The 111,169-nt window shown below is 37.9% G+C and overlaps 3 protein-coding genes across 5 annotated transcripts; 2 read left to right on the top strand and 1 right to left on the bottom strand.

Annotated features, from left to right (window-relative positions):
• Positions 1 to 46,666: 46,666 nt before the first annotated feature.
• LOC149155493 (uncharacterized) lies at positions 46,667 to 48,886 on the bottom strand. Of its 3 annotated transcripts, none has more exons than XM_089445642.1 (2): positions 48,675 to 48,886; positions 46,667 to 47,615 (listed from the first exon to the last, which is right to left on the bottom strand). In XM_089445642.1, the coding sequence occupies exon 2, from the start codon at positions 47,613 to 47,615 to the stop codon at positions 46,899 to 46,901; it is 717 nt and encodes a 238-aa protein (XP_089301768.1). In that variant the 5' UTR covers positions 48,675 to 48,886; the 3' UTR covers positions 46,667 to 46,898. The 3 variants fall into 3 exon arrangements, with proteins under 3 accessions (XP_089301768.1, XP_089301770.1, XP_089301769.1); XM_089445644.1 differs by lacking the exon at positions 48,675 to 48,886 and adding an exon at positions 48,421 to 48,556; XM_089445643.1 differs by lacking the exon at positions 48,675 to 48,886 and adding an exon at positions 48,345 to 48,496.
• A 3,231-nt stretch (positions 48,887 to 52,117) lies between these two features.
• On the top strand, positions 52,118 to 53,098 carry LOC149155492 (uncharacterized). The gene has a single exon (XM_089444437.1). The coding sequence runs from the start codon at positions 52,118 to 52,120 to the stop codon at positions 53,096 to 53,098; it is 981 nt and encodes a 326-aa protein (XP_089300563.1).
• A 21,430-nt stretch (positions 53,099 to 74,528) lies between these two features.
• On the top strand, positions 74,529 to 79,556 carry LOC149155491 (uncharacterized). Its single transcript, XM_089444436.1, has 3 exons — positions 74,529 to 75,646; positions 75,739 to 77,645; positions 77,785 to 79,556. Exons 1-3 carry the CDS (start codon positions 74,529 to 74,531, stop codon positions 79,554 to 79,556), a joined length of 4,797 nt encoding a protein of 1,598 aa, XP_089300562.1.
• Positions 79,557 to 111,169: the final 31,613 nt, after the last annotated feature.

The raw sequence follows: 111,169 nt of genomic DNA, 5'->3' as shown, positions 1-111,169 counted from the left end.
CTTTTTTCCATAATCTTAGATTTTTTTTTGCACAACTTTTACCTTTTTCTTATTTTTGCTTAATTCAAAGAATCCAAAGTGTAAATGTGGCACTGAGAATAGGGAGACTCCAAAGTTTTTATGTGACCAATGGTTGGATTAAACAACAAAGCTTTGATACCAAATGATATGGACAAGATTCATTATCACACAAAAATATTTAAAATAATTGGAATATAAAGAAATCCACGTGGACAACATATAAGTAGTATATAAGTAAATGATGAGATTACAATTGAGATCCTGTTTATATATTTAAGTGGGAATTCCTATTTATAAAGAGTTATATTCGTTGAGACATGTCCTTAAGTAATAATATTAAACTATATTTATTTTATACATATTTATGTTCATAACGCTTTTCTTTTGCACCATCCAAGTCACACCAAGGCATTACCAAAATATTCATTTCAAGTCTCAAAGATTTATTTTAATTCATTCTTTTCTAATTTGGAATGCATTTTCATAAAAAAAAATCCTTTTTATTCACTTGTACTAAGAATGAAAACCTATAACACAATATGAACATGAACATTTTCATTTAATAATGTTATTCAGAGCCTACTTTATTCCAACTCACAACTCACAAATTTGTTGATAAATTTACTAGATAAACCTAATATAAATCAATCCAAATGTCTCACACCTTCACCTCCCAACATCGCCACCACCCTTATTATCTATTGCAAATGAAATCTATATAGATTGATTAACATATTCTAATATTTTTAAATATTTAATTATTTTGAATACCTAACTTCATTACACCATGTCATTTCATTATTTTAACTATTTCAAAATTATAATATACCTATAGTTTATATTTTTTTAAAAATATTATTAGCAAACACAACTCCCATCTCACTTTGGGTTATATCTTTACTTTTTTTAACATAGCAAAAAATGTTAAAAATTAAAAAAAAAAAAATAAAAAATCTTCAAACTTCATTTCTCACAACCACCTTATATCTATTTTTTTCAAAATTTTAGTTAAATTAATGCTCTCAAATCATATAAATATGCATCTCATTACACAACTCTACAACTTTAAATGTGCATTCCTTCCACAACCAAACAATTATTTTATGTTTAACAAAATGGATTTATGTTTCAAAGAGGTTTTTATTACTAAACCCTTTTTCACAAATGCAAATGTAAAATTTTATACAAATAAAAATGTTAAAATTTTAAATGATTGTTTTAATTATAATTACTTCAATTTTTTATTATTTAACATATGTCTAATTCTTTACACCATTATAACTATATAATTTGTGATTATATATGCTTAATCAACTTTTCTCTATTCTATGAGACATGCTACATTAATATATATAAATAACAATAATATACACATATCTTGTGATAATTGGGAGCAATATATCCTCTTCTCATAATTAAAAATTGAATATTTCTTATACACAATTGTGTAAGATTAATATTTTCTCATAATTAAGCATTGAATATTACTTATAAACAATTGTGTGAGATTAATATTTTTATTTTTATTAAAGTTCATTGATAGTGATGATTGCTTTTACTATCTATCATATGATGATTGATTTTACTATTATCACTTTCTGTAATATTGTTAATTTTTATTACCAAATTATTAACCTTTATTGTAGAAGTCTAAATGATAATTTTTACTTTTGACTTAGTTATCGGAGAATCCACAGTACGAACCATTTTTCTGTCAACGTTTCAAATCCCAACTGGGATCCATCATCAAGACTTATGAATGATGATAAAAGAAGAGCTGATTTGAAGGAAATAAATAATTATGAGGAGAATAGATTTAAGGATCCCGATGATCCTTAAATCTATTCTCCTCATAATTATTTATTTCCTTCAAATCAACTCTTCTTTTATCATCATTCATAAGTCCTGATATGGATCCCAGTTGGGATTTGAAACGTTGACAGAAAAATGGTTTGTACTGTGGATTCTCCGGTAACTAAGTCAAAAAATATAAACCACAGATCTCTTAAATCCAGATAATTTTTACTATTATCACTATGTAAGAGTGCACTTAAAGTCATGACTATTTTTATGGTTATCACTTTACATTTAGTTTTGGGAGATGTTTTTTCATCAAACATATATTTAAGAATTTTCATCACCATGATTATATATTACAATAAGTATTGTGGTTTTCTAAAATTAAAGGTTTTTTTGGGATTAATGTTTTGCTTAGTTCTTTGGAAGAGTTCAGTAATATTTTATTTTATTTTATTAGGAATGGAAGCATCTGAGAGATTTTTTTTGTTGGAGATACTTAAGAGTTTGACATTTTATTCAATTGAAATTGATGCACATTTTGGTAGCAACTTAGGATTTTGTAATCTCACTTCATTGATCAAACTGATGCTTTGAGGTCCTAATGGTTATGATTGTTTTTTCCCTAATATCTACCATTTGCCCAATGCAATTAATAGAGAAGCTCAAACAACTCATTTTTATGTTTAGCTAGTGAAGGTCAAATGTCTAAAATGTTTACATTTTTAATAGTTATGATTGGATTTTTCATGATATCTACCATTTTCCAAATGTGATTGATAGAATAGCTCAAACACCTCCTTTTTATGTTAAAGTAGTGAAGGTCAAATCTCTTTTGTAACTTGAGATATTTAAATTTTTATTGAAATTCTTATTAAAGAAGAAAATAAATCTAAAATTTTAAAATATACATAATTCATTTTTCAATTTTTTTTCTTAATATCTTTAATAGAAATATTATTTTCATATAAAAAGTGATCAAGTTCAATATTAAGTTACAATATTATATGCAACTTCCAAATATTTATCTCAGTTACATGATTAATCCTTTTTTCTTTTCTTAAGCTCAAAATCTTATATTAGTTAAGAAAACATATACATCACATACATATGTTGATTCTCACATATTGCCTTGGTATGATAGTATGGAAACCAGATCAAAAGCAGAATTTGAGAGTTTTGATCCATAACTTGAAAATGACTTGAACAATGATCTCTAAAATTCAGATGTCATAAGTACAAAACTTTGGCCTAACAACCAAGTAAAAAGATGCTAAAACATGTAAAAATATAAAACAATAGAGCTAGATTGGATAGGGCATCACTTCCAGTAGCATGCATATACAAGAAAGACATTAAGGGATGACAACGAACACTATTCATTCTAGGTTTCTTGGGGGAGTTGGCTCCCCATCTTGAATTATTTCTATCTCCAAATGCTCCATTTGCTCATTCATATCCTAAAAAAACAACTGAAGTTCCTTGATGCTGAGGAGTAATTCATCCCAGGTGTCATTTCTCTCAAACAAGACTTTTCCCAATATGTGCTTAATGTACCAATAGAGATCAATGGTGTGTAAATACTACTTTTTTTCCAACCACAAGAGTTTCTCATTTATGATATTTAGTCCGATACTATAGCCATAACTTCCAAGTCTGAGTGGTTTTTCCAATCTTGAACAATTTCCTATTCAATATCTTGAATCTCCTGTTGGAGATCCAAGGGAGTTTGTTGGTGATATCTTCTCACAAAGGAGTGAGCTATGGAGTGTTCTTGAGTGTTGTTGTAATCACCAAGACCACTAGTACTCCTCCTAGAATGAGCCCATTGGCAGGGCATGGTGTCAAGCAGGGATTACTTAAAATATGTAGGAGGGAAAGAGGACTATGAACCAAGCTAGTCCATTACTTCCTAGTTGTGGCTAGGGGAAAAGGGTGAGGACATGAGCAAAAAAACAAAGGGTGAGCTAACAATAATATCACCTTAGCCCAACAAAATCCAAGGGGAGAAAAGTAGAGGCGATGAATGGACAAGGAAAAGCCAAACCTCGAAAGAGAGACAACCCACCAAATAAAATGAATTAAAAAACAAAGTGAGCATCAATACATAAATATTATAGAGTACCTATAGCTTAACATTGCATGCACTTCCAATTATGTGTTTATCATGCCGAATCTATGAGGCACAAGACAATCCATATATCAATTGATAATTGGAACCCATGTTGTATGGATGAATGCTTTCATTTCTAGTGTCTGGGGGTCCCTTGGTGTACGAAGAAATCTCCCCACTGAGAGAAGCACCATGAAAGATCATATATAGCATGATTAAACCCAAAAAACTCAATTTTGCACAAATTATACTCTAAAATCACTTAAGTTTGAGTGCTTATTGGAAGGAGCTTGGTCCTTCCTCTAGATCAGCGTGAACTATGAGAAAAGAAATTTCCCACACACACACAGAGTCTTGAGGCTGGCTCTCCATTGGAAACTTCCTTTTGTCAATATAATGAGACAAAGTTAATATTGGTATCGATCTTCCTTCATATGTAACCATCCCGCTAGGATCATCGAGGTGTTCAACAGCATCAATGGCCACTTCCATCTCTCATAATGTCTTGATACATTTACTCTGATTGTTGACCTTGCATTCCTTCCATCACATTTTCATCGCAAATTCATTTTAGCTTGATGTGAATTCATTTTGTGGGGAGGCATCTGCCATGTTGTGGCCTATATTTTCTTGAGGGTGCAACAGGTTGTTCCCTTCCCATGCCTTGTGCCCATACCATATCACCGCATATAGGGAATTGTGGTCTTGAACATAGAGGTCTTGGAATTGTTGTTGCAATTGAAATTTAGGTAGTGAAGGCTAGATCCCAGCTATGTTAAGATTATAGATTATGCATCATGCATTTGCTGCAAAATCAACCACATAGTTGGTTGATCTACGCACATAAGAGGTGAGAATTACAAATATTTTTACCATTATTGATTTTATACACATCAACTTGTTTTCGAAATGCTAGCTGATCGGTAATTTTCCAATGATATTTCCATGAATCAAGTGTTTAAGATTTTGAATAGGCAGCTGGGAGTCCCCCTAAATGACTCATTTAGTATAGGCTTGCTGGTAGGCATAGGTGAGGCCCATCTATAGGACAAAAAATTCAACAATTTATGTTGAGACCCATTGCTCTAGTGAAATAAAATAAGAGCATGTCCTTTATTATCTTGAAATATACCTCCAAAACTAGCTTGTCTAGGGTTTCCTTTAGAGGCATCATCAAAATTTAACTTAACAAAGGAAGGTGGTGGAGGGGACCACGAGGAAGGAGAAAGGGAATTCAAAGCAAGGGAGGAGGGAAAAAGAGATGGAAAAGTGGGGGATGGGAAAATATCTCAAAGGATGTGAAGCTCAGAGGAGGGAGAACACCAATATTCTTGAGTCTGATGATGGAGAAGAGTGGTTTCCTTCACACCATAAAGAACCTTGGACCAAAAAATTCTCTCAGGGGAGTTATGATCTTGAAAGACCCTACTATTCCACTCCTTCCAAATGCACTAAAGAAGAAACCTTGGGGTTGTAGAATTTTCCCCCTGTAGATCACCTGGTAATGCATTGTACTAAAGCAAAACACTTGATCTTCTTCTACAAACAATTGAGCGGAAGCTTAATCAACCATGAGCATCATCAATAAGAACACATATAACTGATAAGAAGGAATCAATCACACATAACACAAAAGAATTTACCCGGGGAAAGCACCTGCCTAAAACCCCATCTTTGTATTATCATACAAGTGGAAATATAGTCTAGATTACACAAAGTCTTAGCTCGGAAGCTATCCAGCTCTCAGTACAATCCATCTGCTACTCATAGATAGTCAAAGGCTTCTCATAAACCTTCTTCTATGCCCTCCAAGCCTCCTATTTCCTTGTGCAGTTTCCTTGGGGTCCAGTGCTGCCACCTGTGTGAATTGGCCTCTTCACACACTCACTAAACTTTGATCTAACTGCACAAACTTGAAGGAGATAAATCATCATCATGGATGAGCTTCCTTTATAGGAAAAATATTCATCCAACTGATAGTACACTGTCCCTTCTCTGATCTCAACTGGGTCTCTATCTGAACTGCCATGCATCAGTTATCCACGAGAGAATACTTAGTTATCTGAAAATAACAGTTGTCACATGCATGCAAGCATTAACAAACTGTATCTCATTAATTTAACAACTTGTTAAATTAATCTAACTGAACTTGACTAAGTTAAACTAAGTCAACTGATCCTCTCAATATAGAACTGAACCTTATCTCTTTTAATCAAGGGATACATTCCTAAATCAAGAGAGAAAATAATTGCATGATATCACAAAGATTTCAAGTTTAATTTTCCATAACTAATTAACTCATGGATATTAATTAATTAATATTTTAAACTGCTGGTAAGACCAAATTCGTTTTTACTTCCTATAGTTAGACCAGGGACTGCTAAAAATAGAAAGGGACCCAGAAATGCTATTTTTAGAAGATTATATTTTTAGTAGTTTCACCTCTCACCCAAGGCGGCCAAAATTCTCATTGGCCAAAATGCTATTTTTAGCAGATCTGTTTTTATCACTTTCTAAATTTAGCATTTATTGTTGCACATTTTTCAACACTCCCTCTCAACAAGAAAGGCTTCCTCTCGAACCCGATCCTGTAACTCTGGAATGTTCTGCATGCAACACATCTACCAAGTGCTGTTGCTCCAGCAACACTCGGAACAAAAAACTCCCAAATGACCACTCCGTTGGGCTAGAAACATACTCTGATGCTGAAGCTCTACCTGCTGCTGACAAGTGCTCCTTCTCTTACCTCTGCGCTATTGCAACATCTCCATGCATCTCGCAGCGTTGCACACCTCTCTGTGCTACCCTGCACTGGTGCAACACACTTGTGCCTCTCGCATTGCTACAACCTGCTAGCGCTGCGTTGTCCTGGGATTCCCTGCACTGTAGCTCTCTCTGCCACTCTGTCCGCATCTGTCTCTACCCAATCAACCAGTTCCTGCTACTCCACATTGGGTTCCCGTAGCAAGGTCTCATCCAATAGGTTGGGTACCTCAAGGATCCTGCCCCTCCTCCTTGGTACAATCACTCTACATCGCCCCACCTCCTACCTGGAGGTATGGTTGCATGCGATCCCTCTGCCCACCTGGCTCGAAGTTTCCCCCTACTGGAGGTCTCTGCATGAGTAGATGTATCTACTTGATCTCTTCTCAGCTTCTCTAGTTGTGGCTGCTACACAACCTCCTGAAGCTGTTGCACCAATCGTGGCTTCTCCACAATTGTCTGCGACTTCTTCTGTCGTTGCGTGTTGAGAGGTAATTTACTCTCCCTCTCAACCACCAATTATCTAAGTTTTGCCTTGCTCCTCAAGGCTTTGCATGCATCTTGTACCTCAAGTGCATATAGGTTCTTGGCTAGCACACCAATCTATTTCCTCTTTCCTGCCGTCACGAAATTTTCTAGAAAAAGAGCTGATTTTAAATCATCGATATCTCCTTCTTGCGAACTCCGATTCAACCGTTTTTTTTTTTTTAAATTTATTTTGGGTATTTTTCCGCAAAGAATCCAAATCTGCTATTTGTTTCTAAAAATTTTGTACAAAATTTTTCAAATCTTCTCTGCAAACTCTTGGCCCAAAACTCAAAACTTTGAAATCTCCTCTCAGTATACTGTTCTCTTCTTGGTCACCTGTGCTCTGATACCATGTAGAATTTTCCCACCTGTAGATCACCTGGAAATGCAATGTACTAAAGCAAAACGATTGATCTATTTCTACAAACAATTTAGCGAAAGCTTAATCAACCATGAGCATCATCAATAAGAACACATACAACTGATAAGAAGGAATCAATCACACATAACACAAAATAATTTACCCGGGGAAAGCACCTGCCTAAAACCCCATCTCTGTATTATCATACATGTGGAAATATAGTCCAGATTACACAAAGCCTTAGCTCGGAAGCTATCCAACTCTCAATACAATCCCTCTGCTGCTCATAGACAGTCAAAGGCTTCTCACAAACCTTCTCCTATGCCCTCCAAGCCTCCTATTTCCTTGTGCAGTTTCCTTGGGGTCCAGTGCTGCCACCTATGTGAATTGGCCTCTTCACACACTCACTAACCTTTGATCTAACTGCACAAACTTGAAGGAGATAAATCCTCATCATGGATGGGCTTCCTTTATAGGAAAAATATTCATCCAACTGATAATACACTGTCCCTTCTCCGATCTCAACTGGGTCTCTGTTTGAACTGCCATGCATTAGTTATCCATGAGAGAATACTCAGTTATCTGAAAATAAAAATTGTCACATGCATGCAAACATTAACAAACTGTATCTCATTAATTTAACAACTTGTTAAATTAATCTAACTGAACTTGACTAAGTTAAACTAAGTCAACTGATCCTCTCAATATAGTATTGAACCTTATCCCCTTTAATCAAGGGATAAATTCCTAAATCAAGAGAGAAAATAATTGCATGATCTCACAAAGAGTTCAAGTTTAATTTTCCATAACTAATTAACTCATGGAGATTAATTAATTAATTTTTTAAACTGCTGGTAAGACCAAATTCATTTTTACTTCCTATAGTTAGACCAGGGATTGCTAAAAATAGGAAGGGACGCAGAAATGCTACTTTTAGAAGATTTTATTTTTAGTAGTTTCACCTCTCACCCAAGGTGGCCAAAATGCTCATTGGCCAAACTGCTATTTTTAGTAGATCTATTTTTAGCACTTTTTAAATTAAGCATTTCTTGTTGCACATTTTTCAACATGGGTGAGGGCCCAAGCTCTATTAAGGATTGGATTTCAAAAGGTGAGGGGTGCCAATTAGCAATAGTGGCTTCCAAGTTGCTTTGATCTCTATCATATTGCCCAAACAAGATTACAATTTGTGCCCAAATTTCTTTTGCGAAAATGCACGAATTGTCCCATGAGAGGGTGCGCTTTCGAGCCAAAAGCCAAAAGAAAGTGGACAACTTTTGGCAATAAGTTTTGGGACCAAATTTATTTCTAGCTTTTCTAAGGTGGTAGTTCTACATGGCTTAAGACAACGGAGTAAGCCTTTTTGATGGAAAACTTGCCATTGGAATAGTGACCCCATTTGAGTTTATACAGTCCCTCCTGAATGGGGATTCTTCTTTTCTGAATAGCCTCCCACAGTCGATCCAAATTAGCTGGTTCTTCAGTTGGCCAAATATCGTTTTCCTTCCCTTCCCTCCATGGGGAGGGGGAGAGATTTCTATGCTAGTAATTTGCCATACTAATCAATTGTTGTATCTACATAAGGTCTTTGATTGCTAAAAAGGTGGCATCGTTGTTTAATTTGGGAAGTTGTTGCAACACATCTTCCTAAAATAGGGCTAGTTTTCCATCTCTCATTTCCTAGAAATTGTGCTCTTGTATGTTTTCCTTATTGACATTTTCATTATTCCATATGCCTTTAGTCGGAGTGGTGGACCTTGTTGCTAGAAGGAAATGTTGTGACTGTACTTTTGATTCCAGATTTTCTTCTAGAGTTCCTTACCTTGAATCCAATGCCACCAAATTTTTGCTCCAAAAAAATCGGTGAATTTTTTTGGGTCTTTTATCCAGTTCTTTTAATTTAGTAAGGAAAAGCTTCTCCCAGGAAACAAAATACCATTTTTTTCCATTGATGCTCGACCCCATAAAAAGGTGTATTGAATGCCTTTGATAGAACCAATATTGAGTGATCAAAATATCTCGCGGTTCAACTTGTCTTTGATTTTTTGCAAAATATCCTGCCAATATTTGGATTTCATAGATGTTTCCACCAAAAGAGCCACCAAATATTTATCCACCAATGAATTGATTTGGTATCCCAGGATGTGAGCTGTGTCTTTGGATCACTGGAGCTGTATTAGAGAAGAAAATTTTGGATTTGGATAGGTTAATGGAAGTTTTAGAGGCTTGCATAAAATCATCCATGATTTTCTTCAACATGGTGGTCTCCCTTACCGTGGGATATCCCATTAACATAATATCATCCACAAATCACTACTGAGAGACTAAAAGGTCATTTCCAAGAATTATTAGACCTTTGAGCAATCCTTGGAACACAACCCAATGTATGCAATAGCCTAGTACTTTTGCGGTTAGTACGAACATGAAAGGAGAAATAGGATATGATTTCTAGATACCTCGAGAAGATTTAAAAGTGTAGGAGTGTGTTCAATTGAGTAGAATAGAGAAGGGGGAGGAGAACAATGATCCCACTTAGTTGATCCACTTCTTAGAAAAACCTTGGTATAAATAGGATGAGATAAGTTTGTTAAAAGCTTTAGATAGATCGAGCCTTATTACCATACCTACTTTCTTGGATTTATCTAAAAATAGAAGACCTCATGTGCCACAACAATACCATCCAATATTTTCTTTCCTTTAATGTAACTAATTTGTTTCGATGGGATCAAATATGGCAGGTGCTTCAATTGATTATCTATATCTTTGTTATGATTCTATATATGGCATTGCATAGTGAAATTGGAAGGAATTTTGAAGGATCATTAAATTTTTCCGATTTTGAAACCAAGGTGAGAAATGTGGCATTGAAGGCTAGCAATACTGAGGTTGTGGCTATTGATTCTTCCACCAAATCATGGAATTCATGTCTAAGGAAATGCTAACATGCTTGGAAGAAGTTGGTGGTAAAGCCATAAAAACGCATGGATTTATTCTTTGGCATGATTGTAATGGCCTCTTCAATCTCCTTCGTAAAGATTTCCCTCATTATTGTGTCATTAAGGTCCTCCTTGACTAGCTTGGGAATGGATCCAATGATTTTCATGATAGGTGCTTTCCAGTGGTCTTGTGGCTCGGTCACTAATGTGATGTAAAATCTAACTAGATATTCTTCCATTTTCTTATGATTTGTGAGTTTTTGTCCGACAACATTCAAAAAAGAAAAAAAATCATGTTATAGTGATGACACTTGACCATTGACTTGTGGAAAAAATTGTGTTTTTATCCCCTTCCCTTAAGCATTGGATGCAATATTTTTTCCTCTATATGAATTCCTCTTGTACCCGATGCTCTTCTAATTTTGAGAGCACCACACCTTATTCATCTACCAATGCCTTTGATCTTCCCTTTGGAATTATGCATTGTTGGATTTGTTTCATATGTTCTTCTAGTTCCTGTTTCGCCTGGATGATGTTGCCAAAGTCCTCTCTATTCCAATTTTTGTTTTGTTTTGTTTTGTTTGTTTTTTTTTTATTTGAGAGTTTTAAGATTTTGTTGGAATTGATACATCGTTGATCTATTTGATTCCTCCCATCATTGCTGAGCTTTCTCCGGGATGGATGAATCATGAAGCTAGAACTCTCAAAGCTTAAAGGCCGGTTATGCAAGCTAGCTTTAATGTTTGCTTCCAAGTAGATTGGCCAGTGGTTCAATAATTTGAACTTGATGTGTCATTTGAACTTGTTACTCTGGGACTATATTTAGAATTTTTCCTTTTAATTCCTCCACCATCTTTATCAATGTTGCTTCCTCAATGTGCATGTCTTGTAATATTTTTTGGGCTTCGGTTGGGGTAGCCTCGATTTCCTGGGTTTTGTTTGGGGTAGCCTCCCCTGTTTCTATGATATATCCTTGTGGTTTCTAGACTTGAAAGGTACATGCTCATAATCCAAGGTTTATCTCCACAATTCATTGTGGCAATATATATCAATGGAGGCCAACAAGGGCTCTAAAATGTTTGTTTAAACACAAATTTGAGCATAAGAAGTGTAGCGGCATCATTTTGTTGCATCTAATATATTGAAAATGGTCCCTATTGTGTTCCCCATCCCTTCCAAGTTTTCCTCATCCCAAAACTCCTATGGGAGTGAAAAAAGGTGCACCCATACTGAAGCTGCTAAGAAATCCTCCTTTTTTGGATTGTATTGCTCTTTCCAAAAGTGCATATAAAACACTGCATTATTGAAAAAATATGATCCATTTTCAAAAACACTTTCCATGTCCTCTATATTCCCTAAAAATTACAATGAAGAACCCCTTGTATCCCATCTCCAAATCTATTTATCCCCAACACACCTTGTGGTTGTTTATCCCTAAAGTCTGAAGCATTTTTAGTGGCTTGTCCATTCAGATTTGGTTTCCAGCGATGAGGTACAACATTCATGGCATTGACAGACCTTGAGAGCTTGATATATCCTCAAGCCACATTTTTGTAGGAGGGGATTGCACTGCCCACTCCCTGCTGGGTGCACCATGGCAACACTCAAGGATAGCCATGCCTGCAAAAAAAAACCTAATCCAAGGCTTAGAATGACAAGCTTTTATGATTATGATCAATTCAATACATGACCAATGTTGAGAATTGTTGAAATAATGAGAGTGGGGGTGAATCAATATTTCTTTCAATTGTTATAATTAATTTCAGTTATGATTCTTCACAATTACAATAAAAGATAAGTAATAGGAATTTTATTAGGAACAAATGAGGACACCAATCCTTATTTTACAATAGTTTAAGTACAATAATGTTGAGGGAACCAACCCTTCAATTCCCCAGGCTCTGACCTATTACTAAGCTCCAACTTGGGCTTTAATGAGGCTCCAACCTCTAGGGCTCCAACCCTATCTTCCACTTGGCTCCAACCTTGTCTTTATGAGGCACCAACCCGTAGGGCTCCAATCCTTCAATTTTTAATAAACAAAATGTATAAATAACTTCAAGTTCTCCACGATTGTTTTCAAATGCTGGTCTAGAATGTGCTTCAACAAGCGTTCTCTAAAGTATTAGCCTTCAATAGGTATGCTTCAACACTATCTTCAAGATATTCAATTCTTCAAGGGTCCTTCAATAGTATATCTTCAACACAACTAATTTAAGGTGCTTCAAGAGACTCTTCAAGATTTTCAATCCTTGCTCAAACAACGCCCCAAGCCTACTACAACAACGATACAAGTATATGTTCAAGAGTGCTTTGATGGTCTTCAAAATTGATTCCAAAGGAATGTGCCAAGAAAGTAAGTGTATCCTTGTAGCTCCAACAGTTTGAGATATAAAACCTTAAGTCTGAGTCTTGAAGCTTATCATAGGTATCTAAACTTTCCACAGGTGATAGTCTAAGATATAAAAGCTTAAGTCTGAGTCTTGAAGCTTATCACAGGTATTTGAACTTTCCATAGGTGATAGACTTTCTCCACAAATGTAATAATTAACACTTCACAGATGTATATCTGAGCCAAAAATGTTATAACTGAGCCTTCAACAAGTGATTTATCAGAGGTATGGGGGTGTAATACTGGTTTGAGGTATATTTCTATAGGTCTGAGGTAAAGTTCCACAGGTTGGAGCCTTTAGTATACTTTCCACACTCTTGCAGATTGACCCTTCAACCAACCCTCCACGTGGAATTTCTGAGGTGAGATGAGGTTAAATGTTACAGGTTCGATGCCTCAAATCCTCCACAAGTCTGCACATAGGTCCGAAGTATGTAGCTCCACAGGTGACTGTATAAACTGAGTTTTGTAGTTCAATAGAAATAGAATTATCCCAAACTTATGCTCTCTCGGCCTCCTTAGTTCACGAGATGTGAACTCTCCTTGCTGTTCTATATCTCTGTGACGATCTTCATTGAATGATGGATTGAAATGAAGTGTTTTGACTTGTATTTATACTGATTTTGACCTTCAATGAAAAGACCTATCTCTTGGCCATGGAGTCGACATATACAGGTAGGCTTAGGTCAATTAGGGTTAGGAATATATTTATATCATCTTAAAAAATCATTTTCTCACTGACTAGGAGGAGGGGCGAGTGATAGCTCATTAGAAATGGAATATTGTCCTCTACAAGTTAGTGAAAGAGGCATTTTAAGATGATGTCTCAAAATGTTAATAAAAATATTTTTCTTTATGACTGTGCTAGAATTGTAGTACAAACCTTGGGGTATAGGATTATTCATGCATTAAGTCATTGGGACTAGGATATTAGAATTAGAGCAAGGTGACATGAGTTTAGGCATAAGGGTTAGGGTATATTCATTAGGGTTCCAAGTGTGACTTTCAACAATAATCCATGTCATAATTATCTTCATTAGTCTTCATATTGACATCAATGACAATTATTTACCAACAAACTCCCCCTTTGTCATTGATGGGAATATTCTCTCTTCTTCCAACATTTTCTTGCCCTTTGACATCAATGGCAAAAGGGGTTACCAAGTAATGCCCCTATCAAGCTTCTTATTTTAATGTTTCCCCCCCTATCATGGTGCTCCTACCCCTGTGAATGTGTTGTCTTAATATGATGTAAGAGTAATGAGCCCCATCTTTTGGTGAATATATTCAAATGCTTCTCGTGGTAGGGGTTTTGTGAAAATATTTTAAATTTGTTCCTTTGTATTGACGTATTCCAATCTAATATTCTGTTATGCAACTTTTTCTCAAAGAAAATGGTATTTGATTGTAATATGTTTGGTCTTTGAGTGCATTACTAGATTCTTTGAAACACTAATGGCGCTAGTGTTGTCACAATAGATAATGATAGGTTGATTTGTTTCTATGTTGACATCTTTCAGTGCTTCCTTCATCAACAATATGCAACAACTATGTATTCGGCTTCAACTTTAGAGAAAGATACAGAAGATTGTTTTTTGCTGAGCCAAGACACAAGACAGTCTCCCATGAAGAATGCATTTCCGCTAGTACTTTTTCGATCGTCTATGCTTTTATCCCAATCAACATCGGTGTAAGCGGTCACGGTAAGAGTTGTGCTTTTGGGATACCATAGGCCAAAATTAGGAGTACCTTTCAAATATCTGAGAATTCTTTTCACAACCAACAAATGGGATTCCTTAGGAGCTGATTGAAATCTTGCCACCATTCCTACTGCTTGCATAATATCGGGTCGTGAAGCAGTTAAGTATAGAAGAGCTCCAATTATTGACCTGTAAAGAGTTGCATCTACCAAAGGGGATTCATCATCTTTGCTTAATTTTCAATTTGTAGTCATTGATGTGCTCATAGGAGCACATTCTTCCATCCCATATCTCTTAAGCATGTCTTTAAGATATTTTGCTTGGGATATGAACATACCTGCTTTAGTTTGAATTACTTGTAATCCAAGGAAGTAAGATAATTCACTAATCATAGAAATTTTGAATTCCTTCGACATTTTTTGAGCAAATTCATGACTCATCTCATCATTGTTGTTGGAAAAACTTATATTATCAACATATACAAGAGTGACTAGAAATTTATCCTTGTCCATCTTCATGTAGAGATTACTTCTTACCACCCCTTTTTTGAAACCTTGTTGTTGTAGATAATGATCCAATCTTGCATACCAAGCTCTAGGAGTTTGTTTCAATCCATATAATGCCTTTTTTAACTTATATACAAAGTCTTTTCCTTCTGCTAGATCAAACCCTTTTGGTTGCTCCATGTAGACTTCTTCCTTTAGGTCACCATTTAGAAATGTTGATTTCATGTCCATTTGATAGACTTTGAACCCTTTTGAACAAGAAAATGCCAAAAACATTCTTATAGCTTCTAATCGAGCTACCAAGGCAAAAGTTTCTTCAAAGTCAATTCCTTCAATTTGTGAGTATCCTTTACAAACAAGCCTTGCCTTATTTCTGATGATCTATCCATCTTTGTTCATTTTATTTTTGAACACCCACTTGGTTCCAATAATATTTTTATCTTTTCGACGAGGCAAAAGTTCCCATGTTTCATTCTTTTCGATTTGAAACATTTATTCTTCCATAGAGTTCACCCAATGAGGGTCCTTACTAGCTTGAGCAAATTTTTCTAGTTCTACCATGGATAGTAAGGCAGCATCATCTTTTCTTTGTGTATTTGTCATGTTTCTTCAGGTTTGTATTCCATCATCTGCATTCCCAATAATATGTTCTTTCGGATGCTATTTTTGAAAAAAAACTCACTTTTGATGGAGTTTGAGATGGTTCCTTTTGACTTTCTTGATCCTTTTCTTCCTTTTTTTTATCTTCTTCAGACTCTTCACGAATAGAATCTTCTTCACAGACTTCATTTTCCTTTTCTGGAAGTGCCTCGTCAATATTCACATCAATGCTTTCTACTATATTTCGTAGTCGATTATTGTAGCATTTGTATGCTTTTCTCCTTGTAGAATATCCCAGAAATATTCCTTCATCAACACGAGAATCAAACATTCCTGGTGAGTCATCATTGATCTTCATAAAACATTTACTTCCAAAAATTCTAAAATATTTTACTGAAGCAAGTCTTCCTTTCCATAATTCGTATGGATTTTTGTCATTAGTTGGTCTTAGTTGGGATCTATTCAAGGTATACATTGCCACCCCAACTGCTTCTCTCCAAAACTTGGCTTGCAAATTAGCTACTAGTAACATTGTTCTCACCATTTCTTGTACAATTTTGTTTCTTCTTTCCACTACTCCATTTTGTTTAGGAGTTCTATCTATGGAAAATTATCTTTTGATTCGATGTATTTCACAGAAATCATTGAATTATTTTGAAGTTAATTCTCCTCCTCTATCTGTTCTAAGACACTTGATTTTTTATTCTTTTTCATTTTCCACAAGAGATTTGAAATTCTTAAAACATTCAAAAGCTTCAGTTTTAAACTTTTTAAAGAATATCCACGTCATTCTAGTATAGTCATCTACAAATAGAGCAAAGTACCTTTCACCTTGTAGTGTTGGAGTTATAGTTTGTCCACATAAATATGCATGTATGATCTCCAAAGGTTTTGATGTTGAGAATTCCTTAGTATTGAAGCAATTTCTAGTTTTCTTTCAATGTTGACATGGGTCACACAAAACCTGTTCCGACTTTACAATTTTTGGAATGTCCTTCACTGCACATGTTTTGTTGATATTAACCAAGTTTTCAAAGTTTAGATGTCTGAATCACTTGTGCCATAACAAGCTTGACTCATATAACATTTTTCTTCTTGAATTTTACTCAAAATGTACGCGTTATATGGTGTTCTTACTCCTTTTCCCACAAGTTCTCCTAAAGAGGATTTTCTTATCTCACAATCTTTAGTACTGAAGATAACATTATGTCCTTGGTCACAAATATGGATAATTCTTAGAAGATTGTGTTTGAGTCCTTCTACCAGTAGTGTGTTTTGTGCTTTTCCCTTCCCATTAACAAGGGAAACCGTCCCTTTTTCAACAATTTTAGCAGATCCACTTCTAAAGGATACTTTTCCTTCCTTTTTGTTTAATGAGATAAACTTATTTTGGTCACATATCATGTGTATTTAACATTCACTATCCACAAACCATTGATTTTCATCACTTTGTGCACATAAATCTAGGCCACATTTATCTGTAGTGGGTTCCTCCTTCTTCAATTCTTCCCTTTTTGATATAAATGGACAATTTTGTGCATCATGGCCAAAATCATTGCATTTTGAACATGCTAGGTCATACTTAGCCAAAGGATCAAATGAATTATAGGTCTTGATTTGACCTTGTTCTTTTGAGCTAAGCGGCTTGCTTTGATAATTGGCCCTATATCTCCTTGAGCTATTATCCTTATAAGCCTTGCAATGCTTAGCTTGATGACCAAAATTTTTACAGTAGAAACAACAACCAAGAAAGATAGTTTGATACCTGTTAGAATAACCTTGACTTGATGTAACATTCTTTCCTAGAGATAGCTTTCCTTCATTCCTTGGGTTGTTGTAAGTGGATCTTTGTTCTTGGTGTAATGACTTCTCCTCTTTTGGATGATTGCAAAGGATGTCAACATAAATTCTTTGGATTTATTCATTGGGATTCTTTCTTGAACTTGATGATTCACCTTTAAAACCAATTCCGGCCTTATCATGTTGTGGTCTTTGAGTATTAAGGATGTTATCAAGAGTTTGAGAGCTTTTCCAAATCTTATTAACCTAATTCAACTCTTTCTTTAGAGAGACAATTTCAGCTTCACATTTCTCGCATATCTCTTCTCTTTCTTTTAGCTTGTTCAAAATTTCGTCCTTCTTTTTCTATTTTTAGAGAAATGACCTTCTTCTTTAATTTCTCATTTTCTTCAATAACACTCATTAGTAATTCATCTACATTTACTTCATATTCTTTTTCGGGTTCATCATCATTTGTAAATGCCATGAACAATACTTCACTGCTTCGAGCATAGTCATCTTCTTCATCAGGTTCATCATTATCCCTTTTGAGTAGAAAGGTATTTTTAGTTGATATTTTCTTTGTAATAAATAATTCTTCTTCATCAGAGTCATATTGTTTGGAGAATAAATTCTTCTTATTCGACCATTTCTTCTTGAATATCCTCTTTTTATATTCATCTTCATCATCGCTATCATGTTTATGAGGACACTTTGCAGCATAATGTCTTATTCTACCACACTTAAAACAAATGAGAGGATACTTACCTTTGAGTTTGGACCCTTTCCTTAGTTTCTTCATGAATTGTGCTATTTCTATTTCAGTATCGAAATCATTATCGCTACAATTTTTTCCTTTCTTCAATGTTCTTGAAGCCTTGAATGTTGCTTCTTTAGAGTTTGGGATTCTTTTTCTCATTTCATATGGAATGAGAATCCCATGAAGTTTGTCCATTTTTAGGTTATCCAAGTCCTTCATTTCTTCCATGGCATTGACTTTGGAATCAAACTATTTTGGAAGTGATCTCAAACGTTTTAGACAATTGTGCTTTCCGTTGAAGAATCTAGGGCAGTTAGCATTAATAAGATTCTTCTAGCATGATAACTATTTGTGAATTATTCTTAGCACAATCTTCAATTTTTGTTATTGTTAGAGTGTGTCTTCTTATTTCATCAAATATCTACCAAAACAAAACGACAAGAACACACAGTGCTGGCTTTATGCCAGGGCCAAAACCTCTCCCTCTTGGAGAGGAAAACCCACACAAAATTCTTCTTATAGAGATTCCAATTGAAGAATACCAAGACCATGACCCTTGACCTATTATGCCACTCCAAGACCAAGACACCAATCCTCTTCTTTGTCACTGTTGAGATCATCATTATTGCGGCACCATTGAGGCCATCACTGCCGCATCAAAGAGATCTTCATCATTGTTGCACTATGACTGCACCTTTATTGGTATCTTCTTCACTGCTGCACCAATGCTACATATTTACCGAGATCTCCATTCTGAGGTATGTATATGATAGTTGTACTTTGGTCTTCATCATGATTACAACTATGCCGAGGTCATGACTATGTTTAGGATGTATGCCACATCAAGAGCCTCTTCATGATATTTTCACTATGTAAATATGAGATCACATGGATCCTCCACATCATACATGAATGTGTGAAGTATTCCAAGACAGAGGTCATGATGTCTATCCGAGAAACATAGGACTGTTGTCCTTATCTGAGATTTTGTGCCACTTCATTCATTCGAAATACTATCCCACTGCACTTTATCTGATATGTCTGCTCCCTGTACTTGTCCGATATTTCTGCACTAGTCCGAGATTTCAGAGGATCCAGGATTCTATCCTCCTGCACTTCCTGTACCCATCCAAAGTTTCAGAGACTTGTCTGAGATTTTTTTATGTCTTTTGCGATACCCCAGCTGGGTATATATAGTGGTTATGTCTCTAGTTTGAGCTGACTTATCCAGGTGAACCGATAAGTCATCCTTTAGTTATTTAATATATTTTTGCAGGTCGACATGATGTCTTTTCATTGCTCTGTTTGCAGGCTTCTTCTTTGAAGGATGGCGCTTGTCTTGGAGGGCTGCTTGACACTAGGTTGACTCATGTTCATTATATAAATGCTCACGAAGAGCTTTTCAATATAATTTCAACTCTTTGACTTTCCTAGACCTATAGAATGAGCAAGAAACTCATTCATATAATTTATAAAAATAATAATTCTTTTTCTTGAAAAGTACAAAGATCAAAATTACATTGAAAATTACGAACCTAGTTACCCTTTTCTTCAACACTCCCTCTTAACTAGGGAGGTATTTAAAATGGTACTTGGTTATTCTCAATCTGAAGAATTTCTCATAAGAAGAATCAGATTGGCTTCCATCTGTATAGCATCATATCAATAAGCATTGTCGTAGTGCAAGGCCTTGACTAACAACTCCATCTCTCCATGAGACCATGAGCTACAATGTGGGCGAGGACCAATGATTTATAGACACCTTCGTTATTGTCTCTCAAGGTACATACCTACTTGAGTGTTCAATGAGTATGACCTTCTATGACTATTCTTATCTTGGGTTCCCAACCCTGAAAGAATATTGATCCTCTTGCCTACTCTTATCTTGGATGCCCTACACATACTCAAATAGTATTAGATGCTAGATGATTACCCAATCCTCCCATTATTTCTTTCCAAGTGAAGACAAGAAAGTTGTGTCTATCATGTGTTTACATTTCCATTCATGGCCTTCATCTAGACTTATGACTGTTAGTCCTGGTCTAGTGCATGACATATGAAATGGAAAAACACAATTGTCACTCCTTTGTAATCAGGGGTGATCTAATTCAAACTCCTTCTTGATCAGGGACCTGTCAGAGCTCCCTCTTAGCTAGGGACTCTTTTATTCATCAACAGCTTCTTCTTCGTGGGTCCTTCAGCTGCTTGAGCAACTTCTCTCCTTGATGTCATGAAATTTAGTTGAGGTTCTTCCTTGTATGGAAACAACCATCGATCACTTTCCTTCTTATTCCGTCATATCATTACTTTCTTCATGGAAAGTGGCCTTCTTGGCATACATCTAGAACTTTCTTCATATGGATACTTCTTTTCCCTCCATTCTTCTTTCAGGAGTTTCCATCCATTGCATGAATGTTGGTTTTACTTGTACTTACAAGTCTTGTTCTAGTAACTCTACATGAACTCATCCAAATTTATTCATGAAATAAAAACATCATATTGAATTAGATCATAACTTACGAGATGGCTCTTCATCATGACATTTTCTTATAGGTATCAACACCCTTCACACTTATTGACATATCTCCCAAATATATCCATTGTCAAGGATCTTCATCTTTTTTCAGAATTTCATCAATCTTTATATATTTCTGGGAGATTTCCTAGTCAAATCTTCTTGGTCTTTTGGATGTTGATTGCCTTCATCATGGTTGCATATCTCACGATCTCTTCCTTCCTCACACATTGCATTTCCCAAAGCTTTTAATAAGAGTTTCTAAGTCAACTACCTCATACTTCATATGAGGACATATTATGTTGATTTCATCTAGTGTGGCTTATGCCTTCCTACATTCTTTCAGAGGAGAAGATCCCTTTTCTCTTGATCATGCTTCTCAAGATAGAAGTAATGATCCATTGTTACCTGCAACCATATGAAATGACATTATAACATTTAATACAAGCATACATACCTCATTTTACCTTGAGGCCATCTAGGCTTCTTCCAACGACTTCCTTGATTGAAGAGATTTTCAATCCCTTGATTTGCTTCATGTCATCACACCATTATCCCATGAATTCCAGAAGTTGGAGTTCCTGATGAAGCACTTGTTTCCTCTCTAGATTAGTGAACCCTCTGATGAGGATTCCATTAGAGAACCTTGAGGATCTTGCATATCCCCATTCAGCAGATGTTACTTGATGTATGATGAGCCTTGTCCTGGATGACATCTTTCTTTCCTTTAATGTTCAATGAGATTTCCAAGAGCTATATCCTTCATGTTTGAGTGCCATGGATTTTGTCCTTTTTGTCCTTCATGATTCCCATGGTGATGTCATGAGCTCTTGCTTCTAATGCTTTCATGATGCCATGATGCATCTTATTATCATTGTCATATCTTATAACACAAGATATAGGAGATTATGATAGGATCCTTTTGTGAGGGATACTATCTTACTCATAGGAGAGATTTTGATACTTCCCCTTTCCTTGGCCCTTTTCTTTAGCTTCCTCCATCTTTCAGTGATGTGAGCTTCCAAAATATTTCTATAGCATTGAATCTTAACTATACTTATTTTTGTCTTTGCTTGAGGACAAACCTTGCCTTTCCTTTTTGCACAAGGTTGAATTCTTTTATCCTTTAATACTATAGACCACAACTTGTCTTTCTCTATCTAGCATAGAGACCAAAAATTGTCGAGTGAGGTAACCTTCTTTGTTCATTGATATTTGTTACCTTGCTCATTAATGATGACTACCCTCTTATCATATTTCCTAGATCTTCATGAAGTTATTCCTTCATTCTTTGATACATTTACTATTGTGTAGGTCTAAGTGTCTTTACTTTAATTTCCAAGAGTATATCTAGCATTTCATATATCTCTCTTTATGTCTCCTCTTCTGCTATTTGGGTATGAGAGGAATTTTGAGTGATATCATGTGAATCCTATGAATCGCTTGATGGATTGAAACAATTCTTGACCTTCATAGACCTTTTCATAGATATCAATGATTTCTCTTTTCTATGAGGATTACGACAATCCTCCTTATTCTATGCAAGGAATTTCGATTAGCTAACCGATTTATAAATCCCCTTGCAATCATGAAATCATTTAACCAAATCTGATTATAAAATTGAAATATACTTACTTGGTGTGTGAAGAGGAGATCTTCACCTTGATTATTCTTTTGCTTGAGATGCCCATCATTAGTATCCTTTCATCATAACTTCCTTGGAGATCTTCTAGCACCATGACATTAGTGGTCTTGACATCACCAAAACTACTTCATGACCTTCCCTATTTATCTTTAAGGTATTTTTTACTTCAACATATTGTTGACATGCTAGCGATATTATGTTCTGATATGAGCATCATGCTATTGAGATCATAGTCATAGAAATAATTTGAGATTGTTACAAGTATATTGATATGGTATTGCACTGAGACAACGATGTCTATATGCATATATTTGTGTAGAGATGTAATTTATTCAGAGCTCAAACTTGTCAATGAATAACATAGCTAAACTATGGGTGGCACTCTATAGATAGACTGTCTCATCACCAAAACTACCTTGATTTAATAACTACACTGAGACAATGATGTAATCATGGATTGTGAGAGGTATTACTTGGATTACTTCTGCAATATCTCTCTCTCTCTCTCTCTCTCTCCATATATATATACATGAGACTATCTTTTATGGCATGGATAAAGTTCAGTGATCAAGAAGTGAGGATCACTGAAATACTCCATCAAACTGAGCATGATTTGAGTGCATGACTGTAATTACCGAAGTTGATACTCCATGATTGTTGTAGACCTGCTTGTTGTATACTAACTCCTTTAATCCTTTCAACTTGCTTTGATGTCCTTGAAGACATATCCTTGTATGTCTCTTTTGCTTCCCTTCATTTGACTTCAGCACCTTAGCTCTGATACCATGTTGAAGAATCTAGGGAAGTTGGTATTAATAAGATTATTCTAGAATGACAATTGTTTGTGAGTTATTCTTAGCACAATCTTCACTTTTTATTATTATTAGAGTGTGTCTTCTTAGTTCATCAAATAGCTATCAAAACAAAGAGACAAGAACACATGATGTTGGCTCTCTGTCAGGGCCAAAACATTTCCCTCTTGGAGAGGAAAACCCGCACAAAATTCTTCTTATAGAGAGTCCAATTGACGAATACCAAGACCATGACCCTTGACCTATTATGCCACTCCAAGACCAAGACATCAATCCTCTTCTTTGTCACTGCTGAGATCATCATCATTGTTGCACCATTGAGGCCATCACTTCTGCATCACATAGATCTTCATCATTGTTGCACCATTGAGGCCATCACTGCTGCATCACATAGATACTCATCATTGTTGCACTATGACTGCACCTTTATTGAGATCTTCTTCACTGCTACACCCAATCCTCCCATTATTTCTTCCCAAGTGAAGAAAAGAAAGTTGTGTCTATCATGTGTTTACATTTCCATTCATGGCCTTCATCTAGACTTATGACTGTTAGTCCTGGTCTAGTGCATGACATATGAAATGGAAAAACACAATTGTCACTCCTTCGTAATTAGGGGTGATCTAATTCAAACTCCTTCTTGATCAGGGACCTGTCAGAGCTCCCTCTTAGCTAGGGACTCTTTTATTCATCAACAGCTTCTTCTTCGTGGGTTCTTCAGCTGCTTGAGCAACTTCTCTCTTTGATGTCATGAAATTTAGTTGAGGTTCTTCCTTGTATGGAAACAACCATCGATCACTTTCCTTCTTATTCCGTCATATCATTCCTTTCTTCATGGAAAGTGGCCTTCTTGGCATACATCTAGAACTTTCTTCATATGGATACTTCTTTTCCCTCCATTCTTCTTTCAGGAGTTTCCATCCATTGCATGAATGCTGGTTTTACTTGTACTTACAAGTCTTGTTCTAGTAACCCTACATGAACTCATCCAAATTTATTCATGAAATAAAAACATCATATTAAATTAAATCATACCTTACGAGATGGCTCTTCATCATGACATCTTCTTATAGGTATCAACACCCTGCACACTTATTGACATATCTCCCAAATATATCCATTGTCAAGGATATTCATCTTTTTTCAGAATTTCATCAATCTTTATATCTTTCTGGGAGATTTCCTAGTCAAATCTTCTTGGTCTTTTGGATGTTGATTGCATTCATCATAGTTGCATATCTCACGATCTCTTCCTTCCTCACATATTGCATTTCCCAAAGCTTTTAATCAGAGTTTCTCAGTCAACTACCTCATACTTCATATGAGGACATATTATGTTGATTTCATCTAGTGTGGCCTATGCCTTCCTACATTCTTTCAGAGGAGAAGATCCCTTTTCTCTTGATCATGCTTCTCAAGATAGAAGTAATGATCCATTGTTACCTGCAACCATATGAAATGACATTATAATATTAAATACAAGCATACATACCTCATTTTACCTTGAGCCATCTAGGCTTCTTCCAACGACTTCCTTGATTGAAGAGATTTTCAATCCCTTGATTTGCTTCATGTCATCACACCATTATCCCATGAATTCCAAAAGTTGGAGTTCCTGATGAAGCACTTGTTTCCTCTCTAGATTAGTGAACCCTCTAATGAGGATTCCATTAGAGAACCTTGAGGATCTTGCATATCCCCATTCAGCAGATGTTACTTGATGTATGATGAGCCTTGTCCTGGATGACATCTTTCTTTCCTTTAATGTTCAATGAGATTTCTAAGAGCTATATCCTTCATGTTTGAGTGCCATGGATTTTGTCCTTCATGATTCCCATGGTGATGTCATGAGCTCTTGCTTCTAATGCTTTCATGATGCCATGATGCATCTTATTATCATTGTCATATCTTATAACACAAGATATAGGAGATTATGATAGGATCCTTTTGTGAGGGATACTATCTTACTCATAGGAGAGATTTTGATACTTCCCCTTTCCTTGGCCCTTTTCTTTAGCTTCCTCCATCTTTCAGTGATGTGAGCTTCCAAAATATTTCTATAGCATTGAATCTTAACCATACTTATTTTTGTCTTTGCTTGAGGACAAACCTTGCCTTTCCTTTTTGCACAAGGTTGAATTCTTTTATCCTTTAATACTATAGACCACAACTTGTCTTTCTCTATCTAGCATAGAGACCAAAAATTGTCGAGTGAGGTAACCTTCTTTGTTCATTGATATTTGTTACCTTGCTCATTAATGATGACTACCCTCTTATCATATTTCCTAGATCTTCATGAAGTTATTCCTTCATTCTTTGATACATTTACTATTGTGTAGGTCTAAGTGTCTTTACTTTAATTTCCAAGAGTATATCTAGCATTTCATATATCTCTCTTTATGTCTCCTCTTCTGCTATTTGGGTATGAGAGGAATTTTGAGTGATATCATGTGAATCCTATGAATCGCTTGATGGATTGAAACAATTCTTGACCTTCATAGAACTTTTCATAGATATCAATGATTTCTCTTTTCTATGAGAATTACGACAATCCTCCTTATTCTATGCAAGGAATTTTGATTAGCTAACCGATTTATAAATCCCCTTGCAATCATGAAATCATTTAACCAAATCTGATTATAAAATTGAAAGATACTTGGTGTGTGAAGAGGAGATCTTCACCTTGATTATTCTTTTGCTTGAGATGCCCATCATTAGTATCCTTTCATCATAACTTCCTTGGATATCTTCTAGCACCATGACATTAGTGGTCTTGACATCACCAAAACTACTTCATGACCTTCCCTATTTATCTTTAAGGTATTTTTTACTTCAACATATTGTTGACATGCTAGCGATATTATGTTATGATATGAGCACATGCTATTGAGATCATATTCATAGAAATAATTTGAGATTGTTACAATATGGTATTGCACTGAGACAACGATGTCTATTTGCATATATTTGTGTAGAGATGCAATGTATTCAGAGCTCAAACTTTTCAATGAATAACATAACTAAACTATGGGTGGCACTCTATAGATAGATTGTCTCATCACCAAAACTACCTTGATTTAATAACTACACTGAGACAATGATGTAATCATGGATTGTGAGAGGTATTACTTGAATTACTTCTGCAATCTCTCTCTCTCTCTCTCTCCATATATATATATACATGAGACTATCTTTTATGGCATGGATAAAGTTCAGTGATCAAGAAGTGAGGATCACTGAAATACTCCATCAAACTGAGCATGATTTGAGTGCATGACTGTAATTACTGAAGTTGATACTCCATGATTGTTGTAGACATGCTTGTTGTATACTTACTCCTTTAATCCTTTCAACTTGATTTGATGTCCTTGAAGACATATCCTTGTATGTCTCTTTTGCTTCCCTTCATTTGACTTCAGCACCTTAGCTCTGATACCATGAAGAATCTAGGGAAGTTGGTATTAATAAGATTATTCTAGAATGACAATTGTTTGTGAGTTATTCTTAGGACAATATTCACTTTTTATTATTATTAGAGTGTGTCTTATTAGTTCATCAAATAGCTATCAAAACAAAGAGACAAGAACACATGATGTTGGATTTCTGCCAGGGCCAAAACATTTCCCTCTTGGAGAGGAAAACCCGCACAAAATTCTTCTTATAGAGAGTCCAATTGATGAATACCAATACCATGACCCTTGACCTATTATGCCACTCCAAGACCAAGACATCAATCCTCTTCTTTGTCACTGCTGAGATCATCATCATTGTTGCACCATTGAGGCCATCACTTCTGCATCACATAGATCTTCATCATTGTTGCACCATTGAGGCCATCACTGCTGCATCACATAGATATTCATCATTGTTGCACTATGATTGCACCTTTATTGAGATCTTCTTCACTACTACACCAATGCTACATCTTTACCGAGATATTTGTTACAACAATGAGATATCCATTTTGAGGTATGTATATGATAGTTGTATTGTGTTCTTCATCATGATTACAACTATGCCGAGATCATGACTATGTTTAGGATGTATGCCATATCAAGATCCTCTTCATGAGACTGTCACTATGTAACTATGAGATTACATGGATCCTCCACATCATACATGACTGTGTTAGGTATGCCGAGACAGAGATCATGAAGTCTATCTAAGAAACATAGGACTGTTGTCCTTATCCGAGGTTCTGTTCCACTTCATTCATCTGAAATACTCTCCCAATGCAATTTATCCGAGATGTCTGCTCCCTGTACTTGTCCGACATTTCTACACTAGTTCGAGATTTCAGAGGATCTGAGATCCTGTCCTCCTACACTTCCTGTACCCATCTGAAGTTTCAGAGACTTGTCTGAGATTTTACAGTGTCTTTTGAGGATACCCCAGCTGGGTATATATAGTGGTTATGTCTCTAGTTTGAGCCGACTTATCCAGGTGAACCGACATGTCATCCTTTAGTTATTTAATATATTTTTGCAGGTCAACATGATGTCTTTTCATTGCTTTGTTTGCAGGCTTCTTCTTTGAAGGATGGTGCTTGTCTTGGAGGGATGCTTGACACTAGGTTGACTCATGTTCATTACATAAATGCTCAAGAAGAGCTCTTCAATATAATTTTGACTCTTTGAATTTCCTAGACCTATAGAATGAACAAGAAACTCATTCATATAATTTATAAAAATAATAATTATTTTTCTTGACAGGTACAAAAATCAAAATTACATTGACAAATACTGACCTAGTTACCCTTTTCTTCAACACTTTCTTCAATGGTTTCACCCACGCCTTTGAGTGAGTTGACAACTTCATCCACTCAGAGGAAAAGAGCTGCAATGTCTTCTTCGTCATCCATTTTAAGACTCTCAAATTGTCTTCTATGAGTTTGGAGTTTTTCCTTCTTGACCTCGGAGAATCCATCATAGGTAGAAATAAGCTTGTGACACATTTCCTTGGCAGATTCATAGTTCATAACTATTGTAAATTATGAATAAGAAATTCCACTTGTTATGGAATTTAGTGCTTTGTAATTTTCTATATAAAGTTTTCTTCCATCCCAATCTGTTGGTGGAGAAGATGGAACTTTATACCCATCTTGAATTGATTTCCATACTTCTGGTCCAAGAGACATTAAATAAAATGTCATCCTACGTTTCCAAAATGCAAAATTTGTTCCATCAAATTGAGGGATTTTTCCTGAATCCTTCCTAGTCATCGTGACTAAGAATCCTTCTTCTAGTTGTTAGGTTGATTATGAAGACGCTGGATCTGATACCAATTGTTGAAATACTGAGGGGGGTGAATCAATATTTCTTTCAATTTTTATAATTAATGCTAGTTAAGATTCTTCACAATTACAATAAAAAATAAATAATATGAAATTTATTAGGAACAAATGATGACACCTATCCTCTTTTTACAATAGTTTGAGTACAATAATGTTGAGGGCACCAACCCTTCAATTGACCAAGCTCTGACCTGTTGCCAAGCTCCAAGTTGGGCTTCAATGAGGGTCCAACCTCTAGGGCTCCAAACCTATCTTCCACAAGGCTCCAACCTTATCTTTATGAGGCACCAACCCGTAGGGCTCGAACCCTTCAATTTTTAATAAAAAAATGTATAAGTAACTTCAATTTCTCCACAGTTGTCTTCAAATGCTGGTCCAAAATGTGGTTCAATAGGTGTGCTCTAAAGTATCAATCTTCAATAGGTATGCTTCAACGTTGTCTTCAAGATCTTCAATTCTTCAAGGGTCCTTCAATAAGATATCTTCGTCACAACTACTTTAAGGTGCTTCAAGAGTCTCTTCAAGATTTTCAATGCCTGCTCAAACAACGCCCCAAGTCTACTACAACAACGATACAAGTATATGTTCAAGAGTGCTTTGATGGTCTTCAAATTGATGCCAAAGGAATGTGCCAAGAAACCGAGTGTATCCCTATAGCTCCAACAGTTTGAGATATAAAAGCTTAAGTCTGAGCCCTGAAGCTTATCACATGTATACGAACTTTCCACATGTGACAGTATTTCTCAACAAATGTAATAATTAACCCTTCACATATGTATATCCGAGACATAGATGTTATAACCAAGCCTTCAACAAGTGATTTATCATAAGTCTAGGGGTGTAATATTGCCACAACTCCACGGTATAATATCATTGGTCCGAGGTGTAGTTTTACAGGTCAAAGGTAAAGTTTTAAGCCACAGGTTCGAGCCTCTAGTATACTGTTCACACTCTTGCAGATTGTGCCTTCAACCAACCCTCCACGCCTCAACTCCTCCACAGGCCTGCACAGAGGTCCGAAGTATGTAGCTCCACAAGTGATGGTATAAATCGAGTTTTGTAGTTCAGCAAAAATAGAATTAGCCCACACTAATGTTCTCTTGACCTCCTTAGTTCACGAGATGTGAACTCTTCTTGTTGTTCTATATCTCTGTGATGGTCTTCACTGAATGATGGATTAAAATGAAGTGTTTTGACTTGTATTTATACTGATTTCAACCTTCAATGAAGAGACATGTCTCTTGGCCATGGAGCCGACATATACGGGTAGGCTTAGGTCGGCTAGGGTAAGGAATATATTTATATCATCTTAAAAAATCATTTTCTAATGGACTAGGAGTTAGAGGGTGAGTGATAGCTTGTTAGAAAGGAAAAATTTTCCTCTACAAGTTGGTGAAAGAGGCATTTTAAGATGCTGTCTCAAAATGTTAATAAAAATATTTTTCTTTATGCTTGTTATAGAATTGTAGTACAAACCTTGGCGTATAGGATTCTTCATGCATTAAGTCATTGAGACTAGGATATTAGAATTAGAGCAAGGTGACATGAATTTAGGCATAAGGGTCAGCTTATCTTCATTAGGGTCCCAAGTGTGACTTTCAACAATCATCCATGTCATCATTATCTTCATCAGTGCTCATATTGACATCAATGACAATTATTGACCAACAAGAACCACAATTACAATTATCTTTATAATAGTTGCTCTATTATGTGCAATAAACCTATTATTTGCACCCTCCAACTACTTATCTCAATATGCCAAAAACTAATTACACATTAAACCATAACCGTAGACAATCATGTCGCATGTTGCATTGTGTTTCAATCTTGATACATAAATCAAGTTGGAATAATAGTGATTTTTTTTATATTAATACCATAAATCATTTTATTAATTTCTTTTGACATATTAAAATCAAAATTTTATATCAAATGATGAAATGATTTCTAAAATTTAATTTATCTTTCAATGACTAGGTTATACGAACTACAAAAATATTTCTAGAGCACAATTTTCCTTTTAATAGCCAAGTTATATTCTTCTAACTATAAATTAGGCACAACTGGGGGTTAGCTCAATTGGTCGAGTTCTCATTGCAAAATCACCTTGCTAATGGGAGGTCACGGGGTCAATTCTTCTCGATGCCCTTGGGGTTAGGCTTTGTTAATACGCTGACATGAAATGATTCCTCCAAGTGGATCTACCTGGATATTTCCTTAGGAAAACTATAAATTAGGCAGAAAATATATAAAAACCACAAACCACTATCCTGAAGCTTATCACAGGTATCCGAACTTTCCACATGTGACAGTCTTTCTCCACAGATGTAATAAATAACCCTTCACAGATGTATATCCGAGCCATAGATGTTATAACCGAGCCTTCAACAAGTGTTTTATCACAAGTCTAGGGGTGTAATACTGCCACAACTCCACGGTATAATATGATTGGTCCAAGGTGTAGTTTTACAGGTCAGAGGTAAAGTTTTAATCCACAGGTTCGAACCTCTAGTATATTGTCCACACTCTTGCAGATTGTGCCTTCAACCAACCCTCCACGTGGACTTTTTGAGGTGAGATGGGATTAAATATTACAGGTTTGGTGCCTCAACTCCTCCACAAGCCTGCACAGAGGTCCGAAGTATGTAGCTCCACAGGTGACGTTATAAACCGAGTTTTGTAGTTCAACAAAAATAGAATTAGTGCACACTTATGTTCTCTTGACCTCCTTAGTTCACGAGATGTGAACTCTCCTTGTTGTTCTATATCTATGTGATGATCTTCACTGAATGATAGATTGAGATGAAGTGTTTTGACTTGTATTTATACTGATTTTGACCTTCAATGAAGAGACATGTCGTTTAGCCATGAAGTCGACATATACAGGTAGGCTTAGGTCAGCTAGGGTAAGGAATATATTTATATCATCTTAAAAAATCATTTTCTAATAGACTAGGAGTTAGAGGGTGAGTGATAACTCGTTAAAAAGGGAAAATTGTCCTCTACAAGTTGGTGAAAGAGGAATTTTAAGATGATGTCTCAAAATGTTAATAAAAATATTTTTCTTTATGATTGTTATAGAATTGTAGTACAAACCTTGGCGTATAGGATTCTTCATGCATTAAGTCATTGAGACTAGGATATTAGAATTAGAGCAAGGTGACATGAATCTAGGCATAAGGGTTAGGGTATCTTCATTAGGGCTCCAAGTGTGACTTTCAACAATCATCCATGTCATCATTATCTTCATCAGTGCTCATATTGACATCAATGACAATTATTGACCAACAAGAACCACAATTACAATTATCTTTATAATAGTTGCTCTATTATGTGCAATCAACCTATTATTTGCACCCTCCAACCACTTATCTTAGTATGCCAAGAACTAATTACACATTAAACCATAACCATAGACAATCATGTCGCATGTTGCATCATGTTTCAATCTTGATACATAAATAAAGTTGGAACAATAGTGATTTTTTTTATTAATATCATAAATCATTTTATTAATTTCTTTTCGACATATTAAAATCAAAAATTTATATCAAATGATGAAATGATTTCTAAAATTTAATTTATCTTTCAATGACTAAGTTATACAAACTACAAAATTTTTTCTAGAGCACAATTTTCCTTTTAATAACCAAGTTATATCCTTCTAACTATAAATTAGGCAAACCTGGGGTTAGCTCAATTGGTCGAGTTCTCGTTGCAAAAGCACCTTGCTAATGGGAAGTCATGGGGTCAATTTCCCTCGATGCCCTTGGGGTTAGGCTTTGTTAATAAGCCAATAGGAAGTGATTCCTCCAAGTGGATCTACCTGGATATTTGTTATGAAACTAGCTCACGAAAGATGGAAAAGATAGATCAACGCCATAGAATTTAGCATCTTCGAGGGGGCAACCTCCTTTACATTACACAAATGAATGATTCTTTGATGATTCAAATGACAAAACCTCCTTTCTATATATAGAAGTCTAAGGAGTCACAATATAACCGAGCCGACCTAACAATAATAATATAAAGGCACAGTAATAACAATATGGGGACAACAACGGCACAACAATATTAATAAGGGATACAACTACAATAGTAATGGGGTAATCACTAGTATTATAGGGACCTAACATGCCCCTCTCCTTCAAAAAAGTGTTGTCCTCAACACTTGAGTAGTTCTGGATGCTTCTGTATAAAGTTCTCATCCTCCCATGTGGAATCTTCAGCGGATAAGTTCTTCCACTTGATGAGATACTCCGAAATTGATTGCTTTTGTAGCTGTTGAGTACTTGTTTCTGTGACTGCTTCCGGTTCCAATATAATTTTTCCTTCCTCATCAAGTTCTGGCAATATTGTTTGAACTAGGAGCTTGTCGCCTATAAACTTCTTTAAACATGAAACATGGAATACTGGGTGCACTCGAGAAGTTGCAGAAAGCTCCAATTTGTATGCCATAGTACCAATCTTTTGCAACACCTTGTATGGACCATAATACTTTGGTGATAATTTATTATCCTTCTTAGCTTGCTTAAGGGACATTTGTTTATATGGTTGTAGCCGTAGGAATACCAATCACCTACATCAAAACTTCTTTCGTTGCGATGTTGATCTGCCTGTTGTTTCATTCTATTCTGCGCCAACATGAGGTTATCCTTTAAGAGTTGGAGGACTTGTTGTTGATGCTCAATGTGATGTTCCACTGCTTGAACCTTAGAATTTTCTCTTAAATATGATGTGATGGATGGTGGCTGATATCCATAAAGTGCCATAAATGGGGTCATTTTTGTTACTGTATGGAAGGAAGTGTTATACCACCATTCAGCCAGAGGCAACCATTTGACCCATTGTGTTCGTTTATCAGATACAAAGCAACGAAGATATCCTTCCAAATGTTTGTTTACTACCTCAGTTTTCCCATCAGATTGAGGATGATAAGATGAGCTATGAGCTAACTGAGTACCGAGACAAGAAAATAATTATGTCCAAAAATTTCCAGTGAAAATGGGATCTCTGTCACTTTTATAATAATCTTTGGGTTTCCATGTAGCTTTTGAATTGTTTCCATAAATGCAGTAGAAACTGTGCTGGTTTTAAATGGATGTGATAATGCACAAAAGTGCACATACTTGGTAAGTCTGTCAACTACCACCATGATGACACTCTTTCCCTCAGACTTGGGTGAACTTGTGATAAAATCCATTGAAACCTCCTCCCAACGTTGGCTTGGAATGGATAAAGGTTGTAATAGACCCGGGGTCTTAATTGTTTCAATTTTATTTTGTTGGAAAACCAAACATTCCACCACAAAATTTTGAATATCCGATTTAAGGTCATCCCAAAAAAATTCCTTCTTAACCCTGTGGTAAGTTTTTAAAAATCCTGAGTGCCCTCCTAAGGGAGAAGCGTGCAATTCCATAAGAATCTTTTGTTTGAGTTGGGAATTCTTACAGAGGTATAAGTGATCTTTGTACCATAACGCATCATTTTCCAGCTAAATGTATCAGATGTACTAGAATCTTGTTGTAACTTTCGAATAAGTGCCCACACTTCTTCATCATTCTTTCATTCCTCTGTTGCTTCTTTGATCCAATCTGATTGGATAATAGCAATGGCGCACAACAATGCTTCCACATCCTCATCCTTTCTTAAGAGTGCATCTGCCACCACATTTTTCTTCCATTTTTTGTAGATGATTTCAAAGTCATAACCCAACATCTTTGTGACCCACTTTTGTTGCTCTTCAGAGGATAATCTTTATTCTAAAAAGTATTTAAGGCTATCATGATCCGTTTTTACCTTGAAGTGTCTTCCCATTAGGTAGGGTCGCCACTTCTTAAGTGCATGTAGTATTGCCAACATTTCCTTCTCATAAATAGTTTTGTGTAAAAACTTTCCCTTGATTGGACGACTTTCAGAAGCAATGGGTCTTTCATCTTGCATTAAAACAACACCAATTTTATTTCTTGAAGCATCACATTCCACAATAAAGGTTTTTGTGAAGTTCGGTGTAGCTAAGACCGGTGCTTGGCACACTTCCTTTTTACGTTGTTCGAAGACCTTTGTTGCTTCTGGAGTCCATGAAAATGCATCTTTCTTCAATAATGTTGTTAGAGGTGCTGCTATTCTCCCATAATTCTTAACAAACTTGCGATAATACCCTGTCAACCCAAGAAATCCTCGCATATGCTTTATGGATGTGGGGTTTTTCCATTCCTTAATGGCTTTAATTTTGCTAGGGTCTACCTTAACTCCTTCATGAGATACAATATGACCCAGATATTCCACCTCTTGTACTCCAAAGAAATATTTGGATCTTTTTGCATATAAGTGTTTCTCCTCCAATAGTTGTAGCACCCTGTCAACATGTTCAACATGATCCTTCCAAGACTTGCTGTAGATTAGTATATCATCAAAAAATACTAACACAAATTTTCTAAGGGTGGGTTTGAAAATGGAATTCATCAAACCTTGAAATGTAGAAGGTGCATTGGTAAGGCCAAAAGGTATGACCAAAAATTCATAATGACCTTCATGAGTTCTAAATGTTGTTTTTGGAATGTCTTCAGTCTTCATTCTGATTTGATGATATCCTGAACGAAGATCCAATTTGGTGAAGTAAATTTATCCATGCAATTCATCCAGTAATTCATCAATGACAGGAATGGGAAACTTATCTTTAATAGTGAGCTTGTTGAGCTCCCTATAATCCGGACACATGCGCCATGATTCATCCTTCTTGTGCACCAATACCACTAGAGCAGAGAGAACTTTGACTAGGTTGAATTATACCAGCCTCTAGCATTTCTGCAACTATACGTTCAATTTCACTCTTTTGGGCATAGGGATATTTGTACGGCCTGATGTTTGAAGGAACACTTCCTGGATTTAGATGAATAGCATGATCATGATCACGAATAGGTGGGAGACCTTTGGGAGTCTCAAATACCTTGGAATGATTGTCCAAGACTTTTTGGAGATCTAGACAAATACATGATTTCGATGTGGAAACATCTAACGAACATAATTGTGCAGTTACACCTCTTTGTTCCTTTTTTAGAAGCTTTGTCATACCGTTAGAGCTGATTATCTTTCCCGATTTCCCTGCAATACCCCTTAATTCAACTTCCTTTCCTTCCGCAGAAAATTTCATGAAAAAATCTTGAAAATTAAAAGCTATTGTACCCAAGGATTGTAGCGATTGGACTCCTAGGACAACATCAGCACCTCCCATTGGAATGGAAAGCATTGGGCTAGTTAATACATATTATCCTATGGATAGCTTGATATTATGGCATTTTCCAGAGCAATTTATTGTTCCTCCATTTGCAACAATCACTTGACACTCTGGTGCTAGATATAGGAAGCAATTCAATTCTTTTGCTACCTTACAATGAATAAAATTGTGGGTACTTCCTGAATCAATCAACACTATTACTTTTTTCTTCTTGATTTGTCCTTCTATCTTGATGGTTTGAGGAGTGGTAATTCCAGCCAATGCATTAAAAGATATTGTCGGATTCATTTCTTCTTTATCTAGGTTTTGTTCCTGGAGTATATCCTCTTCTTTTGACATTTCTTGCTCCTTTTCTTCTTCCTCTTCACAATCTATGTAGAATAATTTCTTCTTAGCACACTTATGACCTTCAGTGTATTTGCTATCACAACTGTAGCAAAGCCCTTTTGCTATTTTTCCTTCCAATTGTTGTGGTGCCAACCTTATAGGTTGTGGAAGACTAGGGGAAACAACACTTCCATCTTTATAGTTATGAGTGGTATGCTTCCTGGTTGCCATAATTTTGCTTTCCATTTTTTTTGCGAACTTGAATGCATTCTCTAATGAATCAGATTCCCGAAGGCGAACATCATGCTGGATATTATCCTTTAAAGTCCCTAATGAACACATCAATCATATGCTCCTCTAGAATATTTTTTACTCTTATGTTCAATTTTTGGAACTCCTCAATGTGCTCCATTATTGAACCCTTCTGTTTGAGACTTATCACTTGGCTAAAAAAAGTGTTGCTTTTTGTATCCTCATAATGTGTTGTCAATTCTTCCGTAAAAAATTCCCAAGTAATAATTTGTTTACGAGAGCAAAGCCATTGATACCATACAAACTGATTTGGTTCTAAATATAAAGTTGCAATACATACCTTTTGTGTGTTTTGCACATTATTGAGATCGAAAAATTGCTCCATTTGTAATATCCATGTTGCAGGATCCTTGCCATCAAACTTCTTCATATCGATTTTTGGAATATGGTGGGTCTTCGATCCAACATTAGAGTCTATGAAATCATGATTAACATTTCTTTTGTTCGCATCATGAGTTTCTTTTACTACCCTTTCACCATTAGTAAGTATTTCTTGTAAAAAATGTGTCAAATCTGTCTTCAAATCTATCTTCAAATTGTCCATCTTAGCTTCCACGCCATTCATCTTAGCTTCCATACCCTTTATCTTAGATTCCACACCATTTATCTTAGCTTCTATTAGTTTTTGTGAGAGTGACATTTGTTGCACTTGGTCTTGTAATTTTGATATATCATGTAGCATTTCTTCTTCTTCTTCATCATTCATGCTAGAGCTTCTAAGTTGCTTACTAGGTGTTTGCATTTTCTTTCCTCGGGGCATCAGTTACCGATAAATGCTTTACTATGCCCTTTGAATTCCTTTAAAATAAATTTTCAAACCAAACTTAAGCAAAAATTTAAAAAAATCTATACACATTTTTTCACTTTGTAGGAGCTCGATATTGTCTCTGATGTATCTCTGTAATTTTGAATCATCCAGTTCGGAAATTGCGACCTGCAGTATCCCTCTGTGTCCTCTTTCCAATGCCACCACTCTGATCCAAAATTCTCTAAGGAAGAGTTATGCCAAATCTCCCACAGTGACCTGATTATAGACTAGTTCAGTGGAGCGAACTTGTATGACACGCCACATGTCCCTGTTTCGACCTTTGGCTCTGAAAAATATATACAAGAAACTACAACCCGTCCTCTTTTTGTACATTCTTACGAAATTTCAATTCGATGCTCAAAGAGAAAGTTATGACGATTTTCCCCAAGTCACCTGTTTGGAATGTAATTCAGGGGTCTACAAAAAGACCAACTTCCTCATATCATATCTCCGCAAATATAGCGTGAAAAGCTCTGAAATTCAGACTCAAGGTTCAGTGCGATTTCGTCTCAAATGGGTTTTTCTTTTCACTTTTGAAACGTCGCAAAAAAAAGTTATAGCGAAAATGCCACGATGACCTATTTGGAGCAGCGAAACCCTAGAATCCAAAGCTCTGATACCAAATGTTATGAAACCAGCGCACAAAAGATAGAAAAGATAGATCAATGTTTTAGAATTCAACGTCTTCGAGGGGGCAACCTCCTTTACATTACACAAATAAATAATTCTTTGATGATTCAAATGACAAAACCTCCTTTCTATATATAGGAGTCTAAGAAGTCACAATATAACTCAGCTGACCTAACAATAATAATATAAAGGCATAAAAATAACAATAGAGAGATTCTATGGGGCACAATAATAACAATATGGGGACAATAGGGGCACAACAATATTAATAAGGGATACAACTACAATAATAATTGGGTTATCACTAGTATTATAGGGACCTAACAATATTTCCTTAGGAAAACTATAAATTAGGCAAAAAATATTTAAAAACCACAAAACACTACTACAAATATCTTTATAATATTCACCCTATTATATACAATTAAATTACATTATATATCGCAAATATATAATTTGTTTTGGGAACCACAATTACAATTATATTTATAATAACTGTCGTATTATGTGCAATAGTTATAATCCAATTATGTGCAACCTCCAATTGTCTATGAAAAATGCACTAGTGGCCATAAAATCCATAACATGATTTCAAACCATTTCAAGGCAATGCCAACTAAAATAACAACATCCACATAAGCAAGAGCAATGATCAATAGAATGAGTCAAATCCATTTCTAAGGTCGTGCACAATTGCTTAGGATTATTGATATTGTGTAAAGAAAAGCGGAGCCTAAATGTTAATGTTTTTGTTATTTATTTTTAATTATAATTTTCACTTTAAATTATTCACATTTTATACACTGAACAATTTAATTTTACAATTTCAATAATTTCTAATTAAAATGATAAAAAAAAATTACTAAAAAAAATCATTTAAAATATATTATAGAGGTGGTAAGACAGGGAGGGGTATTGTACAATTCTAGAGGAACTAAGTCAAGAAATATGCATGGAATTGGAGCAAATGACAAACAACCAAGCACAAATGCATGACATGTTGCAAGGCTTAATATTAGCTACCGTGGCACAAGTGCCCAACATCAAGATGTCCAGGGTTTCACTTATCATTATACAACACTTATGCAATCGAACCTCACCCAAAGATACTCATTTGAAGAATTTTTTGAACATAATAAGGAAGCTTCTAGACAACATTCCAAACAAACAACCCTTTGATATTCTCAAACAACACAATTCAAACACTGATAACTGTGCCAACCATGCCTGCCACCTCCCAACAGGGAAATTAGAGGTATATGTAAAATTGAGGTAAGGGAATTCACCCTAATTTTAAAAGGGAGATCATGTTCTATTTTAACAATATATATATATATATATATATATCAATTGTCAAGCCAAGTGCTCAAAAAATAGGGCTCATGATTGAAGGAAGACATAGCAATATAAAATGTGAAAGGGGTCTGAGGGATGTCATGGCAACCCCATTAAGTTCTTTGCATACAAAGGCCAAACACACATAATATTCTCACGAGATTGAAACCATATGCAAGGCACAATGCAAGAGCACCACAGGGCAATCTCTCACAACAACGATGGCTCTTATGCGGGAATCATTTATTAAATGAAATGTCACAACTATGCCATAAGGATGTGAGATCGTGATGAGAATGGGTGATGTCAAGTCATTGCAGTATCAACAAAATCCGGAGACTTCCACTTCGAACCACTGGCTCAAGACATATAGCCAACAGTAGAGTCGCACAAACTGACATGTTCTTTGGGATGTATCAAGCAAAAAAATTGGTGAGCAAAGTCACTGAATTTGCTCGCCCCCCACGTGTCACAAATCCATCGTGTCATGCATGATTATCGAGGGACAAGTGTTTAAAGATCATGTGACAAAATCAAGATTCGTGCCCTACAGGGGTTCGATTCACTCCCATAACTAATCGCAATTTTCAAATGTGTCCGCCAAAAAGTGACCCACGAGCTTGATAAAAGCCAAAATTGGGTTGGTTTTGCTCATTCGCAATTGTGGTTTTGGAGCCATGGGACTATGGGAGCGAACAACATAAGAGATTGGCGTGTTTTGGAGGTGACGCTGCAACAACTTCAAATGTTGAGAAAAACATCAATTTAGCAAGACAACAAGCTCAAGAAAGTAAATATCCCTTATCAAAGTATGTTACAAGATATCAAGGGTTAGACATCGAGTTAAAGGGAGGAGGCAATGTTATTTGGAAATGCAACTTTTGCAACACTCAATTCAAAAGCACATATTTTCGTGTGTTAAAACACATTTGTTGAGCTTACCATCTTATGGAATTGGAGCATGTTTATGAGTGACTACATCTAAGAGGAAAGAATTAGAAAGAGAGGTTAGCTCAAGGGGCTCCATTGAGGTATGCACCTCGTGAGTCAGAGAGGCTTAGAACCACATTGTTGAGTAAGAAAAATATGGTGGATAAAATATGGCCAACATGTAGGGTTACTATTGTTTTTGATGGATGAACAAATGCAACACACCATCCACTCATCAACTTCACGGTATCTTCCTTGAATGGACCAATTTTCTTGAAAGCAGTGGATGCTTTTGGAAAATACAAGGATGCATTATCTATGGGTGAGTTGTTCATTAAAGTTATTGAACATGTAGGTGTTGATTCCTGTGAGCAATCATTACAGACAATGAACCCGTTTGCAATGATGCTAGCATGATTGTGGAAGCTAGATATCCACAAGTATTTTGGACATGTTACAGTGCCCATTCCTTGAATTTATCACTTAAATCTATTGCTTTTGATGTACCTTGGATTGGAATTCTTATTGAAGATGCACGACATATTCACAACTTGTACAAAATCATACCAATGCCCTCACAATCTACAAAGAGTACACACATTATCATTGTTGAAGATTGTAGATATTCAAATTTCCTCTGCATTCATCATGCTGAAGAGGTTGAAGGAGGTTAAGACCACTCTTGGGTCCATGGTTATTTCAAAGTTTTGGTCTTTTTGGAGAAAGATAGACCAAGCAACCTAAAAAAGAGTCAAGGACATAGTTTAGATGATGCTTGGTGGGACAAGGTAGATCTTATTATTAAATCATGGACAATATCATTGCTTTGTTGTGTTTACAAAGAGTACACACATTATCATTGTTGAAGATTGCAGATATTCAAATTTCCTCTGCATTCATCATGTTGAAGAGGTTGAAAGAGGTTAAGACCACTCTTGGGTCCATGGTTATTTCAAAGTTTTGGTCTTTTTGGAGAAAGATAGACCAAGCAACCTAAAAAAGAGTCAAGGACATAGTTTTAGATGATGCTTGGTGGGACAAGGTAGATCTTACTATTAAAATCATGGACCATATCATTGCTTTGTTGTGATTTGCAAATACAGACCAAATCCTAAGATAGGTTTACGAGGGAAGAGATTCCACGGTTGAGTCCGATAACCATTACCTTTCAGAGTGAGTGCCCCAAGTATGAGAAATTGGCAGAGACCTTCACCATCACACATGATACTCTTGTCAATATGTGGGACAAGAATTACACACCTTTGCATTGTCTAACTCACTCATTGAATCCAAAATACTACAACCATGAGTGGCTGAATGGTGAACCTTCACGTAGATTCCCTCCTCACATGGATGATGAGATTTCACAAGGGAGAAAAGATGAATTAAGACATCTATTTCAAGATAGAGCATCCCTTTGATGAGGTGTAGGATGTCTTTGCAAAGTTTTCCACTAGCACTGGGCAATTTGAAAGCTATGATGTTATTAGAGGCAAGGGGTCTAAAAAGCCCTATTCTTGGTGGGCAACTCATGGGGCAACATGCCCTCTACAACAATTAGTCATGACACTCATCTCTCAAGTTACTTCATCCTCTTGTTGCAAGAGGAATTGGAGCACATATGGAAACTTGGTTTACTTTGAAAAAAAACAGAGTTGGGGAGCAATCCAAATTAGAGACAATGGTGTATGTGCACACCAAGCTTTGTCTTATTTACAAGTAGGAGTGGTTGAAGAGAGACAAAGATGTGTGATATGTTTTCTTATGACATGTTTAGACAACAATGTTGAGTTGGCATTGACCAACTTGGATCTTAATGACTTAGTGGTAAACCCGGTCACTTTTAACGGTAGTGATACTCTTGAAAGGTCATCCTCTACATCAAAATGTGCAAAAATTACATTAGATACAGAGGAGGATGCATAAGAGAGTAGTGGTGGTATTGATGTTGATTTTGATGTTAATGACTATTTGCTATAGGCAGCGTCCTATGAGATTCTCCCTTCCCATTCTATGATTCCGAGTTTTAGTGCCTACCTTCTTTTGTAACTTATTTTCTATTTTCCATTGACATCCCTACTCAAGAGTCCTCGTGACTCAATACCTAGGTAATACATTTTGATCGTGATGACTTAATAAAAAAACTACAACTTATGGTTAATTTATTGTGTTTATGGTTAATTTTTAGTTGTAAACTTGTATCATTGATGAATCATGATTGTATGCATAATGGTACAAACTTACAATGTACATGTATGAAATTTGAATCTATATGATTGCATTTGTTACATATATTTTCATGAGAATTTGTGTAATATTATGTGTCCTATTCTGAGGGGTCTCTATGTCCCTTGTCAGACTCATATTTTTGTGTTTTGCATGTCCCATGTCAGGTGACCTAACTAGTGAGCCAAATCGTCATCCATAGCTAATTTGCCTCTAGTCCAATGAGGGGTTCGTAGCATCTAAGTACCTTGTATATGGCAATGCCATAATTTGGCCACCCCTTGTGCGTGTCAATTCCCTTGCTATAGAAGGGACAAAAAATGAAGTTTCCATGCACGAAATACCTTGACATACTTATCCACAAACTCTCAAGAGTCCACCACCTGCTTGTGTTTGTGCTCTGAGTCCAGAGGCAACCAAAAATTGAAAACTCCTAAAGCAACATGCCTTGTCATATAGTGACAAGTACAAGGATAAAGAAAATCTTAGTGCTTGACACCAATTTGGAATAGAACTCGAAGGCACCCTTCAATCTACTTGGATATTGGAGGCAAGGGTTTGGCTTGCAAACTTGGGAAGCAACAAACTCCTTATGGCCATTTCGCCCAAAATGAGAACTCTTGTAGCAAAAGAATTGAGCACTAGCAACTATGAAGGACATACAAGATGCATTTGCAAAGAAAAGGTCTCTCAAATGTTAAATCAAATGGAGGAGTTAAAAATGGATCTAATAACAATGAATCTGTGAATGAGGGAGTTGATGGAACTAAATGCCCATGTGCTAGAAGAGATACAAATTTTGAAAGCAAAGTTAACCAGACAAGAGGATGAAACAGAGGCCCTGCGTGAACAAATTGGGTAGCTAGAGGAACAAATTCAATTTATGTGCAACAACAAATTGGGTAGTTGGAGGAACAAATTCAATTTATATGCAACAACTCCAATATATCGTTGTAGACAAATTGTGGAGTTAGAGTAACAAATTCAATTTATGTGCAACAACTCCAATATATCTAGTTGTGAGAGCTAGAACAACATGCAACAATCCCCCAACCTCAACAAGCATTAAGTAATACATGCATTGTTATAAATTTTGCCTTTTCTTAGAAGGTTTCTGTATACATATAGAAATGTAATGAACCTTGAAAAAACCGCAAGCCCCTTAAAAATGCTAGTCACAAAGATCAATCAAAAGGGAAAAAAGAAGCATGAACAAAAATGTAACACATTTCCTATGTATTACCGGGCACAAATTTAATAGAATATATATATTCATCCATGTTTCAGAAAAATAAAATAAAAAGCATACTATAGAGAAATAATTAATCACATGAACAAAAATGTAACACATTTCCAATGTATTACCGGACAAAAATTTAATAAAATATAAACTTACTCAAGAGAAATAATTAATAAAATAATTGCAACCATTTCAAGGCAACATGATCTTCAACACCAACACGCATATAAGAGAAATAATCCATAAAATGATTGCACACACCTTTAAGAGATAATCAATAAAAAAAAAAATGTAGACACGTGTAAGAGAAATAATCCATAAAATGATTGCAATCTACTTCAAGGCAGTCATCCCTCAGAATTGAACTTTTTATGTTGCCCACAAATAGAAGACGTCCTGCCAACTTGCTCAGAGAGTTATCCTAGAGTGTGTATGCAGGTTTTTGCCTGGTCCTCAAGCACTTTAAGTCGGAGCAATTCAATACACAGACTGACACACCAGCACCATTCAAACAATTAGATACCTGATGGATAGTAGTTGAGAAAAAAAATACCATAATAGGATTCTTTTAAACGCAAGTATTCTGTAGAACCACATCCACATTTATCCCCCAATGGTGCTGACCCCAAACACAATGTATCCCTCTGCTGGTGCTGACGCCCAAACAAGATGTAGATGGGGGACCAAAGGCAAAACAGACCCCAAACAAGATGTAGATGGGGGACCAAAGGCAAAACAGACCCCACACAAGATGTAGATGGGGGACCAAAGCCAAAACAGACCTAAAACAAGATGTAAATGGGGGAACCGAAGGCAAAACAGACCAGCTAAAGGCACTAATCAATCGCCCTAAAAAAAACCCACCCTATCTCATCAAGGTCTCAGTCTTCTTATCGGTCATTTGTCATCCTGATTGAACAACCAATCGATAGAAGAAGAAAAGACCGTTACATCAGAAACCATACTGGCTTATAAGCCATTTGACATTTACATGCTTCATTAAAACAGCTAATATAAACTCTACAACCACTGCAATCAGCTGCAGATTGAAAGGAACCGAAAAAAATGAGCATCGAACTTCTGCACATGTTATGTTCTTTTTTTTTCAGAAAAGAAAAAATGCTGATTTTGTTATAAAATACTAAAACCAGTACATCAAGATCCATCTGATACAACATGTTACCATATAGACCATAGAAAGACAGTAGCCCAGTTTATCATATCAAAAAGGATCGGGACCAGTGTTCTATAATAAGTGACCATGTCCACATATATCTTCCAGTTTTCCAAAAAGAATTATGAAGGAAGAAACATATAACAGTGAATAGCAATCCAAATCAAAACAAAAAAAGCACAGATTAGTGAATTAGTGAATTCCCTATGAGGGATGTGGACACGGCAGAAAAACAAAAACAGTGTCAATTGCAGTGAAAACAAAAACTCAAGGGAAAGGCATAAAACAATCATCTATCGAGCATCCATCCACCTCCAGAGCCCATCCATGGAGGCAAGTAGACCCTGCTTAGACAAGACATCCGCAACAGTGTTGTGCACTCTGTTGATGTGTTGTATAGTGACTCCCGGAAGTGTGTCTTGTAGATATGTGATGTTCCTGAGCCAGACCTATAGATGTGTAAAATAGTGGAGGTGCCCAAGACATAATTAATGATGGCCTGGAGCCAGACCTATGGACGTGTGAAATAGTGGAGGTGCCCAAGGCATAATTAATGATGGCCTGGGAGTCTCCACATATGCTTAAGTTGTGTATATCTAGAAAGCCCGCAAACCAGAACAACCCCAAAGTGCCATAGCCTCTGCCTTCATATTAGTTCTACATCCCCAACTGTATCCTATACTACATGTTATAATCCAAAACCCCCAAAGTGCCATAGCCTCTGCCTCCATATTAGTTCTACATCCCCAAGTGTATCCTATACTGCATGTTATAATCCACGCATCTGCATCTGCATCTACCTCCCTGTTCAGCTCCGTAAAAAAACCAGCACGGTAGGAGATATATAGATCAATAGATCTGTGAGACACTGAAGGTGTATGTGGTTGTGGCAGCAGCAGTGGTCGATATATAGATCAATAGATCTGTGAGACACTGAAGGTGTATGTGGTTGTGGCAGCAGCAGTGGTCTAATCCTATCAATGATCCGGTCAACATTGTGAAAAATGTTATCAAAGATAATGCTATTTCTAGCTTTCCAGATTTCCCAAAATGTGATCAGCGGAATGGCCCTACTATGTCTATTCTATGTGCTCCACTATAACAAGCATGTTTCTATTGTATAACAAGCATGTTTCTATAGAACTGTGGTCAATGTATGTGAAGGAGAGTAAAGTAGACAAACTATACCAAACCTGTACGGCTATGGGGCATTTTAAGAGTATGTGCACATTGTCCTCCTCCTGCCTGCAAAATACACATATACCACCAGGTCCCAGAAGGCCCCTCTTCTTCAGATTCTCCCAAGTGAGCGTCTTGTTCTTCTATAGCAAATGTTCAAATAAAGCTATTTGCACAACTAAAACATCTCAAACCATAACATGAAATTAAACGTCATGCTTCCAAATTAAATTCATTGCTTCTCCTTCGATCTCCATATGTATGTATCAATTTTAATTTATTTCTTTTACATATCAGAACAAGTAAAAACAATGCCTATGATAAAGTTCGTATACTTCAATAACCCTCATCAGAATTGAGAAGAAAAACAACAGAAGAAAAGAATTGCAGAAGGCAGAAGGCATAATGCAATGATCTGTTCTTACATCAATGTCGCTCGCAATTATTTGTAGGAAGCCCTATGCCCTGTCTAGTTCAACTCTATTCCAACTTGATCAGACGAGTAGATAACCATTGTTTCTCTTTAAAATACCAATCAAAACTCGCCTGAACATTTGATATGTTAAATCATGGCAATGAATAAAAACACCGATGCAGGAAAAGTCAGTATCTTAACTAAAAACAAGTTTAGCACTTTGCAACAAAGTATTTCCAATTCTCACCAGATTCAATAGTCTATCCACTTGGTTTATCAGCAGAGCAAAGCTCCAAAGATGTAAAAATCCAAAGCATTTTCCAAATAAGTTTCCAAAAGAAATAATATCTTTCATTGCGAAATAATTTCCAACTGCTTTTATCGAGTCCCAGCAAGTTAATTATAAAATCAACCACATAACTTTATCACATTAATATGTTTATGGAAACTTTAGAACATTAATATATTTGAGGGAAGGAAAGCCCTTGCATCCTTGATTGATTTACCACATTCTAGCTGCCAAGCATACTGACAAGCTAATAAATGAATTTACAACCAGATTTACAAGTAAAGTAAACAGAAAATGACAAAAGCTCCAATAATTAACAGGTACTTTGACAGCGTAGCTTCTTGTTCCTGCGCTCTGGTCATAGGGTGATGAAATGTGTGGGGATGACCACCTTGAAATGGATTAGAATAGCCATAGTTATACCCTGGCGCTGCACCATACCCAACACCGTCTGGAAAGCCATGCATCTGGAACCCAAATAGGGATGGAAATAGCCCAAATCCTGCAGAGAAGGTGAAATTCCCAAACCTGGCAGCTGCCATAGGAGCGGGACCGCCACCCATAAAGCCAAATGGCTGTTGCTGGAATTGATGAAGTCCTGGAGCTGTTTCTGGCCGCCGCCCAGCAGGCCTGTGGGGAATATTTACACCAGGAATAGCTTTGGACCTTGGATCTGGAGAACCCACCTTCCCACGCCCATACAAGGGAACAATTTTGTCCTCTTCCACCAAAGCCTTACATACAGGGCACTCTTGAGACTTCGAATGACCGTGAAGCCATTTGTACAGGCAAGGCCAGCAGAATAGGTGACCACAGAGTGTCACAATTGGGTCCTGAGCCAGTTCAAGGCAGATGTTGCATTCAAAGCTTCCGGCATCACCAGTTCCCCCCGAAGAAGAATTCTTATTCGTGTTCTGTGGGTTATCATATCCATTTGAAAAGCTCGAATTACGACTCGATGATGCTGCAAATGATGATCCCTCGTCCATCTGCAAAATACGCAAATAAAAATAACCCCCTCAAAAATATGAAACTTACCAATACAGTAATCTTCTCCAAAGCAAAATTAAAGACATTTAACAAGAAATCCAAGAAGGATAACTTTGAGGAATTAGGGCAAACAAAATATTATAACCAAAAAAGAACACCAAAAACTTCGGTTAGTCTATATTGCCAATAAGGCCCAGGTTCACTGGTAAGATCAACTGAATATTAAGCCTTCCTTGAGAGTTCTATTGTGTTAAGGCGAGACATAAGTCCTAAATGATTTTGGCGAAATGCTTATCGCTGGGATTTTTTTTCTTAAAAATAAGATTCGGGGGAAATGAAGAAAGAAACCCACCCAGTGCGAATTTACTTACAACCACTTATTGATAAATAACAAAGAGTACCAACAACCTATTGATAAATAACAAAGACTGCCAACAGGATGAAACCCAAATCGTCCCAACGTTCAACCTCGGATCTGAAATTTATAAGGTCCTCAACCCTAGTTTTAGGGAACTACAGCAACCAAAATGCCTGAAATCATGCAGTCAAAATCCATTGAACAAAACGACCAAAAATTCCACAAATATGCAAGAATACAACAATTCTCTAGAATTATAAAACCAAGATGAGATCCTCAAAGTGGAAAACCCATGAAAGAAGACAATATCAACCAAAATAACTATTTTGCCAGATTTGACCCCAAAACCCTCTGATTTGCAAATACCCACTCAATGAAATGCTATTTCGCTGAAACCTGCACAAAGATTTGATATAAGCAAACCCGATTTGATATAAGCAACCCACTTCTGTAAAGCTGACGAAGCCCAAAAGCCCGAAAGCCTACGGCTAAAACTATAATCAACACCCCCTGAATTCCTAACCCTCGCCAGAATCAAGAAAAAAAAAAGGATAAAAAATCAAAACACATAAAAGCACATTCGTGACAGCGAAGTTACGAACTTTTCACAGTTCGTCATCAAACATGTTCCAATAAAACCCTAACGCAAATTAATAAAAAATTGAAGCTTGCAGAGTACATAATGAAACAGATCAGATACCTGTTTTTTGATTGACAAAAGAACCTCGCAGAATTTTGATCTCTCCAAATCACAAACAAAGAAATGTCCGAGCCTCTAAAACACGGTCCACAACAACTCGATCATTCGTTTATCAAGAAATTGGTTGAACAATTCCGGAAGTTTCCAGGTTTTTTCCTTCCAACCTGGAATTGGATAAATTGGATATCAATTTTAATTTTAATTGGCGTTAATTTAATCATTTACCCGGCACTTAATGGGCATGTTAAACGCTTTCCTAACATCAAGCATAAATACATGTAATATCTAGCATTTCTATATTATTTAGAAATCATATAGAAACTCAAATTATTAAGAAATCATATAGAAACTCAAATTATTAGGTGATTATTAAGAAAAGCATCTATATACATTATGAATCACGAAAGATCTAATCCCAAATTGTTTCTTATGTTTTATAAATAATGTTATTTTATTAAATTAATAATAATTTAATTTTAGGATTATAATTAAATCGAATGTAAAATTGTTTTTTATATTTTATAAATAATATTATTTTATTAAATGAATAATAATTTAATTTTAGGATTATAATTAAATTGGATGTTAAATTGTTTTTTATATTTTATAAATAATATTATTTTATTAAATATTGGATGTCAAATAGTTCATGACGGGTATTGGATAGACGGTGATCAGGGGGTCTCTTAATGTGAAGTTATTGGTTCAATTCTCCACTCGGATCTGTTAATGAATTTCTTGATGTGAAGTCATTGGTTCTTTGATGTGAAGTTATTGGTTCAATTCCCCATGATCCGGGTGATATATTGGATATGATGAAGATGTATAGACGGTGATCAGGTGGTCTCTTAGGGCACTCCTTGATGTGAAGTTATTGGTTCAATTCTCCACTCGGATCTGTTAATGAATTTCTTGATGTGAAGTCATTGGTTCTTTGATGTGAAGTTATTGGTTCAATTCCCCATGATCCGGGTGATATATTGGATATGATGAAGATGTATAGACGGTGATCAGGTGGTCTCTTAGGGCACTCCTTGATGTGAAGTTATTGGTTCAATTCTCCACTCAGATCTGTTAATGAATTTCTTGATGTGAAGTCATTGGTTCTTTGATGTGAAGTTATTGGTTCAATTCCCCATGATCCGAGTGATATATTGGATATGATGAAGATGTAGCCCTGTCAAACTTAAAAAAAAAAAAAAGAAAAAAATTGGATATCAAACTAGTGTATGAAAATTTCTTATTTGTAAGATTTTAATTTTATACCTAAATTAGAGATGAAATTGGTATGCCAAAGGGGTTGTTCTCCTTTATACAACTATTTAAAAAGTAATTGCATTGAGAGGTGCAAAGGAACACTGATAGGAGGAATGGGGGAATGTGGAAGGCAATAATGAAGCTAAATATATGGACAATGAAATGCCATCGAAATTTGAGTTTCTATATAACTTCTAAATAATGTAGTAGGAGGTTAAATTTAAGAAGAATGTTACACTAATATAAATGTGGCAGAACAATGGAAATCATGTTTTTAATGGAATTTTACCCTGGGTTTATTCTCTCATTATGAATTCATGAAGTGAGTTTTTCATCAAAAATTGTTTAGTTTTCTGTAATGAACCGACAACCTTTAAAATCATCATTGGTACTCATAATGTTCCCATTAAGTTGGATGCTTCATTTTTGTTGGATTTACAATAAGTTTATGTTTATTAATCATTGATTAGCTTGAGGATTTGTGTATTGAACTTAAGCATGCTACTAAGCTTTTATTAATTTTATGTCCTTTGTTTAATAGATGTGGTGGTTGATACACCTCTGTTAAAAGTTAGGTTGTTTTCAATATCTCTTTTATTTAAAATTCTTGTTGTGTTCTATAACCATTAGAATATTATTCTAATGTGTTTACTGTTGAGGAGTCTCTATGCTAAGTAATTAGAGAAATCTTTTCCGCTATAATAGATAAAATATATGGTAGTATACTAGGGCAATCGCTCTCAGGACCTGAACGCTGCGCCCGCGACCTGCCGGAGATTGCATAACCAGCATCACAGTGGCCTGGGCCTTGGCCCAGCCATGGCCCCATCGGATTTGCACCAGGAGGACCCTGATCCTCAAAAAGCCTTCTCTGATCTGGTAAAGTCTCTCCCCCCACAACGTCCCAGACCTGCAATCTCGAAATTTGTCAAGAAACTTGATGTTCTTCAGGAAGTTCAGTTGCCCCCAACTATCCCTCGCATGGCAGCACTTTCCCTTGCTGAGAGGGGGCTAATAGGGCAATTTACAGGGCTTTGGCCATCGCCAAGAACAGTTCAAAGATGGGTTGAACGAAACTGGTCAGACAAGATCCAAGGGAAAATATCCATCAGATTTTGTGGAAAAGGGTATTTTACCTTTCACTTCGAATCCAAAGAGGACAAGGATCTGATCTTCAGGAATGGGCCATACTTCATGGACTCCAAGGGTCTCTATCTCAATAAATGGACCCCAGACTTCGACCCGGAACTGGATATCCCAAGCGCCGTACCAGTCTGGGTCCGTCTCCCTCACCTTCCTCTCCACTGCTTGGGCGATGAGTCGGTTCGGGCTATAGGGAATGCTGTTGGCAAATATATTGACCGTAGCGAGCCCAAGGACAACATGCAAGCATGCGCAAGGATCTGTGTCGAAGTGGATTTAGGTAGAGGACTGCCGGAAGCGATAAAGCTGAAAGTGGACGATTGGAGCCATATCCAGCAACTGGACTACGAACAGATACCATTCAAATGCAAGGTATGTCACGAATACGGGCACTTCGCTAATAGATGCACAAAAATTGTTAATGTAGACAATGATGAGCAAGATGGCCATTGGGAAACAGTCAAAAAGAAGAAATCAGCTCCCCCTCCCAAGCCTTCTTTGGAATTTGAACCCCCTGGACCCTCTAGTCTGCGTCCATCCCCCTCCTCTCCCTCCCCCTCTAATCACCATCCCCATGAATCACCTCTCCCTTCCTCTTCCAATCCCTTCTTAATCCTCTCCGCGGTAGACTCTGTCCTTGATAATCCCCCCTCCGAGCCCCCAGCCTCCCTTCAACCTCTATCCATCTCTTCTCAGCCCCCTCCTGAGCCTCTTTCATCAAGGATTACCAGAAGTTCCTCCAAAGAACATGGAGCACCTAGTGATGCTTATAAAAAACAGGGACCGGGCAGAAAATCAGCCAAGCAACATAGGGATGAGAACGCCCAAAAGGACATAGCCATGGGCACGCAAACCCCAATAGAATCTTTCATCCTTGGGCACCAAGAAAAAGAGACAAGCGACAAAGATCATGAGAGGCGAGCACCTCTCCGCATGCCCAATGCATCATGATGAAAATCCTTTCTTGGAACAGCAGGGGTTTAGGGCACCCCTCTAAAATAGCTGCCCTCAGAGATTTAATTCACAACGAAAAGCCAGAAATCATGCTGATACAGGAGACAAAACAAGATCAGCATGAAATGAGAAAAATTATAGACCAACAGAGACAGTACTTAGGAAGCATCAGCGAAGCTAGAGGGGCCTCCGGAGGAATCGTTACCATTTGGGACAACAGTAAATGGGTTTGTGCTTCAACAAATTCCCATCAGAACTGGATCAGAACCACTCTTGACAGCAGAACAGGCAATCAAACAGTAACCATATATAATGTTTATGCTCCCAACCACTACAGAGAAAAAGAAATCTGCTGGGATGATCTGAAGGTAAGCATTGATGGGGAACGAAATACTAATATCATAGTTGCAGGTGACTTCAACCTGATTCTTCATGCCAACGAAAAAAGGGGAGGAACCTTCGCTCCAGACCCCTCCAGAGGCCGTCTAGAAACCATCATACAGGAGCACGAATTAGTTGATATTATTCCCAAAAACCGCAGATACACCTGGAGCAATCGTAGGATCGGCACAGGCAACATAATGGAAATACTAGATAGATTTCTAGTCAATATCACATTCCTATCCTCCTTCTCAGTAGGATATGCTAACATCCTCAATTCATCTGCCTCTGATCACTACCCCATTACTTTGACTTTAGAAAACCACTGCTCTCTTGGACCCATCCCCTTTAAATATAGCCCCCTTTGGAATCAGATTCCTGCAGCTAGAGAAATTGTCCAGAAGACATGGAACCAGCATGTAGAAGGCTCACCAAGCTTTATCTGGGAATCCAAACTAAAAAGAATCAAGCAGGTTTTAAAAGATTGGGCTAAGGACAGTTATCACGAACCAGAAGAGAATAAAAAGAAAGTCAAAAGTGATCTAGAAGATGTTCAGTTAAGGATTGAAGAACAGGGATTATCGCAGCAAAATAAAGAGCAAGAAAGTGTCTTATATGCACAGCTAAGCCATATTAACAGGGAGGAAGAAATCAAATGGCGACTAAAATCTAGACAACTATGGCTTTAGGGGGGAGATAAAAATACAGCCTACTTCCACAAATAGGCTACCGTTCGAAAGCTCAGGAACAATGTAAGCACAATTTTGGACAGCGAAGGAAATCGGCACAGCACTCAGGAAACCATAAAGAATGCTGCCTCCAAGCACTACAGGGACCTTCTAACTGAAAGTAAAGGGGCAGAAGATTATTCCGACTTGCTCCAGCATCTGCCCAAAGGAGTCACTAAGGAGATGAACGACAATCTTAGCAAAGAAATTGAGGAAGAGGAAATTAAGAGAGCAATCTGGAGCTTGCATCCTGATAAGGCACCAGGACCGGATGGATTTCCCATCTGCTTCTTCAGGGAGTACTGGACTCTGATAAAAAAGGACCTGACAAAGATGATCCGTTGGGTGCAAAGAAAAGGGAAATTAGGAGGGTTCACCAACTCCACCTTTCTTGCCCTCATTCCCAAGGAAAATCGGCCCTCCACCTTTTCCAGATTCCGACCCATTTCCCTCTGCAATTCTTCCTATAAAATCATATCCAAAATCTTAGCTACCAGGCTCAAACCCCTTCTACCCTCCTTGATATATGAAAATCAAGGAGGTTTCCTCCCTAATAGACATATCATCGACTCCATCCTCCTAGTACAAGAAGCCATCCATTCGAGTTTATCCAGGAAAGAGAAAGGATTTGTCTTAAAACTTGATCTGGCGAACGCCTTTGATAGAGTAAGGCATTCCTTCCTTATTGTTGTCCTTAATAAGATGGGCTTTGAGCCATCCTTCATCAACATGATTGTAGCCTGCATTTCTGGGCCCTGGATCTCCCCTCTGGTTAACGGCAGGCCTTGTGAAGCTTTCCAATCTTCCCAGGGGCTCAGACAGGGCTGTCCCCTTTCTCCCTACCTGTTCATTCTCATGGCTGAATCTTTTAGTCAAGCTTTGGATCACAACCGTAGAGTGGGGCTTATAACTGGTATCAAATTTGGGAATGGAGCAAAAAACATTAACCACTCACAGTTTGCTGATGATACCTTATTAATTGGGGGAGCATCCACCACAATAGCAAGGCGATTCAAGAAACTTCTTAATCAATTTATGGAGTACTCCGGAGGCCTGGTCAATCAACTCAAAAGCTGTATTTACGGGTGGAATACCACAAATCAAGTTATACACAGCATTGCAAGCATTTTCGGTGTCACATGCAACCTGGAATGGACCCACTTTTCCTATTTAGGTATGCCGGTGAGCTTGGGGCCTTTGAAGGCCGAAACCTAGAATGGAATCATCAACAAGGTAAAGAGGAAAGTGCAGCAATGGGGAACAATGTGGCTCAATCCAGCAGGCAGGCTCATTCTTCTCAAATCAGGTATCACTTCCCTTCCCCTCTATCGCTTTTCTCTATATCAAGCTCCAGCTATTTTTCATCATAAATTGGAAGTTGCTCTTCGCCATTTCCTCTGGCAAGGGGAGAAGACTGATAAAAACAAGTTCAATTTAGTCAGCTGGAAGCATGTTATTCAAACTCAAGATAGAGGAGGTCTTGGCATTAGATCACCAAAGTTCTTAAACATGGCCTTTGGTGCGAAAATTGTCTGGAGATTAATAACAGGACCTACATTGTGGTGGAAAAAGGTGTTGGAGATTAATACCTAAACTTACCCAGACAGCAACTCCTGGATTCCAATATTCCCAATAGAGACTCCACCAAAATTTGGAGATTATGTAAGAAGTCTCTTCCATTTATGATTCAAAATATTTCGAAAGTTCCTGGGGGGGAACCAGCATAAAATTTGGAACTGATAAAATTCTAAGACAACAACCCTTGATTACGCACAAAGAGGCCATCCCTGTTATAAATTTTTTTAACAATAGAGGTATCCACCATCTGTCTCAAATCTCTAGATGGGATCCCCACACACATGTCTGGACTGGCTGGCATTTTCTTGAAATTCCCAATGCTTTAGAACCTAGCCTCAGCTATCTGAAGATGCTCCTCCACAGTAAGGCTCCCATCAAAGAAGGTGAAATGGACAGTTTTCGTTGGGATGCAATTGGAACAAATTATACAGTCAAAGCAGGCCATCAACATCTCTGCAACAACACCTATCAGATGAGTTTGTGGAACCACTGGAAAATAGTATGGCGAATAGAGGCTCCTCCAAAAATAATTTTTTTTATATGGCTCTTGCTGAAAGGCAAAATCTTAACAGCAGAAAATTTAAAAAGAAGAGGCATCAATGGCCCATCCAGATGCCCTAACTGTTGCAAGGCTGAGGAAACGATGCACCATTTATTCATAGAATGCCCTTTTGCTGCAGACTGTTGGAAAAAGATGTCCTCCACAGGTAACTTAAACTGGGAACCCAAATACACCATAGCTGAGACAATCTACAAATGGAGAAAAGATTGCCCCTGGAAAGAAAAAAGAAGCAACTTGGTGAAGAGAGTATGGAACACTCTCTCCCACACTCTGTTATGGCGAATTTGGCTTGCTAGAAATCAAAAAAATTTCCAAGACAAGAGCTCAATTCCTAGAATAATTTGCAACAAAGCCAAAACTCTTGCACTGGAAACGATCTCAATTAACACCACTGGAAAGATTTAAGCAACAAAATATAGCACAGAGGAGCGAATTTTCATAAGTTACATTCTGGAAAAAAACCCCAATGCTCAGGAAGCTCTTAGGAGGGAGACACAGATCAAAGCAGAAGTCAGCTCTTGGAAAGTGAGACTAAAAGAAGAGGAGTTTGCCAACTGGATATGTAACTGCAACTCCTTTTACTTGTTCTTTGACGGGGCATCCAAATCAAACCCGGGTACAGCTGGAGCAGGAGGGCTGATTTTTAACGCCAATGGGGAATGTATTCTCCAATACGAATGGGGCCTTGGGAAGGTTTCAAATAACAGAGCGGAAGCACTAGCTCTGTTTCAGGGCCTAACTCAGTTAGGTAATCTAGGAATAAAGAAGGCGAAAGTATTCGGGGATTCCTCTGTTGTCATCCACTTAATGGTTCATCAGCAGAACTCTCCAAACACTCTTCTACAACAGATAAATAGGCACAATCAGTTTTTGCATCAAGCAATGGAAGATATACAATATCATCACATTCTTCGTAAACTGAATAAGAGGGCCGATGACCGCGCCAACAGTGCATGCGAAAGACCAGTTGGTGTCCTGAGTTGCAACTCTAGCGAGACTTTTCAACCTCTGCCATGATACAAAAACATCTCTATAGCGCCAAGCACCAAAACAAGGATAGAAATGAGGTGAATCATGAGTTACGGGCCGTCATCTTGACAGCTCTTTGCAACAAGATTTTGGATAGATACGACATCCACAAAGCACTCATTGACTTTGAAAACTTAAACATCTCAGCCGGTAGACGTCCCCTCGGATCTGATCCATGGATCTCCCAGGACATTTTCCTGATCCTCTTGCAGGATCCCCATCTTCACCTCGTGATCGGCTGGACCGTTTCCCGCTCTTTCTATCTGCAGCTTTCTTCTATTTATTTTCCCTACTTCCTATATCATCAACGCTCTATTTGCCTCTTCCTCCAAGAGCATTCGTTCTCTGTAGACTTTCATGTGCGATCTTCGACTCTGTTTCGTCGCCCCTTCCTTAGAGAATGCTCTTTCCCTCTATGTATCGATCTGACCCTCTGGACAGCCCTTCTTTGTCTTATCTGTTTGATCTCTGCGTCTCCAGGCGGTCTCTGGTCTCTAACTGCCCCGCTTTGTGGCCTGTTATTTCCCATTTCTCTCTCTTATATCTTTCTCCCCTAGCAGCAAGTATGGCACGCTCCGAGGACTGTTTGCACTGCGCTGATTTGCAAGCTGAATTAGAGGAAGTTAGGGCGCAACAACGTAACTTAGAGAACCAGCAGAGGATTCTAGAGACGAGAATTGAAGACCAAAATCGCATTATCAACGATAAATACCGAGCTGAGATAGACCTTTTCCTGCATAGGGTCGCCCTCTTCATGAGCAGTTTAACCGTTTGTCAAACCGATGCAGTCATGCTGAAGAGTCGATTTCAATACTGCAGTATATGATGGATAAGCGGAACCAGGCAGCCCCTAGCTCCTCAAGTGCCAAGCAGATAGAACTGGACCAAAATCCGGAGGAATCCACAGCAAGGCAAATAAGCCACATAGAAATAGATTAAAGATGTTTTGCAAATGTAAATTTTAGTTGTCCCAGTATGTAAGAATTTATAGCAGTTCAAGGAACCTTAGAAGTAGAACAAGCAGGAAAAGGATCAAGGAGAGATTCCCATTTTGTAACTCCTCTGATCCAAGCTATCAGCGGCATATATTGTATTTCAGGAGATCTGACTCCTCTTTTTTCAGCCATTAATATAGCAACCGACTTTGTAAAAAAAAAAAAAAATAGATGTTGTGGTTGATGCAAATCGAGCAATAGAATTCGATCCTTTTATGGCAAAGGCATACCTGCATAAGGGGTAAACATTTTGTTATAGGTTCAAATTGTGACATTTTTCTCTTTCAGGTTTTGGTGGTGTGAAAATGCAGTCACTGATCCACTAGCCACACATGTTTATAGTTGAAATAAAGGTTGATACAAATTTGTCAACCCGACTTGGCATTTATATTCAAATGTCATTCTAATTTAACTTATCCTTTTACCTTACAGTATTGTGTGCTTTTCTCTGGAGGAATATCAAACAACTATGGTTGCATTTAAGGTAGGATCTGTTCTTGATGCCAACAACCCAAAGTTTAAGACTTGGATGATAAATGTGATGCATGGCTAGTTGGTAAATTGGCTCTAGGATAACAAACTGATCTTTAAAAGAGAGAGTCTTTCTTAGTTGTATAAGAGTAATAATCTTTGATTACTCTTTGTTCTTTAGCATTTAATCTCCAAAAAATTGTAACCATTGATTCTAGTAAAACAAACTTTAAAATCTCTTTTTCTGGAAGGATATTCTAGTCTTTTATGTTCCGAGGAAATTTCAAAAAGGAAAAAAATTGATCTTCAATGAATAAATTACCTCCAATTTTGTGTCATTATTCACCTTCTTCGCACCCTTTATGGTTTGAGAAAATTGTTTTGCCTATGTGATATTTGAAAAAACAGTGTAGGAAAAAAACTATTTGAAATCCTGCAAAATTTTGTCTAGGGCACCTGAAGAAAAGCATCCATGTCAACCGTGAGTCCAAACATGTGAATATTTTTCCTAGTGCATAATTCTTGCTCTCACAGGCAATTTTGTTTGTGTTCTTCTTGTCCGAGAATTGTGAGTGTTTCTTTGCTGAGTTTCTGTGTATTTCTGGTTTGTCTTTTTTCTGAAGTTATTCACTTATAATCTTTAAAAAATATAGCCTTCGTCTCCAGTTTTCATGAATATCTTCATGGGTCACTGTTTAATAATAAACTTGTATAGATTTATTTTAACTTTAGATCTCTTAAGACTTGATCTGGGTTAAAATAGAACTATGTTAGTTATATTAAAAAATTATGTAGACAAGAGCCGTGACATACATGAGATTCAACAAATCCTCTCTCTTTCTTAGGGAATCAAAGATGAATTGATGTAAATTTTTTATTCTAGGAGCAAATGGAATACCTTACGATAACATATTTAAGATCTACCAAATGGAATCCCTTACGATAACATATTTAAGATCTACTAAATGGAATCCCTTATGATAACAACCAACAAACTTGTTGCCCCGGTATTGATTTATCAGATAATGGTATTCCAAATGTAGGATCTGAGCAATCGACTTCCACATATAATAATAATAATAATATTGGTGAACCTTTGCAACCAACTAAACTTAAATTCAGGTGAAAATTTCTAGTGTGTATATAATGCTTTCAATTTTAATATTTTATGATGGATATTGAAATATTTGATGTCGTTCTGTTAAAGGATCTTAAATTAGAGGATCATTATCAATTTGTACCTGTTAATCTCTTTCTTTTTGTCAAATAGCTATTATTTGAATTGGATGAGGCTTAATAATGCTGCATTTCAATTTGTACACATAAAACATAGCATATGTCTTTGCATGACTCCTCTAAACATATTGTTATTCTTATGGTTTGAACATGCTCATTTTTTCTTGTGCAGAAATGAACATTACCAAAAACCAAATGAAGTAATTGTTACTGTGTTTTAAAAGGGATTTTCTAAAGACACTGCTAATGTTGAATGAAGTAATTGTTACTGTGTTTTAAAAGGGATTTTCTAAAGACAATGCTAATGTTGTGTTTAGTAAACAGATTGTATGTTTTCTTTGTTAGAGGATGATTGGTTCTTTTTGTTGCTTATGTCGTATATTTAGTGGGGTTAAGGATTCTACTCCAAAATTGTTGAAAATAGCAACAAAAAATGATAAAAATAGAATCCAGAATATTCCAATTTTAATTTGTCCTTGAATTAAAATTCAAATTTAGTCTCACCAACTGCTTGAAAAATAATTAATTAATTCATCTTGAGTTAATTAGTTGGAGAAATTCAAGTTAGAAGTCTTTCTAAAGTCATGCAAGAGTTATCCCTTAAATTAGGAGATTATCCCTTAATTAAGGAGATAAGATTGAGTTATATTTGAGTTGTAATTAGTTAACTCAGTTTATTGAGTTAAGTCCAGTTAAATTAGTTCCAAACTGTTTGAGGAACTAATTGTGAGTTATCAGTCAGTTGATGCATGCATGTACTCAACCAGTGTACTCCAGATAACTGAAGATTCCCTCATCAAAAACTCATGCATGTCTATTCTGAGAAAGACCCAGTTGAGCTAAATGTCAAGGACATGTTACTATTAGTTGCATGTTTTCTCCTATAAAGGAAACTCATGCATGCAAAAGGATCAAGGTTCCTTGAGGATTGTGCAGTTCTGACAGTGTGTTAGAGTAGTGTGTGAGAGCAGTGTTACACTGGGTGAAGGAGATCATCCCAGAGGTAATTGTGCAAGGAAATAGGAGCTTGGAGGGTAGAGGAGAAGGCTTGTGAGAAGCTTTGATTGCTTGTGAGCATCCAGGAGGATTGTACTGAGAGCTGGCTAGCTGTGAGAGCTAAGGCTTTGTATAATTCTGATGTATTTCCACCTTGTATGATAATACATATAGTGGGGTTTTTAGCTGAGGCTTTCCCCTGAGTATTTTCTGTGTTTCATGTGCATTGATTCTTCTTCTTATGGTTATATGTGTTCAGCTCTGATTCAACTCGATCTTTAAGCTTTCGCAAGTTTGATAGTAGAAGTAGATTATAGTATTTTTCTTTGGTATATTGCATTATCGAGTTAATCTATAGTCAGATTTTCTACATAGATCTTAGAGGTAGATTTGTACAGAATTTGCAGGAAATTCTACATGGTATCGGAGCCAAGTTTATCAAAGCAGTGAACAGTATATGGAGAAGAGAATTCGAAGTTTGAAGTTCGGGGTTGTAGGTTCAAATCAAATTCTTATTATACTTCAAGATTGGCCAATGGCGTTCTATGGCTTGAGACTCGAGTATGCCTTTGAAGGTAACTCGAATTACATAGCATGGAAAGACCACATGGAGGTTGTATTAGAAGACAATGGCTTGAAGGATTTCATTGATCAAGAAATCCCAAAGCCAAGTTCAAGTAATGCACAAGAATTGGTTGAGTGGAAGAAGTGTGTGGTGAGGGCGAGACGGATCATCCTTGAGGGAGTTCAAGACCATATTGTCACGAGTCTCCATGGGAAGGATACTCCGTATTCAATGTGGAAGACATTGAAGGACCTCTACCAGAACAGTAGCGATCAGAGGAAATTGGTGCTCAAGGATAAGCTTCGAAGAATCAAGATGGAGAACGACGATACTATTTCCACATATCTGAACAATCTCACCACTTGCAGAGATTAGCTTGGTAGTGTGGGAATAACTATTATCGATGATGATATGGTGAGCCTCACTCTCCTTGGCCTTCCAAAGAGCTAGAATAGCTACCAGGACTCTGTGAATGGAAGGGAGAAACTGCTAGATTGGGAACGACTGTGGTTGGATCTCATGCAGGGGGAGATCGGGAGGAGCATACGATATGGTTCTTCATCCAAGGATGATGATGAAGAAAATCTGGCCTTAGAAAGTAAGGCAAGGAAAGGGAAGGGGAAGGCGTCCCATTCCGAATCAAATTCTTCTCATGGAGGGAAGAAGGGTGACAAGTCTAAAGTGAGATGCTTTAATTGTCACGAGATGGGACATTATGCGACTAATTTCCCATCGAAGAAGTCTAAGAAGGGATCCTCGGAAGGATTGGAAGGTGAGGCATTAGCCTCTCAGTTCGAAATGGACTTCACCCTCATCGCATGCATGGTGTCATTGATGATGGGTTGTGGTTGGTATCTTGACAGTGGAGCCTCATTCCACATGATCGGCGATAAAAGTTTATTCAGTACCTTGGAGGAGAAAGACCTCAAGATGTGCATCGAGATGGGTGATGACAAAAGGTTTAATGTTTCAGGAGTGGGCACAGTTGCTTTTCAGAGGGAGCATGGAGCTCCTATCACCTTGATAGATGTGAAGTATGTGCCTGGACTGAAGAAGAACTTGGTATTGGTTGCGATGTTGGAGGACAAAGGCTACGATGTTGTCTTTAGTAAGGGAAAGGTTTTCCTTAGACACATCACCACGAGATAGGTGAAAAAGATTGATTCACAAGTCAAGAACCTGTATGCTCTTGAGGTTCAAGATGCATGCAAAGCCTTGAGGAGCAAGGCAAATGTTAGAGACTTGGTGGTTGAGAGGGAGATTAAATTACTTCTCAACATGTAGTCCTAGAAGAAGTCTTAGACAATTGTGGAGGAGCTACAATTAGAGTCAGCAAAGGGATCACATGCAACCATACCTCCAGGTGTGAGATGGGGCAATGTGAAGTGATAGTCCCAAGAAGGCTGAAATTGGGCAGGGTCCATTGAGAGGTTTTGTCTCATGGATCATACCTTGCTACGGGAGCCCAAAGTACATAGTAGCGGGAGGAATCAGTGGGATTGATGTAGTTAGAGATCAAAGTGACAGAGGATAGAGCACTAAGATATTGAAGAGCGTAGAGAAGGATTCACAACAGTGCAGAAAGGTAGAGTCAGCCGAAGAACAAAGTTTTCAGTTGACAGAGGCAATAGCAGTGAGAGATTTTGATGATAGATGCATCATACTGATTCAGGTTGGATGTTTTTTTTTGTTTCTGGAGTTGCTGGAGCAACAACACTAGAGATAAGTGTTGCATGTAGAACATTCCAAAGGTTCAGGATCGGGATTGAGTTGAATTCCTTTCTTGTTGAGAGGGAGTGTTGAAAATAGCAACAACAAATGATAAAAATAGAATCGAGAATATTCCAATTTTAATTTGTCCTTGAATTAAAATTGTGAATCAAAATTCGAATTTAGTCTCACTAGCTGCTTGAAAAATAATTAATTAATTCATCTTGAGTTAATTAGTTGGAGAAATTCAAGTTAGAAGTCTTTCTGAAGTCATGCAAGAGTTATCCCTTAAATTAAGGAGATTATCCCTTAATTAAGGAGATAATATTGAGTTATATTTGAGTTGTAATTAGGTAACTCAGTTTACTGAGTTAAGTCCAGTTAAATTAGTTCCAAACTGTTTGAGGAACTAATTGTGAGTTATCAGTCAGTTGATGCATGCATGCACTCAACCAGTGTACTATAGATAACTGAAGATTCCCTCATCAGAAACTCTTGCATGTCTATTCTGAGAAAGACCCAGTTGAGCTAAATGTCAAGGAAAAGTTACTATCAGTTGCATGTTTTCTCCTATAAAGGAAAATCATGCATGCAGAAGGATCAAGGTTCCTTGAGGATTGCGCAGTTTTGATAGTGTGTTAGAGTAGTGTGTGAGAGCAGTGTTACAGAGGTAACTGTGCAAGGAAATAAGAGCTTGGAGGGCAAAGGAGAAGGCTTGTGAGAAGATTTGATTGCCTGTGAGCATCTAGGAGGATTGTAGTGAGAGCTAAGGCTTTGTATAATTCTGATGTATTTCCACCTTGTATGATAATACACATAGTGGGGTTTTTAGCTGAGGCTTTCCCCTGAGTATTTTTTGTGTTTCATGTGCATTGATTCTTCTTCTTATGGTTATATGTGTTTAGCTCTGATTCAGCTCGATCTTTAAGCTTCTGCAAGTTTGATAGTAGAAGTATATTATAATATTTTTCTTTGGTATATTGCACTATCGAGTTAATCTACAGTTAGATTTTCCACATAGATCTCAGAGGTAGATTTGTAGAGATTTACAGGATTTTCTAAAGGTGATGCTAATGTTGTGTTTAGCAAACAGATTGTATGTTTTCTTTGTTAGAGAGGATGATTGGTTCTTTTTGTTGCTTATGTTGTATATTTAGGGGGGTTAAGGATTCTAATCCAAAATAACATCTTTAGTACCGTGGGATGACTTCCTGATGCTGTAAAAATGAACGCTATTGAAATTTATCAAATAGCAAGAACACAATTTGATTATTTCTCTGTGCTCAACTACCCCAGAATATTGGTTCACAGTCACCTTCATCGATGACATCGAAAGAAGAGAAATTCAGATGATGGGATTCATTTTTCTTTATGACAATCTTCATGTCTGTGCTTGCTATTCCATACAACTACTGGCGACAACGATCATGCAAGCTTCTGCATCTTCTATTCCTTCACATTCTTCTTTTCAAACTTCAGTCCAAATGTTACTACATTCATTATGACAACAAAAATATTCTCAACAAGGATTCGTTGAACATGCATTGATATATCGACAACCACAGGAAAAGTAGAGTCATAATCATATCTTTAGCTGAACCCAAGGCTATTAGCCTGAGGAATACTCTTGTATGCTTAGGAGTAACAATTGTTGTCGATTTTATTTTCACATTCTGGATCCTTGAGAAAGTCCTCAGAAGAGCTAGCCCTGAGTACGAGGAGGAGGAAATGTGAAGGAATTGAATTGGAACACACCCGCATGCAGAATGACACCCAAACTGCACCAATTCAATCGCGGGAAAACAAAGGGTGAACATCCACATGTTAGTTTTGGATCGACGAAAATAAAGTCCTCTTATTGGATTGGGTGAACAATGTCTGCTCACCCCAAGCCTGCAGAGAAAATGCCTTTCGGCATAATTATTACAATTTACGAAATTTATGAAATTGACGTATTTTAATACTAATCATAATAAATAAAGTGTACATATTTTAATATTAATCATGAATGAGGGAAATTAAAATACTATTTGAAATTTAAATGTTATTACTTTGGGACCAACATTTTTTACTTGATGTAAAAGTGAATAAAATCAAGCACATTGATATGGTAAAATTTGATAATCAATTTGGTTAGCTATGGTGGTGGGAGAGCTCTCGTTATTCTCACAACAATGTATTATAATAAAATATAGCTTTTGAGTAAAGAATATTATTAACTTTTATAAAATCATTTATTTGTTTTTTTGTTAGATCTAAAATTTGGGTGTAGCTAGTATCTATAGCCCACAGGTCAATACTAGTAGGAAATTGTGACTTGGAAAAGGATGAGATATATAGAGACACTCCTAAGATGTCTACCCCTAGTAGGGGGGGAAGGGGGGTGTGATAATTATGACCCTAGAGGAAACATCGAATTCTCTTATTCATGAAATTTGGATATCACTTCCAACAACAAAGCTAAACCATATGCCCCCATAACAAGTATTGAACTAGCCTCATCTTGAGGATTGCATAGTTAGAAAGTAGCAAACAACTCTAAAAACACCATTCATCATCTTCACCAAGTCATTACTCCTAAAGAATCAACACAAAAACCCATATTTTCTTGCATAAGTCTCCTCCCTTTCTTTCCTTGATATCCTTTTATTTTACATCAATATCTTACAATGTGTTTGTGGATCACCAAGCAAATATGACACTCTTGGAAAATATGGGGGTTAGGGTTATCAATGGGAAAAGATCCTATATTGATATCCCATGATTAGATGATAAATTAAAGTGCCTTATTGTAACATACCCCCTACTATCCCTAGCCCTGACTAAGGGTAGAAAGAGGCAATTATTACGCTGACACAGTCTCCATGCTCTAGTTATGGAAATGGGGTCCAAATTTTCGTTTTCTTTTACTTTAGAGAAACTAAAAACAAATGATACCATCACATTTGTCTCGTCAAGAGGATTCCAACGATATAAATTTTTCTTTGATCCGACTCCCAGATCCAAAGATATGGCCATCCAAATATTAGTGATTTAATTAGTGCCACCTCACCAACCTACCATGTGGTGCCCACGTTGTCCCCACGTGGTTCCCATACGACAATCCTAGTTGACCTCTCTCTACCACATGACAATATTACCATAGCTTATGACCTGCTCATCTTGGTCACATAATAACCCATTAGACACCCAATGCGACCCAATTTATGATGCATATACACTACAAGGGATGTATTATAGGTGCAGCCCCCCCACTTCGAAGGCCACATGACCCCGGGGATAATAACCTAACAAATTTCTACCATGCCCCATTCAAAAACCCCCGCGGGGGGGGAGAACCTTCGAGGAAGAGTCTTTGGAGTCATCCAACGACCATGGACGCACTCCATCGACGACCCAAATTTCTCTTGCCCAAGCGTTTGGTCGATGCACCTGGTCACATGGATTATGAGGGGTCTAGCCTTCCTTCGGGTCTCGAAATTTAGCCTGCGACACTTATACTAGGAATGGTTTGAGAACCAATCCCGCCCTATAAGCTAATTCATGGTGGTTCTAAGCGAATGAGTTTATTGAGACTTAACACATGGAACTTAAGGCATCAAGGCTCAACCTTGCTTGATCGTTGTGAACAATAGCTTGAAATCAGTGGTTTTCAAGGGACTCTCCCTTTAGTGCCTACTACACACACACACAAATAGAGAGAGAGAGAGAGAGAGAGAGAGAGAGAGTGGTGGTTCTAAGCGAATGAGTTTATTGAGACTTAACACATGGAACTTAAGGCATCAAGGCTCAACCTTGCTTGATTGTTGTGAACAATAGCTTGAAATCAGTGGTTTTCAAGGGACTCTCCCTTTAGTGCCTACTACACACACACACACAAATAGAGAGAGAGAGAGAGAGAGAGATACACACACACAACCATCGTTATCCCACCTGAGCTTGCAAGAACTCGACCTAACCTATCTTGCAAACACACACACACAGACACTTAGAAGCTAGGACCCACTAGTCTCGTTATTTTTGTTATAGTCAGTTAATTAATGCAAACACACACACACAGACACTTAGAAGCTAGGACCCACTAGTCTCGTTATTTTTGTTATAGTCAGTTAATTAATTAGCATAGGTCATCCACATCTTCACACATAGGTCACATAGACCAACGTGCAGACTTAGCAAGATTAAAGGAATAACCATTCTTGAAGGAAGACATTCAAGAGCATTTGTACACAAAAATTCCACAGGAAAATGAAGAATTCCATAAAGCATGTACATACAATAGCGACATTCTTGTTCATACAGGAAAACAAAGACATAATAGGTGCAAACACAGAACATGGGTATATACTTATCTTATAAGAGATCTGGTAATTGAGAGTGGGACTAACTCTCCACCCAACCATAGACAAGCTATAGCCATATTTACTTATAGTTGTCACCCCAAACTAGATTCTAGTGCTTGAGGTGGAGTGCTTCTGAGGGGAAACTTCACTAATATTACAACTGAAACATGATGCCACAAGGCCACTCTACCTTCATCCACCAACTACACAAGCTTTCACTCAATCTTTCTAGACATAAATAACATCCATGCTAGGATACCACGGTACAAAGAGTCTCAACTCACTTTCATAAGAAGAGAATCCACATCAAGGGAAGGTTCATTAGTGGATAAGATACTCATGGGAAAATAGGTCACCTCACCAAGTGGTTCATTAGTGAGTCAAGCACTAAAGCTTCAACCCCAAGAAAATTCCTGGTGGTTCAAAAACCCTCACAAGCACCTGAGCGACTATTCCCAATCAAGTAGGTTCATCAATCCACAAGCTTCTAGTGGGTTCTTTAGCCTTACCGACAAACCACTGCTCTTTATAATGTTTTTACCCAGAAAGCCTCTGCGAGGGTTCTTCAGCTGGTTTCTATCTCTCCATAGCTTTGCTTTCTACCACATCTGATCATTGCACTCTTTGTTTTCTCACCTCCACCCTTGGAGGAAATTTTCTTACAATGTTCTCACTGTGTCCGCTCCTCTACTGCTTGTGCGTATGCATGAGAGGGTAATCAAAATATGTTCTCCCCTTCCATTGTCTCTACATGTGGTGCAGGTAAATTCTCAGTGCGGACACAAACAATTCCTCTAGCTCGAGAGAGCGGGTCTAACCACAAACAAGCAATCTATGGAAAATTTCCTTAAGCTAGAATCAAATAAGAGGGCCTACCCCTTAGAATATTATTCCACTTGGTGATGATCATGCTTCCTTACTCCAGCTACTTTCTGTTTCCTTCCTTCGAATACCTGAAACAAGCAAACAAACAAAAATGACAAACGTGATAACATACAAATTGCATTCAGCCTACTTAACAATTCAAGGAACATTAAGCCATGAAATGTAAGATAACACCTCAATGTAGGAAATCAATCAATAGTTGTATTCATATAAGTTCAAAAAGAGATTACAACCAATGCCTTGACGTTGTTGGTCTCCTCCAACGTATCTAGGTTCCCACACTTCTGCTAGCATCTCATGGATAACCCCAACAATGGAAGTTTTAAGGCCTCTTCCCTTTAGTCTCAAACCAAACCAAAACACACTATTCTCCCTCAAACATACACTAGAAAGCTACAAGCTATAGATGTCTTGTTGATCATTCAAACTCACTCCAAAACTAGTTTAGCTTGGGAAAAGAGAGGTTTATATAGCTTGGATGGATGGGAGATGGTTCCTCTCATCATGGGAGAAGGTCTTATCTCTTGAGTTTGTTCCATCCTAATAGGGGAAAGGAGCCCAAACTGACTTCCTCAGCTCCATCCAGCCCAACCATGTACCAGACTTTCATTACGAAGCTTCTAGAGTTGGAAGCTTTGACTCCATATTTAAAAAACTTGCCAAAAGAGGATCGACGTGATTGGAAAAGGGCTCAGTCGCTTCATACGGTGCTAGTGCTAGTTTTAATCTCTGTAAATCGGTGCGAGGAGAAAATTGGTCAGTAGCATCAGTCTTATAAACTGGGATAAAAGGAAGATTCTTGGGAAATTATGCAAAGGGGAATTATTCTGCTCACGAAGAGGGGCATACTGGGAGTTTCTTCATGATGGGAAAGCATGTAGGGTTCACTGTAGAGGTCCTCCAAGATCGTGGATGGGGAGTATAGGGATAGTGAAAAAATGGTGTGTAACAGATGCCCTTAAAGTGTGAAGGCCGAACTAGAGTAAGGGGTGAAATGATTTACAAGTAGATGTGGGGAACCGAAGTCTGTCGTCGGAAAACTTATAAGCAAGCATACGTGTACATATCTAAAATCTAATAGTCATGCTTGATAAACATTAGAGGCATATAACAATACAGGAATCCATTGTATAGGCGCAATTATCCATCAAGAAAAGATCATGTGCATGGATCCTCGGCATGGATGCAGCCATCCGACTAGAGGGATCATATGAAATAGATCCATGGCATGGGCGCAACCATTCGCCTAAAGAAGCATGTATATAATCGGGAATAACTCATTACTCCTCGCAACTTGGACTTTTGTAATCTAAGACAAGGGTATTGCACTCCAACACAACCCGATCAAAGTACAAATTCTAACATGTGAATAAATGTGTTGAAGTCGAACATGTTAGAAAGTTGCTTGATTACTGGTCAATGATGTGAATCGTTAACAAGTGCGAGAGAAACCACCAATAATGACAATGGATCTCAAGTTACCAGCAACACAATTCACAGGGTGTGAATAAGGAACTAAATTTGAACACCCGTGAAACAATTTGATCGAAGGCCAATGATGAGAATGTGTCGTCGCGTGCAAAGAACTTGCCATTGAGGCATGCAAGCTCTAAGGTACTGGAAAGGATTTTCTAGATCAACTTCCTGGATAATGAGCTGAAATCGACAGGAAGCAATTTGCCGAAGGAAGGTCATAATGAATCATTCATCATCAACATGAAATGGGAACACAATGAATGAGAGTAATCCAAGATGATCAGACAATGTACAGGTAGGAAGACTTCTCTTGAACATATGGATGACACGACTCCGGAGTTTGGAAACATTTGACATCATAGGATCAAAGGTCATGGTGACATGGCAGAGATCATATGAGAGGTGTAAAATGGATAACCCAGAACCCAGGGAGGCAAGTGATAGAGTGAGGATGTCCCAAAACCCGACATGAAAAGTAGATGAGTGTCAATGTTCAAGAGCGACAGGTTGCCTCAAATGAATACAACTGATGAAATACTTCCAATTTCCCCCCACCATTTCTAGCGAGTACCCTAGTTATTTTTACACAAGCTTGATAGGGATAACATATGCTTGTAATATAAGTCCATCCTTCAGATGGATCCATCCTAGTAAATTTTACGAGCCCTAGGAAGGAGTAGCTCGGTCTTGTCATAATGACAAGTCCTATGTTGTTTAATTTTTTAATGAGTCCGACAAAGGTGAAACTCAGTATCTTTTTCATGTTTAGAGAGTTTGAAAAAGACACGGAAAATAAAACTCCAAAAGGTCCCTTTTCGTACATTTGTGTCTCTCGAGCCCGAAAAGGTAGAAAACAATACTTGAGAGAACTTCTTGACCATGTCAGCCAAGGAGTACCTTTTTCGTAAATAGTTTATCCTAGCCCGAAAAAGGGGTAAATGTATACTGGGTAAATGATGTTTCACAGCCTTTAACGAGTTCAAAAACGACAAGAGCTCGACAATATTTTCATGTTTTAAGAGTCGGAAAAGAGCTGAAAGTAGACCCCCCATTTTTATTCTCTTTAACAAGTCAAAAAGGGAAAAAAATACTCGGCAATATTTTCATCTTTTACGAGTTAGAAAAGAGCTTAAAGGTGACTCGTCTTGGAGGAATGAGTGGTATAAAGGGTAGCAACTGGTTCTAACAATGGTGGAACTGCTCAAAACATGTAATGGTCAAGAGGCTGGCTAATAAAACCACTCATTGTTGCGATTCCTCAGGAAAGGAAAAAACAACCAAGTGAAAGCATGTGATCGGCCAAAGAGATGGTGGGGATGGAATAAAACAACGAAGGCTCATCTAGCGGAAATTAGATGATAAAAATGTAAATCATGAGATGTAAATTGCGCATGGGTTAATTTTTGCACAAGCTTGAACCATGGAGAACTTCGCTTGGATTCGGTTTCGTGTTTACACAAGCTTGAAATGAAAAACTATGCTTGCTATACGTTTGCATGCCCCGAGCATAATGACTCAATTGAGGTACATGCCCCCCAAGCTTAATTTTAGTCAACTATGTGGATGGAATGAAGGTTCACTTTTGAGATCTTGGAAAGACTCGACTGGGATTTTACGAGGTCTTAATCAAAGACTCGATTTGGACTAGGTATTTGTTTCATTTTTTAACGAGGTTGACACAATAAAAGAACTATCCTCAAAATCAGTTTCATTTTTTAACGGGGTTTATACAGAAAAGAATTATCCTTGTGGCCGTTGTTTTATTTTTTAACGAGGTTGATACAGGAACAAACTATCCTTGGATGCTGTTACATTTTTTAACGAGGTTGACACAGAAAAAGAATTATCCTCGTGACCCTTGTTTTATTTTTTAATGAGGTTGACACAAAAACAGGAACTATCCTCATGACGTCTGTTCATGACCCATACGAGAACATGGCTCCTAAGAGGTCTTCACTAGACGGAAGAACCACGCTCTGGGAGGAATACATGTCATTTGGTACCAAAGATAAATCGGGTTCCAATGCCCCCAGTAAATAATGTACAATACCATCTGGGCGAACATCAACAAATGTGGAGATGGAATGGGTAGCCACATAATTGACCTGTGGTGGGGAAGGTACTGCTTGTAAACAAGAGTGGATAGGAGACGATGGTTGCAAAGGAGGCGCCTGGTGATCAATGAACGACAGTTGATCAATAGTCACAGTTCTCCCTTCATGCGGAAAACAAAACACACGAAAAAGTGAGGAAACAAGAGCTCCCATGACATAAACATAGTCACGTTCAAGGAGAAGATTGAACTCTAAGGGACCTTGGACTACCATCACATCTATATAGATGGTCTTTCCTCCCAAAGTAATAGGGGACTTCAGAAGGACCCGCAAGGGTTGACTGGTTCCTTTGTTGAAAGCCAACATATTTTGACTGACAGGCACAAGTTGTGGGGAGCCCAAAGCTTGCCAAGTAGTAGAAGACATGATGCTAACAGACTCGCCTTCATCTAATATAGTGCCATGTACTACCATATTATAAGATTGTACTGTGATCTGGAAAGGCACATAAGATGGGAGGCGGAAAGAAGTCAATTGCCTCCAATCAAAAGAAACGACAAAATTACTTGGTGGGGGTATCATATGATTGCCCCCATGCCCTACAGAAGAAGGAGAAGGACTCCCCTGAACAACTGGGACTGGAGGGTTACTCTTCAATTCATGAGAATCTAAGGAGACGAGAAGAACATAACCAGTATGATCATCACTACTATCTTCGAGAATAGAGTGAACAACTGAAGGCGGAGCCAAGTCGACACTCTTTTTTACCAATGGTCAGTCGGGAACAGACATAAGAGAGTCATTCTTAAGAAGAGAAGGATGGGCAAGAGATGAATCCAAGTCAATCTCTTTACCAACTAGGAGAGGGTTAGAAGAAAGCCTTTGATAACCAATAGGAAGTTGGGGTTGAGGAGCTGTAAGGTTTTCCAAAACTTTGGAAGCTTTATCCGTAAGAGGACAAAAGGTGAAGAAGATGCTTCCCTTCACATAACCTATAGGGGAATCTAATCTTTCCCTTATTCCTATTAGCTAAATGTGTAGCATCGACATGATCTCCAAAGGTCGATGGGGATGGTCGATTCAAGTCTTGAGATCATACCTCTAAGACTCTAGGAATGCCAGGATAGTCTCGGAGGAGATGGTCACCCTTACATATCTTGCAAGGGAATCTAACCTTCTGTGGGGGATCGAAAGGTTTGTCGACAAGAAGTGCATTTAGAGAAATAGCTGCATAGTTGGCCTCTCGCTTATCTGACTTCTTCTTCTTCATCATCTTCTTCTTCTTCTTAGCCTCCTGGTTACTAGATTTGAAACTTTCACCAGGCGAAGTAGAAGATGAGGGTGAAGAAATGGGGGAAGAAGGAGAGCGGTCAACCTTAGAATCATCGTGACGTGATTCGAATGAAGGAGACGTTTGGATAGGAGTCGGGATGCTTGGGACCACCGAGGTCGAAAACAACCAGACAGGTAGACCAATGGTTAACCCAGGAAGGGACAACGTTGCCATATAAGGAGCACTAGCATTTCCAAAAGAAGTAAAAGGACTAGGATTCCCATCCAAGGGGAATCCTTGACTGGTAGACTCTGTGAATGTTTCCATTGGAAATGACCCTAAAAAATCACTAAGGAAGATAAATTTAACTAGGAATATTTCATGGGTAGTTAATTTTTAAGACACTGAAACAAAATTTTTCCTTTTCATATTTTAAGAGTTGAGAAAAGGACAAAAGGTGACTCTAGTCGCTTTCGGAGTTAACAAGCTCGAAAGGACAAGTGCTCTAAAATATTTTAAATTTAAAGAGTCAAAAATACCAAAATGGCTACTTAGGATAATCTAGGCAAAAGGGATTACTAGGTAACTGTGAACTGTAGAAAACCTCCCGATGAACTGAGAAGTACGGCAGGCAATCTCCCTGAATGCTATGTTCGGTGTATCACGTTTACAAGGCGGCAGACTTGGCTTCCTACTGATAAAGGATTGCAGACCTAGTGGGTCTCCCTTTATATACACGATGGTATAGGGAGCACAAGTCCATACTAGCGTTGTCTAGTGCCGAAGCGAATGACAGCTGTTAGGTTTTAAAGACGTCGAAACACATCTCTAGCCTAGACCTTCTAAATATAAGCGTTAAGTTTAAATTCTTCCTTAGGTTAATTCAATAGATTTTAACAGTTGATTTTGAATTAGGATTCAATTACAAGGCCCTACCACTGTCAATTGAAAAAAAATTACTCCTACATGCAGCTATATGAGAAAGGAAATCTTTGTCTTTGATGAAAGTTAACACTAATTGAGAGATAGAGAACACACAATCAATGCAACAATCAAATAATAAAATATCTCACTAATAAATCTCCAAAATGCATTGAATCTTCCTATTGAATGCACTTCAACTAGTCCTTTTAACAGTAAAGAGAATTCATTTCTTTTCCAATGCAAGTGGCGATGCAACTCTAGCCTTCAATGATACTAACTAATGTAACATATTGATTCAACAAACTAGAATTATGTATTTCTCAATGAAATGACGAAATGAATCTTTCACAAACACTTCAATGAAACATTTCCAATACAATCAATCAAAAGCAAACATAAAGCAAAAAAGAGAATTATTTTCAAACGAGTGAAGCAAAAATTCAACCAATAATAAGATCAACAACGTGATCTATGCCCGAAAAGAGACGTTCAAATGACAAACGAAACTTTTGAAACTTGTTAAATGGAAATCAAAGCAACAAAAGGACTAATCAAACGAAATGCAAGGAGAAAATTTGACTATCTACTTGACTTGTTGAGCATGTAAACAGTGGATGGATTACAACCTAGATGCCTTAGGGTTATACACCATCCAAGAACTCAAGAAACCAAGTGAAGAAAATGCAATTCGAACAAGCATACAAACCAAGCCAAAAGAGCTTTCCAGCTAGGGAGAACACAGTCAAAACAAGCCGAGAGACAGAAATCAGAAGTGCAAGAAACACTGGCTATGATCTAGGGTAAACCTTGATCTTCACCTACAGGATTCAATGCGACTACCTAACTGAAAACAAGTGCCAGAAGGAGGTCGGCGCGACTGTTTTTGAGAAACTCGCGTTGATCGGCGTGACTCTTAAAAAAATAAACACACTGACCGAGGATTCAAGGAACAAAATTAAAATTTTCAAAGGCTAAGAACAAACTTGCCACTGTAAATTTCAAGCTCAGAGCAGTAAACCAAGCAAAGCAGAGAACACTAAAGGGAAATGGTGATACTAGAAAAGTTCACACAAAACCATAAAATGAAAATCAATCAAACATAAGGATTGGCTCGATATTTTTTGCTCTGCCCGTGAAGAAAACTCTGCGAGTAACCGGGCTAGGGCTTCCGAGCTATCGCGCGCCCCTTGGGCCGCCGCGTCTTTGTCTCTGTTCTGCTGCTGCTGCGCGCAGCCATGGAGCCCTCTGGGGGCTCGGATCTGCCTCCCCCCCGGAGGTTTCTGCCTTCAAAGAAATGATCGCACAATGCAATAAGCGCCCTCCCTCTGTGAGCCAGCAGAAATTTGTGAAGAAGATGGACACCATCCCCTCTGTCGCCCTCCCCGAGGAAGAAACCTGTAAAGCTGCTCTAAACCTGGCTGAGCGCGGCCTCATTGGCCAGTTCACGGGCCTCTGGCCCTCTCCCAAATCGGTGGAGGAGTGGACTCAAAGGAACTGGAAGCCGCTTATCAAAGAGGGAGTTAAAAGCTATTTCGTTGGCAAAGGTTTCTTCGTCTTTGTCTTCGAAAGTGCAGAGGACAGAAGCTTGATTTTCAGGAATGGCCCTTACTTCATGGGGCCGCAAGGTCTATACCTCAATAAATGGTCGCCTGATTTTGATCCAGCTCAGGACGTTCCTACGGCCGTTCCGGTCTGGGTACGCCTCCCCCATCTTCCTCTTCATTGCTGGAATCCTAAGTCCCTCCAGATCATAGGCAACGCCTTAGGCAATTATATCGATCAAGCCCCAAGGAAAGATCAATACTCCTGTGCCCGCATTTGCGTCGAAGTAGACCTAGAGGAGGGCTTACCGGAAGCCATCAATCTCACAGTCGCAGGATGGACCCATGTCCAAGAGCTGGACTACGAACAGATCCCATTCAAATGCAGACACTGCCATGGCTACGGGCATTTTGCCAAACACTGCAAGAAAAAGGCAGAAGATCTTCCAGAGAACCAAAAAGGAGAGCAGTGGACTCTAGCCCAAAAACCCAATAGGAAGGGCACCGGGAAAGGCCCCCTGAAAGAGGCTCCAAGCAGTTCCAATCACACCCAAGGCAAAAATCCAAATGGCAAAGAAAACAGTCAGAAAACGACAGCTACAACAAACCAGGAAACCCTGGAACAGCCTGGATCTCCCACCAATATTCAAGATGGAGGGGAAAAGACACTTCCTGAGGCCACCCAAGGAAGCCCTTCAAACCCCTCATATGCAGACGTCACAAGGAAAAATCCTATTGACAGTTCAGGGTCATCGGAGGATGAGACCTTCGAGCAACCCATCAAAAAAGTTGGCAGGAAATCTCGCAGAGAAGAAAGGGAAGAGGAGGCCGAAAGGCTAAAAACTCAAGGAAGCCAGCCTACTATTGAGATGTCTATCGGAAGAAATACAAGGACCAGGCCTCCTAAGGGAGGCTCCCTCCACTTCCCAGGTAAATAATGCGTTTTGTCTCTTGGAACTGCAGAGGACTGGGTAATCCCTCGAAAGCTGAAGCAATTAAAGATCTTCTCAAGATGGAGCCCTCAGACATCCTCTTGCTCCAAGAGACAAAGATAGAGGGGAAAGCCCTCTTGGATATCAGTCAAAAGAAATGGAAGAAAAATGTAGGAAAAGCAGTCAGCTCAAGAGGCTCTTCCGGAGGTCTCGCAACTCTCTGGTCAGAGGATCTCTTCCAGCTGAAAAATTCTCAAGAAACTCAACACTGGATCTTCACGGAGTTAATGCACAATCCAAGTAAGTTATCCTTCTCCCTTTTCAATCTTTATGTCCCTGTTTTATACTCAGAAAAAAGAGATTGCTGGACCTCCCTCATAGCCTTCCTTGAGCAACACTCCCCCAAAAATATCATTTTGGCCGGGGACTTAAATATTGTTTTAAAATACAAGGAAAAAAGGGGAGGCACACACAGCAGAGATCCCTTCCTTCCTATGGTCGAAGGACTCATTCAGGATTGGGACCTCACTGATTTCATACCAGCGAAAGGGCTCTTCACTTGGACCAATAACAGGGTGGGAGGGGAACATATCTCTGCTCGACTGGATCGATTCTTGGTTCAGGGTGCTCTGATGACAACCAAGAAGATCATTACCACCAAAATCCTTCCCAAGCTCACTTCAGATCATAAGTCCATCCAGCTCTCTCTAGAAGACGAAGAAGATTTGGGCCCCATCCCTTTTAGCTTCAACCCTCCAAGGACAGAAAGAGAAGGTTTTTTTGACACAGTAAAAGCATCTTGGAGAAAATCCTTCTTAGGGTCCCCTAGCTATGTGTGGGAGCAAAAACTCAAAGCCACAAAGCACGCTCTGAAGGAGTGGATCAAAAAACCTGCTCCAAATCCAACTAGTCTCCGAAAAGAAATTGTGCAGACCCTTGAGGAGCTGCAAACAGATATGGAAAGCAGAGATGTCACTCCAGCACTGCTGGATAAAGAAGTCAAAATCCAATGTTCGACCTTTCAATCCTTTTGGTTAGAGGAGGAGTACTGGAGAATCAAATCTAGAAGTCTGTGGTTGAAGGCGGGTGATAGGAATACCACCTTCTTCCATCGTCAATATCGGGCAAGACTCTGCAGAAATCACATCTCTGAAATAACAACAGCAGAAGGGCAGACCTGCAAAGGGTTCAGTCAGATCAAAGAGGCAGCTGTAAATCACTATAGTCAGCTTTTCACTGCTGGAATCCAAGGTAATGAGGAGGACATGGCAGACTTCCTTTCCAATATTCCCCCTCTGGTCAGACCTGAAGACAACTTCGAACTCAACAGACCCTTCACGGAAGAAGAAGTCATAAAAGTGATCTGGTCTATGGACTCAGATAAGGCTCCTGGGCCCGATGGTTTTACCATCCATTTCTACAAAATGTGCTGGGACATTATTAAAACAGATCTCCTAAAGATGATCAAAGGATTCAGGAATAAAGCCAAGGTAGGGGGAGGAACCAACTCCACATACCTGGCCCTCATTCCAAAAGATTCAAATCCTGAAACCTTTGCCAGATTCAGGCCAATATCGTTGTGCAACGCCTCTTACAAAATCCTAGCAAAGCTCCTTGCAAACAGGATCACGCCTCTCTTAAACAAACTTATCTCCAGCAATCAAGGCGGTTTCATTGAAGGCAGGCACATCCTGGACAATGTCATTCAAGTCCAGGAGATCATTCATTCAAGCCAGAAACGAAAAGAAAAAGGGATGCTGATCAAACTTGACATGGCCAACGCCTTTGACCGAGTCAACCGGGCCTTCCTTTACAAAGTTCTCCTCGCCTTTGGTTTCTCCCCTCACTTTGTTGCTCTTATCAAAGCCTGCACTGACACCCCTTGGATTGCCCCCCTCGTCAATGGCCGCCCCACCTCCTTTTTCCATGCCCAGAGAGGTCTTAGGCAGGGATGCCCCCTCTCTCCCTTCCTTTACATTTTGATGGCGGACACTCTCAGCAGAAAAAGCGGCAGGCACTCTTCCAGGCCTTAAACCTTCCATTCACTCTCCTGCCCAGAATCATGCTCTTTTTGCAGACGACTCTCTCCTTCTCGGAGGAGCTTCTCCTAGAATTGCCAAAGCTTTTGATGAAGTCCTAAAAAGTTACTGCAGGGCCACGGGAGCCTCCATAAATGAAAGGAAAAGTGAAGTCTATGGATGGAATATCGATCAACAGGAGCTCACAAACATCTCTGCTCTCCTAGGTTTCAATAGCCAAGCCCAATGGGAGACGATAAAATACCTTGGACTCCCTATCATTAATGGCTGCAATAAGAGAGCTCTGTGGTCTGAAGTCATCAGCAAAATCAAGACAAAGATCACAAGCTGGGGAGGGTATTGGCTCACTTCCGGTGGTAAGGTCATCTTGATCAAGTCTGTTCTCTCAGCATTACCAATTTACCAAGCTGCCTTCCTACTAGCACCAAAGCAGGTGACAGACCACATCTCCAAACTGATTCGTGACTTCCTCTGGCAAGGTGGGAAAGGGAACACCCATAAAATGCATCTTGTGAAATGGGAACAGGTGAAACGCCCTTTTGCAGAAGGAGGTCTACAAATCAGGGATCCAGCCATGGTTAATCTGGCGTTGGGGGGAAAAATACTCTGGAATTTATATGAGAATCCAAAGCACCCTGTCAGCGAAACTTTGAAAGCAAAGTATGCCCATAAGGTATCGCTTCGAAATCTACAGGCTTCCCAAACAATTAACGCCTCCCAGGTATGGAAACTCTGTAATAAAAGTTTGAATTTCTTCAAAGACAGAGTTTATAAAATCCCCGGCAACGGTAAACATACAAAACTGTGGCATGATCGTATTATGGACAGCGCCCCTCTTTCAGAAAACGAGGAAATCGACGAAATAAGACAATGGTTGGAGCGCGCTGGAATCAACAGTGTTTATGATCTTTCCAAGTGGGACAGTCGTGGCGCATGGATCGGTTGGGATTTCCATGGCATCCCAGGCCGCCTAAACCATCAGATGATTGCGCTCGATGAGTTGCTGGAGGAAGCAGCTCCAGTGAGCAGATGGTCGAAGGACAGATGGGGTTGGGGGCGCTCCGGGACTTATACATCAGCGGCAGCCTTCAACGCTCTCCAACCCACAAAGAACAGCAGCAGAAACCCGGAATTCTGGAAGAAAGTATGGGAGCCCCTCGCTCTACCAAAAGTCAACTTCTTTTTTTGGACGCTGGCTCATAATAAATTGCTAACCGGAGACAATCTGATGAAAAGAGGCATTACTGGGCCTCACAGATGCGAGTTGTGCAGAAACAGTGAAGAAACAGCTAAGCACCTCTTCATGGACTGCAAGTTTGTCAAAGAGGTGTGGCGTCTTATCCTTTATGAGTTCCAAATCACTGTTCCCTCGTACAACTCTGTGGCCGATCTCTTCGACGCCTGGAATCATTGCTACCCCCACAAAATCCCCAGCAAATCTTTTTGGAGAAAAATCTGGATTGCCATCCCCAAATTCACTTGCTGGCAGACTTGGCTGGCCCGGAACGACCTGATCTTCAACGGAAAAGAACAAACTCCTCTAGCTGTAGCTGCAAAAGCAAAATCCCTCCTCCTGGAAGCTGCCCAACAGCAGTACTTTTCTGCAGACCCATTGCTACTTCTCGAAGAAGAAAGGTGGCTGAATTCTCTCTCCCCCTACCCCCGGAGGTTGCTTTCTGCCCCTCAATCAATGAATCCAATCTGGAGAATAAGAGAAACTGAAGAGAACTTTCAAGAATGGTGGAAAAAACAAAAAATATCCACGATCTTCTTTGATGGCGCCTCCAAAGGCAACCCCGGGGCTGCTTGATCCAGGTGGATGTTGGTGGCCACCCACCTATCCCATTTGGACCCCCACAACTATCTCTTTCAGTTTTTCTGTTTCCTTAATTATAGCACAGTTTACTATTTTTAGCAGTTTTTCGGGTCCTAAACTTCCAGAGCCGTTTTGAGGCTATAAACGACGTTTTTTGGGAAATCCACCGCCAACGATTTGCTATCTAAATATCGTCTTTTCCGTCGTAGTCCTCGGAGAGATCTTTCCAACGGGCTATCATGCGCGTGAAACGGAGATAGTATGACCAATTCGCGACCCCGGGAAGTTGATGTACCAACTTACCCAAAAACGAGGCCCACAATTTGGCGTTTCATCTTCTAGGGTTAGGTTTTGGAATGTGAAGGGCTTTCCATTGTTTCTCAACAATAAATAGGCCCTCGAGCCTCATTGTAACACAGTTCGGAACAGTTCAGAGGCATGTAGCTGCCACATCTCTTCTCAAAGATAAGCTACCATCGCCCTAGCTGGTTTCTTTTCATTTCTGTTTGTAAGCATATTTCAGTATTTTACAGTAATGAAATGAAGTATTATTTCCGCTGCATCTCTGTATTTATGGTTATCGCATCTCTGTATTTATGGTTATCTCTGTAATCTATTGCGTTCCTGCTTAAATCAGGATCAGTGGTATCAAAGCGGTCTGCTTTTTCTCTGTTTTTCTTTGCATGTCCGCAACGAGGTCGGGATATAAGGAGTTAGGGCTTGAATTGGTCGAACCTTTGCAAGACCAGCCTCGCAAATCTCGACGACCTCCCATGGCGGATGAGAAGAAAGACAAGGGGGCGGGAGATCCTATCAGAATCTTGCTCGAAGAAGCCCTCGAGCGACAAAGGAACACGATGATGGATAGCTTTGCGCAGATCCTTCAGCGGCTACCCAGAGGCGACGCATCGGCCTCCAATCGCGACTCTGGAAACGCCACACCGTTTAAGGTACAAGTTAATTTTGAAATCCCCATCTTCGAGGGTCAAATAGACGCAGATGTCGTAGATAAATGGTTAAATCTGCTAGATGGGTATTTTTCTATTCACGAATTTTCAAGTCGGGAGAAGATTGTTTTCGCCCTTCTCGAAGCAGCCCCCCACGTCAAGGACTGGTGGGAAACATACTGCGAGCAGAAGGATGAAAGTATAGGCTCACTGTTTTCAGCCGCCCCCACTTGGAATGACTTCTGGGATGCCATCAAGGAGCAGTACTACCCTGTCAAAAGCTATGAGGACAAATACATCAAATGGACCACACTGCGGTAGGGGCGAGACCAAGATGTACCAGAGTTCACAAATATTTTTCATACCCTTCGCACATAGTTGGGTATCAAAGATTCTGAGTTGCATCTGGTACTCAAATACCGCGGCTGCCTACACAGATACATCCAGGAAGAGATGGAGTTCTTGAACATCTCCTCACTCGACACAACATACCGATACGTTGTCAAAATCGAGCAAAAGTTCAAACAGAAGAAGTGAGACTTTGGATCTGCAAATCCGAAGCCCAAAGGACAAAGCCAAGGCGGGGTGACTCAAGACAACCCCTCTAAGCTGCAAGAAAATAACAACACCACGAAGCCGAAGAAGGACACAGGAAAGTGGTGTGAGTTCCACAAGAGTCCCACTCATAACACAAGTGAGTGTCGGACCAAGAAGTCGCTGGTGGCCGAATTGAAGGCTTCCGAATCAGATGCATGTTCTGACTCTGAGCCGGAACCCGACAAGGGGGATGGCAAAGGGAAGCAAATCATTGATGCGGATCCTAGTGCCACTGCTGCCACTGCCAAGATCCAGAAGAATGAGCCCGAAGAGCCAGAGGAGGGGGAACATCTTTTCCACTCACAGATGTGGGTGAAGGGTTCGCCGCTGCAATTCATTGTCGATAGTGGCAGCCAAAAGAACCTCGTTTCAGCAGAGGTCGTGAAGCGGTTGGGCCTACCAACTGCGCCACACCCACAACCATACAGTATCGGGTGGTTTCACGAAGGAAGAGATCTCAAAGTTCACCAGCAGTGCCGCCTTCCCTATAGCATCAAGCCCTTCACAGATGAGGTATTGTGTGATGTTACACCTCTGGATGTTTGTGATGTACTATTAGGCCAGCCATACTTGTGGAGGCGACATGCTGTGTATGAGTCAAGGCCTCGCGCTGTCATTATTTCTTTGGATAATTCATTATATAGGATACCAGAGGTAGCTCCACCTACCACCACCTCTTTGATCACTGCTAAGAAAGGCAGCAAGCTCATCTCACAGACTAGGAAATTTATTTTCTGTCTGGTTCGCTCCCAAAGTAAGGGGAAGATCGTTACTACATCTATGACCCCCGCGAAGGGTTCCTCCACACAGCAGCAGCAACAGAGGGATACAGTCACGACAGAACATAGGAACAACTTCTCCTTACCCGGAGGGGTACCACACAAGTTTCAGGTGGGCGACAAAGTTTGGTTACATTTGCAGAGGGAGCACCTTACCAGAACCCATCAGAAACTCAGACCACTTCGACATGGTCCTTACACCAGTAACAAGGCTACGGGAAACAATGCTTTGAAGCACAACATTCCTCCATTCCTTCGCTTGCACCGAGTGTTCAATGTGGACCGTCGCCGACCATGCTCCCCACCATTTCTGGACACATCAGAGATTGCAGAACAACTCACCAGAGACCCAGCTCAGCAGAAGCTTCCTCATCTCAGGGAGGAACTCAACGCAATGGGGACCATTGCTTCCTAAGGGGGGAGGAATGATCCAGGTGGATGTTGGTGGCCACCCACCTATCCCATTTGGACCCCCACAACTGTCTCTTTCAGTTTTTCTGTTTCCTTAATTATAGCACAGTTTACTATTTTTAGCAGTTTTTCGGGTCCTAAACTTCCGGAGCTGTTTTGAGGCTATAAACGACGTTTTTTGGGAAATCCACCGCCAGCGATTTTCTATCTAAATATCGTCTTTTCCGTCGTAGTCCTCGGAGAGATCTTTCCAACGGGCTATCATGCGCGTGAAACGGAGATAGTGCGACCAATTCGCGACCCCGGGAAGTTGATGTACCAACTTACCCAAAAACGGGGCCCACAATTTGGCGTTTCATCTTCTAGGGTTAGGTTTTGGAATGTGAAGGGCTTTCCATTGTTTCTCAACAATAAATAGGCCCTCGAGCCTCATTGTAACACAGTTCGGAACAGTTCAGAGGCATGTAGCCGCCACATCTCTTCTCAGAGATAAGCTACCATCGCCCTAGCTGGTTTCTTTCCATTTCTGTTTGTAAGCATATTTCAGTATTTTACAGTAATGAAATGAAGTATTATTTCCGCTGCATCTCTATATTTATGGTTATCGCATCTCTGTATTTATGGTTATCTCTGTAATCTATTGCGTTCCTGTTTAAATCCGGATCACTGCTGGGGCAGGTGGGGTCATCTATGACCCGGCTGGAGTCAAAAGGGACATCTTCTCCTGGGGCATTGGGCAGAAATCTAACAATCAAGCCGAGATATTAAGCCTTCTTAAAGCCTGCCAAATTGCTAGAGACAGAGGGGACAAAGAAATCCAAGTTTTCGGAGATTCCGAGCTCATAATTAAAAAGTTAAATTCGGAGAACTTGTTCATCAATGTAAGCCTTAACAAAACTCTGAGCAGATTGAAGGAAGTCCTACTCGATTTTGAATCCTACAAATGCTTCCACATACTTAGAAATCTGAATAGCGAAGCTGATCTGTTGGCAAATAAGGGTTGTACACTTGGGAAAGGTCAAATCCTCATAAACGGGGATAGTTCTATCCACCTATGTAATCCATGAGGATTCTGCAGCATGCATTATGGAACAGAATTAGATGCAATGTAATGATGGCAGCATTGGCGTAAGTCCAAATTTCTTCCAATTCAAATAAAGATACACCCGTTTCAGTTAAAAAAAAAAAAAAACATAAGGATTGGCTCCCCAATATGGTCACCAATTTGTGGTGCAGGTAAATTCTCAGTGCGGACACAAACAATTCCTCTAGCCCGAGAGAGCGGGTCTAGCCATAAACAAACAATCTATGGAAAATTTCCTTAATCTAGAATCAAATAAGAGGGCCTACCTCTTAGAATGCTATTCCTCTTGGTGATGATCCTTCTTCCTTACTCCAACTACTTTCCGTTTCCTTCCTTCGAATACTTGAAACAAGCAAACAAACAACAACGACAAACGTGATAGCATACAAATTGCATTCAGCCTACTTAAAAGGTCAAGGAACATTAAGCCATCAAATGTAAGATAACACCTCAATGTAGGAAATCAATCAATAGTTGTATTCATATAAGTTCAGAAAGAGATTACAACCAATGCCTTGACGTTGCTGGTCTTCTCCGATGTATCCGGGTTCCCACACTTAAGCCAACATCTCATGGATAGCCCCAACAATGGAAGTTTCAAGGCCTCTTCCCTTTAGTCTCAAACCAAACCAAAACACACTATTCTCCCTCAAACATACACTAGAAAGCTACAAGCTATAGATGTCTTGCTGATCATTCAAACTAACTCCAAAACTAGTTTAGCTTGGGAAAAGAGAGGTTTATATAGCTTGGATGGATGGGAGATGGTTCCTCTCATCATGGGAGAAGGTCTTATCTCTTGATTTTGTTCCATCCTAATAGGGGAAAGGAGCCCAAAATGACTTCCTCGGCTCCATCCAGCCCAACCATCTACTAGACTTCCGTTATGAAGCTTCTAGAGCTGGAAGCTTAGACTCCATATTTAAAAAAGTGCCAAAAGAGGATCGATGCGACTAGAAAAGGGCTCATTCGCTCCGTACGACACTAGTGCTAGTTTTAATCTATGAAAATCAGCATGAGGAGAAAATTGGTCAATAGCGTCGATCTTGTAAACTAGGATAAAATGAAGATTCTTGGGAAATGATGCAAAGGGGAATTATTCTGCTCATGAAGAGGGACATACTGGGAGTTTCTTCATGATGGGAAAGCATGTAGGGTTCACTGTAGAGGTCCTCTAGGATCATGGATGGGGAGTACAGGGACAATGACAAAATGTTGTGTAACACTACGCGTGAGAGAATGAGAGAGTTTGTGTTGAGAAATTATAGTTATAGTCGATATTTTCAAAAGAGAAATTTATTGATTCAAGCATGATCATGTATTTGTAAAAAGAAAATTACAAAATGAATTTTTTATGACCTTGGAAAAAGGAAAAGAATATTTGAATTATATTTATTGGTTTATGATCCCACAAGTGTCCAAGTCGACCCTCCTAGATCAAGTCGGCATGGCCCCTTGGAGGCACCCATTCAATCCCTCTTGGAGACTATATATATGTGATCACTCCTCCATAAAAAAGCATCAAATCATATAATCTCTTTCTGTTATATGTTAAGAATATAGAGATATTTGGAGGTCAAAAACATAAGCACATATACCATCTTCTATAATTCACTCTTGTAGACAAAGTAGCCCGTGCTATGTAGCGTCTTTCTATGGCTAAAGTGAAGGTTTTATGGAAATTTTTATTTATTTATTTATTATTATTATTATTATTATTATTATTATTAATTTTATTAATTTATTTATTTTATTTATTTATTTTTATTTTTATTTTTATTTATTTTTTTAATTTTAATTTTTATTTATTTTTAATTTTTATTTTTTTTTAATTTTATTTTTTATTTATTTATTTATTTTTTTAATTTTTAATTAATTAATTAATTTATTTTTTCTATATTTTATTTTATTATTATTTTTTATTTTATTATTTTATTTTATTTTATTTTTAATTTAATTTAATTTTTAATTTAATTTAATTTTATTATTATTATCATTATTATTTTTTATTTTTTATTTTTATTTTTATTATTATTTTTATTTTTACTTTTTTTTTATTATTTATTTTATTTTATTTTTTATTTTTTATTTTTATTTTTTTATTTTATTTTTATTTTTATTATTTATTTATTTATTTATTTTTATTTTATTTTATTTATTTTTATTTTTTTATTTTATTTATTTATTTATTATTTATTATTATTATTATTATTATTATTATTATTTTTTCTGGCTAATGCGAAGGTCTAAGGCATTATTTTATGTGGCATCATTTGAGTTCTGAGGCTGAGGGAGAGGTCGAATTTCGACCCTCTTGGAGACCTGTGGTAGATCTAATTAAATACCTCTTTGTGGACAAAATTGAAGGGAACTTTGTGTTGAATCTTGGAGGGTTGGCTTGGCACTTTGGGAGGTAATCTTGCTGGTCAATAATTTTCTATATGTATTGTTAAAGGATCTTGTCAAAGATATACTATTTTAACTAATGTACAAATTGGTTAAATTGGACAATTTCTCATAAGGAAAGGTTGATGGTTTTTTCCCCTTGAAATGGCGTTTTCCCAAGGTAATTTTGGTGTATTTTGTTTCATTGTCTCATTGTGATCTCTACTGCTCTATTGTTCTTAATGGTTGAAATTTTCTAAGTGTAACTAATTTATTATGTGAATGTTTTAAGAAGTTAAAAATGTATCATTGGAAGTAGTTATGAGATAGAAAAGTGTTCCAGTCTACCTAGTTACTAGAAAATCAAGATGGAATCAGAGGAAGGTTGAAGAGAAAACTTGAAGATCATAAAATCAATGCCCTAACAAGGTCTATCTAGGATATGAAAAAAAATAAAATCTTTGACCTTATGACAAGAAAAAGGATGAATTTTGTTGGTGGAAGAAAACCATACTAAGAGGATCGAAGTTTTGAATTACTCTAGACCTAAAGAAGGTCGAAAGGTTATATCACAAAGGCTAGAATCTATCTATAGAAGGCCTAAACCCTAAGGTATTCATATTGATCATGAATAAGTCTCACATTATCTATGAAGATATTTGGATGCACACATTGTTACACAAGATTTTGTCTCTGTCCCTGTACTCCACGTTCCTTGATCTTGGAGGACCTCTACAGTGAACCCTTCATGCTTTCCCATCATGAAGAACATCCCATTGTGTCCCTCTTCATGAGCAGAACAATTCCCGTTTGCATTATTTTCCCAAACTCTTCTATTTTTCCCAGTTTACAAGACCGGCACTAATGACCCGTGTTCTCCCCGCACCGATATGCAGGGATTACAACTATCCCACGCATTGATCGGAGTGATTGAGCCTTTTCCCAGTCACGTCGATCCTCTTTTGAAAAGTTTTTTAAATTTGGAGCCGAAGCTTCCAGCTCTTGAAGCTTTGTAACAGAAGTTTGGTAAATGGTTAGGCCGGATGGTGTCGAGGAGGTTAGATTGGGCTCTTTTCCCCTATTAGGATGGAACTACCTCAAGAGATAATACCTTCTCCCATGAGAAGAGGAACCATATCCCATCCATTCAAGCTATATAAACCTCCACTTTTCCCAAGCACAAGCTAGTGTGTGTGTGCTAGTGCTAATTAAGTTTTGTTTGGAGTAATCAACAAGTTATCCATACTTTGTAGCTCTCTAGTTTGTGTTTAAGGGAGAATTGTGAGTTGGTTTGGTGTGAAGCCTAAAGGGAAGAGCCTTGAGACTATCATTGTTGGGGCCATCCATGGAATGCTAGCAAAAGTGTGTGGGAACCCGGATTTGTCAGAGGAGAACAACAATGTCAAGACGCCAGTTGTAATCTCTTCTTGATTTAATAAAGATGCAACTATCGATTGATTTCCTACATAAGATGTCATTTCACATGTTTATGGCTTAATGTTTCTTGACTTGTTAAGTAGGTTGAATACAATTTGTATATTATCACAGTTGTTGTCTGTTGTTGTTTACTTGTTTCAGGTGTTCACAAGAAGGAACGGAAGATAGCTAGAGCAAGGAAGCAAGGTCGTCATCAAATGGATAGTGTACTAAGAGGTAGGCCCTCTTAATTGGTTCTAAACTAAGGAAATCTTCCATATAATGTCTTGTTTGTGGCTAGACACACTCTCGGGCTAGAGGACTTTTTTGTGTCCGCACTTAGAATTTTACCTGCACCACACACATTAGATTGTTTCACTATGATAGCAGGGAATTTTCTCAAATAATGGGATCCTTATCATGAAGAAAAGATGCCACCAAGTTTTATGCCCTAAATTGAAGCTTTGTATTGTGCCAAGTCAAGGAATAGGATGAATCTTATCTTATAAGGGAATCCTATTTTTAAAATGGGTTACAACCCTCGTTCATTTCAAAATGATCCTTGCCCTTGTTTAAAAAGGAATACCATGCTATCTGCCTCTATAGGCCTAAAATCCCTAGATCTCCTCTAACTATATAAGGCTGAATAATTAACCTCAGGGTCGAGGTACTTATAAAGCAAGACATTTTCAAAATTTTGGACTTTTTAAGTCCGAGATCTATTTAAATAAAAAAGAAAAAGAAATTGCTTGAAGGATACTCAAATCAAACCATTGAAGGAAATTTGGTTTGGAAGGTGTTTCTTATTTTAATCCTACGATCTCAGACTTTGAAGAATATGGTATCACAATGTCTAAGACATGAGAAGGAAGCTAGTTCAAATTCTTTGTTTTGGTTATCCAGAGTATTAATGTCAAAAAGAAGGAACCATTGGAACATTACCTCAAAGAGCGAGTTCTGTTCTATGTGAAGAAAAGAAGGTTGTCTCCTGAAAAAAGGTCTTGATTAAAACCTCTATGCGTTAGAGTAGGATAGTTTGTTAGTTGAAAGGTACTTCGAGATAAATTTTATTGTTTTAAAGGAGGTCAAAATCATAAATTTGCTCGTTGTCGTGATTTGACTTGTTACTACTCAAAGGAGTCATCATTAGTCGGGTCACCACTCTAATCATTAAGGTCAGCAATTGGGAAGGAGTGTCTATTGTATAGGAAAGTTTTGTAACAAATCGTTGAGTCTGGGTATTAGGTAATGATAGGTTGGTAATATGGTCAAAGTGTCTACTATTGAAGGAAGGATCTCAAAAACATCCTAATCATTAATGTTTTGATTTATGCCTTTCCTAGACATTATATGAATCCCTCTACCTATCTCCTTTTTCCCTCATTACATTACTTCCCCTCATTCCCTAATGTTTACATTATTCCTATTGATTATTTTAAGCCTAAACCCTCATCCTTATTTTGACCTAACTACATATCCCTAGGCCTAAAATACCCCCTTCCCTAAACATCATTATGCACCATGATTGACCCATCGTCCTTTTCACCCCCGACAAACTTTGGTTACCAAAATTATCATGGCTAAATCCTTTGCCACTCCTACAACACTTAAACAACGTTATCTCAAGCATGCGAATTCCATGAGGAACACATATTACATGTCAAACTTGTTACATCATCACAGTAATTTGAAATCATTGTAAAGGCCGCCAATTTCCTGTGTGATTGATCGCAGGTGATGGACTCGTCCCTCATGCAGAGAATGAGAAGAATGGTCTTATTTCGAAGAAAATATCACAAGGGAGTTCAAAAAATGCAGAGAAGCTTAGAAGTCGTAGGGAGGTTTACAAGTTGCAGAACAGTTCAAGTATGGTGTTGCATTTTTCTGCACAGAGAGGGGTTGCATCTCAGGCCAGTCTCCAACACACGGTTTGAATGCAAAGAGTGGATAGGTAGGAAGTTGGTCACCTTTCCTCAAGTTCTCATTATTGTTTATCCTGGTTACTATGTCAAACTTGTGTCTGTCCCTGTTAGAAGCTAGTGTTGCGCACACTCTGTTTTGTTTGAAAAACATAGTTATGCCTCTGAATGCATTGTCACATTGCTGTAGACATGAAATTTGGATGATGAATGTTTCCTGAAGCGATTAATGTTAGATGTCTTTTAAATTTTCAAAGTCTCCTGCTTGTATTTGACCACATAAATTGTGTTGTCACCATCTTGCTATCACAATTATTTAAATAGAGTTGTGTTGTCACTCGTGGTTATATTCATTCCTTTGGGTCTGTACACGTAGCCATAGCCTAAAGTCAAATTCAATCTACTAGGTGTTGAGATAGGATGGCCCCTGCTACTAGAAAAAAGGGAGGAGACCTTGTACGCACCAAACCCAACACTTTGAGTCTGCTCAATTCATCCCCTACCATTAGAGTGGCTTTTGAGAACACAAGGTGCATTCCTTTCTGCCAGAAGATTCAGAAAGTAGGTCACAATGCTAAACTTGCTAGCTTATTTGCTCTTAATTTTCAAGACAGTAGAGTGAAACTAGGAGACTTGGATATTATATTAACTGAGAAGTTTATTGCTAATGCAACCAACCTCCCAACAACAGGGGAGAAATGGTTCAAGGGGGATGAATTAGACATTTTGGCTTACAAGCAGTTTGTGAAACTGGAGTATCTTGACAAGTTTGCTTCCACCTTCCCCAACATTTATCTTCAAGAATAATATGTCAACCTTCTGAAGGTTATCCAAAGATACTTCACTTGCGAGGGTAGGTTCAGTAGAATATACTAGTACCATCTCAAGTTACTATGGAATTTCACTGAAAGAAAGCCAATGAACCTCCCTTATTTCTTGCTTAAGAGTCTAGAAAGAATGGCCACCAAAGTACAAATTCAAAAGGATAACCATGCTTCAAGTTTGTTCCATTTTTCTTTAATCAAAATCTTAGTTAAGCATGTTGTTGAAAGAAAGAAAATGCTTTGGTCTGATTTTCTTGCAAGTATTGATCTCTTGCCACAAACTGGGTCACCATCAATGAAGACAGATAAAGAAGAGCCCAAGCAAGAAAATCCAAAAAAGGAGAGCATCCATTCAGTCATGAAAATGAAACCCATAAAGAAGGAAGGTGCCAAGCCAAGCAAGAAACTTGTAGGAAAGTTGAGAAAGAAATTTAAATTGCAAATCATGAAGGATGAACAATCAGACAAAGAAATAGGAGAACATATGACATCGGATAAAAAAGCCAAACTTAAGGTCAAAATTGAAGACACAGTCCAAGATGAGTTTGTGATGAGACCCAGAACGAGGTCTAGAGTTAAAAAGACCCAGGAAGAGGTAGCCCCTCAAGCAATTGTGGAAATTTCTGAAGAAAAGCAGACATATGTACAAGTTGATGATAAAGTGGATGAGGTAAAGGGCCCGGAAATGGTGCAATCAGACTATGAGGAGGACATAGCACCACTTGAAATAGTTGTTGTGCAGTACAAAGAAGAGGACCCCAAGATAATAAATATGAGAGAGGAATTATTTAAAAACTAGATGAGAATAACATTTCTAGAGAAACAGAAGAGAGATATAAAACAAAATATTAAACCAGCAGAGGACAAGACAGAGTTGCCTGCAACAATTTCCAAAGGGAAGAAAAAACATGTTGCTTTGTTGAACAAGCCAAGAATGTTGTAGTGGGGCCTAGTGAGCCAACAGTCAGGGTGTTTAGATTAAAGTTTAAATATGTGCAACAAATGAAACAAATAGATAGAACTCCTGGAAGACCCCCATTCAGTCAATGGAAAGAGTATTAAAGGTGTTTGGAGGAGTTAGAGGAAAGCAAATACCAGGTCAATCAATTTAGGCAACAAAATCTGGATAATAAAAATTCCATTCAACATATTCTTGAAAATTGTGACCATGAAGTCAAAGAGGCATCCAAAGATCTTGACAGGATTAAGCATTTTGTCAAGTGGTCACAGCCAATTTGGAGACAATGTAGAAATTTGTATGTTAGAAACTTGGTCCTGAATGCTCAACTGCGAAGTATGAGGCAAGATTTGGAGGAGGCACATAGATTGCTGAAGAGATATGAGGGAGTAGCTGCAGTACCTCCTCTCATGAAGATGCCTAAATTTGATCCTAAATTAAAAGCCACACCTACTTTATCACCACCTATTGAGCAACATGACCTCACTACTCCAGATTCCAAGTCCAAGACTCCCAACATCAAGGCTTCTAGCAGTAAAATATCAAGCAAGAGGAAAAGGAAGTGATCAAGCTTCCTTTTTTATTTTCATGTTTTGTCTTAATTTCTGATATTTTAATATGTTGAAGTTGATATGTTGATCGACATATAGTGTCATGACAACATTCAAGAGCACTAAAAGGCATTCAGAGAATAACTGCAACAATTTTGTTATGCAGGCGCTGCGCACTCGTTATGTAGTCCATGCTTTAACTATCTCACGTACACTGGATGATGACCACCTGTCAGGTTTTAAGCTGCTGGCATGGGGTGCATGTGCTGTCCAGCTCACCACCTCAAATGCTTGCCATGTGTCAGTTCTGGAAGGATAAAGTTTTGGACACTGCACAGGCTTTTTAGCAGTCAAAAAGACATCTTTTATGTTTTTTGCTATTTCAGTCATTTTTATCAGTTCAAAGACTTTTTCAAGTTATTTTGTATTAGAAAGTTGTTTTTGAAAGACAAAAGGTGATTTATGCTTTATGTCTTGGTGAAAGGCATTAAAAAACAACAATTTACTATTTTTGTTTAAGTTTTGGGTCGATCCTCTGTTGGATCGAAGATGCAGTGAACCTAAACTTATTTTGATCCATGTATCTATTATATATTTTCATGAATGAAGACAGAGAAGGTTGTTGTTGGTTTCACAATTGCTAGAGGAGTTATTGCAGTTATGCTTGTGATTTGGTTTTAATGATCATGCCTGAATGTTGAAGGGGTTCTAGTCGATTTATGGAGATTCTTATGGTATGGATGTTTTCAGAATAAGTTTTCTCTCTCAATTTATATGTCATTCTCTTGTCTGTTTTCTTCATACCGATTTAAAGGCGTAGGGGACAGTTATACTTGAATTCATTTTATGCTCATGTCTGAATGAACTGGGTATATTTTAGTTGCAAATGAAATATGTATGTCTTTGAAAGTATTGTATTTTCTTCTTGATGGTCATTGATCTGAGTTGCAATGATAAAATGTTATTATTTCTGCTCTTTTGATAAATGTCTTGATACCCTTGTCTTTTCTATACTACAAGTCGTTATCCATTCCAAAGTTGTACTAATTAAGCCTTCATATATGAAGCTGGTTGGAAATACATCAGCATGCCACAATAGGGAGATCACTATTACTGCCAATAGTTTTTCTTATAATCCTCTACCACCCTCATTATCAAAATCCAAACATTTTCAGAAATGGTCTCTGTGTGCTATAGCGTCAAATATTTGGTTTTCATTATTTGAGGGAGACCCCTTCAGCTAGAAAGGACCAATTTCTAGCCCAAAGCGGTTTGTGGTTACCTCTACAGACCTTTCCTCATCCTGAAGGGGTTTTACAGAGTGATAACATAGTGACGTCCTTGTCGGGGATTCAAAAGTTTAAATTATCTCGAGAAGTTTTATGTCCAAAATTTACATCATAGGCTGAATTGTAAATATTCTTTTGATTGTTAGAAATTTTCATTGCATGCATCCTTGTCTGAGAAGATCTGGCTTCTAGGAGGTTCACCAGGAAGAACCCTGACCCAAATCCTCCTGTAGTGGTTTTTGATCTTGAAAAACTCCTCAGGAAGGAGAGAGTGGTGTTGGAAAGTCAAGCTAGTTATTGTCCTATCAGGAAATATGTTTCCTCACCAGAAATTTCTTCTGAAATCCCATTGTTTAGAACAAGGTATTGCTATATTATGTCTGAAATTCTAGCAGATTCAGACAATTTAAGTTCCTGTGTATCATCCCCAAAGATTGAGTTTAGTCAGAATATCATCCATCAGTTCAGTAAACTCAAAGGTCTAGTTGACAAAGTTCAAAAAGCTGCTGAAAACACAATCCTATCTCAGAGAAATATCCTTGTTCAATCTGTTTTCACTACTGACTCTGTTTTGACTTCATTTCAAAATCCTTCATCCTCAGTTTCAACTTTAATTCATCCAATTATTCCATCCTCTACTGTTGTTGTTACACTGCTTGTTAGTTACCAAACTACTCAAGTAGTAGTTATGGCAACAAGGTGTGCTCCTCTGTTTTTGCTTGCCCAACTTCATGATCTACCTCTCAATTACGGGCAAAGGCTTCCACAATATGATGGCACAAGAGAAATCACTGCTAAGCAGCATGTTGACAAGGTCAGTGATTTCGTGGATTTGGAGGAAGTAGACCATGATGATGTTAAAATTAGATTATTTGCTCAGATTTTTTCCGGTGATGTCAAGAAATGGTTCAGGAGTTCTTGCTTGGGAGAATTTGCAAATTATCAGGAGTTAGAAGATGCTTTCCTTGCAAGGTGGGGTGAAAAGAAGAACCGCTTGCATATTTTGGCTGAGTATAATAATTTGAAAAGACAACCTAGAGAATCTGTTCAAGATTTTTCTACAAGGTTCAACAAATTGTACAATTCAATTCCTGTAGAGATTAAGCCTCCTCCTGGGCTAGCCTTACTACATTATCCAGATGCTTTTGACCCTGAAATGGCTTATCATCTCAGAGAAAGAAATCCGGCAACATTGGAGGACATGCAAAATAATGCAGTCAGTGTGGAGGCTAATCTATTAGCAAAAAAGTCTAAGTTGAAGTCCGAGAAGAGAGTCATCATAAAGGAGGATCTTACCACTTCCTCAGATGCTAAATTTGAAACATTGGTTAAGAAAATGGAGAAGATGATGGAGAAAATATCTCTGGCTGACTGGATAATAGTTCGAGAGACCCAAATTGGTCCACAAATCAGAAATCCAGGTTTCCGAAGGCAGCCACAGTTTCCTAACAAACCTCTAGAGAAGAAGGGTCTAAATCAATCACAACAGAAAATAAGACCATCGTTCTAACAAAATTTTGCTCAAGATCAAGATGAGGAAGATGAATAAACTCCCGAAGATCAAATTTTGTTTTTTGGTGATGGGTAGTGAGAGGTTTACTTGACCAAAGAGGATCAAGAACATGAGCAACTTGAAAATTTTGAAGCAGTAATGGAGAAATATTGTTGTCCCAATCCCAAAATGATGCATTGATGATTGAATCAGAGGAATATAGAAAAGGGTTTTTAGAATGCTGTAATGCAAGTGAAATGACAATATAATTTGAGGAATAGGACTGTGGGAGGTAATGAAACAAAGAAAGATGCACCAACCAACAATGAAACAAGGAAAGAAGTGCCTGTCAATGGTGTTAAAAATATACTCCCCAGTACAAGTGCTTAGAATAAAGATATTCCTAGCACAAGTGCCCAAATGAAGGAGCCTCCTATCACTATTTTGCAGTGGAAGGGAAGCATACCCATAGAGAAAGAGGTTGTGGAAAAGAAGGATGTTGTTCACAAGGAGACTGAAAAGGTAACAAGTCTATTTGGTCTCGAAGCCAAAGTTGCTAAGTTGAAGATTTCTATTCCTCTTGATGAATTAGTAAGAAATGCTCAATATAGGTTTCAATATTTAAAGGCACTTAAAGTAGATGAAACCTCTAATAGGGTTAACATAGCGGATGATCATCCAACTATCATGTTTGGGCCAAAAATGGAGGATAAAACTCAGGATGGCGATGTTCCTCTCCTTTAGGTTAGTTTGAGTGAACATGAACAAATCCTACACAATGCTATGTTGGACTCTGGGGCATCACATAATTAATGCCAAAGGTGATTATGGAGAGGTTGGGATTAGATATTACACGAACATACAAGGACCTTTACTCATTTGATTCTAGGAAGGTGAAATGTCTGGACTTAATTAAAGATCTAGCAATATCCTTGACCCAGATTCCCTCTAAATGCATGGTGATGGACATTGTGGTGGCAGTCATACCTCCTAGGTATGGTATGTTGTTTTCTAGAAATTGGATGAGTAAATTGAATGGAGCATTACTAACCGACATGTCTATTGTGGCCAGCAACAACCCCCTTCTTATTTTAGTTTTGACATCAATACTAAATAAGTGGGGACCCTTCATCTAGAAAATAACGATAAATTAGAACTTGTATTTCCTTTTTGAATAAATCTTACTATCATAAACTTAGGAGAATATACGCAAAAATCCAAAAAGACTTAAGTTTATGATGAGTTCGAATAAAATCTTTCTCTTAATAATAAAAGCATCGCATCGCAAAAAGGAAATAACGACATCATATAAGCAAACTCCTACAAATGCGAAATCGCACACCGAAGGAACTCATCGCATCGCAGTTTTCATATGCTTCAAACATCACTTAAGGTGAAATACTTCAAAGCTGGCGATATGCGATAACAAGTCTCACAAATCGCATTTCGCAGAAACACATGGTAATGAATGATTGTCAAAACATAACGGATTAGCGATATTGCGATCTGCGATATTGCGAAGCAAATCGCAAAATCGCATTATCGCAGATCTGTAGGGCACGTCGTTCCAAAAAGGTTTTTCGTAATCCGATGTCAAGTCATGCGCATTAATGTTAATTTAATAAGTTAGTTGATGATCATTAATGACATAAGGTTTCGATCTGATCAAGAAGTCAGTTCACGTAGGGTGATATATTTTATATGATTTCAACATTTAAAGCTTTCCCGTCACCTTATTCATATCATTACTCTTTCTTGATTTCGTAAATTGCAGGAGCAGAAAACAGAAAGGTATATGTAGCAATGTTCAAAGTATAATGGGAAAAGAAGGAGAAACTCCGATTTCCGAAGTCATCTAACAAAATGCGCAAGAGGTGAAAACTGGCACCAGGGAAGCCCGGATCAAGAAACGGAGGCAGTTTTCGATGCGCGATGCTGGGAAAAACCCCTTGAGAAGGAAAGCCTCTGAACGCTCAGTCGCCAGAAAGTCCGAAAAATTGCAGGAAAAAGTGCTAAAGGCTAAAAGCAAAACTCGAGTTCTAAAAACAGTGGTATTTATCAGGGATATATTTAAATGTTGTGTAAATTTCTCCCAAATGCACAGCATTTACAGAACAGCTGGAGGCAAAAGGCTGAAGAAAGAGTAGAATCCATCAATAGGTTAACCAAGTTGAATTGGGATTCTTACTGGCAGTACTTGGTTAAACCACACAGTCAATGCATGACTCTCAAATGCCTCACTAACTCTGCCGAGAAGATAGTGCTAGCACTTGTCGATTCTGTTTTTGCAGGACAACTAAAGTCGGAGGTCGGCCAACCAACTCTCCTCAAGCTGATGTTGAATGCTTGCGACCACAGAGAACATATACATAGATAGTAATTTTTAGATTCAGTTTTAGTTTTATTTTTGCCTTAGATGAGGACGGTCATTTAAACCGCCTCCTATATTTTTGTAATAGACTATTTTTAGGATTTAGCTAGTAGTATTTCAACCCTTCTCATGCATTTAGAGAAGGGTCCTGAAATTTGTCAAAAACGTTTCCTCAGAACATGCACTTCTGCACCCTCGGAGGAGGTTTTGATGAATGAATGGAACAAGGTTTATTGGTATTTGTGTTTAATATCTGCTACTGAAATTGCACTTTTGTACTCTTAGTAAATGTTGAACTAAGAAGAGATAGATCATTATTGCTGAAGCTCATGAGTAGAACTTGTTATTAATGGTACTTTTATCTCTTAACAATTTTTGCCTATGTGTTTAAGTGATATTCATGTTTAGTTATTTATATATGAATGCCTGAATGCTTGAGTTATCATTTGGCACTTTTGTATGGTGATGGCTATTCTATTTGTGCTTAATATAAGAATGACTTGTTATGCGATATGTTTTTCACAACTGTTCGGCTAACTTCTTATACGAAACATTTCATTTTTATTGAATTCTTTTCTTATAGCAATTGAATGATCTTTATTACCAATTGTTGTAGAAACTATTTTAGATCGCATAATTGAAAGATTAAATCCCAGGTTAGTTTAGAATTATATATTTATGTTTATTAGAATACAAATTGCATGTTATTAGATTAGATTTAGAATAAAAGCATTTTACTTAGGAATTATTAGGAAATAAATATCAATTCTCAACACACACACACATAAATTGGGAAATTGGTCCCATATCCCTAGTCGAACCCACCATCCCAAACGGAAAAGGAGCTGCTTACCAAGGTCCAGACCGGGTGGGTATCCCCCTTGTTGTAGACCTGATTTTCGGGGCTTCAACAATGTCATACATTACAATTCCAATTTTTGGAGGACAAATGAGGAGGTTATACAGAGAGCCTATCATGCAATATATGATCAGTAGTAAGGACGGGCATGTTAACCATCCAATCTCTGTTGTCCATTCTGATGTAGATTCATTCGTTCTGTTTAATTCGAGTTGTCTCGTTGATGAAGGCCCTATTTCAGAGATTGAAGAAGAGGGATACAACACTCAGGAAAAATAAATTTTACATGAGGATTCAGGGAAAGACAATAATGAAAAGGAGAGACAGATCAACCAGTCTCCCCTAAAAAAATCTGCAAATTTCAAAGTCGAAATAGATGGAAAAGGAAGGAAGAAACATCAAGTTTGGACCATGCATTTTGATGGAGCAGAAAGCAGAAAAGGAGTTGGAGTGGGGGTGTGGATTATCAATCCAGAAATTGTTAAGTCAAAGTTGTGTTCATATAAATTGGAGTTTGATTGTACCAACAATATGGCAGAGTACGAAGCTCTAATTTTGGGTTTGAGAGGTTTAAAAAAATCAGGGGCTAGAAGAATTGTTGTTTTTGGTGATTCTGAGTTGGTGGTTAGGCAATTCAAAGGTGAATACCAAACCAAGAATTCCCGCATGCAAGCTTATCAGAATGATGTACTTAATTATTTGCAAAATTTTGTTGAATACATTTTTTATTGGTTTCGAGCAAATACAATGTTGTTGCAGATGCATTAGATACTTTGGCCTCTAATTTTGACATACCCAATAATGTTAAAGGAAAGTACAAGGTAGAGGTGAGACATAGACCCACTATTCCAGATAACAATGGTCATTGGCAAGTATTTGAAAATGAAAAGCAGGTAGAAAATTTCTTTTGAATGAAAGAACAGTTTGCCAGAATGAGATGGGAAAGGGACAACGAATGGGGAGATGTAGATAAGGAGAGTTTCATAAATCAAATGAAAGAGGAATTGGATAAGCAAGGTTCTGAGTTGAAGATATTGCAGCTAAAGGACAATATCCTTCCAAGAGTTCTGGTACCTTTGGAGGTGTTATCACTTAGAAGTCTTCCCTAGAAGTTATGAAAAGAAGGAATAATCCGAGGTAACCACAAACCTAATATTTTAGACTCGGGTTGTAGCCAACCTAAGTCCAGAGAGGGCTCTCTCTTTATAATTTAACTTTGTTTGGTGGGATTTTAGGCTAGTTCTTAGTGTTCATAAGGTTTTAAATTTGGTTGGGTGGTGGAATTCTAGGAACAAATGGATGGAGTAAGGCCTTCAAGCCATTGGGCTATGGATTCAATCAAAGGATGGCTTAACTGGATCAGATCACTAAAGGGAGTGTTCACAGGGTAGGCTAGCAAAGCAAAAGGAAAATCTTCAGGTTCAATGGATAAGATAGTCCTAACCAGGGTGAAAGGGCAATGAAGAATCCTTAGACTGGGATCAAGATGAAGAGCAGGAGGTGATCATGAGCAAAGGGAAACTAAGAATCCTTTACTATAGACCGAGGGGGAAACTACGGAAGTAAGGGAGAATTTAAGAATTCCCTAACTAAGATAGTTTAGAAGAAAACATTAAGAACGTAAACAGTCAATATAGAGAGCATTAAAGCCAGTTCCGAAATATCATTCCTAGTTTACCATTCAGATTTCATAGAAACAAATATGATTATTAATAAACATAAAGAAAAATAATAATACACATGGGAGCAAATACTCATTTGATTTCCACTTTACACAAGAATCCTGTGAAATGTCTTTACTTTATTCCTTGATCCTGCAAGCCAATCCAGTCTTGATACAATAACACTTTAACTTGAGAGGAAAATGTCTATAGAAATGTCTTTGAATCCACACCTAAATACTTCGAAAGGTGAAGTATTTATACAAAAAATATTTACAAAATATCTTAAAACAATATGAGAATTAATTTAGGAAATCAAAATATCTTCAAGCATGAAGATAGAGATAGATGGAAAACTGCATCATGTTGTCCCTTTTATTGTGATAGTGCTGGCTGTTTGTAGTTCGAATTTGAGCTCTTTAAGCTGGTTGATATTTGTATGCTAGAATCACCTTTGTCTTTAATCTTTTACTGATACTCTTTAACCTGTTACTCTTTGACCTTGTTTACCTGTTTCATCTGGCTGCCATTTAGATTTACTGTGGTAACTTATAGTAAATCTGTCATTTTTTCCCACCATTCATCTTCAGGTAACTTTACCTTGAGCATCCTTCTATATATCTTGTCTGCCTCAGTGTATTTGGCAAATTTTGGCTTGGTGACAAATAGATGTTTCACCTCATGCTCTAGGAAGAATAGATTTTCTAAAGTATCATATAATACTTTCCCTGTTGGCAATGCTTTGACTCCTGAAGTGCTTGCTTGTTCCTTGGACAATTTCTTTAATTTGTCAACATAGTCCAATTGGGTCATAAGTTTGTCATTGATTACCATGGGACTGGGAAGGCCTTTATCCTTCAAAATTTGAAACTTTGCCATGAATCTGTCAATGTCAACCTGCATGTTATGGCATTTTTTCTCTAGGTTAAGCATAAGGTTTCTTTTAGAAAGAACCTTTTTGACTTTAATGATGGCTTCAGTTCTGTCCTCCACACCAAGCTCATTTAGTTCATGCATGTTCTTGCTGTTTAAGAAATGGATGAGTTGTTTAGCATCCTCAGGTTGGTCTCCTAGGTCTTCCTTTACCTTTTGTATTGCTTCGATGGCCACTTTCACCAATTATTTTTGCTCAAATATTACTTGAATTGATGGCCAAATATCATTGATAGAGTCAATGATATTGGCCCAGAGCATCTCCTTAGTCTGTCCTAGTGGCTTTTGCAAAGTTAAATATTTTTCAAGGACCTTTATCTTCTCACCCATCCTTAGGGCTTTCTGTGCTTCTTCTTTCTGTTGTATTTGGTAAGCTTACAATTAGTTTCTAAGCTTGCCACTTTCTCCTTAAGATTTTTTAGCTCTGTTGCCTAGATGGACATTTCCTCCATGGCTTTCACTAGCTCTGCTGTCTTTTCTATTGAGGTACCCGCTGTTGTAGACTTAGTTGTGACTGGTAGTGCTGTAGCAGGTGGAGCTGTTGGTGCTAAAGAGGCTGCCAATGTTGAAGGGACTGCAGTTGTTACTGTGGGAATGGCAGTTGTGGAGGTAGTGGCCAATTCACTCTGTTTGGACTGAATCAATGTGTCCAATTCTTTCTTTGTTTCTTTCAATTGGTCATTTAGCTTGAGGACCAAGTCCATAAGCTCTTCTTGTCCTTTTTGTGTTTCCAGGACTTCTGTTATTTGTGGATGATGCAATGGTGGAATTTTGAGTTGCTTCTTCAAAGCAGCTATGTCATCATTCTTCTTCTTTATCAACTTTTCAGTGGCCTTTACATCTTTGGGATCGTGTCCCAACTCAATGATTAAGTCCTCTAAGGACTTGATTCTGGTGTCTTTTGCCTGTGAAGAGGCCTTCTCCAATTGGAACTGAGCTGATATATTATTCAGGGAGTTTTGCAATTGGTGGGCTACGATGGCTTTCCCTGTCAAGGTGGAGTAAATCATCTCCCCTATCTGTTTTTGCAACTCAATCTAGTCAATAGGATGTATGTCATTTATCAACACTTCAAAATCTATCTTCTTGAAATCAGTTGTTGATCTTGGTTTTTGTGTGGTAGGATTCATGAATGTCATTTTCATTTTTCCTTCTTTCACATCATAGGCTGACATCAGCCTTGTTTGGTTGGTAGGTGCCATCTTGAGGTACTGTGCATAAGTCTGGGCCTTTAGCCTCTCATTCCTGGCTTTGATGTCCTTGTACCTTTCTCTGATATCTTGATCTTTGTCCACTGGCATCCTAAATGAGGACACTTCAACACTCTGTTGCCTCTCCAACATCTGAGTATGAGATGTGGAAGGTTCTAGTGTGCCCCTAGAAGGAGTAGCAGGCCTACTTCTTTCTTTCTCTGTGCTGGTGGCCCCTACTGTCTCTTCTATGAATTCCTGCTCAGAGACAGAATTTAACCTTTGCCTTTTGACTAGGCTGGTTTTTGCAGATGTCTGTATGGTTGCTCTGCCTAATGTAGTTTCATCTTCCCTATTCCTTTTGAGGTTCTTCTCCTCATTTAGAGGAGTTTGCAAGGTAGGGGGAGTACTCATTATAGGCTCTGGAAATCTTGTTTGAGTTAGTTCTTCTGATAAGTCTGGTTGTTCTGACTCTTCTTGCACCTAGGATTCTTCTTTTGTGTGTTGTTCACTGTGTACTTGTGATTCTCCTTGTGCTTGAGATTCTCCTGGCACCTGCAGGAAAGAACCTTCATAGTGCATTTTCAACAGCAACTTCAGTGCTATCTCTGTCCACTAGAGTATTCTCCACCCATTCCAACTGATTTGCACATTTCTCTTTTTTAAGGATTCGGTGGTGAATGTAGGGAGTCATCTTATTTTTCTGTCTTCTATTGCAGATGAAGTCACAAGGATCATATCTCCACATGAAGCTTTGTTTTATTTTGAGTCTCTGAAGGATTTTTTCTACTCCTCTTCCAGCTTCTCTGCTATTGCATACAAAGGGGCCTAGTTGATCTTTGATTTTGAGCTGGGCCTTCTTTTTGGATTTAACAAAATGTACCTCATCTGAGTTTATTATCTTCCTGTAGTACTCTAGAGCAAATAACCTCATTGGGAGGTATCTAGGCAGTTTATATGGGGCCAACTCACATCCATGGATCCTAATTTCTGTGTGATTTTGGTACAATTACCAATCTCCCATTCCGTGTTGTTTTGACAGCTGCAGGATCCTCCTGATGTCTGAACTGATTCATGGAGGAGGACTTCCTAGCAGCATGGTCACTACAAGATGCACAAACAGATCTATGAAGTCTATGTATGGATATGGGAATCATGCTTATGTATCAAAGGAGTCCAAAAAATTACTGACCTAGGATGACCTTTAGTGTCAAGCTTTTGGAGAGTGAATGAGAACTTGTTAGCTTGATAGTATAAGAGAAGGTGGTACATAACTGAAGAATACTTAAACACTCTTTCATTACTCATTCTCAAAAATTATTCATGCATCCTATCAGCTATGTACTTGGCATAATCATTCATGTTAGATTTTAAGCTTCTGTGGAAGTTTTTTGTAGTGTCAAGATCCGGATTATCCACAGTTTCTAGTTCATTCTGCCAACGTTTCAAACCCCAAAGGGGGTCCATCATGAGGACAAAACAGATAGAATATGAGTGAAAGATTATTGAGAGAAGAGAACCTTGCGACCAGGATATAAATAAACAAGAACCCTAATTTTATATAAAGGCCGACACATGATTCTTTATTTTTATTAATTATTATTTAATTTTAAGTTTAATTTATTATTTTCTTTTTATAATAATTTTATTTATAAAAGTTTTATAAAAACTTTAATTAATCATTTATTCATTATTAGTTTTAGGTTAATTATTTTAATCATGAACAAAAAAGATTAATTTATTTTATTTTATTAATTTTGTACTTTATTTATTAACTAATTAATTCTTTTTATTTTTATTTAATTAATTACTTAATTTAAATTAATTTATAAATTATTTTCGCCTTCCTTTAATTAATCAATAACCAATTAATTAATTAATTAATTAATCAATCAATTAATTAATTAATTAGTTTATCTAATTAATCTAATTAATTGATTTATTAATTTCTAATTATTTATATTTTATTTATTTATAAATTAAATGTTAATTTAATTTAATTTGATAAATTGACTAGTTAATATAATACAAATTTTTATTTTTATTTTTTATTTTTAATTAATTAATTAGTCCTCATTGAATTTAATTAAAAACCAATTAAAATTGATAAAGAAAATAATTTATAATACTAAAGCTCTAATTTTTTATTTTATTAAAATTTTTATAATTTCTTTTTCTATAATTAAATGATTAAATTAAATTAATTTATTCTAATTAATTAATTTTGATTAAATAACCTCATTGAATTTAATTAAAATCAATTAATTCATATTACTTTAATTTCAAAAAATTCTAATTTTTTTATTTTTGATTAATATTTTGATTAGAGATTAATTAGATCTAATTCTTAATTTTACTATCATAATTCATGACAACAAGGGGCTGTCCTGGAGTAAAAATGGACATGAAGGCTAAAATGATTTCATCTATATACTCACTGGTGGTATAGCCTAAAACATAAGAGATCATTGTTACTATATCCTAACCAAATGGGGAAAATATGGTAGCCACATATGGAGGAGGTTCTGTTGGGACATGCTTTCCCTGCCTGATGAAGGTCTGAAGCATTTCAACAATCTTGGCTGTGGTAAGCTTGGGGAATTTGTTGAGCAGGTCTCCAATGGAAACAGGGGTTAGATTTTGTCCTGGTTGTAGCTGCATCATTGCATTGATGGACTCAACAGTAATGGTGAAAAGTATGGTATGTTCAGGGGACATCACTGCTCTTTGATTGGGAATATAGTTTGCATGGTAATAATGGACAATCTCTGGAAAGATGTGCATCTAAGGGAATTGATACTTGGGCAAATTAGACTCCTAAAGACCTATTTTATCAGCATGGTTTAGGTATTGGTCTCTGTATCGGCAGTATAATTTGAGCGGGGATTCATGGACAGAGGTGTCCTTGATTTGGAAGTCTTTATCAGCAAGGGGAAGGTGATCCAAGTCCAGGTGAGGAGTGGAAATTGGTCTAACGTCCATAGCAATTGGGGCGACCATTCTCAGTTCTTGTGGATTTGAGAATGGGGGATGTTATCACAAAATCAAGCACTGGAAGGCTGCTGACCAGGTAGACTCTGTGTAACTGTTTCAGACCAATCTTTTGACTAAGGCTTAGCCTCCTTAGCCTGAGAGGGCTCTCTCAAAAGGTTATTGATTTTGACTATTGATGAGATGGCTAACTCTTGCAAAGTGAATTTAACAAATATGTTGGCTGGACAGACATTACAAAGACTTCCATTGGGCTTATGGAGTTAATCATCCTTCAGTAAACTATAACACTACTCATACATAGAAGTTAGGGCATGTGATGTTTAAATACTCAAAACACATCTCATAGAAACCTCAGCTTACAAATACACACAGGAAATCAGAGCAGCAAAGTGAATTCTGAGTGATTGTGTATTTATACAACTGTAAAAACATTAAGGATAAAGCAAAACCACATATCTTGAGCATTGAAACACTGTATGAATCCTGAGAAGAAAAGTAGCAAATTGTATTACTGAAACTGAGTTTTTACACAAGCCAAAACAATACTCTGTTTTCTCAAATATCCAACCCTCATTACATAGATGATTCAGCTATATATAGAAACATAACTCTAACTACTTGGAGCTTCCTCCTCCAGCATGAGGGGAGCTCGATGACTGCCACTAATGACACCTATCTGCTTTGCAACAAACTATTTAATACAATAACCACTAACTGAAGTTCTAAAGAGTTCTAATTTAATTATAACTCTAACTCTATCTCCTTCGTAGAATGATTCCTCCTTGCAGCTTTGACACCTGGTTTCCTTTTCGTTTGGCTGAGATGGCATGAGATGAGCAGTTAATGCCCCATGTTGGCTTTGGATACTGAAGGCTTTAATCTGCTCCGTGTTGGCTGAGAATATCCCTTACTTTTCGGTTCTGGTCCCCCATCACTTCGAATATGCAGCAGCATGTACTTTAAGTCTCTTTAATAACCCAAAAACAATAGAACACCACCATGTTTCCTGATGAGTTGGAGGCTTCGTTAATGGACAGGTGTGCAAGCCAAAATTCCATGTAGGCAATTCATTCAACACCCTATGACCGGCAATAAAGTGGCTTTATAACCGAAAAATTTACACTAAGGTTAACACATTTCACCTTTTTGAAGGCACACCTGTCTTGATCAGAATGGCTGGGATGTCTTCATCTGATCTTCTACATAACCTTTAGGTGCTCCCTTTTGAAAATTCCCGCACATATTACCAAACTGTTTATTTGCTTTAAAAACGCCACCTACAGCAGCTACGAAACTGCTGAATTTGTTAAAACAACTTGTATTTGCCCTGAGATATTTACTTCTCAGACATTTAATTGCTAAAACACCTTTACATATGGCAGGGATCTACATGTCTTCAAAACAAGAAAACTAAGCAAAATTTAACAAAACTTGGAACAACACCTTTCTTTGAACAGCAACTTCATTTATCAGCTAAGTGGTCTAGCTGTGCCTTTAAGTCTGCAACCTTCTTCCACTGACCTAGCTGTGCTTCCAAGTCTTCAATCCTCTTCTTCATAGCTTTGTTTTCGGCTCTTAAACATATATTTATCTTTCTGATGAATTTGGCCTGTTTGAGAGCTGGAACTGTCCATGTGTAAACATCAGCTACTGAATCCACCTGGCTTACTAGGTTTTTACTTCCTTTCAATACAGCTTTTCGATAATTTGCATACCTGACTGCAAACTCCCTAGTGGCATTCTTCACCTTAGCAATTTCATTTTTTGCTGCTTCTAACTGGTTCCTTATGGCTATAATATTACCTCCTTGGGAAATGATGACTGTTCTATTTGTGCCTTTTTGCTTGATTTTCTCTGCCTCCTCTGTTCTGGGCAATTCCTCAGCTACCTCTGTTCTAGGCATTTTCTCGGCTTCTCTTACTTGCTTTCTTGTAATAGGTCTTCTTGGTTTGAAGATAAATTCATCCCCTGGTTCATCAAACCTCAGTCTTTTTGAAACCCTAGATTTCTTGGTGCTTTCCGGTGATGACTGTGTCAAATCAATGTGCATTGGTTCAATGTGCACCGGTTCAATTTGCTCAAACTCAATGGCCTCCAACAAATCACTCAGGCTGGCCTTAGATATCGGACTTTCCTCAACAGCCAATGCTTTGCCTTTTTCTTTGCTTATTTGGCTCCTTGTCCTTACCCTTGACACTGTTTCAGATCCACTTGGTCCAGGCACAGTCTTCTTATGCTGAGCTTCTTTTTTTGCTGATGGCTGAGGTTGTTCTTTAATGATCAGTGGCTTGACTGATTTTCTTAACTGTGACTTGGCTTTCTTTTTATCTTTTGCCTCCTTTTGAAGCTCAGCTATCGTGGGTTCTTCAACTGATTGTTCTTTTTCTTTAACTGGCTGTGGAGTAAGACCTGTTTTACTTTGGAAACCCGCCATGAAAATGAACGAGTTCCAGTCTCTACCAATTTTCTGAAGACCATCCAAAACTAACAATTTAACCAGACCATGGTGAAATAAAGATGTTTCACAATCTTCCTTTCTTAATTGCACTTTGTCACACATTTTGCTCAGACTGTGAAACAAGTAAAAGGGAATGTCTATGGATGCTTTACCAGTAAAATGTAACAGCAACTTAAAGTGATAAGAGTAGACCTTATTGTATCTTCCCTCACAGGTCAAGTACTTCTGAATACAAGTGAGAAGAAGGGCATAGTGCTCCTTAACATAGTTTCTAGGCACTGCTTTTGTTAGGTCTTCATTCACATATGCCTCTTTTAAAAACTCTTTGCAGGGGTTCATATCAAACTTAACATTCTTAAACCATTCTTGCCCCCCTCTTGGGATCTCAGTTACAGCAGCTATTACCTCCGGAGACACTTGAACTTCTAACATAGCTATTTTAGAATTCAAACCGGTGAAGTTTAAAGCAAAATCCTTTGTTACCTGAGCATGGCCACCTTGCAGCTTCTTACAGAAATTCCAACAGCCGGCATCCTTGAAGGCTTTCTTCACGCCTTCATCTCTTAATGCTAGGTCTAAACCTTCAGGCTCTGTTCTCTGACATTTTCCAGACCTATGTTCTTTCCTCTCCATTTTGCTTTTGAAATTTTCGCACAGACAATGACCAACAACTTCAACTAAAATGGTGATTCAATTCCTTTTAACTCGGCCTCGCTTGTAATCACGCTCACTTGAAAACAGCCTCACTTGCAAACTCAAATATATCATCACACAGGTTGGTCACTTATACATCATTTACGATCATCATAAAGATCCATGCACGGTAAAACCCATTTGAAAAATATTTATGTGCATGTCTACAAATCTATTGGTGGAGTGATGGTTAATGAGCGTTTGGGAGGTACGCAAACTGACATGAGAGGACGGAAGTGGTGACTCATCAACAGACTTGACCCTTTGAGAAATATTCGCTGCAAAACGCACGAATCTGCGATTTCGCAGCGCGGTTAGTTTTGAATTGTCATAATGCGCTGCGAAACGGCTTGATGATGACGCGCTGCGGAATGGCTAAACAATGATTACGCTGCAAAACTGACCAATAAGAGACTGCGCAGCGAAATTACGGAAAGGCTGTGAAATTACGAAAAGGATCGGTGACATGGATAAGACAAGACATGGCTTATGAAACCATGATGGTGGAGGATGACCAATAGGATTAGAGTAAAATTTACATCAAACACCTTTAAAGCTCCAAACCTAAGTAAGAAACATAGAACAAAAACAATTTGACACCAACTTTTGACATTGAACTTGGACAAAGGATTATATATAAATGTTTATAGTTCTAAGTGATAACAGGGGACAGAAATTACAGTTTCTTGAGGGTAATGGGGTTTTAGTGCAGAGTAGGTTGGGGCAGCTTCAAGTTCCTTTCAATTAATCTTTCTTTTAATTTTTAAGAAACTGAGTAATTTGTCCAGAATTTTAGACAAGGTTTTTTCAGCGGATTTTGGTCTAAATACCTGGAATTTTGAGGAAAATGGGTTCTGAACAGGTTGACTGGCAACTGCAAATGGTCGAAGACATTCAGTGTTGGCTGGAAGGCAAACTGAATGTTCAATGGCGTCTTTAGGGTGGCGAGTGGACGTAGACTACAACTTCGACGTTTGCAGGTGCGTGCATGGTAGTTTTAGTTGAATTCACGATAAAAGAAATGATTTCAGGGTTTTGGCTTTATGTGTAAAGTCAACTTTTTGGCGGGTAATGTGAATAGTGACAGTTTTGGCATTTAGCAGGGGGGGGGGGTGGTAAGCAGTTTCCATCGCACCACTTTTGGGCGCCTGGCGGTATTGGGAGGAGGGCGCCCGATTCCATTCATTGAGCGCCACGTTGCTTCGGGGGCCCAACAGAAAACAACCCATTTTGGGCGGGTAAAGTTCAGATTTCGGGCCCACCCGATATGGTTAATAGCCATCGGATCAAATGGGAGGCGATCGCATGGTGATCGGGCGTGGGAGTTGTATGGAGGGTAATGGAGGGGCCCGGTTGATGTTTAAGCACGACGAGATTTAATTAAATGATGGATTAAGGCGGGGTTAGGGCGTCAGGGTCATTAACAGAAGGTTAACTTTTAATTAATCGCAGATCGATTAATTACATGAGTCGTCGGGGTTTGGGGAAAAGTATAGTTTATATTTAAACTGGGCTAGGGATATTAAATTAAAGGGTTTTAATATAACTATACGGGAAAGGGTCTTTTCTTTGGGAATTAATATATATAAATGTTAGAAATTAATATGAGAACGACGGAAATGAAATTGCGCTAAGTATAATGAATTCTCTACGTTTGTTTGCTTTTAGCATACATACATAATAACTTAGGCTAAAAAGTATTTTTGGGTTTTTTGAGAAAAGGTTTTTTTTTTTTTTTTTCATGGGGGTGATCACTTTTTCTAGGACAACAAGGTTTTATCCTTAGGAAAAGGGGTTTATTAGGGGAAAATGAATGAATTGAAGGGGGTGAATGTTTATGAGGGGTTTTTAGTACTTAAGATCTATAAGTCATTGGGCTGAGGGTCCGGTCCCTCCAAAAGTCAGAGAAATGCTCTGAGCCCCTTTGACTTTAAGATTTTGGGTACTTGAAACTTATTTTGGGAAATTAGTTAAGTAAAAGGTGAAATGAGTGATGGGAAATTAATCAATTTGACTTTGTGAACTTTATGCCAGTCCAATTTCTCATCCATACTTAGAACTTTAATGATGAGGGTGATCAATATGCTTTTATCTAACAATCATCACAATTCTGCAACCTTTCTTCTACTTACCCACCTACTCATCCTACCATTTTTACTTCTCTTTATTAGGGTGCATTTGAGCTAGCAAACCCTTATCAAACATTTTTCTTTCTTTTACAATGGTAATCTAACTAAATCTAACCTTATTACATCCAAGGGCTCAGATTAAACAGTTGAGCTCCTTTATTGACTCTACCTATCTACTTATCTGCCAAGATTACACTGTTTGGTCAGATTTTATTCTCTATCTATAAGCATGAAATTGAAAGCATGAAATAACCAAGTTTAAACATTTTGACTATCATGGATTGTGGCATAGGTTACAAACTGCACACAATCATTTATTTTGTACAAAAAGTAAATAGTAGTGGCATTTTGACTTGCACACTTTCATGGTCTTTTCTTTCTTGGGGTTCATATTTTTCATCTTTTTTGACCTTTTTTATTCTTTTTGTCCTTTGATTTTTCTTTTAGGACATACCCTCTTTACATTTTTTAATTTTTTGAATATGGAAAACATTTGCAGAAAGCAAAGGTATGTACATATTACATGTTTAATCTCAGCCATTCAAAAATTATGACTCCTATTGGTATAGGAACCTAACAGTGGCTCCACTTGGGGATGGCATTTCCTGGTGAAATGTCAAGAACTTGTAGATCAATGGCCTTCTGAATTGCTGTGACTTTAGCCTGCAACTTTTCCCTTTCATTTTTCTGCATTATTGCTATTTATGACAGTAAAAATTTTGAAACTTAGGGCCTTCTCTTCGGGCTTCAACTCCAAAAATTCACTACCCAATCAACTCTAAAATTTTGAAAATAAAATATGTACAAGTGATTAGTGAAATCAATAACTAGGTTCTATGTAGTGTTTAAGCATTCAACCATTAACTGGTCCTCCTTTTTCTTTTGTGCCATCCAATTCTCTGAGGAAAAAAGCATTATTACCCCTAAAAGCATAAATGATATATGGGCCTTTCCATAGGAAGTCAAACTTCTCATGTTTACCTTTATCCTCTCTTCTTGAATCCCATTTCAAAACTTTATCTCCTAGGTAAAAATCTTCTGCCTTAGTCCTTTTGTCAAAAGATTTCTTGATCCTTTCTTGCATAACTTGGGATCTGATGTACACTTCTTCCTTGGTCTGTTGTAAGTGAATTGTATGGTTGATTCTCCTTTGAATATCATTTGGCTCAACCTGCACCTCTTGGAGTAATTTCATCACTGGTGTTCCCAAGGAAGATGGGAAAACAACCTCCATTCCATAAACTAATTGATAAGGACTGGTACCAATGGATTTCTTTTTGGTTAGCATATCTGCCCACAAGGCATTTACTAGCTTCTTATTCCATGTTTTCTTATTATCCTCCAACAATTTTTTGATGATATTAACTAAACTCTTGTTGGAGGACTCTTCTAGTCCATTCCCTTGAGGGTAATAAGCTGTAGAGTGACCTAGGGTTAGATGATACTTATTACAGAAATCAATCATTCTCTTAGATTTTAAGGCTGTTGCATTATCAGTGATGATATTGGTTGGGCACAAATATAGATAGGATGTTGGATTCAAGGAAGGTTATTATAATAGTATCAGTGGCTTGCCTTGATGGTATGACTTCTATCCATTTGGTAAAGCAATCTATAGCAGTGAGAATCCATTTACGTTGGGCAGAGGAAGGTGGGTGGATTTCACC

Source organism: Pinus tabuliformis, chromosome 9, assembly GCF_031772625.1.
Source record: "Pinus tabuliformis cultivar Carrire ecotype Pingquan chromosome 9, CPIR1, whole genome shotgun sequence".
NCBI lineage: Eukaryota > Viridiplantae > Streptophyta > Pinopsida > Pinales > Pinaceae > Pinus > Pinus tabuliformis.
This window is presented reverse-complemented; position numbering and strand designations above follow the sequence as displayed.

Coding starts and splice junctions, on each gene's coding strand:
- LOC149155493 (XM_089445642.1), bottom strand. CDS start 47,615: ATGGACGAGGGATCATCATTTGCAGCATCATCGAGTCGTAATTCGAGC.
- LOC149155491 (XM_089444436.1), top strand. CDS start 74,529: ATGATCGCACAATGCAATAAGCGCCCTCCCTCTGTGAGCCAGCAGAAA. Junction 75,647..75,738: donor AGCCAGCCTACTATTGAGAT/GTCTATCGGAAG, acceptor TTGGAACTGCAG/AGGACTGGGTAATCCCTCGA. Junction 77,646..77,784: donor CTTTTTCCATGCCCAGAGAG/GTCTTAGGCAGG, acceptor CTCTTTTTGCAG/ACGACTCTCTCCTTCTCGGA.
- LOC149155492 (XM_089444437.1), top strand. CDS start 52,118: ATGCTGATACAGGAGACAAAACAAGATCAGCATGAAATGAGAAAAATT.